Source organism: Pyxicephalus adspersus, chromosome 3 (assembly GCF_032062135.1).
Source record: "Pyxicephalus adspersus chromosome 3, UCB_Pads_2.0, whole genome shotgun sequence".
NCBI classification, from domain to species: Eukaryota; Metazoa; Chordata; class Amphibia; order Anura; family Pyxicephalidae; genus Pyxicephalus; species Pyxicephalus adspersus.
In genome coordinates, this window is record NC_092860.1 from 70,763,040 (window position 1) to 70,879,392 (window position 116,353).

General features: G+C 37.1%; 4 protein-coding genes and 2 long non-coding RNA genes across 6 annotated transcripts; 5 read left to right on the forward strand and 1 right to left on the reverse strand.

Moving 5' to 3' along the window:
- Positions 1 to 25,945: 25,945 nt before the first annotated feature.
- LOC140327738 (uncharacterized) lies at positions 25,946 to 32,146 on the forward strand. Its single transcript, XR_011920094.1, has 4 exons — positions 25,946 to 26,057; positions 26,162 to 26,216; positions 27,605 to 27,684; positions 29,963 to 32,146. It is a non-coding gene; the product is annotated as an uncharacterized lncRNA (long non-coding RNA).
- A 14,428-nt stretch (positions 32,147 to 46,574) lies between these two features.
- IFI30 (IFI30 lysosomal thiol reductase) lies at positions 46,575 to 66,251 on the forward strand. Its single transcript, XM_072405131.1, has 7 exons — positions 46,575 to 46,733; positions 55,083 to 55,277; positions 56,249 to 56,323; positions 58,185 to 58,280; positions 59,447 to 59,599; positions 60,961 to 61,029; positions 66,084 to 66,251. Exons 1-7 carry the CDS (start codon positions 46,617 to 46,619, stop codon positions 66,153 to 66,155), a joined length of 777 nt encoding a protein of 258 aa, XP_072261232.1. The 5' UTR covers positions 46,575 to 46,616; the 3' UTR covers positions 66,156 to 66,251.
- Positions 47,893 to 51,078, forward strand: LOC140326494 (uncharacterized). The gene is made up of 2 exons (XR_011919881.1): positions 47,893 to 48,841; positions 50,299 to 51,078. It is a non-coding gene; the product is annotated as an uncharacterized lncRNA (long non-coding RNA).
- Positions 66,252 to 69,464: 3,213 nt separating the features above from the next.
- MPV17L2 (MPV17 mitochondrial inner membrane protein like 2) lies at positions 69,465 to 79,248 on the forward strand. The gene is made up of 6 exons (XM_072405133.1): positions 69,465 to 69,599; positions 71,356 to 71,586; positions 72,913 to 73,074; positions 74,038 to 74,114; positions 76,667 to 76,795; positions 78,077 to 79,248. Exons 2-6 carry the CDS (start codon positions 71,400 to 71,402, stop codon positions 78,179 to 78,181), a joined length of 660 nt encoding a protein of 219 aa, XP_072261234.1. The 5' UTR covers positions 69,465 to 69,599; positions 71,356 to 71,399; the 3' UTR covers positions 78,182 to 79,248.
- A 3,232-nt stretch (positions 79,249 to 82,480) lies between these two features.
- LOC140326495 (mpv17-like protein 2) lies at positions 82,481 to 87,636 on the forward strand. Its single transcript, XM_072405134.1, has 6 exons — positions 82,481 to 82,534; positions 83,716 to 83,963; positions 84,414 to 84,575; positions 85,691 to 85,767; positions 87,158 to 87,286; positions 87,379 to 87,636. Exons 2-6 carry the CDS (start codon positions 83,777 to 83,779, stop codon positions 87,445 to 87,447), a joined length of 624 nt encoding a protein of 207 aa, XP_072261235.1. The 5' UTR covers positions 82,481 to 82,534; positions 83,716 to 83,776; the 3' UTR covers positions 87,448 to 87,636.
- A 4,676-nt stretch (positions 87,637 to 92,312) lies between these two features.
- On the reverse strand, positions 92,313 to 113,586 carry RAB3A (RAB3A, member RAS oncogene family). Its single transcript, XM_072405135.1, has 5 exons — positions 113,445 to 113,586; positions 109,334 to 109,561; positions 99,288 to 99,406; positions 94,841 to 94,965; positions 92,313 to 94,478 (listed from the first exon to the last, which is right to left on the reverse strand). Exons 2-5 carry the CDS (start codon positions 109,559 to 109,561, stop codon positions 94,288 to 94,290), a joined length of 663 nt encoding a protein of 220 aa, XP_072261236.1. The 5' UTR covers positions 113,445 to 113,586; the 3' UTR covers positions 92,313 to 94,287.
- Positions 113,587 to 116,353: the final 2,767 nt, after the last annotated feature.

Genomic DNA, 116,353 nt, shown 5'->3' on the forward strand with positions numbered 1-116,353 from the left:
AAGTCCCTTTTGTGTGATTGCTAAAGGTCCCCATTGCTTGTCCCTCGGAGCATGGTATAGTGCTTGATACATTTAAGTTACGAATCTTCATACACACTCTGTGGCTCAGAGGTATGGTAATCTCTCCATATGTTTGGACCATATTGTGAATTCTTGAATCTGCCTAATGAGTATGCTGGTGAGACATCTCAATGAAAGCTTTATATGTTTTATGCATGCCATAGGATTCTTGTACAGTATGTGGAGCCACAGACAATATGTGAATCAATACTTTTTCTTTAAACTGCAGATTTGTTACAAGAGCACTGTGTGCAGACATACAACAGCATGTGTTCAAGTGTTTCTTTTATTGCAGACAGGAGTGCACTAAATCTGTCAAGTTCTGCATTTGCTTCAAATCTCACACATGGAGGATCTGAATGATATAAGTAGATGTGTTTAGGCTTCGTGCTAAGAAGCCATTGTTAAACAAAATGTGTGTGTGTGCAATGCAGACAACTGAATGTCAATTGTGAGGAATGTGTACATGCAAGAGGTAAAGGAATAAAAACCCTTAAAAGTCACTTTTAAATAATTGTACAGTTACTGCATGAAATCTGCATTAATAATTCCTACCATCACAATACATAGAACTGTTTGTTTTTTACACTACAATGGTGTCGCTTACTTGGTAACCCAGTAATAAAAGTTCTAGTACAAACACTTTCTGTTGTAAAGTAACAGCATCATGTTCCTGTCTCACAAATGCATTTCTTTATTTCATCCTACCACACAGGCTTCCAGCACCGTCTATAAGTGGCTGGTTTATACACATTACATTAGTGCATGGATATATACAAAAAGTGAGAAAATGTGCCGTGCGGAGCCATTCTCTAACAAAGATCAGCCTAGTAAGACTTTTTGTTATGAAGATTTTTTTCCCAGCTCAGGAAGCTATATTTTCTGACCACCTCAGCCCAGAATGGATTTGGTCTGTCTCTGCCAGCCATAGGTCTCCCTTCACCATGTCATGTCTTTATGTGATGATTCACAGAGTAAAGAACTTGATTTTAAACAGTTTATCTTAACAGCTGGCACGGCTTGTAAACCTGCCATTGCATTGATATAGGTCTCTGGGGCCCTCTAGGTCTTTGAGGCCCTGTATGTTTGGGCAGAGTTAATACATAGTTACAGTAAGTCAGGTTGAAAAAAGACAAAAGTCCATTCCAAATTCAACCACTAGGGAAAAAAACATATCCCAGATATTAAAGCCCATGGACGTTGTTTATTCAGAGGAAGGCAAAAATAAAACCCTGGTACAATTTGTTCCCACAGTAAAAAAAAAATTCCTTCCTGATTCCATGAGGCAATTGGATGTTCCCTGGATCAACAGTTTGTTATCTTTACTTTAAAGCCTTAATACCCAGTTATATTCTTTGCTTCTAGAAAAACATCCAGCTTTTTCCTAAAGCAATCTATAGTAGTTGCTGAAACTACTTCCTTTGGCAGCTGATTCCACATTTTCACAGATCTTACAGTGAAGAATTCCTTCCTTATCCGAAGCTTCTTTGTAACGATCTCAAAGTGAATAATGGGGAAGATAGTTTTTTATATGGACCATTTATATATTTATACAGGGTGATTATATCTCCCCTTAAACATCTCTTCTCAAGGGAGAATAGATTCAGTTCAGCTAATCTCTCCTCATAGCTGAGCTCCTCCATTCCTTTTATTACCGTGTTTCCCCGAAAATAAGACACTGTCTTATATTTTTTTGGGCTTCCAAAAACACACTAGGTCTTATTTTCAGGGTAGGTCTTATATACTTTTTTAATGAAAAAAAACACCATATTCCCAAATTCCCCTTACAAATTCCCCTTCTGATCACTCTGTGCTTTTTTTCCACTGTTCGGCAGTTAGGACATGGAACAGCAGGTGGCGCTGTGCCGGTTTCTTTCGCTCTGCTTTACAAACAGGAAAAGACACGATGCTGGCAGAGGAGAGAAGAGAGACAAGCTGCAGCCAGAAACACACGCAGGATCGTGTATCAGGTGAGTATATTATTTTAATTTTTTTTTTTAACACATTTTTAAGGGCTCACTAGAACAAGCCTGGTTACATGCACTTCAGCTTCTGACAGGCGAAGTGCATGTAATATCACTCCGCCTGTGACAGGAGCCGGAACTACAAGGAAAGCATCGGCTTGTGCGGCTGTGTGTTAGCCCGCTGTGTGTACGCCTGCTGTCTCCCGCTCGGTGAGTACTGTTTTAATTTATGTTTGCTTTTATTTATTTTTTTTCTTTTTCTACTAGGTCTTATTTTCGGGGTAGGTCTTATATTAGGGCAGGTTGGGGGAAAAGTGCTAGGTCTTATTTTCGGGGTAGGTCTTACTTTCGGGGAAACACGGTAGTTTTATAATTCTCTGCACTCTCTCCAATTCCACAATGTCCTTTTTGTGAACTGGTGCCCAAAACTGGACTGCATTGGCATTGCATGCTGTTATTAAGTCTATGAGCTACCAGAATTCCCAGATCCTTTTCCATTTCTGATTCCCCCTAGACAGTATGAAGCATGCATGTTGTTAGCTCCCAAGTGCATAATTTTACATTTATCTATATTAAATGTCATTTTCCACTTGGCTGCCCAATCACACAGTACAACCAGGTCTGCTTGTAGATTATAGACATCCTGTATGGACCTACTTCCATTACATAGTTTGGTGTCATCTGCAAACACAGAAATGGTACTTTTATTCCCAAACTCTATATCATTTATAAAGATGTTAAACAGGAAATGTCCCAACACTGAACCCTGGGGTACACCACTAATAACCTTAGACCATTCAGAGTATCTCTGGCCAGTTCTCTATCCATTTACAGATTGACTTTTCTAAACATATTGACCCTAATTTGCATGTTAAACGCCTGTTAAATGCTTTAGCAAAGTCTCTAAGTACACTATATCAACTGCTACTCCACTGTCTACCTGTTTACTTACTTCCTCATAAAAAGAGAGTAAATTTGTTGGACAATTTCGTTCCTACTTGAATCCATGCTGACTGATCATTTATTATATTATTTTCTAGTGGAAACTCCTCTGTGTGGTTCTTTATCAAACTCTCCAGGACCTTTCCAACTATGGACTTTAATTTACCAGTCTGTAGTTACCTGGTAATGACTTTTCTCCTTTTTTGAACATAGGGACCACATTGGCCTTACGCCACTATATTGGTACCATGCCAGTAATTAGAGTCTCTAAAAATTAGAAACAATGGCTTTAAAATAACTGACCAGAGCTCTTTGAGGACACATGGATGTAATCCATCAGGTCCTGGTGCTTTGTCAAACTTAATTTTGCCCAGCTGTTTCTCAATTGTATCAACTGTGAGCCATTGTGACTCATTTAGGGCAGTGACATTGCTATCAATGCTGAAGGTGATCCTTCATTTTTATATTTTTCGAATGCCCTTTTTTTATTCTTTATGACCTTTTTAACATTAGTTGTGAACAACATAGGGGTTTAATTTTAGCCTCTTAAACATATTACCCAATGGAATATATTTTTCAGTTTGTTGATTCAGCAACTAATAAAGAAATACAAATAAAAACCTGAGAATGTTGGCTGGTTGCTTAGTGGAAATATTAACTGAGATATGTGGCCACAATTATGCTTTGGCAATTACCAGCAAAGAGCCCTTAGACTAAAGCCATGGGTGGTAATCCCCATCTCCAAGCAAGGTTGGTGCAGAGTTTTCTATGAGAGACAGAACCTCTGCAAACATGAACAGGATTATGCTGCTGCCAGAACTACCAGCCCAAGTAAGGATTAGTTTCCCAGGACAGACTCCTCATGATACAAGAAAGGACCAATTTAACAGGCCTGATCTTGATAAGGAAAAGGATGCATGTGAAGACCTTATTGTCACAGGGGGTAATTATCCCCGTACCCTAGGAACAATGTTTCAGTGATGGTTCTTTCCGTTTATTTAAAGAAAACTGATGTTATCAGTCATATTTATGAAACAGCTTAATGAGTCAAGAGCAGATCCTAGGAGATTCTTGGGTCAAATAGCTCAAGGAGATTGACCCAGCCCAGTAAGGGTGACTGTCCCAATTATCATAAAACTAGAGTGGCCTCCCAGTGTCTTCCAATATTTTTATCCTATTATCGTTTCTTTGAGAATGAGCATTACCATGGCAGCTGAATATATTAAAATTTAAGACTTTAAGTGTTTAAAAAAAAAGTGTTTGCCTTTTTATGGTTGCTACTACCTTTGCAACTCATTCATTTTGACATTATTCACCTTCCGGTTGCCATACTGCAAAGTCGAACCACATTGGTCATTATTTCTGTGAGATGCCACCACTTTTACGACTGTCCTGCAGAGATATTTGGTTTAATGAAGTAGCAGAATATATTTCAGGTGTCTTAATAGCTCTTGGCTCCTGCTTGTTGATATTTGGGTCATATCTCTGTATTGCTTTGTCTATTTTAAAGACCCAATCAACCAAAGAAAGACAGAAGGCTTTTTCAACATGAGCTTCCCACATATCAGTGGTCTCTCTTTATTATGGCACCATCATGTTTATGCACTTAAGACCAAGATCCAGTTACTCTGCAGAACAAGACAGAATAGTGTCCATACTATATACAATAATGATTCCAATGCTGAATCCTATTATCTACAGCATACGAAACAAGGATATCAAAGGCAGCATTAAAAAGACGTTCTTGAATAAAATAATAAAGTAATAATAAAAAAAACCCAGAGTTCTGAGTTCACTTTATTTGACTGCATTGATTGTTCAACATGCATATAAAAATGGTTTAAATTAGTTGGGGTTTTTTCTCCCATGATAACAATAAATAATAATAACTATGATAGTCAGCAACAACAACTGGTCTTTACATCAGAAATCCCTCTACTGTGGCCCAGTGGTCCTTCATCCAAACAAAAAAAAAAAAAGCAGCACCTGGTGACCTGGATCTTGAAAGGCAAAGGTGGATGCACATAGGCTGTTATAAATAGGTGGTAAAACCCCATGTGAAAGCAAGAAAAACTAATGATAATACCACTCATAATAAAGTTTTGCAAGAATTTTGAGCCTTTGTTTTTTTCTTTGCTAGTAGTGGTTTAATGGTGTAATGGCTAGCACTCTGGTGTAATCACTGGACTCTAAATCCAGCAATCCAAGTTCAGAACTCTGTGGACCTTCTTTTTAGATTTACCATTCCTTTATGATTCTTGGATCAAGCTGTATATTACTGCCACAAAGGTCATTGAGGTCCAGCAGTTGCTCATATTGTGACACGTTGTCTATAAGGTCATCATGGTTACTTAATGCTATAGTATTTTTGCTAAATGTTCCCATAAACACAATTTACTCTGGAATTCTTTTGTTGTAGGATTGTTGTACTTGGGATCTACACATTGAAAGGTCAGGGTTCAGATGTGTCATCGTTCACCGGTTACTGTTGGTCACTCAGCACCTTCATTTGTTCAATTTCCTATGCCAGTGGTCCCTAACCTTTATAATAGCAGGAACCAGTAACATAGAATAAAATTTTGCCACGACCCAGTATATGTATAGATTACAGTACTCTGCTATTACCCCCCCCCCCCCTCTGTCAGCACACTAGCTGAGAATAGCAGTAGTGTAAGAGAGCTGGGGTGCTGTTAGGTGGCAGAGCTGCTGGGAATTGCAGAGAAGTGAAGGCCTTACATACATTGTTCTGCCATTCTCAGCAGCTAACGTGTAAGCAGTTTGAGGAAAGCCGCCCGCGCTCCCGCTGGTTGCCTCAGCCACGAACCGGCACCTGTCCAGGGCCCGGGGGTTAGGGACCAACCTTGTGTTTAACTATACTCGTATCAGACAAATTCAAACCAGGGTCAAGAACTTACTGGGTCTGCTCTAGCGGAAAGCAGCCATTTTCATGGCTGTCATTGCCGCCAGAAGAGTTTTAGAGATTGTATCTTGGGTGCCCTTACTACCTATCTTTTCAGTCAGGGCAGTTATGTTACCCATGCTTGGCCTCAGCCCAAATGTTACACCAACCATTCATCTAATTGGAAGACTGTGCTTCCTACACTTTTCCAGAGGATGGTCAACAGAACAATAAACTTACATCAGCAGTACTCTCAAAGAATACCTGAATACCTTGGCACCTACTGTATATATCATTCAGTACATCTCCTTTTTTTTCTTTTGGGGGTGACCCAAAAAAAAGAAAGCCTCAGTGCCTCGCAGATTGTCTAAACCATCAGCATAGGTAATCGGGCAAACAGTTAGAAATCCTTTTAGAGTTACAGCTCATGCACAGCATGTCCTCTTCCTGCGCAGCAGCTATTTTGGTGTATTAGACACCTACTGTAAGCTGGCAACCTAGTCTCCTGCACATACATTGGGCCTGATTCATTAACCTCCCTAGTGGTAATCCCGAGTGTGACTCAGGGTGGCTTTTACATGCAAAAGGCGGTAACCCGGAGTCACACTCGAGGTAACTTTAAGAGCCCCCCTACCTTTGCCCCGGGCTCTAGCGGCGATCAGATGGTCCTGCTGTGAAGCCGGGACGCTGGTCCGTCGGGGGGCATGGCCGGACGGGAAATTCAAAAGCAGATTACTGAGTAAGCTGCTTTTAAATACCACCCAGGTCCCGGCCACACCGCTGCTCGCATCAGCAGTGAGATGCGAAGCACAATACAGGACTTCTGCATTGTGCTTCACATCTCACTGCAGATGCCAGCAGCAATAGCAGCAATAGCATTAGCAGCAATAGCAATAGCAGAGCAGCTCCAGCATCTTTTAATTCCTGATATGCTTCAGCTCCATGGCAGAATATATACTCACTTTTTTTTTTGTTTGAGGAGATCTAGTTATGGACCACTAGGTGTATGGACAGCCTTGAATTTATCTATTTTGGTCATGAGAGTGGGAGTGGGAAAGGGATTAACCCCTCTGTATGCTGCCATGCAGTTTATAAGTAGGGAAAAAGTGAGTGTCCTTTTCACTTTATAGTTCTATTTTTGTGTTTGCTACTTCTACTTTATTCTAGGAGATCAGAAGGTTTCTCCTGTGATTGATCTGACTAGAGCTGGTTGGGAATATCAAGTAAGAGCTAATTTCAATTTAGATTTTTCATTTTCCAAGCTTAGATTGAAATTCAAAATTTTTCAGATCTGAGTAGCATTTGGAGGATTGGATTTCCAGTGAACAGAAACATAAAGAAGCTGAGGAATTGTCATACCTTCCTATGTCTTTACAGACACTACACCCCTTTGAAGTACAGATAAAGTACAGCAGCACAAGGTGCCGTTTTCTGGTGCTGTTACTGCTGTAAAGGAGAGGAATGAAAAAATGCATAGCTTTACAAGTACTGATTGTTATAAATAGGGTATCACTGCATTATTTTAAGTAAGTTCTATTTAAGAGTAAGATAGGTCTAGAAGAAGAAGAAAAAAATATACATTTTTATATTTACAGTTTGCATTAGGATAGATTAGGGTAAAATAGACCGCGGCAGCGGGTTATAGTGCAAGAAACAGTTTAAAAGGAAAAGATATTGCCAATTCACAGTAGTTAGGGTAAGATAGATAGGGCCGCATTGTAGCACCAGACAAAAGAGACAGATATTGTATGTGTGTACAATTGAAAAAAAACAAACCAAAAAAGAAGACATAATTAATTTGTAGTAAGATAGATAGGATCCTTTTGCAGCATTTTATAGAACTAAAAAAACAATTAAGGGGATACAAAATATTTTAGTCCAAATGCAGAACTCACTGTACTGAGGACAGCAAAACATCATCAATGGTAGAAAGCAGAAAGAGGTCTCATGGTACAGGTAGTCCCCGGGTTAAGGACATCCAATATACAGACAACTGTGTGTGGAGAGCGGAGGCTGGAGGGGTGGTTTGCATGACTTGCAGAAGAAATCTTTTGCTAAACACAGCTGACGTTGTGGGTGATCTTAGGGGGATGAGCTCTTCTGTACTCTGCAGTTATTTCTTTTTGCATATCAAAGCACAGCTTGCTCCAGAAGGTATTGATTGTCTAGGCTCCATAAAGTTTTTTTGTGATTAGATCACAGTGAAGATTTTATACAGTAACTGACACCACACTGCCTAATAATAGGTTGAGACAAACATTTGTCCTAACTGCATTTATTAAAATAATGTACCTGTTCCCACTTACATACAAATTCAACTTAAGAACAAACCTACAATCCCTATCTCATATGTAACCCGGAGACTTTTATAAGCCACCACACCAGGAGGTAGGGGGAAGGGGAGGAAGAAGACGCAGAGGAGGAACAAGAAGGAAGAATTGTCAAGTATGATGTTAGAAAGTGGCACAGGAACATCACCAGTCTAGCAGACATCTATTGAGTCACACTGAGAATGAGGAGTATGAAGGCCTCCAGAAGGAGATAGATTCCAAGATCACCTTGGCAAACATGGCAAGTTTTTTGCTGGCTTGTTTTTGCAGTGACAAGAGTATTATTGCTATTAAAAACAAAAAGATAACTATTGGGTAGCCAAACTTTTAGACCCTTGCTATTGTCCAAGCTTTCTGAAAAAGATGCTTTTAACTATGAAGATACTTTGTGCAGTCACCTTAGGACAACTTTTTTATAGTTCTTAACAGTGCATTATCTTATCAGCAGGCATCTATCTGTTAACCCCTCTTTGTCTCAGCCAGCCAACAAAAATTCAGCAGCAGCGCCAAACTGAGTAGGGGCCCTCGGACACAATAATTTACTGTATCTGTCCTATTTGAGCTTGACTCCTGGGGACTCTGTTCCCACTCTGGTTAACATAAAATGTTTTGGTTTATTGTTACATGTTGTCTGTTTACTGAAATTGGTATTTGTTTCAATATACTGTGTATACTTTATTTATTCTTTCTTCTCTGTTGAGACAATATTTTTTACTGTTTTACTTAAAAGAAGTAAAGTGAATAAGTGAATAAAGACTGGATAAAAATCATTCACATTGGCTGGGTTTCTATAATGTTTGAAAGTCTCTGTGAGGCTTTTTGCGTGACATTTTTTCTACAACGGGGTATTATCCATTGAAGGACATAGGGGAGATATTATGGAGGCAAATTAATTTATACTCTTTTGAGGTATAGGGGAATTATGCACTAGGTAGGAGAGATTATAATTTACTAAAATACTTCAAGATGGAAAAAATATATAGTTTATTAAGGTAATATTAAAGTGGAAAAGCTTACTGGGTTGTTTGGATGTTTTAAGTATTATTATTATTAGAAGTATATTCTTTTAGGGTAGACAAGTGGAAAGTTTAAAAGTTGAGTTCTGAGATATGAGAATGGTGTATGAATCCAAATTAAAAGCTGTCTTCCTGAATACTGAATACTGCCTTCTTTAAACTTTTTTTCTTGTAGTATCACTGGCATATAGGAGAGGAAGTTTAAGTTGTGAACTTCCCTAGGGCTGGCTTCATTTGATTTAGCCTTAATTTTAGTCTGTTTTTTAAGGTTTGTAAAGAACAAAGGGCTAGAATCCATATACGCTGTAGCTAATTCTCTTGTCTCTAAGAATAAACAAGGCAAATAAGCTACCTACTGCCACCCACTGGTATGGAAGAGTATTACATTACTCTCCCAGTCACTACAGCACAGACACTCAACAATGGTAATTGGATCATTTCCCACAGTACACCTGAAGATCTCTCAAGGCACTCTAGTGTGCCACAGCACAGTGATTGAAAATCACTGCCCTAAAGTATCAGTATTGAATAATTAAGGTTCTTAACAGACACAAACCTAAAATTCACCCAGTACAGACTGTGCCTGGTACAATACATTGGGATGAACAAGAAACATGATTATAACACCAACATACATGTGTGTATTTTTTTTAAAAGACCTTATTGTGATCCTTTTTTCTACACTGCCATGGACCAAATTCGTTGTTACTCTGGCTCATTGAAATATTTTTTTATGCCTCCTAAAAAGTTTTTATATAAAAAGCAATTGTCAGATGTATTCTTACATGCTATTTGATAGGTTATTGTTCAAAGCAAGTGTGAAAAGAGATAATTATATTGCTTATGCAACAAAGATACAGTGCTGCTTGAAATTTTCTGAACCCTTTAAAATGTTCTATATTTTTATAATAATGTGACCTAAACATCATCTGATTTCAAGACATCTGGTTTTAAAGTCCTTGACAGACAGTGACAGAGAAGGAGGGGAGGACCCTGCCCTGAAGAGCTTACGATAATTGTATTTGGTCATGTATTTTTATTATATTGTATTATATTATATTGTATTTGGTCATGTATAGTAAAATGATCCAATAACATGTCCGTGTGTGGCAAAAGTAGGTGAATACTTAGGATTATCATATAATTTGAGGGTGAAATCAGAGTCTGGTGTTATTAGTCGATGGGATAACAATAAGGTGTGGGTGAAAGACCCTATTTTATTTTAAAAATCCAGTTAAGCCTTATCACACATACTAGGAAAACTAGGTTTTCCTTATCTACTTTCTGGAAATTTTAAAGGGTTCACAAGCTTCAAGCACCACTGTATTCTAAAATGGCTGGGGCATATTTGTTGGTACGCTAGAAAAAATCATAAGTATCGTTGGGGATTTCCGTTCAAGTTACTTTTTACCTACCACAATCGTCCATACTCCATACTGTGGATACTGCGGCTGATTTGCAGAAATGTCCTATAGACTTAGCTTTTTACCCCGCGGATGGCATTTCCCAACACTCATCTCAAGCACTGCCTTTTTCTTCTGCTTTCCCAGGAGAGTCACCTAGGAAATTTTATTTTTAGGAGAAGTCTCGCTCCAGGGCTTTGGGCTATCTACAATCTGAATCCTTTCGCAAAGTAGCAGATGGTGGTTGATTTTTTTTTTACCCATTGGGGTTCCCCCCTTGTAATTTTTTTTTTTATAAATTAACCACCTTATGGCTTTCCTTAATTCATATTGCGCAAATTTAGCTAAGACATACATTTATTTTTCTGTGGTTGTTGGTAATTTTTTGTAAATTTCAAGTTACTCGCTTGGGATGGTCAATGCCTTATTTCCACCTTTGCCCGAGGTGATACATGAACCTCCTTACCTTTACTGACCTTATTTGTGCTGTTTCTTTTCAAAACCAGGGGTCAGTCATGTTGCACTGCGGTTCTTCCATTCACATCTATCACATCTCTCGTTTTTCTAATATTTATTTGGTCAAATACTGTGGCTATGCGTCTAAACATTTTGATATTGTGCTAGGCAGGGGTGCCCTTTATCACCATTACTTTTTGTACTGGCTTTGGAACCCTTCGCAGCATACATTAGGCATAAGTACTGATATTCTAGGACTCCAAACTTCGCAATATACCCATAAGGTCTCATTATTTGCAAATGACATTTTTTATATGTCACCTCTCCCTATGTTTCTTTACCATCAATTTTAAGGATTCTTACATTTTTTGAAACTTTTTCAGGGCTTAAGGTCAACCCCTCAAAGTCACTCGCATTGAATGTGTCTTTACCACAGGCCAAATGGAAAGCCCTCCAAACTAATTATCTATATAAGTGGGTCAGGGTGCTACCTTATTTAGGTATTCAGGGAGTTGCCGATCATGTAGCATTGTGTAAAGCCAATTATGTACCACTGATCAGATCTCTTTGTAGTCTTTTGCAGTCTTGAAATATGCCCTATATTTTTTAGTTTGGAGGTATACATGCCATAAAAATGACTTTCCTCCCTCTATCCTATGCGGGTTCTCCCAATTCAGTTTCCCTACAAGATTTGTCAAATTCTCCAAAATAAGGTCCTGAGGTTTTTTTTGAAAATCGGAGATTTCTCGTATTAATAGATGTGTGCAATTTCATCCTAAATTATTAGGAGGTCTTGGTGTACCCCATTTATACTCCTATTATAAAGCTTCCTAATTTCCTCCATTTGTTTCCATTCATCACAAAGACTGTCCCTTGTGGACATAGTAGTAGAGAGGACTTTTTCATATGCTTGTTCTCTAACTAGTTTGATCTGGGGACCTCCCGCAGTCAGATCTAAACACATGAGCCCTTTCTTATTTCACATGTTACGGCTCTGGGATTCTGTTAAAACTCGGGCTAAACTCATTAGTGAACATCGCCCATTGATGGACTTATTTGATAACCCCTTAATATAATCCAGCAGAATGAATAAACATGAATTCAGACGGAGGAATCAATTAAGCCTCACCACAGTTGGTTCATTGGTTTCTGGATCAGGTGTTTAATAGTTTGCTTATTTAACGGAGAAATACAATATCCCTAATAAGGAGCTTTTTCATTATATACAATTACGTTATTTTCTTTCTAGTTTGTTTAACCCCCCCAGTGGTAATCCCGAGTGTGTGGGGTGGATTTTACATGCAAAGAGCAGTAATCCGGTGTTACACTCGGGGTTGCTTTAAACTAAAAAAACCCACTTACCTTGCTCACTCGCTGTCCCCCAGCATCCTGCTGGTCCTGGGGACACGACCTGCTCCACCGATCTCCATCCGGGAAGTGCAGAGACGATATCTATGGGGTTTCCCGGTGACATCGGTACATGCGTTGGTGCGGGTGGGAGGATCGGCGGGAAATTCAAATACTTTTGTATTCTATTCAATACAAAATAGCTGTATTGAGTCCAATACAAAGAAATATTCATATAATATATATATATATTATATGAATATATAATATATATATATATTTATATATATATATATATATATTATATATATATATATATATATATTAATATATATATATATTAATATATATATAATATATTTATTATATATCCTACTATACTGTTACATTACATTACATGTTTAAATATTTTTTTAACAGATGTTTGTGTTTTGTTATTTAAAGTTTATCATTAAATTTATTAAATATCACTGAGGTATGCCTAAGAATTACAGCCTACAATGAAAAATACATTTCCATGCAAAAAATTGTACCGCTTTTTGCATGGAAATTTGGACGGAATAAGACCGCTAGGGAGGTTAAAAAACATCAGACCCTGTTAAATACAACGTGGTTTGAACATTTATGCAAAGACAAACCCGTCATAATGGAAGCCATTTCATGTCTTTATGAGTCTATTGTTACCACATGGTTTAATAAACCTTTACCTTATATATTAGCATGGGAAAGGAAGCTCTCTATTAGTTTTTCAGATGATGATACTTCTAACCTATGGCAAGCTATTCCCAAATGCTCATGGAATGTAATGGCTTTGAAGAATTCCTATAAGGTCCTTATGATATGTCCTTACTCCAGCAAGATTATCATATGTAGCTCCCTCTGTGTCACCAAACTGTGTCAGAGGATGCAATGTGAAAGGTACAATGGATCATATTTTGTGGCTTTGCCCTAAAGTGCGTAGATTATGGGTAAGAGTTTATCACATGATTACTCGGTATTGGATAATAATTTGCCCAAAGACCCACATTATGTGTTATTTCATGTTCCCTATCCATATGTCGATCGTAAATCCCCCGTTCTTATTACTCATATCTTTATGGCTACTAAACAGACTATAGCATGTGCATGGAAATCTTCAGTTTTGAATTTTCTAGCAATTAAAAACCGAATGCAGGGTACCATGGTTGATACGAAAATTGCAGCTATTGTTAATGATACCCATGACAGGTTTTTGGCTATTTGGCAACCTTGGCTGAACTACTACTTACCTTTATCTCTTCTTAATTTTAATATGATTCAATGATAAGTGAATTAACAGGACACCTCCTTCTTTCCCCCTCTTCTCTCTTTATACCATGTGTACTTGTTCTATTATGTATGTTTTTAAGGTTCTCCTTTTCTTTTTTGTGTGTTTTGATTTGTATTTTGTTCTTTTGAATGCCAATACTGTGGATTTAAACAGTGTTTAGAGCTAACCTGAACTTTGTAACAATGTATATTTTTTGATGATTCTATGCTTCTGTTTAATACACATTGGCATTGTTTGTATGTGTCAATATGTTAATATTTCAATAAAAACCTTTGTACAAGAAAAAATCATGAATAATGTAGTATAATATAGTATGTAGTGATATTTTTTTAAATTAGCTGTTTTTTTCCAAAACTATTTTTATTTTGGATAACATATACAAGCATTAGCAGTTTTTTATATTCCTATAATAAGCTATTGTGTGCCATATTCAAGCAGCTTGACATTTTGGTTCCAACAGTTGCACATCTTAAGAAGTTTAAGGTACTTGGTACTCTTGGCAGCTTCCTTGGATGTGGACTCAGAAGGAGAACCCTATAATGGACCAATACCTTCCAGAGAGATACAAGCTGAACTCTGAGGTCAAGGCCCATCAGAGTCTGACTGCACCAATCCTTTGCTTTTTGAGTGACAATGGGATTAATTGTTAAAAGATAAGCATAAAAAGCCTGCCTGGAATTAGCTAAAATATTGACATGCGACAGTGTGTGTGTGGTAGTATGACATTTGAACAGATGAGGCAGAACTGGAGATTCTGTATGTCTATAGACAAAAAAGAATGAAACTTTTGTAGAAAAGAATACCATGCCTACTTTAAAATATGGAGGTTGTTTGAGGACAGGCTTGCTGTGTTTGATATGGGATGGCTTGGCAGGAAATAGTGAAATTTCAAACATACTGCCCAGTATCAGAAATCTCTGCCTCAGTTAAGGGTTAGGGATCATATATCAAAAAATAACAAAGAACAAAACATTGAACTATTCTGAAGTGGTCTTGTGTGAGTCCTGATTTGAATTTTATCGGACATATATGTAAAGAACTGATGTGTACTCTAGTTTAAGGAAGGCACACCTTTAAACCTGTCTATGTCATTTTCTCTTGTGTTATTTGAGATATTTTGTTAAATGAAAACTCTAACTTAATTGTTAAATATGTTATATACAATGAAGGTGTTGATTACGGTTTTGCATATTAGGACATATTATTTGGCCCTTAGCAGGTCCTAAAATTAGGTAAATACAACTTCATTTGAACAACACTACATGATATATTGCAGAGTGTGAGACTAAATGTAAAGACAGTGTGTGAAAAATTAAGTAAACTTTTACAGCTTCCGTAGGCATTAGGAGGGTAGCAAGTAGCAGTTGATTGATTTGATTCATGTAAGTGTTAACACAATGCCAAGACGAACAGACATCAGCTTAGAGAAGCAACAGTATTGGCTCATCAGAATTTCCAAACAATTTCATCATTTTACAGATAGAAATTTTACTATTTTAAATTTTAAATTTACATATTTTTTGATGATTCTATGCTTCTGTTTAATACATGTTGGCATTGTTTGTATGTCAATATGTTAATATTTCAATAAAAACCTTTGTACAAGAAAAAATCATAAATAATGTATGAGTGATTTTTTTTTCAAATTAGCTGCTTTTTTCCAAAACTATATTTTTTGGATAACATATACAAATTAGCATCTTACAGATAGAAATTTTACTTATAATTTTAAAGAATTAAAAAAATTCCAATCTTCACATAAGCAAGTAGATAATAGAAAATATTGGATACATATATAGTGGGATATATTGTACGGAAAGAGATTATAGTATGTATTGATGTAGATAGTGATTGAAGATAATATGGATTTTTGTCTAATTTAATGAGAAATCCTGTGGATTGGTAACCATTTCACAGATTTTTGTAATACCTTGGAATGCATGTGATTAACATCAGAAGGGGTTAAATGCAATAAATGTAGTGAAAGGACTACATTTAAGATAAATGGAGCATGTTAGCCACATCTTAAAGACCTTCACCCATGTACCCCTAGTAAATTACCTGATTTACCATAGCCCCCTTTTACATTTTACATTTGGGGATTACCAAAACTATGCATTTTGTATTTCTTATACTCCCATGCACAATTTTCCCCCAATGGTAAATCAGATTACCCCCTCTTCCCATCCCTAATAAGTAATTTGATTTACAGATGCAAGCCTTCCCTGTTTATGGGAAAGTACACTCCCCTCTAAAAAAAATTACGGTTCATGAGTTCAACTAATCACTTTTCTTGTAACATGGCGATTATATGGTTGTGTTTTTTACTCAGGTATCCCCTACTGTAGTTACCTCATTTGGCATTGCGTTATATAATGTACTGCAGCGCTTGTCCCTGAGTACCACTAATGAAGTTACGTACAAGTTAGGTTATCTTTCTGCTTCTACCTTGAGTGTGTTTTCATGGTATTGCAAGATTGATGTGATATATGTTTATTGTTTTTTCTGGCCAAAGTACTGCTTTAGCCAATTGTGTGTCCTCCGATAATGGAGTTAGCCCCTCCCCACTGATCTCACCGGAGGCCTTGGCAGCCTGGGACAGCTTATGCTTTATACCCACTGCCCTCATTCTTCATGCTCCCAAATAGATAATGATGGCTACACTGCCTAACTCTAGGAACCTACAGTTGCTTTTTAATATTGCCCTCAACCTCGAGCTTATATCCAACTCCTTCTCATATCCAACTCACAATTAGAGGGAATCACCTTTGGTAACAACAAAGTCAAACTCACAACATTTACTGATGATGTTCTTTTTTTATTTCAAATGTAACCTCCTCCCTGCCCTCTATAATGAACCTACTGTCCCGCTTTGGCTCTCTGTTGGGATTTTAATTTTGACAAATCAGTGGCCCTATATTTATACCCTAAGCACAAACCAACCTGGCACAAGCGGTTCCCATTCAACTGGACTAAGACAAATTTTAGATACCTAGGGGTCCAGATTCCCAAAAACACTGCTCTTCTTTTCACCTGCCTTAACTGCTTTGCAGGCTTCCTTTAAATCATGGTCATCCCTTCCCCTCTCCTTTATGGGCCGTGTGGCCCTGATCAAAATGATGACTTTTCCTAAACTATTATTCCTGCTGCAACCTCCCCTAATCTTTCTTACACATAAACAAACCCAGTATATTAATGGATTGTTCCAGCAGTTCATCTGGAGCAGCGAGCATTCCAAAATCCGCTGTGCCATACTACACCAGTCCACATCAAACAGGGGCCTTAATTTGCCCAACATTGCGTTATACGATGAGGCATCTCTGCTACGTATTCTCAAAGGCTGGCTTCATGGCACCTCTTTTGGCACACCAATATTTCCACTGATCTTGCCCTGTGTTCTGTTGCCACTGTTCTGTTGCATCCCCATAGGGAGTTAATACCGAACCACACTGGATGTAACCCATTGCTGCTTTCACTATGGCGCCTTTCATACTCTCCATTGTAGGACACTGCTTAACACCCATACCTCCCTCTTTCTCCCCTGATTTTACCCCCGGACTCACTTCTCCAGTGTTCTGAGAATGGGCTGCAGCGGGCATATTCTCAGTAAGATCTTTTTAAACCCTAAAACATATAAACCTTACTCCCTCCGTGAATTGTAATTGGAGTTCCCTAGAACTAGGTGCAACTTGTTCGCTCTCTTCCAGTCACATGATCATAGTTTCACGGTTGCTCACGCTCTCTTGGCCACAGACTGGCACAATCCCCTGGACACCATGCTCTTCTCCGTTCCCTACTAAAGCAATATCTAAATTTTACAAATTTCGCGCAGAAACTATTGATTACGATACTCTAACCACGGGCCTAGTGGGTTGGCGGCAACATTTCCCAGATCTGGACTCATCAACTTTGTTACAAATGCTGCAAGTGTCCTGGAAGGCTGTGCCCTCGGTTCAATACCGTGAAATGTTTTATAAATTAATTCACAGAGCATATATCTCTCCATCCCGAGCGTATCACATGGGTCGAACAGTTGTCTTAAATGATGTGCACCCCAAGCTGACCTGTTTCACAACTTTTGGGACTACCCTATAATCAAACATTTTTTGAGACATGTTGCCCAATATATCAAAAGACAGCTGGTTAATTTTCTTTCTCCTGGGCAATATTTGGTATGGTGGGTGGGGTAACGATTGTTACTTTTACTATCCGCAATCGGTAGAAAATCTATTCTCCACTGTTCGATTTCCACGGACCCCCCCTCACTCCAGCTGTTCCTTACGAAGCTCCAGCATCTGTTTAAAATGGAATGGGTTGAGGCCTCCTACTTAAAAGAATTTAAAACCCCAACATTTTTTGAAACATGGGAGAGTTTCATTGAAACATTAACTGTAACTACTAAAGCTCATCTTCTTAAATGTATCAAACCAACCACTTGGTACCTCACTAGAACTTTGAAGGGTGACCCTCCTATTCAAATCCCGGTCTAACATGCATCCCTTCCCATCACTCCCCCAGGTGCCCCCTGCCCGCTCACATCTAGGCATATAATGAGGGCTGCATTGATCTAGATGCTCAGTACGGTTCCTATAATTGGTGCTCTTCCCCTTTCGCACTGGGAACACATAGTATAGCATAATGTATATTACTGTTACTTCTGAAAAATTGTGGTACACCAAAAATCTGTTGTTTATTTCGGTAATCTCCTGTCAAACTCTTACCTTGTTATGTTTTTGCATTGTTTACACATAATATAACATAATGTATGTTACTGTTCATTCCAAGAAATTGTGGTACTTTAAAACATTTGATTGTTTACTTTTGTCAATCTCTTGCCAAATGTTTATTTTGTAATGTTTTTTTTTGTGTTGTTTACCTGAGAACTGTTTATACTCATTAAAAATATTTTATAGAAAAAGAAAGAGGGAGAATTGCTTACCGGTCTCAGAGAACTCCCCTGGATAGACAATCCTTTTTCTCCTATACAAAATTTTTTGCATTGGGAAGGTATCCTCTAGGCCAGGTCCCCTGACACCTTCATTCGATAATCCTGATTCTCCCTCAGCATTGGGGATTAAGAGTTTCTAGTCATTAAATGCAGCTGATGATCATCAACTGGAGGACTCCAGGACCACCAGCTTCAACCCTTATCAACCTTTCCCGTTTCTCACTCCAGATTTATGCTTACCTGGCTCAAGCACCACCAACTATTCTTTTTTTTTTTTCTCCTTTCCAGATAGAGCTATATTGTGTAAGAAAATTACTCCCTTTGAAAATCTTCTCTTACAACAACTCTCCCATGTAAATTCGTTTGTTTTTTCTTTCCTCTTCTTCTCTATCACTCATCTCTCCACTCTCCCATTTCATCCGTGCCCTTCACACCTAGCATTTTACACTTTCTACCTGTTACCTGTTCGGTGTTATTGTACTTTCTTTCAGGTTTATACTATGTGCCTTATTTGACAGACACTATGTATGACGCTTGCAGTACCTTAACAACCTTAACAACTGGACCTGATACTATACTACCTATTTATAACATTAAAGGAAACAATGTATAAACTTCCTTAATTTTGTCTAAATTTGTAATAGTTTTTTTTATTGACACCCTTTCTTTGTTTTATTTATACATGTGTATTGTTCAACATGTATGCTTTATATTTTGTTGTGTCTTTGCTTTTTCTTTTGTATCATGGTTGTGTAGGGCAGTTTACTACATGCCCCATTTAGCAGAAACAGTACTTATTCTATATGTACCACATGAACCAGGGAGAATAATTTTTTTTCCATCTGCAGCCACTCACATGATATATAATGTCTCAATAATTGCTTTGCATTTTTGAGGAAATGTCTGGGCTGCAATGATCATGTGGAAAAAGCTGATTTTATGCAACTCTAAGGAATTTATTCCCTTAACTCATTAGTGTGGTGCTCATGAAAAGGAAGTTGCTCTAATTTTCCTAGATAATGTGGCTTTTCTTATTTGTTTAATTTATTTTTAATATTTCTGTAGACTTTAACACTTTTGTAATACTGTTTACATTGTATACCTGGCTTTATATTTCACATTTCTTTCAGATCCACTTGAGAACACTGTTTCTGTATAGGTGTTTTAGATATAAGCAGATCATTGAGTAAACCATTGTGTGGCAGTGGATATTCATAATATAAAAGAAAAAAAGTGAAACTTTTGTCAAGTGTTTTTACTTCTATGCCTAAAAATCAGTATACTGTATATATATTTAGGACGTCAAGAATTAGTCTTGGATGACAGGTATCTTACTCCCTACTTTAGGTCATGGTCCCTATAGCAGGGGTGTCAAACCTGGCCCCCAACATCCTTTTTTTGGCCCCTAAAGGAATCCTAAATATGAATTGAAGCTGGCCCGCCGCTGCATTGAAATAGCCCCGCTACTAAAATTCCTGGCATCACTTGTGTCCATAGACCAGTGTCCATAGACCAGCGCCCTCTCTGCCTATTTGTGGCCCCGCATTGGACTGTTTTATACACACAAGTAATGGCGGGAATCGTAGTAGCGGCATCACTCACGTCTATAGACCAGCGGCTTCTCAGCCTATGCGTGGCCTCGCATATGACTGTTTTATAGACGCAATGAATTGTAGTAGCAGTGCTATTGCAGAAAAGAGAGGGTTCCAGCCACTCATAACATTAAGCCCCACAACTGGACTGTTTTAGGTTTGGCCTGCGGCTTTGTCTAAGTTTTTAATTTTAGCCCAGGGAGCTTTGTTTGAGGACCAAAGGTTGCTGTTTGGTCAGCTTCTTACAGGGCCTGGATTTTGGGATTGGAGGGAAGGATCTGGGTGGGTGGGTCACCAAATTACAGGCCAGGTTTTAAACAGGGTTGACAGGTTAGTCAGGAGCAAGGTGTTGCCTCAGTCTGTGAGTAAGTAATAGGGCTGACAGCAGCATCACAAGGCACTTCTATGTTGTTTTGCATGAAATACATTGATACTGCAACTACTTGTGAGTACCCAGTTCCTTCCGGGTGTTGTAGCCACTGGCAGGACTGTTGTATCACTGACCTATAACTGACTTAACTGTATTTCTCCAGTGTCCTGCATTGTGTTAAACCCCCTTAGTTCTTTGAGTGAAAATGCCTTGTTGAAAATTTGTATTACCACTTCAGGCTGGTGGAGGAGTAAGGGTGTGGGGTATATTTGTTAGCTCATTTTGGGCTCCTTAGTACCCATTAATCATATTTTAAATGCCCAAGCCTGTCTTAGTATTGTTGCTGACATGTCCATCCCTTTATGACCACAGTGTACCCATCTTCTGAGAGCTGCTTGCTGAAGGATGTTCCATGTCACAAAAGTAAAATCATCTCAAACTGTTTTTATGAACATGACAATGAGTTCATTGTACTATAATTACCTCCACAGTCACCAGATTTCAGTTCAATAAAACAACTTTAGGATGTAATAAAACGGTATATTCACACCATACAGCCTTGTGTTGCTAAAACATCAATATAGTCAAAATGCCTGGCTTGCAGCACCCTCCAGCAAGGTGCTGGAAACATATATTTATATATATATATATATAAATTAAATATATATAATGGTTCACAGATGTAGGGATGCTGCTGTGCTCCTTTCGTCTGAGGACCCATATGTGCCAAGTGCCTCCAGGTAAAAACTCACCTGCTCATCTGGTGGAAGAAAGCAGCATTTTGGCCAGGGAAACTGTGTCCCCACTGTACATCCAATGAAGGGTAGGGAATGCTGCCTGTGTGTGCTAAGCTGTATAATTATGCAGAAATACTGGTCTGATTGATCCTAAATTCTTAGGCTATCAAAGCTCAGCTACTGTAGTATGCTTAGGATTTTTGCCTACAAGATCAAGCAGCTCTAGCAACTCTGGTTTAGACAAGTAGTAGCAACAGTCTTCCTTCATATATGACGATTTTAAGTAGGAAAATGCATTTACAGTAGTATTATGGCAGCTGCAAAGCAAGCCAGTAACATCCAAAGACATTTTACCAAAAACACCACCTATTAGCTTACCAGCAACTACACATATAAACATGTAGAGGAGGGCCATGTAAAACAGTATCAAAAAAATGGCTAAAATTTCTTGACTTTTAGTGCTTTTGTATTAATACTAAAAATCACCTTCTCCTTGAAAAACAGGAAAAAAAACAAGAAATGTTAAAATAGGAAAATAAATATTAAAACATGATTGCCATATCAGAGTAAATTACCAAACAAATGTGTATCAAAGATCACAATGATCGTATTCAAAATTAGTAATGGTCAGTTATTTGATACAAAATGGATGTAGATAGATCGAAGGGATTTGGTTTCCAAAGAACACCCAAATAATCAAGAGCTACAACTATCATAACTGGGAAAAATGGCTTACTAATAAGTAAATTTCATTCAAAGAGATAAAAAGTATAATATTACCTACAAATTTACAACCTCTAAGATTTTTAGAAGGAATAAAAGCATATAAATGGACCCCGACCACATCCCACACAAATCTTCCCCCTCTCCTCCTCCCTTATCCAAATTACACACAGGAACCACTCACATGTTGGCCACATCACACCCACTCACCTCTTCTCTGTCCAACCAACCCATCCTCAAACCATGCTCCACCACACATAGTGGCCTGGATTATTTACTTACTAGTGAATTTATTCAGTTACCCCGCCAAATTTCACCCGCAACACTTATGCATTATACACTTAATTTGGTGTCAGCACCTAACACACATCGGGGCAAGAAGAGGGTAGTCAGCGACCCCAGCCCCATTCATTCAGGGAATTCGAAGAGAAAACCCTCCATTACCACACCACCACCTATTTCTTTTGACTCCAACCTTCCATCGCAAATTTTGAGGAACAGCTATCCCCCATTATTACAATGGGCACACATTCACCAATTAACACCCTATATCCCTCTTACCTACCTTCTGGCCCTCAGATTTCCCCTCCCCTTTTCTACCTTTACCCACTCCCTCAGTCTCCACATCAATTTAAGGTGCTATTCCAAAGACCACCAAGGCTTTTTTATACCTTCACCCCCCTCCTCTACCTCCTCGATCGTAGAAATCAGGCCCGATGGACATCTACCTCAAGAAGATGTCCATGTAGGAAGGGATCTTGAAATAATTAATCTTTCCTCTTATAATCTTTCCCAGGATGAGAAAGAACTTCTGAAATTGGGTTTGTCTTTTTGTCCCTCCACTAACATCGACAAATTCGAACTGGCGATAGACAATAATTTCTTCGCCAGAAGACTTGCCTTAATGGTAATTTATGACAAAACTCCTACTAATAAGTTTAGAGTCCCTCATGTATTTAGTCAGTTCAAAGCAAAGAATTTCAAAAACCTTAAAGACCTTGCAGCAATTGTTAGAAGAAAATTAACCTGAGGATACAGTCCACTATACCTATTAATCATCCAAAGTCACCCTATTTTCCAACTCTTTCCTCCTTTCCTCATATTTCCACTTTTGTCAACTTGGTCACTCAAGACAATAGTTTACAAATCCATACCTCCAAGTCTACAGATAACCCTGCTCTAAATCTTCGCAGAGCTCTTTATCAACTCAAAAAAATAAAGACATTGTTATAAAATCCTCGGACAAGGAGGGGAACTTTGTCATAATGGTTAAATCTTATTATTAGCAAATTTTATGATCTAAGGATCTTGTGCAACTCTGATTATTATAGTTTTATCAATCTAGCCTCCCAAAGAGGAGTTATTGACCTGAAAACCACTCCGTCATTTTACTCACTACCTAAAGTACATAAAAGCTTGAAAAACCCATCAGGTAGACCAATAATTTCTGCAGTTTACATCAAAAGTGATTAGGTTAGTGGATATTTACTTAAGACTCATTGTGAATACTTTACCATCCTACTTAGGGATACCAAAGAACTTATCAAACGGACTTCTGAACTATGCATCCCTCCAAACTCTTCTTTGGTCACAATTGACGTTGAGTCTTTTTACTGTAGTATACCTCACAAAAAAGGACTTCAAATGGTGTATGCTTATCTGGACAGATTCTATCCACATAACTTACCTTTCAATGAGTTTAAAATATCGATTCTGGACTAGTCGTATGATAACTTGTATCTCGGGGACTGGGAGAAGTTACTCAAGAACTCTTACCAACAAGCCCTTTTACGTGACCATAATTCATAAATTACTAACATTAAATCTCAAGAAACTGATGTGAAAGTAAGAGTCATAACCACCTTCACCAATCAACAGGAAATGCAGAATATTTTAAAAAAACATTGGCATGTACTTTTTAGTGACCAATAAACCTCTAAATTCAGGGCCCAATATCACATAGAGAAAGGAAACCTCTTTGAAGGACACCTTAGTGCATAGCCATTATTTGGATCCATCTATGGCCGAAGCTGATATTCAAGCCCCAGGTACTGTGAGATGTGGGCAGTGCCTATAGTTAAATAAGCAAAAGTGTTTTCTACTCTCAAATAAACAACGGCACCGGATTAGACACTATATTAATTGTGCCACCATAGGCATGATTTGTTATGTATGATCTTATGTACCTGTGGTCAATTCTACAACGGCAAAACCAAAGGAGCTTTCCGGAAACGCATCTATGAACATCTCTATTCCATCAATGCCGGTAAAATGGTCACACCCATAAGCCATCATGTGGCTACTAGGCACAATTTTGACACAAGTGTATTATTATTTTCAGCCCTGGAAAGGGTTTTCCCCAAACCTAGAGGGGGTGATTTTGATAAGGAGCTCTTGGAAGCTGAAACAAAGTGGATACACACTTTAAATGCCCCAACTTTTCCTGGCCTGAATGACATGAGGGGTTACTAATCTTTCCTAGTAAACCTCCATTTCAATGGATTTAGCAGAATTAGTTGCACTCACATATATATAAGATCTCTGCTGTTGATTTTTTCTTTTGCTTCTCATCATCTTTTCAATTGGTTTACTCCATAGAATCTTTCTTGGTGTTTATTGTTCCATTTATTCACCCTTATAATGACTTTTCTTTCCAACATTTGGTATTTATCCTGGTTGTCCATTTATGATCATATCCTGTTTTTTCGCTTTTGTAACTCTTTGAATCAGACATTTAGCTATAAATGTTACAACTTTTATAGATGTTGTAGTGGTATAATAACAATGTTACATTTGTTTCAAAGGTTAATATTTGTGGCAACTTTATACGTCAACTTTTTTCTTAAGGCACTGTCTTATATTTTTTGAAATGACAAAATATGCCCTAGGTCTTATTTTCAGGGGATGTCTTATTTTTCTATGAAGAAGACTACAGTACACATTTATTGTTAAAAAATCACTCATTATCACTCATGTGCCATTCATTGCCCCTTTCTGATCACTCTGTGCCATTCATTGCCCCTTCTGATCACTCTGTGCCATTCATTGTCCCCTTCTGATGACTCATGTGCCATTCATTGTCCCCTACTGTTCATTGACTCACTTTTTTACCGTACGGCCGGGTAACGGACCCCGTTAGGGCAGGGATCAGCAGCTTGCTTGTCCTTCCTGGTGCGGAGTCGCGGGCATGTGCGCGGCCTTTGAAGTTACTTTCTGTTTCGCTCTGCACTGCAGCCAGCACTGAGGAGTCACACAGAGGCACACAGTTACCTACCGTACCACCCGAATGGGAGATTCTTTCAGACGCGGGTATAGGGGGGTGTCTTATTTGCGGGGGGTGCTTTGTTTTATTGTTTTGGGCAAAATCGGGGGGGGGGTGCCTTATTTGATGGGGATGGCTTATCATCGGGGAAACACGGTACCTTTATGCAGTCATAGGCTATATTTGTTTGTAATCTGAGTCTGCTATGTATACTGCATAAGAGATTTTGTTTTCCCCAACCATACGTTTCATTCATCTAGTCTTGTATACTTGGTATTGCAATCTCTGGGATTTTTAGGACCGAAATGGCATTTTTCAGGAATTTTACTATTAATCGCACATGGGCGATTGAATACACGCATATGCAGCATTTTCACACAGCTCTTTCCTCGCACCATGTCCTATCTTATGAGTGCCGATATAGTTTTTGTCACTTGCCTTACATGGATTACCCTTTACGTAGTTCTATTCCCGCACCATTTCCTGCCTTATGAGGGCGAAAATGGTTTGCAGTAATTGACCTCATATGCAGTACTGCGCATGCGCAAGTGGCTACAGCGTACATGAACGCGCACAAGCACGTACACCCCTAGCTATTGATCCATTCAGATATAAGGGCGTCCTGCCCACAGCACCTTTATTTGGTCTGTGGGTGACTGCTGGCAGGCTGCCTGTATGCTGAATAGGAACCTTTTTGAAGTAAGTCTTTTGGTTATTTATTGTATATCCTTTTTTTTGTTCTACTTTACTACTATTAAAGACTTTTTTTCTGACATACTTCTACATTATTTTTCCTACATTAGTGAGGAGAATATCTGGACCTTATCTATTACTTACCAAGCACAAATCATTTGGGATGTAAGTGTATTCTCTCCTAATAACTACAATCATTCCCCCCCCCCCCCCCCTACCATTTCTCTATTTCAAGCAACCTTATGGGCATCTCTACCATTTCTGTGAACAGTTGTATATTTGCTGTGAACATCAGCATATAATGTATCGAAGACACTCCCTAGTTCCTTAATTTGGGGTAAGCCCATAAATATTTATGTTTTTTCTCCCAATACAGATGTATAAATTTATTTCCACTTTATAATTATGATTATCATGGTCACTTTATTTATTTTGTTATAATGCTGTAGCTATAACAAACCTATCCAGTGTTGGACACAACAAAACCATCTATAACACACGGTTATTACCAGTGTCTCACACTAGCTAGAAAATTGGGAGTTACCTTTCTATCTGTCGATTTTTTAACTAATGAGCAAAATACTTTATTTTACACACCATATATATTTCTTTTGGCAGGTAACCTGCACTATCATTCATCCATCCCCAATCTATTATTCCTTCTAAAAATCTCAGAGGTTGTATATATATAAGTAAATATATACTTTTTATCTCTTTGAATTAACTTTGCTTATTAGTAAGACAATTTTTCCTGGTTATTATAGTCGTAGCACTTGATTATTTGGGTGTTCTTTGGAAACCTAATCCCTTCGATCTATCTACATCCATTTTGTAATAATTTGCGATGGAAGGTTGGAGTCGAAGGAAATAGGTGGTGGTGTGGTAATGAAGGGTTTTCTCTTCGAATTCCCTGTATGAATGGGGCTGGGGGTCAATGACTACCCTCTTCTTGCCCTGATGTGTGTTAGGTGCTGACACGAAATTAGATGTATGATGCATAAATGTTGCGGGTAAAATTTGGCCGGGTAACTGACTAAATTCACTAGTAGGTGAATAATCTAGGCCACTGTGCGTGGTGGAGCATGGTTTGAGGATGGGTTGGTTGGGCGGACAAGAGGTGGGTGGGTGTGATGTGGCAGGATTGTGAGTGGTTCCTGTGTGTGATTTGGACGGGGGGGGGGGGGGGGGGGGGGGGGGGGGGGGGGGGGGGGGGGGGGGGGGGGGGGGGGGGGGGGGGGGGAGATTTGTGTGGGATGTTGTCGAGGTCCATTTAAATGCTTTTTTTTTTTTGTGAAGGCCCACTTATCCTTTTGAAATTTTATTTCTTTTGGGGGGAGATTTGTGTGGGATGTTGTCGAGGTCCATTTAAATGCTTTTTTTTTTTTGTGAAGGCCCACTTATCCTTTTGAAATTTTATTTCTTTTTTATTGTAAATATCAATGTTGAATCTTTCCAGATGTAAATTTAAGGAATTGTATTTTTCTTTGAAGGAAGCTAAATTGATAATACCCAAATTACTTTATTTTATACACCATATATATTTCTTTTGACAGATCATTGGAGGTAACCTGCACTATCATTCATCCATACCTAATCTTTTATTCCTTCTAAAAATCTTAGAGGTTGTATATATGTAAGTAATATTATACTTTTTATCTCTTTGGATTAACTTTTCCTATTAGTAAGCACATTTTCCTGGTTATTATAGTTGTAGCTCTTGATTATTTGGGTGGTCTTTGGAAACCAAATCCCTTCGATCTATCTACATCCATTTTGTATCAAATAACTAACCATTACTAATTTGTAATACAATCACATTGTGATCTTTGATACACATTTCTTTGGTTATCTACTCTGATTTGACAGTACGTGTACAAACAATAATTTTTGAATATATCTTTTCCAATATTTATGTATTCCTTTCTAATTTATTGTTGTATTGCTCCCTGTAGTCCCTGTGGTGTTGTTACATAATCCCCTGATGAAGCCCCATATGGGCGAAATGCGTCCGGCAAGAAACTCATGACAACATCTATGCTAAACTTTATTTACAAGTGGGACTCAGTAATTATATATAACCTCTCGAATTTGATTTTATAAGCATAAACTTATGTTTGTCTGTGATTTTAATATTTTTTTGATATTTCTAATAAAATTGCTACTATTTTTTCAACATACATAATTTGGTGCCTTCAAAAGAGCCCTTATGATATCCCTTTTCTTGACAGCTGTACTTTGACTTTATTAGCTTAAATGATAACACAGATCCTTAATAACAAGATTTTTATTAACATAGAAAAATAATTAACAAATATACAATAATTATTTAGGGGAAGCTATAGAATGGTTACAAAGACAAAGTAAAGTGATGTTAGGCAAAGAGCCCGTCCTCTATATACTGTACCCTGGGTGGGCTCTAGAGAAAAAGAGAGTGTAGGAGTGTGATGAAGTAAGAGAGAGTTTTGGCTCTGTGATCACCCTTTTAAAATAGTCTGAATCCCATACCACATTCAGCCACACCCATGCCTTCATCTCTCACCCAGGTGTCTTCCAAATGCCACTTTCAGAAAATTATGTTTATATGTGCCCGCTGGTATTCTCCAGTAGATGTCCCTGTCCCACTGGAGGGCAATTTCCCTGACTCATCTGATCATATAGTCCAGGCTCCTTTGGGGGGTCATCAGGTAGCAGTGATGTTTAAAAACCGAGCAGGATAATTGGACAAGTCTTTGAAGTAGATCCTTCAATGTACAACCCCCCAAAATGGTCTTGTAATCTTCCTGCTCAAGGAGATGTTATCTTCCATTCTGCTTCCTTGGTTCAACCCCCACCAAGGCTCACTAGTCAGTCTGAATTCACCATCTCAAAAGGGATTATACGTATATCCAACAGTATCCAACAGTTTGTAAATACAGTGTTTTGTCTTTTCAAAATTAGCATTAACATTTTTAATCAAGGGTAGTCTTGCCTGTTTTTTATTGGTTAGCCTGGGTTCATATTGCAAATGTGTGCATTTTTATCTCAAGGTGGACAAATCGAAAAAAATATTTTCAGTTGCCAGGAAGCAATAGTAAATTTTCCAATGGGAGAACTTGTTCTAGTTGAAGTTGTCTGTTCCACTTACTTTTGAGAGATTGACCACGATTTAATAAAGCTCTCTAAGGCTGGAGAGGATACACTTTCCTCAGTGAAGCTGGTTGATCCAGAAAAACTGAAATAGATCTGTTCCAGTATAGAAAACATTTGCTAACAAATAGCAAATTACTTTTAAGAAATCCATTTCATGTTTGCTGGATCACCCAGCTTCACTGAAGAAAGTGTATCCTCTCCAGCCTTAGAGAGCTTCAATAAAAAGAACTAAAGTCTCTTAAATTCTGTTGTGTCTCAAGGTTAGGAAATTAAGGAAAATTCTTGGACATATGGCAGAAGTTAAAACAGTGGTTCTCTACTCCACTTGATTTAAAATTGGGAAGTTACTAAATTTTTACCTATTTTTATTTGCCCTTTTGTTCGTTAGTCAGCAACATTTTTAGCCTTTAAATGGCCCAATGCATCTCCTAAAATTATTGTTCTCCTAAAATAAGTATAATAAAGGACAGTATCCATAACATGCAACGCAAACATGGAGAGGACTTATTTTTTAACATATAAATCACTAGACACTGTCTACGGTTTGTATGTTTTCCCCGTGTTTGCATGGGTTTCTTCCAGGCACCCCATTTTCCTCCCACATCCTAAAAACATGCACTTGTGTAATTGGCTTTGACTCAAAACTGGCCATAGACTGTATTAATAATACATGACTATTGAAGGGATATTAGATCGTGAGCTCCTTTGGTAAAAAAATAAATGATTAAACATTGCTAACATTTCTAACATATACATTTTTTTATTACATTTTTTGTTCTTAGGTTTGGTTATCCTTTAAAGGAAACCTTCATAGGAAATATGCCAGCATGTATCCCTTGTCCAATAGTGAGAGCACTGTTCTGGCCTAACTGAAAACAGCGTAGTTGGAACACAGAATGTATCTTGTAAGTGAACACTTAAAGCAATTCAAACTATGGGACCGATTCTGGCTTCCACAGACAACTGGACTTAATTTGGCGTTTATTTTATCTTTTTGTTAATACCAACACTATAGTTTGTTTTTGTTAATACATTTTGCCTGCTACATTGGCTTGAATACATTTTGCTGAAATGTCTTCTATTTAAAAGCAATTTAAAGACACAAAATCTCACTATTTCATTAATACCTTCATTGATCCTTTTGTTTTTCCTTCAAGTGTGTAAATATTTCAATTAGTGGAAGTAAGTATAATAAGCGGACTACATAAAAAAGTTTTAGATTCTACCCTGAATTTTTTAAAAGGCTCCAGAATAAATCTTTTCTCTCAGAACTATACTAAAGAAGAATGTTCCGATAGACCTGAAGAATGAATATTTGCATGTCCTGATTTAAAATACCTTAGAGGGAAAAAAAGCAGAATACAAAAAGCTACCCCTTTTGCACCCCATACTCAGGGGGGCCTAGGGGTCCCTCACCTTTAAAATTAGTCCAAAGCAGCCCATTTAGCTCAACTATCTTTATGTAATATTATTGGCCCTAAGCCACAGTGGATCAAACTGGAGGGACTGGCATGTCCAGAGACATCCATAGTGGCTATGATGTGGATCTCTAAAAATGCTAGACCACCAATTAGATGCCCCACTCTAGCTTATTTATTGGGATGCACTTCGAAACAACACAAAAATTGTGTTGTCTTACCCCCCCCCCCCCTCCAGAATTCTCCCTGGGTAGGGATGGTGGATTGATAAAGGTTTCATAAGTGTTAAGGATATTATAGAGATGCGGGATATGTTTGGCTTTGAATACTTAGTAAGCAGGGGAGAACTCCCCACCACAGAATACTTTCGCTATAGACCAGTGGCCGCCAACTTTTGGAGCTCGCGGACCACTAAATCTACAGACTCTGGACTGCGCATGCACTGGGAGCCGTGACAGAACCTGCCTACTCTCCCATTGCAGGTCTGAGCCAGAGTCAGAGACACAAACCGCCCTCGGCCCTGAGCCTGCGATCCCTACGGGAGACATAGTCCACGATGCTGGCCGGTGCGCCCCCCAAGCGAGGTCTTTCTCCCGACCCCTCTGGGGGATGCACCAGAGCCGTGGACCACCACTAGTCTCCGTGCTCTCACGGCCCAGCTGTCAGACAGCCACACCAGGGGTTGGGGACCCTTGCTATAGACAACTCAAATCATTTGTTTGTTCCAAACTCAGATTAGCAGAACCTCCTTATCGGTGTACACCATTTGAAAGCTCTTTTCGATAGCAGACACTAAGGGTCTAATCGATTTACTATAGGCAACACTTATGGCCCTGTCTATTAAATGAAGTATATTGAAATGTGGGAATCAGACCTATGCAAGATGTGGCAGCTCCACACTGTTTTGGAGGTTGTGTGGAGAGGGGCACAATGGTACACATCTGGTGGTTGTGTCCGAAAGCCCAAGCCTTTTGAACAACAGTATTTTCACCTATCTTAGAAATAGGGGCAGCGGAGATAGAATAGTCACCAGGGGGTGTCCTATTTAGCAAAATTAATCAGCAGCTTCCTTTACAATCCAAAAAATTATTTAAGCTTATGCTTCTAGCAGCACGCATTTCCCTAGTGATGGCGTGGAAGAAAGTTGATATTTAATTGGAACTTTTGGTGTCAAAGTTAAATTGGATAATGGTTAATGATAGGCTCACTAGCACTCTTAACAATAGGCTGGAAAAATGTTAGCAAATCTGTATAAAAAAAAAAAAAAAAATATATATATATATATATATATATATATATATATATATAAAATTGTAAGGTGAACAGCATTTCCCGAATTAGGAGTAACACCCCCTATCTGAGTATTTTACTTAGCTGAAAGTCTCTGCTGTTTTTATTACCCTGTATTGTCATTGATGTTAGTCCATATTAACCTAATATATATTTGTTTGTTGAAACAAATAGTCCAAATAGGACAATATTGCTTGTTTGTGTTAAAATGTGTGTACATTTGTTTAAAAAACCCAATAAAAATATTGAAATACAAAAGTTTGCTGGGAGAGATTCCCACTCAATAAGGCAGTTTTCCGCCCTCTCCTTTGCTCTTTTGTCAGTTCCATTCCTAATTTGAAAGATTCTTGCACTTTTTCCTCTAAGAAAAACAAGAAATATCTTTGGTCAGCCACTTAGATAACCTGATGCATTTTGCTCAAAGTTAAGACAATTTCAAAATTTGGAACAGTCACATAACACTGACCTATAAATGTTGCACAGACTTGCTTATGATATGGCAACCTGTAGAACCCTCATTAACACAACAGTTGCAAAGGTATGAGTGTGAGTGCGTGTGTGTGTTGGGGGGGGGGGGGCATTAACAGCATGGAGACAAGGTTGGGCAACCAAGTCCCCAAATCTGAGAGCACTAGGGCACTCTTTAAGTTGAAGTAGCAAGTATACCTAGCTCACATATCAGATTTGCAGCAAGGTGGCAATCTGATACCTTCAACACTTTCATTAAACACTAATGAGTGAATCCGATTTCTAACCAGTCTTTTGGAAGAGAGGTGCTGCAAACTGTGGGACCGATTCTGACCCTAAGCAGGTAATTTTCTCTACAGTACTGTCTTGAAAGATGAAAAAGTTAGTTACTTGGTTCCCAGTTACCCAGGAGTGAATTCCCACTTTGCTATAAGAAAGAGTTTTTTTAGGGTTGTATGTTCTAGTGTACTGTAGATGTAGATGGACAGGGCAACTCCTAAAAAAGAAGTTACCAGGTAAATAACCTAAAATTTGTTTCATGTATTATAGATGTATTTTTTTTTATGTATAACAGACCAAAATACAAGACCAAAAAGGATCAAGCAAGACAAAATAATTGTTAGGAGTTACATAAATTTTAAAGCACTGGGGGTCTGCGATAAGATTTTGGGAGTCCGCGGCTCTGGATCAAGTCCCCCGTGCAAATCCCAGGCTCAGCCCCAAATCCCATTGCAGACTCAGTTCTGGGATGACAGAGTGGGGCGGGATTATGGCGTTATGACATCTCTATGGGGGTGATTCCTTCCCTTTCATTGACAACTGGCTCCTAACGCATGCGCGGTCAGGAGCCGGTAATTTTAGTGGTCCGCGGGACCAAAAAGGTTGGCAACCGCTGCTTTAAAGCACCTCCCAATCAAATAAAATTAATTTTTGATGTGCTTCTCTGCTAAGCAAACATACCAGTCCACTGAATCTACCTGTGTGCTTTTTGTTCTACATGTGGGATTGTCAAATGCATAATTAGGCCATACTTTGGATTTACAAATACAGTTGACATTCAAAAATCCGGCAACCTCTGGAGGCGTGCCAGATTTTTGAAAATTCAGGATTTTTGAAAGTTATACACACCTCCACACACAGGCCAGCCTTCTTCTCGCAGCACGACGGACATCTGGCAAAGTTCCAGGGAGCAGGCAGCAGAGACATCTCAAAGTGTATTTAGTGTATTATTTTTATTATTATTATTAAACAGGATTTATATAGCGCCAACATATTAAGCAGCGCTGTACAATAAATAGCAAGCAAGACCTAACAGCTGTTTCTGCAGAACAGCGCCATGAAAACATTAGTGGCCAAACAGTGTACTAAAGTCCTGGTAATGAAAATGTGATTCGAAATTAATGCCTGAAAACTGAAGGAACGGATTATCAGTGGCTGGATTTTCATTGTCAACTGTAGATTGAATAGTAAATACTAGTGTAAACTTAATGTCAGAATCACTGCTTTATAGTTTTTTCTTTGTGTTTACAGATTATTTTCTACATTTAAAACCTTCATAAAAAGTAGACTACTACCTGCTGGGGGTATCACAAAAACAGTTCCAATATGCCTGAATAAATTACAATCAAGCACTCCTCTTACGTTTTGTAGTAATGTGTTTTTAACATATTTCCTTAAAAATGAAAAGAGAAGTGTAACTTCTTGAGCTGAAAACAGTCACAGGAGAAATTTATTGTACAACCTATGGTTCTAAAAAATATTTTTAAATAAAGCTGATCATAACAGTTCCTATGTTCAATAAATATTTTTTACAAATTAAAAATTCAAAGATTATATACGGAACACCATTAACAAGTTATAGAAATAATATTGCTTATTAGTCTATGACACATTAACACTTAAAAATATTATATTATCAGTAAGGTTCACACTTAATGCATGCTTGCTTGTGGGCCTGAGGACTCCCACAGCAGCTCTAGTTCAAAAAGAACCAGCATCTGCAAATTTGAGAGCTAACGGCAGTGAGAAGTACTAGCAATAAGTACTAGTACAAAGAAAAAAAATCAAGTAGTCTTTCCAACTCTCTCTGAACATTGTATGTAGAGATGGAGGAGCTATACATCCTGGTTAGTCACTGGGTTATAGCATATGCCATTATTTGACTTTTACCCAGATTTAAACTTTACTAGGTTTCTATGTTTACTGAGCAGTTTAATTGACTTTTTATTGCATTCGATTTTAACGCATAAAACAAATCTTTTAAAGAAACAGGTATGACAAGAATTGCATCAGTGAATAAATATAGTGATAAGGAAGTAAACCTAAATTTTACCAGATGTGTGTGGGGATTTCCACATCTAAGTAGGTCAGAGGTTTCATTTCTGCAATTTATTTAAATAAGGGGAAGTAAATTACATTTTGCTTTTCTTTTGAATTTAATTTGTTACAAAGTAAATGTAAAATAATTACCCAGTAACACAATGATTTTCAAATGACGGATCATTTTACTGAGACATTAACTATATAAGGAAACTTAATAATAAAATAATTCTAGACTTCTGTTTTTCCAGTTGATTTTGAAGTATAGTTATTTGAGACCTTTGTAGGAAGGCTAACATTGCAGTCATAACTGACTGATTTTGTTATGAGATTGTATGAGTTTTAAAAAAAACATATAAAGTGCAATAAATCAAGGACTGTGTATTTTAAAGCACATTTTTCAATAATGTGCAAATAAATGATGATGAAGAGTATTTGTAACTTTGCCTATTAGGACAAAGTAAAAGTCCCCTTCCAGGCCACCTCCAAGCTGTTTGAAATGACCTTTGCTGCCATCCCCTGCAACCTGGTTAAGTTGTCAAAAATACTTATTTCTGAATGCATGGTGAAGAATGTGACCTCCTTACAGTATGCAGTGCTTGAGCCAGAGTGAAAAGGCCCAAACATTTTCACATGGGAAAAGACAAAATCATAGACCTTGTGTAAGCTCCAAAACCCTTTATCAGGGAATGTTACAGAGATGGGAGTGCTGCCTTCTGGGGCAATAGAGCAGATGGATTGAGTAAATGAGTAGGGGGGTTTGTTAGAGCATGTGTTAGGTAAAGCAAGAGAAGTTATTTACATAGTAATCTGTGGTTTAGTCCAAAAACCAGGGGAACGTTGTGGTGTTCCAGTGGCAGTTTATAAAAAAGCAAATAACAAATAAATATGCTATGGAGCCACATGTTATTTACAAGCCTCTAGCGTTTCAGTTGGTGGCAGGACAGGAATTGTCCTGTTCATTTGCATTAAAGCACGTGTTCTACATATTGGCTGGAGTAGTCAAAAAATTGTATATTTTTCAGTGCAAGGAAATAACAAACTGGAAAAAACGTTGAAACTGGAGTGGGTTTGGATTGGTTTCAATATATAAATTAGGTAAATTTACAGCTTATATTTGAAAAATGGCCTACTGATTGACATTGCATGAGGGTAATTGCTAATACCATGAATACATAAAAGAGCCTTAATATATAATTTACCTCCACTTGCTGCTTAGCTTGCAGTAAAATATAGGTAGTTATCTTACAATGGAAAACTTACTGCACAAGAATAATGACTAGCAGTATCTAGATGATTAGTAACATTTGTAGAAGAGTACATTCACAAGAACACATTTAGATATATTTAACTATTGCCAAAGGCATAACTGTCAACACAATTATTAATATGATCGTTCTAAGGTTTAAAAATTACTTTGTTATGCATATCTAATTATATAGATCATTGTTTAGATCAGGGGTGCCCACACTTTTTTGGCCTGCGAGCTACTTTTAAAATGACTAAGTCAAAATTATCTGCTAATAATAAAAATTCTAAACATATATTTATTTATATATATACCGAGTATACTACACAGAAGTGACTGAAGCTAATGAGACATTGATTGGCAGAACATTGCACAGACATTGCACTACAAGACGATATTGACAGAAAAGCTACAGTTCACCTGTCATAGGAGAATGACGTGCTGCAAAAGAAAAAGAACTGCTAATCTGTACAAAGGTATCTCGATAATTGAACCCCAACACCGAGCCCAAACTGATTGGGCTTCCCAGCACTGCTCACCTGCCCTCCCACCCTCTCTGCCTCTTTCCCCTCTGTTACACAAGCCTTCTCACGCACGCACTGAAAGACACCCCCAGCATCCCTATAGATGCACAGCAGGAAGGGGTAAGGCAGGGCTCCGCGATCGACTAATGTTGCCTTTGCAATCGCCCAGTAGATCGCGATTGACGTTTTGGGCAACCCTGGTTTAGATCATTGTGGGCAGCACATTGGCTCAGTGGTTAGCACTACGGCCTTTGCAGCGATGGGTCCCAGTTCTGTATCTCAGCCAGGACTCTGCATTTCTCATCAGCATGGAGTTTGCAGGTTCTCCTTCTGTTTGTTTCCTCTGGGTACTCTGCTTTCCTCCCACATTCCAAAAACATGCAGTTAGGTTAATTGGCTTCCCCAAAAAAATTTACCTTAGACCATGGTAATGACAAATGACCTAAATAGGGACATTAGATTGTGAGCCCCTTTGAGGGACAGCTCCTGACATGACTAGAGACTTTGTAAAGTGCTGCATTATATGCCAGCGCTATGTGAATACTGTATAAGAATAATATTATAATAATATTTAGGCTACAAGGTATTCATCAGTCCAAAGGATATTGAGATTCCACAGTCCATCAAGCCTAAAACTGACAATACACTTTGTCTTTTACAGTCATCCTATTTTTAACATTTTTTTTAACTGTGGTCAATCAATACAAAATAAAAAACAAAGAGATTTTTGTACTGTAGGCAATTAAAAAGAAACCAACAAGTGGTACAGATGTAATAGTAAAGGCTGAAGTTAAACATTAGGTGACACATTATTACACTCTGGCTAAAAAAATACTACCCACAAGTTCAATTGATCACCACTGTTTTTTGATAGATCGAATCCCTAATATAAAAATATTTACATATAAATCATTCAGTAATTCCTAGGTAAGGCGAATAATTTGTTGGGCTAACATAACAAAATATGTTTGTTGTCCTAACCACTTTACCTTTAACTGTTCCTGCTAATTTGCAATTATCTTTCCTTTGCTTATTATAACAACAAAATTTTCTTTCAATCCACAAATAAAACTTTTTTTTTTTTTTGCAATGAAATTTAGCTGGGAAGGTTGAAAATATTCACCAGATTTTATGGCTGTGTTCCAGTTTCTCATTGTTATGTCCATGATATTAAGCAAATTGGAATCTCCCTAACAAATATTGCTGTAATCTGATGACAAAGGATTTCAACTGTTAACACTTCTGTCTGAATTAGAAAAATATAATTCATTTAATAACCTCTTGTGACAGGGGAATTCACCATTATGCTAACTGTGTTATCTAATTAATTGTGCTAGTATATATATGGTACATAATGTTAGTTAGTATATATTAATTGTGTTAATCTAGTATTTTTAAGTAAATTCAAAGTTCTAAAAACAATTAATAAATTGCAATTACCCTCTCTAAATTTAAAATATTATTTCCAGAGCTACATTTACATATCCTGTATGGTTAACCTTTTCAGTGTGATGCACATGTTTTATTTCTTGTGCATTGAAAAATATATAAAAATAAAAATGTATATATTTCTATTGCACTGACATATTCTGCAGCACTTTTCAGGGTCAAGCAAATTCACATTGTATTAAAAATACTATGGTAATGATGTTTTTCTAAAATAATTTCTATACAGCAAAGTTCCTTTCATAAACAGCGCTGGTAGGTTCTATATCATGCTAAATTGTTTCTGTAAACAAAGCAAGAGCTGCATTATTAGTGATGTAAAAAATACAACAAGCATATAGACCTCCACCCAAGCAAAAATCCCTGTTTCTGCAATTTAAAAAAGGTTAGTACACCTCAGTAGCAGAACTGGGCCCTGGTCCAACTGAAAGAAATCCTTCCAAGCTTTCCCTTGGCTGTGTTATGTGATACATCATGATTCTGTGCGTTTTGGAAGGTTCTGCAGGATTTGTGACTTTGCATAGCTTACATGCTAGTTATGCAGTTTTCAGTTACTACTTTAAAGCTACGTAAACACGGCAGATTTTTATCGCCTGATAATCGGCATCGGCCAAATATCGGGCGAAAATCTGCCGTGTGTACAGTCGGTGTCGTCCATCGTCCGAACGACCGACCTGCCGGATCCACGGACGATGGACGACGACCGATCCTAATGAAAGGGAAGGGGGAGAGCGCGCAGCAGGGTGCCGCTCTGTCGCTCTCCCCCTCCCCTCTCCATAGAGCATGAACAGTGCTGTATGTACAGCACCGTTCATGCATCGTGCAGTCCCTTGTCGTTGGAAAGGATCGTGAAAGATCCTTTCCAACGTCAAAAATTGCAAGTGTGTACGCAGCTTTAGAAAAAAAAAATAGGTGTATTTTTGATTTAGAGGATAGAAATCCATAGATTTATTAAAACTCTTCAAGGCTGGAGAGAAAATACTTTCATCAGTGAACCTGAGTGATCCAGCAAACCTGAAATTGATTTCTTAAAAGTAATTTGTTTGTTAGCAAATGTTTTCAATCCTGAGCCAGATCCATTCCTGGTTTGCTGGATCACCCAGCTTCACTGATGAAAGTATATCCTCTCTAGCGTTGGAGAGCTTTAATATATTAGGCCCTACAAATCCAAGCAAATACATACAGTGTAAAATGGTTACATGGGTTGTTGTAGATAGTCTCTTTTAACAGGGAGAACTAGGTCATTTTTACCTTTATTGTACAATTCTCATAAATCCTAATTTCTGCACATTCACTGTGTGAAGAAAAAGTCTAGCTGCAATAATCTATAAAGGTGAACTCTAGCCTTTCCTTTGATAGTGCCCAGCTGTATGTACTAAAACTTCTCAAAAGTATAATAAATTGCTAAATGGTATAAATCGTCATTTAGCATGCCAAGGCCCTATGTGAATAAAAGCAATAGGTCCTGTGAATCTGTGCAATGTGTGTTTTTGGCCCATGCTCATATTCAAAATGGTGTGTGAGCTTTGGATCAAGACCAGAGATATATGAGACCATGTTTATAGAAGACTAAACCTAATCATTAGGTCCAGATTACTGCAGTGCTTAGCTTTCTATCTTAAACTCTGCTGCAGTTAAGGGTAAGTTTATGGCATCCATCTGTGTGGATTGGAATTGTTAAAACAGCGAGAATATTTGATCAAAAACAAAACATAAGTAACATTGCTCAAATTCTAGCTACTCCTTTTGACAACATGTTCTGACTTTTAGATTGGGTAGGCAGGAGTAATTTAAGGACAGTGAAATCAGAGCAATAATGTAGCCTAATACTAGTTTAGAATAGTGACTCCTTTCCAAGGGGCATGTATAGGCACACTATCACTATTATGCAATTGGTTAATCCAGCTACGTGTAGTTTAAAAGGGTGGAAACTAGGAAGAGGAGGAATAAGAATGATCCTATATCTTAAGTGAATGTGCACATGAAGAAAAGTCTGGTAAAACTGATGAGAGGTGTGCAAGAATTGACAAAAACATTAGTTTGTGAGTAGGAGATGCGATTCTGGTACTATATCGCATAGTTATGAAATCTATGTATAATTTCTATTTGGTATTTTTTAGGTACCTAAACAGAATACTCAAAAACATTTCAATATTTATTTCTTTACATCTACAATATACCAATAACAAATTTAGTAAAGTTTTATTAACAAAATAGTAAACTGTACAATCACCCATTGTATTAAAACACAGTTATATCAATTGTACATTAAATGTACACCAATTCATACATATCCTTGAGTGAACACATTTCTGTTCATAGGAAAGTGAACCGTTTTTCCTTTGAACCTCTACAGATATTAAGACCTGATGACATTTTCAAAGCAGGAAACAGAAACTGTGTGCTATAAGAGGAAAGTAAATGTATATACCAGAACAAATAGAAGCTGCTGTATGTTGTGATAAGATAAGGAATAAAGAACTAGACATAAAATAATTGTATGCTTTGCACTGAAGAAATTATTATAAAATTGTAATATGTGAAAAAATAGCAGTTTGTAATTAGGTTATGCCTGAGTAATTATTTTCTCTTTCCATGAAAAGAGCTTATTAAGACAAGTGCTGGGAAACCCTAGCCTCTCAGCTCCCCCAGCCACTGCTCACATTTGCAGCAATTGAAGAGGTGTTTGCATGTAAGGACACACTGTCCATTTTGGATTTAGACTCTTTAAACTGATTCCTGATGAAGCGGACATAAATATCTGCGAAACGCGTCGAATCAAAAGAATCTAAAATTGATGCAGCAATTGAAGAGGTGTTTGTACTGTATGCAAGGACATACTGTCCATTTTGGATTTAGGATCTTTAAACTGATTTCTGATGAAGCGGACGTAAATATCTGCAAAACGTGTGGAATCAAAAGAATTTTGAGACTGTTCAATGTGCATATTGCTTCATACCACACCATTCTGGATGGAGGGTTTTTCATTTGCTGTATTATGTTGCAATTTTTAGCTTGCACCATTGTGTGTATCAATAAAGTTTAGTTATTTTATCTATTGTGCTGTTAAAGTCCCAATTTTTGACAGTTTTTTTGTACTGCTCACATTTATTATTCATGTTTTCTGTGTTTTTATCATTGTAATCATTGTTTTTAATCATTATAAATATTTTGTTTTGGTAACTATTTTTGGTGTTCTGCATAAAGGTGTGGAGGATATTGGTTTCTCTTTCCCCCATATATCTTCCAACTCTTTTCGAATTGGTGTACACCAAGTATACTGGAGTTATCTTCCAACCCCCACACTTCCTATTACTTCTTTTTTTTTTTTTTTTTACACAGGAGCCAAATACAAAAGTAGTATTGTCATTAATTCACTGGGTGCACTACACTAACTGTAAAAATAGTGTTGGGTGGTACACATCCTGAATTATGGTGTAAATAGTGAATATTCACAAAAATAGCAAAATACAAGCTTTGGGGTGTTACCAGGAACTCAGGAATATTATTACACATTCCTTACTTTACTGACTATAAAATACATTTTTTATAATGTAAGATACTATTGAATATTGAGTTTGCTGGCCCTTAAAATCCCATGAATTGGTGGAATTTCATAAATTTTAGGATGCCTAGTAGTCAACGAAAAATTATTTGACATCAACTAAATATTTGCCCCTCTAAAACCCTCCTTTATTATGACATTAAAAAACTTTCTTTTTTTGTTTTAAGATGATATCCTGTAATTTCCTTTTACCATAAGATAACAGATATGTTATATATGTTATACTAATATAATTTGTGAAAGAAATGTTCCTTTGGTAAATGTGCTTTTTAAATTTCCTAAAGATAGACTTGTTTTTTTTATTACTTTAGCATTTTAGTATTTAGCACAACCAGTAATTTAATAGACTGTATTTATGCCTATACCTCACATACAGTACATAATGTAGCTGGATTATTGTTGTCAAAATAAAATATACTGCTAAACTGACTATGTACAGTTTAGCAGGGGAAGTAAAAAATTACAGCACAACAATATCAGTTTTAGCGTAAAAGACACGATTACAGAGTTGCATAAGACACTGTTATCACATAACAGTCACAGCATATTGTGGAACTGCCCTAAAAATTACTTCTTCTTCTACTACAAATTAAGTAAATGAAGTATTAAATATGAAATCAGGATCAATACAATTTCCTCCAACATCCTTCATAACACAATGTTTAATAACTGAGCACACAAGTGGAAGGGGACTATAAGTAAAAAAATGTCAAAAAAATGACCAATTCCCCAAATTATCTACTTAGTGTTAACATACTAACTGGGAAGGTATGGTAAGCTGCATGTATATTTGGCAGTAAAATATTTGTTGAATTAAAGACACAAGTAGTATAACATCAAGCTTTATAAAACATACTCTGCTGATTTGTTAAAATGGGACCTACCATTTTTACATCCCCTACAATCAGATTTTATAGAGCAGATCATATCAGCAGACCTACATAATTCCAAATATACAGTAGTTTCAATCATTACAACATGATTTTGCAATGGCTTTGTAAAAAACTGAACCCATACATTTTCCTGTGTTCAAGATAACAAATCTTTTAAAATGTATCCAAAATGCTGAGTTTACAAAACCATGAAAGTGATCAACCAACATACATTATAGACAATGTCCACCTTCCCATAATATCTTACATCTGTGGTGCTCAACCTTTTTTCATTTGGGGGTTGCTGTTGACATTGAGATAAAACCCGCAGGTCAAAATGCAAACATAAAATGTATCTTTAAAACTAGAATAGCTTTAATTTAAAATTAAATTACATTGAAATGTTTCTGGTTATCATATTGTACATGTACCAAATAAAAGAAATGACAAATCAAGATATTTGCACTCACCATTTGATGCTCATTTTATTAATTAAAGATACAAAACTAAAGCTATCATACAGTGATGGCTGGTAATATATTGCTCCCAGTTCATCATTCCTGTATCGAAGAGCAGAAACTACACTATACAATGCGTCCTGTCAGTTATAGGGGGCGCTAACCTTCTTTGTACCCCAATACCTCTGCAATGGATATTTCCAGAGAAACGCAATTTATGTGACTAGTAGTCAAGGGGTACATGTTCTTACTACTACATCTTCAGGTTCTTACATCTCCCCGTTTCTGAGAAATTAGGATTCACAGAAGGTGGAAAGTGGCCTGATGTGTAACAGGGTAGCAAGGTATGACAGGTAAAGTTTTTATAGTTATCTTGTGATGGTGCCGTAGTTAAGAAATTTTAGGGTGAGTTAGCCACAAGAGTCCCCCACTTGCAGTTACATTTTCCTTTTCTTACAGAGAAATTGGGGTTCATAAAAACTAAGGGGATAGCTATGTGTGACAGGGTAACATGACAAAAGGCATTTACTACTGACTCACATTTCCAGTTGCCAACATCCCTGTGTTCCAGAGAAATTGAGGGTCACAGAAGGTAAGTGGTAAACTATGTGTAACAGTCGGTCACAATGCAGCATCTGCAGATTTGACTCCACGCAGCAGTGAGCGGTACTGAGCGTCTCCCCTTAGGCAGGGTGCTATGGCATGAGGAAGGGGCAACCTAACCGCCAGTCTGAATGTAGTCTTGAAGTTTTTTTAAGAGGCATGGAAGTGGCCTCCGGGGGTTCCTAACATGGAAACTCAATTTGGGGGCCCTGGTATTGAAATAATCCCCCTCTATGTGAAAATGTATCTGCTTGTTATTAGGATTTATGCTAGTGACCCCATATCTGGCAACTTTTTATGTTTAGGGGGCTAAATAACACATTTCTATGACACTCAGTGTAGGAGACGAAGGTGGTCGGGGAGCAGCCACAGCTGATTGCATGATCTCAAAGAGGAACATCGGACATGCTGCCGCATCCCCCCCCTCCCAACACACACACACAAGACAACAAGCAGAGAGGGAGTAAGCAGAGGGACAGATCTGGGAGCTCCATGGGCTGGATGTGGCCCGCAGGCTGTAGATTGGGCACCCACACTTACCCACAATACCCACACTTCTGGTCAATAAATTTGAAAGTATTTAAACCAGGGATTTCCAACCAGGGGGCATTCTTTTTGTGCCAATGAATTTTAGGAAGGGGCTGATCTGAGGAACTTAAAGGGTGAAGTTTGATCTAAGATATAAAGAGAGGAATTAAGGGAGAGGGTCTAGGGTCTGAGTGTTATAGAAGCTTAGATATTTTAGGAATAATAAACTCAAATACATTTAAATTTTAGGACTGTTTTGCAAGTAGATTTATAAACATGGTATTCTTAGATGGTAGGGTATTACAATACATGTTTAAAATGATTTTTGGTTCCAAGTGATTTTTCTCTGGACTCTACTTTGCAAAAAGCTAAAAAAAAAAATACTTTTTTTGTGTATAGCCTACTTTATTAAACATATATGGCATATAAACATATACTGACAACTGGAGGAGACAAACCTAGAATCCCCGTTTGTATGCCAAAGTTTGCTAGAAATATGTAAGAGTCTATACAAAGAGTTAAAATGTTGTCTCTCTGCCTTTAGTGGCTAGTGGAGACCCTGACCCAAAACAAGCATGTAGATATGGAAATTATGTGATCAAGTGGAGGGAAAGACAGGCTTTTATAGGCAGATTTTTTTTTTTAAATCTTCTTCAGGGGAGGATTGAGATTGAAGTTGAATATTAAACTGTATCAACTTGAATATTAAAGCTGTATCACTGTAAAGAAGGGAGAGCTTTTTAAAAACTGAAGTTGATATTTTACTTGAAATGTGAAAATAAGTGTATGTAATCACAGACTTTGATTGCTTGTTTATCATTAGCTAGTCGATCTATATATGGTATAGGCATATATTGTATAACATTAAAAAAATATTTACTTTTTTTTTTTTTAAATCTGCCTATAAAGGCCTGTCTATCCCTCTACTTGTTCACATAATTATCTTTTCCAGGCTAGGCAACCGAAAATACTATCCTTAATGATTAATTGGTGGAATCCTACTAACTACCCATCCCCCTATTTAGATTCATGTACATCCAGAAATTCAGACCTCCATATGCCATACAAGTCAGCAAAGACATCTGGCAAATGCCTTCTTTACAGTTTTCTTTTCACTGAATAATACTTACTACATAGATACATGTCCCATATTTTCGGAAAATAAATGTATTTGAACTCTCGGGGATGCTCTTATCCAGCTGTCTCCCACTAATTCACACAGCATTACTTAGAATGTAAGTAATTTGGACTTGTACAAGTTTAATTTAAATAGTTTTTTTTTAAAAAACAAATTCTGGGTTGTGTTACATTATTGTCTTACTTTTATTAGTGACAAAAGCTATTTTTGATCTCATTGTCTCCTGAAGAAGCCAAGGGGCAAAAAGTGTGGGGTTTTGAGATCCTACTTGTTAATTCATTTATGACATCCTGATATATTTGTGTATCATACAGCAAGAATCAGTTGACCTATGTTGGAAATAGGATTAAACACTGTATAAATAAACTGCACATCTTTTATATAAGCTTTCCCTCAAAAGCCTGCTTACTCCCCTTTTGTGGTTCTAATATAGATTTATTCAGGCTGGGCAAGTATTAATCTCAAGTTAACATAGGATTCCAACTTAGTAAACCTCCTTCTTTGCAAATTACTACAGACATATGTATTTTAAGTGTTTGTGCGATAGACTAATACACATTGTATATTTATTTAAAAACCAACACCAAACATGCCAAACACACAGCAGATCTTTGATCACAGATACCACATACCACAAACTGCCAAACAGTGCAGCTTGTAAGGGTCACACCTCAGACAAAGAAAGCCCCTATTCAGAGGCTCTGGAGATGTCACCTGCATATAGCTGGCACCCTAGACACCACAGATGCTGCCGGGAGGAGATGCTAAAGAAGAGGGCAGCAAACTTTATTTTTTTGTTTTGCTTTTAACTAACAGATGGGGTTAATCTTAAATTTAAACTGGGCCTTTATCCAGCCTACACAACTCTAGACCAGCCATTTGGTTTTGAGAGACTGTTGCTGTCCTCCTAACAGTTGCAGTAAAGCTGAACATTTTGCTGTGTTTTTGTTTGATCTCCTGCTGAAGATGCTGTATTCATTTTGTTTGGAACCATAAATGGACTGTTATTAAACCTTTGCAGTACCCTATGTATATGGTATTACTTATTATTACACTAGGTATCCAGCCTGGATGGCTAGAATAGGGAGAGCAGCTAAACTCTAAACCTAACTTATGCTGGTGAAGACATTTATTAACAAATTTTTTGGGAAATTTGGGTGCCTATAAAAGATATGCACAAAGCTTAAAAGTCCCCTGCAAGATCATGGGTGACTTATTCTCTTAGGGAGCAGCTGGGATTTGTAGTGTGACCATGCCTGCCAGTCTCTTTCTCCATTATTGACTTCTGTGTTGATTACTGAAGCCCACTCTGATTAAAATAAACACTGACATAGATCTCCCTCATGCATGTGACATGACCTTGGCATAAGTCAAAATGTCATGAGTAAACTTTCTGCTTCTTTTATAAAGAGCAGGCTAGCCTTTAAATCTTTTTTTACTCTGCATTGTCTGTATTGGAGTAGAGGAGTGTGGGAGTTTCAGGAAGAGACTGAGATTTGTAGGAGGGGCAGACTTATAACTCTCTTACACTTTCTCATTTACACACTCAGTGCACACAATGACTTCTGCTGTGCTTTTCTTCTTTTTATTTCTTGTTTGTGCATCAGCTGAGCACAAATGTCAACATCCACCAAGTGAATGGTGCAGTTCCTGGGAAATTGCTAAAGAATGTCAGGTAGGAAAGTTCCTTCTTTTGAAGATGTTTTCATGTCATCAAGTGTTTTACCTACAGCTTGCAGCCTTTGAATCTCTAATACTTTTCTTTTACATACTTTTTTGTAATGCCTACTGCTGCTTGGGGAAATAGGAGCTATATTGTTTACCAGGACCAAATAACCTGTAGTGTTTGCTGTGTTTATTTAAAGGAAATGTGTCTTTTATTACAGCTTGATTTATTTACAGAAGATTTACATATCATTTATTGTATTTTTTTTTATCGTACAGTTAAGACATTTACCAAACATTATAATTTGTTAATAACTACACAATGTTTACTCTCTTATATCACCCTTTTTAAATCATCATTAAATTACAATAGATCGATTTACTAAAGGTTTGAGATGTGGTGTCAAATTTCTGGATCCAGGGGGACTTGTGTGGCCCCTGACATAAGAGAGCCGCACATATTATTCGGTAAATGTAATGTTGCCTAAATCTGTTAGAGACTGTAGAAATGCAACAAGTCATTGAAGACTATAGCCATATTACAAAAGGTGGTCATTGACTTTAAGTATGCTTCAAGAGATGGTCATAGAAGTTGTTAGAGTCTGGGAGAGCAAGAGGCAGGAATGAAATAAAAATATGTAATTAGGAGATCATCAAAGACTTGGAATGCTAGAAAAGATGGCTAGGAACTCCAAACATGCTGCAGGAGATAGTCAGAGACTGGGAACATATAAGAGAGAGAGAAATACCGTTAGCAAAATGCATTTTTAAAGGATCAAAGGACTAGAAAAAGTGAAAACAGCAGAAAAAAGTATGATGGTATGAGAGAAATGAACCAAATAACCATATTTACCTGCTAAAACCCAGTCAAAAGTATATTTTTTTCCTTTACTCATCAAGTATGTACCCTGATAAAGAAAACAGAGGCTACTATCTGTAGGGATTAAAGAGGCCACAATAAGTGGCAAATGTCCACAGGTCAGACATCAGTGGTTTAGAGGATGTTGTTTTAGCAAACTGAACGTTCACATGTCCTATAAAATAAACAAACTCAGTCAGTTAAATCAATTGCAACCATGATAGCACTAACCTTGGCAACATTTTTAATTCCAACAGTAGTGCACAGGGCACATTCTACATCATTTCCGGAAATGTTCGGTATCATTGGCATACCATCATCAGAATTCTGTGAGAATTTAAAGGAGAAAACTGAACACAAATTACCATTTTACTTTTCTGTCCTGTTGCAAACCCTGTATACCCTCTTTATCTATTTATTACTTTTACATTTTAGTAAATAAAGGGGGTAATATGACACTTAAGCCCTTCTGTGTAAACTGCCTGCATGACAATTACACCTATTACTGGTTGTCCAGTGGTGGCCCCCTCAGGATCCTGACTAGAAATCTTTACAGTGAGTATGTGACCTTGTATTGTGTTCACTAAATCCTTAAGAATGTTAAGTGGGTTTAGGTTTGTTTAATCAAATATTTGATAACTGTACAATAGACAATCATTTCCACACTTCATCATGTTGGACTACCCCTCTTAAAGAAAAGTTGAGAATTTAGATATATTGTAGGGTTGTAAACAGATGACAGACATTTATTAGCCTTATGCTGACTAATGTGCATACACGTATATACTTTAGCATTTTTTTCCTATTTTAGTGTATATAGATATATTACTTGCAAGAAGTACGTTTGTGACTTACACTGCATTGAAAAAAAATCCTTCATGTACTATATCATGCCATACTGATCATTGAGTAGGATCTTTCCAAAGCAAAGCATTGTTCATGTAAAAATTACATAGCCCTTGGTACTATGGCAGTATGGAGAAAAAGAGAAGAAGCTTGACAAGAACGTAAGGGTTGGCAATCTTTAGCAGGATTTGCTTTTAAACACACCTATATCACACAGTTATAGTGGCTAGTAGAGTATTTAGGTTTCATTAATTGGATATAATATAAATATGATTCAGATGTCACTTGATTTACAGCTAGGAGCCACTTAATGTGCTGAACTAAGAACTGGTCCTTCATGTTATGTGGATCTTGGGATGGAAAGTGGTGGGGACCTAACAACTTTACAAGGTCTCTAAGAAAATATAAATCAGGTGAATATCAGAAAATATACATTTTTTGGCAAGGTTTATGTAATTTTTAAACATAAAATGTGAATTTCATGTGTGCAAAAATCTGTCATCAAAATGTTAAAGCTCACACTACATCTCTATTGCGTTATTTACAAGAAATATAAGTAGTATAACTAGCAGAAGAAACAGGTGGGTGGCTTATAATAATAAAAAATGAATATATATCACAAAACTTTCCAGCAATCAATCCAGTCAAGCAAAATTGAGAACCTGATTATAAACCGATTCATAAATCTAGATTCAAACACAGGTCTTTGTTACATTAAAAATATATTAAAAGGCACATCTTGCCTTGGAAAGTGTGGACCTATTCTAATCTGTGAGCACCAAAAGGGCTACCAGAGCTTCTGAACAGCTCTATGGTTAGGCCAGGCAAGCTAGCTCGCTCTTCTGTTTTAGGCAGATAGTTCATTCATACACCCGCAGGCTATTGTTGTTCTCAGAGGTCCAGCAGAAAATGTGAGGTTTCACATACAGCCTTCTATAGTTATTTGCAGATCAGAAATTTGTCCATCAAAAGTACAATATGATAACCAAAACTCTGTTTTTTCCTGTTCTAATCTCTTTCGAGAGGGTTCTCGCAGGGTGCCCCCCCCCCCAAAGGGGCTTTTTATCTGGGATATATCAAATACCACAAACTGAATTGATTACACCATTTTGAAACATTCTTACATGCAAAAATGTGAAGGCCTTATAGTAAGGGAACTCCATCGGGACCTGTAGAAGGTCATCTGGCAGCAGGCTCTGAAGAGCTCACTTTGTACAGTCTACAAAGAAAATACTTATAAGATTTTGATGCACTGGTACCTCAATCCAGGTGTTCTCCACACCAGTTTTCCCACCACAGGCAGTCTGTGTTGGTGATGTGGTTTTGGAGTGGGCACCCAACACTATATCCTCAGGGCCTGTCCCTGTACTGTACTGGATACATGCTTGCATTGCATATGGCCCTCTGTCATGAGGTCAATGACCTTCTCAAGGGGATGTTAGGGCTTCTCATTTCTTTTGATTTACTAACCCATCTACTACACTTACTGGTCTGGGAACACTCCAAACCCAGCAAATGACTTGTCGCTAATTTCCTAACCGCTGCAAGATGCCTTATAGCCAAAAACTGGAAGTCAACCTCCCCCCAACCCTTCTGGCTTTGCCTACTTGAATCAAAGATGTACAACTAATGGAACAGCTGACAGCCCTCCTTTATGATCGAATTCAATGTAATCTGGGCCCCTTGGGAGTCCAATGTAGTCTCCCACTCCTAAGTATTTACTACCTAATGTTACTAGTAAGTGAGATCATACGCAGGAACTTTGCTGGTAGGGGACATAGAGTGACCATTATAATACGGCCAAGGCTTACCTTGCTCCCCTTTCCCCCATAATTTATGTCCTTTCTGTACTTTTCCTTTAACTTTCTAGGCCTGATTTATTTAAGCTCTCCTCCAAGGATGAAGAGGATACACTTTCATCAGCAAACCTTGAATGGGCTTCCTAAAAATTGTAGGTGACTGAACTGATTAGTGCTAAGTCATTTGCACTCTTATCTTTCTTCTTGCACATACCTGCATATTTCATGGAGCACGCATTGTTGTGCATCTTAGTACTGTTGAACATGGACTCACAACTACCAAACTCTTGGACTGATGGTGATTGTCTATTCATTTCCTTTTGTATCTTCTTTTTACTTGTGTAGATTTGTATATTCCCTGTTTTGTTTGTATTGGTTGTCTTATAACCTGCTATTTTAAAAAAAATACATTTATATAAAAAAACAAAACAAAAGGGCAACCTATATAGTATACAGCAAATGCTTAACAATACTACCTAGTAACTGAAATAAATACAATTGTTCAAAATAAAATATACATGATGAAAATTGTTTAAAAAAATGTACAACTTTTTCTTCATTAATATACTTTCCCTTTAACTTTATTTAGCTTTAAGTGAAAAAAGAAAGTGGGTTGTATGGACAGAAAGTGATCTGGCCAACATAACTGGTTTAAACAAAGTACAAATAATTTTTCACTTCCTGTTTTGATTCCCTTAGGACCACCAAATCGAGGTGTGCTATATAGACTCATTCACGTATCACATTTAGAAGTATCACATTTAGACATCCAACGGTGCACCTGTTCTGTAAACAGAAAAAAATCAACAAGAAAAATTATGTAATTTTTAACAAAATCAGCCATACACAAATGGTTTAAGCAACTAATAGGAACCACAAAGCTGCAAAGGAATAATAAAAACATATTTCTTCCACCACCCAGGGAAATGCATTCAAATTGACATCACTACAGTGTCCTTTTGTGATGCAGGGGGTCAGTGGGGGAAAAAACACTAAGTGCAAAAGTGGAAACACAGGAGATTAAATAAATTGAACATGGTAAGTGTACAATCTCTTCTTTTGCAGGGACATTTGTTTCCATTTTTTAAAAATCCAATATGTCTTATTATAACAGGAAGCTCAAAATACAATGATTTATGAAAAGTGGCCCTATTTGCTCCCTTAGTTTCTTAAATCTCACATTATAAATGTAATGAACTGTAAGTCCATTATTGCTTTAAAAACACAGTCCTATTGTATACAAGTTTCAAGTGTTTTGCTGAAAGTGACTTTCAGTGAATTTTTCTCTCTTTCTTATCAATAAAATCACCTTTTTATTGTTATCTGTTACTGGAAACATTGTGAGAGGAGAAAGTAACACGGTGGTCTATTTAACATGAGCTAACTTTAAAATTTAGTGCTCAATGCATAGTGAAAAAAGACATTAAGAGTGGCTTAATCCAAATCAGCGTCATTCTAGTGTGTTTACAAGGCAGTTTGCAAAGGATAGTTAACCGGACATCTATGGATAACTGTCACTTATGTGAATTTATGAGGTATGCATCTACTTTTAGTAGTAGTAGGTATCCACGCATTCTGCAAAAGCATAGAAACATACATAGCGCCACAAAAGAGTGCAATTTTATGACCTAATATTTGTTATTAATAGGAACAACACAGGTACAGTACAACCATGGTCTCTTCAAACCCCTAATTTAGAACAAATAAATATTTATATTTGAATAATTTAACCTGTTGCCAGAAACTGATAATAGTCTGTGAGTTACATAAAATACCAGGAATCTCCATGTGTCTAATCCTTACTCCTATAGAGCAGTCGTGAACAAAAGAAAAATGTTAGGTGAATATCATGAAGGTTATATGGTTAATAGTTGCTATAAATATTACATGGGTTCTCCATACATCTAAATACCACCATAAGGTAGAAAAAGGCTCTCTGCAGTGGAAGGGGCCTGAGCAACTGGCATCTCTTTTCTGACATGTTCAATGTGGATGAGTAGAATAGATGTCTAAGCTCACTTTAAAATAGGATAATAAGCAATGACGTATCACATACATGGAGAGATTACAGGCCTTCAACCCCCAGAGGTTGCTATTTGCAAATCGATTGTGCTGTATTTCAAGAGGTCTTGTTATTAGAAGTTCTGGAGTTAGCATTATTTTGCAACCAAGGAAAAATTAGGTAGGGATCTCCTTTTAGCTATTAATAATAAGATGATAACTTCTAAAAGGTTTACTTTAAATATATTATGGTATGTTAATATTCACCTGATACTTCAGTAAACCAAAAGAAGGGTAGGGTATTTCTGTAAATTATTATATATATATATATATATATATATATATATATATATATATATATATATATATATATATTTTATCCCTAGTGATAACTTTTAAATTAAGATTCTCTCTGCTGGTGGATCACCTAATCCAGCCATAATTGCAAATATTTTCCTATCCCAAAATATTATCAAATCTGCAGGCTGCATGGACCTGATAAAAGAATGTATACTTTTTTTTTGCTTTTCCCTTTTCCTCATACTTACTAGTTGACTGTCCAGTAGGAATGCCCTTTTAAAAGATAGAAGTGACCCATTATAATATGCAGCTACACTTTGCTATCATTAAGACATATATAAACTTATAATAAGGTTTAATTGGAAGGGGAGGTTGTATAACCTAAATACATAAAGACTACATCAAAGCCCTGCATTGCACAAATCAATTTGGATACAACATTCTCAGTCCCATCTCCTTTTTAATTTCTGTTTTATTATCTCCAGATTCTGTAAATAGGCTTCTCTGAGTGCAATTTAAAGTAAATAACTAATGTTTTGTATTTAGACTCAAGCCCTACTTAAAAAGAAGTCTAAAGCCAGCCATACACAGTGCAGTATATTAGGGATTGATTAGACAAGCATCTAGACAAAATCAGTAATAAAAAATTGATAAAAAACAATTCCATTCATTATTGGATTTTAGATCAATATTTTGCCTGAATGCCAATCAAAAACTGACCAGCCAACAAATGTTTTGTTTATTTGGTAACTATGATGTTGAATCAAAACCATCTTTATGCTAAGACAATTATATAGTATAACATCAATACCAAAATCCACACTGACTAAAAATGGCATGGTGTTTGCCTAGCATAATTCCAATTAAAAAATAGGACATTGTTCTGTGTAGGCACACACCAAACTATGAATCACTTCAATCCATTATAACTAGGTCAAGGCCTGAAGGACAAGTTTACTTACTTGAATAGATAGCCTCACCTAACAGATCCTTGTTATATATATCCACTAAACTCAAATGAACAGGTGTCACAATCTGGGAACCATGTGTGCCACATTTGTCTTCAAACTTCCTGTTCTAATGCTGCTGATGGTGCAGCTATTATGACACTTATGACACTTCTAATAGTAACTACAGTGCTAGGAAATGGTTAGTTTAGAGCCACACACTGATGACTACAGCCAGGCTAGGTATCCAGGGGTAAAGCACAATTGTAGTGAAGGTCAGGCAGGCTGATCCAAGTGATAGACACCAAGAGGTCAGACAGGTAATGTTGGTAACAACTGGCAGCAAAAGTAACTTAACACTATCAAGGGTGAGGTGGACTGGACAGGTGCAGTTTTATTTGGCCACCAGCCAATCAGCAAAGGGAAGTTTTGGGCTGCAGCAGTACTGTGATGAACAAATGCCGGTACACTAATGAAACTGATTAGTTGCAGCAGATCTGAATAGAACCCTAAGGGATCACATAAAATAGTAGTAACCTTAAACTTTTGTTTTTTTATATTGAAGACAGGAACACTGCGAAATAAAATAAGGGATATATTTATAAAGCAGTAATCTAACATTTGGAAACTTTCTCTGCTGAGGAATCCTCCAGGTACATGTGTTATTTTTTTTGTATGGGCTGAAACAAAGATATATTAATATTTTACAAAAGCTTTGTGCTTACAGCTCCTCGTGACAAATATATTCCACTGGAAACTCCCTGTATCATTGTCCCAGTATCTTATTTAGGTTTCACAAGAATTATGCAAACTGTTTATTCTGCCTCAGGTTACAGTTTGGTGCAATTACATAAAGCTTTGGACTGTTTAATAAACCACAGGCACTGTTTCTATTTCTATTGCCATATTTTTTAACATTTACAAATCAATTGAAGTACAGCTTTCGGAATATATCTTTATGACTTTGATATGGCATTATTTGATCTTTACTTCAAGTAACCTTTTTAATTTTTCATTATTGCATGAGCATCTTTATAAATTCAGATTTGCCATTTGTTGCTGTGTACAAATCTGTGTTTCTCAAATATAAGATAGCTGGAAGTCAGAAGGTTAATAATGACCAATCATTCTCCCTCCCTACATACACCAAGGCCCTGATTTATTAAAGTTCTCCAAGGCTGGAGAGAATACATTGTTCACCAGTGAAGCTGGGTGATCCAGCAAACCTGAAATGGATCTGGTTCAGAATTGAAAACATTTGCCAACAAATAGCTAATTGCTTTTAGTAAATTCATTCCAGGTTTTCTGTAAAACCCAGCTTCACTGATAAAAGCGTATTCCCTCCAGCCTTGGAGAATTTATTAAATCAGGGCCTAAGTGTCTAGCTTGGTAACTTTATGCCTGTAGAACCAGGATATGGGAGCTACCCCTTAGCATCCAGAAGTTTTTTTGAGAAGTAGTCCAAGTATGATTCTGCCCTCAAACAAACACTACTCTAATGCTGACATGCTTCTTTTGAAGAACATTTTTTTAGACATTGCTAAATGCCTGTATCAGCATATTTTTGGATCATATGAATGTAAATAAAATGAATGTTTTATTTTCAGGTGGAGAAGCAGTGTCTGGATTACTACAGCCTTAAAGACCTCAAAAGAGACAATGAAGACAATGTTAGGGTGGAACTTTATTATGAAAGTCTCTGTATGGGCTGCCGCAAATTCCTTGCTCTTCAGCTCTACCCCACATTTCTTATGTTACATGACATCATGAATGTTACACTGGTGCCTTATGGGAATGCACAGGTACAAATTTACATTGTACAGATCAGCCATTTGAATGTGGGAAGAATAAGAAATAAAGTATTACATAGTATTATGCTGGATGTACTGTATAGTTAGACCCAATGTCTGTATTTTTTACTAGTTCCCTGGGCCCCTTTGAGACGTTGTACTGCAAGTTTAACTCCCAACTGCTTCTCTTCAACTGTATGAGATTGAGAAGCACTTTGTGCAAGTGTTTGCAGGTGGTTGTGTTGTGATTGTGGCAGAGATCCTGGAAGTGACATGTTGCTTCCAACCATGCAGTTGCTTTTCTTCCTCTGGAGAAAGAACCACACTGCCACCAAAAATGCAAGAGCAAAGTGTTTATGAGCCTGGGAATGGCTAACCGTCTGGATTTCAGCCACATATCTGAAAAGGGCCTTACTAGCATTTTGGAATGTGAAGATATCTCACATCATAAGTCACTATCAGATACAAATAATGACCAAGTTACTTACCCTTGTCAACACCATACAAATATATCAGTTTTGTGCTAACATAAATTTCCGGTTAGCACAAAAGTTAGCTTACCCTTAAATACCCAACACTGAGTTTTTGCTGATGATGTAAGTGTTTTATATAATCTGTGTCTGTATAATAATTTTTTACTTAAAATAAACTAATTTTGAAAAAAGTACAAAAATCTTGTGAAGAACGGGTAAATATATGGAAGAGGAATGAACTGTACAACTATATGGAGCATATATAGGTACACCTCCAATATATATTACCATAAATCATGATCTATCAATATATACATGTGATCTGCAGAGAATCTGGTCATTTAAAAAAGATGTCCTGTAGTTTGGACAAATTTGCTTTATATATACATGAAATATTTGATTTTCACATTACTTGAAATCATGGTATGCATGCCAATTTATTTGTTACTTTCCAAATACTAGCCTGTTTATCTTACATGTTTGTAAGAGTTCTGTTTTTCCGTTTGTCAGGAAAAAAACGTTTCAGGAAAGTGGGAATTTGAATGCCAGCATGGACCTGAAGAATGTTATGGAAACACCATTGAGGTTTGTTAAAAAATTACTACACTAAGGGGTCTGTTTATAAAGCAGTGGATCTGACTTTCAATGAAACTCTATTGAAACTCATGGACCTGGAATATTTTCCACCAGGGAATGTATTATTGAAAGTCAGGTTCACTGTTTTATAAATAGATCTCTAAATGTAAATATTTTAATCAGTATATCTTTTTTTTCCATTTATGAAATTAGGAAATTTTAACTGTATTTAATTACATACATTTTCCTATTCCATCTAGTGCTTCAGACAAGTTTGTCTAGTCATATACATTAAGCAATTATTATTAATAATGAAAATTCTATTCTTACAACGCTGCTCCAAAACAGATTTTCCAATTGAAAGGTTTCTTGTTTAGAGACAACAAAATGTTGTTGCAAAAGATAATGGGATCTCGGTGTCATTGGATAAGCACATAACAGGGTGGGCCTGATTTATTAAATCTCGCCAAGGCTGGAGAAGATACAGGTTAATGTGAGTGTTAATAAAACAGGCCCAGTGTGTGTCAGTCAGCCATTGTTCACCAGACTATCCCACATCGGGCCGTGGGCTTGACTATGGGCAACCCCCATGTTGTGGCACTTGGCTGCCCTCAAGTCAGCTACAGCTTACAACAAGTTATCAACAAAGCAAAATACTGAATCGGGAGGCAAGATCATGGTCAATCAGGAAGAAGGTCAGTGCCAGCAGGTAATTTGGATTGCCAAAAAACAGGTCATGCACAAAAATGTTTACAGTAACAGGGAACACAGTAAACAGAGACTGGAAACAATTACCTAAAGAGGTCTTTGCCCAGGTAACCCCTTAATGCACTTGCAGTGTATAACAGAACTACTGCGGGAACAAGCAGGGGGAGCACATAACTGTCGCACTTATGAACAGGAGTCCAATAAGGAGCCCGGGTGCAAATACCAGACTAATCATGCATAACTTTGGCTAAAACAGGTTGGAGACTGCAAACTGTGACTTTGAAATTCTCATAATTTTTTTCCCAATAACAATAGTAACCAGCACAACAAAGCACAAAATGCTAAATATTTCAAAACTAGCGGTCAATTCAAAATAACTAGTAGCTAATGATTAGATCCTGCTGCTAGCTCAAGAGAAGAGAGTCATCTGCTGATCCAGTAATAACAATATTTTATTAGATAAAAATAAATATTGCACATACAAGTAGACCAAATAAGCAGTGCCTATAGGTGTTCAGAAATACTGTAGATGGGGCTCTGTTTTGTGAGATTCTGTTTTGTTTGCTTTTGTTAAAAATAGTGGAGTAAGGCATAGTAATGTATACGCATTGGACCGGATTCATGAGTCAAGAAAGGAGAGCACAGTGGGGTGCCCCTTACTCATTCTCCCCCTTCCCTTTTCATGAAACAGAAAGGCGCTCTCTATACAGCTCTTGATCATTTATCTGTCATTCTTTGACGAAAATTGTACATGTGTATGCAGCCTAACTCTTCCCAATTTGGACAAAGACCACAAAACCTTTACAGAGATTCTTACCCTTCTTACTCTATTCCAAATGATTTAAAAGGGTTTTGCCATAAGATACACTTTTATTGATATAATCATTGTGAAAAACCTAATTAGTGACAATTAATTAATCATATTCAATTACATATTAGAATGTATTCTTACAAAGTATTAGCTAATAAAATACATAAAAAGCTCAGTTCAGAAAACTAATAATAACAAGAAACTGAGAAAGCAGCAAGTTTAAAATATACAGAATCATTACAAATCTAGAGGAATACTGTATAACAAAGTATAGCATTGTTTTACTGAAATCATTGGCAGTAATGCTTATGTTTTGTAGTGCATTTTTATTCATTTCTTTTATACACACAGGCTTGTCTTATCCACCTCTTGAATGAGGACAATGTCTACTTCCCAGTCATTGACTGTATGGAAATGTCTGAAAACGTTACCGGATCATTACGTCCAGTAAGTTAGTAATGTGGGTTGTAACTTGGTAAAATACCCCTTTTTAAAAAAAGATCTACAAAGATGCAATGTTCTTCATATAGATCATAAACCTACAAAAATTCACATATTTACATTGCAAATATGTTCCTCAGACGTTTTCTTCCATGTCATTTTGGTACATCTGGCTGCTTTAATGTCTATCCAAAGCAAACCACCAGAATTTATTCCCAATTGACTTCAATGCTGCTTAAATTCAAGTTTGGTCTGAACCTTACCATTGGTATATAAAGCCAGACAGATCAAGAACAGATCAGAGAAGCATTCAAGCAACAATGTAAATGAATAAAACAGTAAATACAAATATACACTATTACTTTTTATGTCTCGATCATTAGTCCGTTTCTAGGCAGCAGCAGCAGATTCCAAAATGGATATGTTTACATAGCAAATTCTTTCTGTAGAACAGAGATTCTCAACCAGGATTCTGTGGAACCCTTCAGAAGTTGCTAGAGGTTCCTTCAGCAATGAGCAATGTGTGACTCTTGGGTCAGTTGAACAGATACCAATGATCTTTTTGGCTATCTGGCCAACAATGTAGGAGGCATTCTTCCTACTGACCACCACTCTAATGAACTGTGAGCTATGGCTATAATAATTATAGCAGGGGTTCCCTGAAGACCTGAAAGTTATGAGGTTCCCCCGTGTTTAAAAGGTTGAGAAACACTGCTGTAGCATTTTAAGGTTTTGTTGCTAGTGGTACAATTTAGAAACCTTTGTCAGGTTTTTATTTTCTTTACTTATTTTGTAATGCTGACCACCTCCTCAGAAGGAGCTTTTTTGTTATTTGTATATTCCTTTTGTTGTCGTTTTCTGCATCTCATTTTAAAAATTGTAAATAGTTGCCATTTTTTGTACCAGAAACATAATTTTATGATGTTTAAATTCCATCTATAGATTACAATAAAAAAATAAATAATTATCGACAATAATGCCAAACAAACCCTAGTCTAGTCCTAAAAATAATATATGTATTACTTTGATATCATAAGCAATGACAAAGTTATCACTTATTAAACAGGCTAATGAAATATAAAAACTCAATTAGAAGTATAACATTAAGGTGGTTAAGGGTAGTAATGCAAATATGGTAAAAAAAATTGTAACATATTTTGTTCATTCTACAGTGCCTCGAAGCTCTTTATCCAGACTTGCCTGTCAAAACAGTACTGGACTGTGTGAATGGGGACCTGGGTAACAAACTAATGCATGCTAATGCTCAGCGAACCCAGGCACTTGACCCTCCTCACCAATATGTGCCATGGATCGTTATAAATGGAGTAAGTACTATAAAGGTCTAAAAAATCCATGGTACCATCTTGTGTGTGTTATGTATTGTTTGTATAATGGGTCATCTGAGGACTCCCTCCTAGGTTCTCCCAGCATTTTCCCAAAACGTACAGTACACTGGTCAAGTGGAGTAGCTAAATCCCTGAGCATTTAAAAGCACTAAGGTGATGTTATTCAACCAAAATAAAATGACTAATGATGATAACTAATCTCTAATGTTACTTACCCTACCTATAACTTAACAAATTATATGTAAAATCATCATTTGTGAGTTCAGTGTCCTGAATCACAGTAACAAATATTCATTTTGATATACAAATATGTTACAATCAAATCTGTAACAAATATAATTTTTACATGGAAAAAATACATAATACTGTTGCTCGACCATTACCTGTCCTCCCCTTACTTCTCCTATCCCTCCCTAGATCTTTCCGTCTTGATCTCACACCACCTGCCCACACCTGAGCTTTCTTCTTTGTACTGTGTCTTTACTACAGTATATCTTGTCTTGTCTTTTATTGCTACTATATCAGGTTTTTCTGCAGTCGGGGTCTCAGTTGGAAACCATAAAAAGGTTTTCTCGCCAGAACAGGAAGTGAACAAAACTCGCTAATCAACACAAACGGGTATTTTTGTAAGTTAAATAGGGAAATACAGGAACTTCTATCAGCTTTTTATTGTTATCTCTGCTGTTGATGTTACCATACTGTCTAGAAAAAGCTTAATACAAAACCAGGAAATGAGTGGCAATTTCTGAAATGAAGCCCCAGATAGTAGTGCAACCTGATACTCCATGTTACCTTCCCCAAGCTATCTAGGTCTGTACTTTGAATCTATACTTTAATAATCAAACTGGCTATTAAAATGGAACTAAAGTCCCACTTTACAAAATTAAAGGTTAGGCAGGTGGTTATTGCAGAAAGGGACAGACAATGTCCTTTGTACAATAACCTGTCTTTCCTGCCTGAATGCATCGGAAAAATGGAAAAATGCTGAGATGCGCATGCACATGTGTAAGCTTTAGTTGCCTGAGAAACCCAGCAATCCTGGTTTCGCTTACATTTGCTGGGGGTGAATGAACTCGAGTTACATCATTCCAGCACAGCCATTTAAGATGGCCCAAATATTGTCCCTAACAAGAAGAAAAGCAGATGATGGCGCCCTGTGATGGAATATGGATAGGTGAGTTGAGTGGCTTTAGTTCCACTTTCATAACTGATTACCATTGTTCCCCGACTGAGCATTTTCCAGTTGTCCCATGTAAGCACTATTGTGTCAAGTCTTTCTAAAAAACATTCTATGATATTAAACAGAACTATAGTTAATGTTTTATTTTTTTATTTTTTAGAAACATGATGATAGTCTGCAGACTCGAGCTCAGAGTGCATTATTTAGGCTTGTCTGCGAACTTTACAAAGTAAGTACTGTATGTGACAATTTCACTTACCATATACAATAGATATAAATCATTTGACAAAATGATTCTCAATGTTACCAATTTCAGAGAAAACAAAGGGAGTGTATAGTATTGGAAGAGACAAATTAGGAGAAATAATAGGTGTTAATTGTCAAACAATGTAAAAATCTGGTAGAGCAAAGATAACAGATTAAGCATGCCAAAGGAATTAACATGTAGAGAACATTTTTTATACTCACTGCTGTCTCTCCCCAAATATTCAACTGAAATTAATGTTTCTGTAATTTGTACAGATTACAGCCTATTCACCTGACTGACAGTTAGGTCGGTCCACCTATTTCTTCTAATATAAATTTTAACTATATTAGGTAAAAGGGAAAGATAAGAGGGGAGGCCAACAGAAAGGAAGAAGAAGAAAGAAGTCAACAGGTAGTTAGGAATGAGTATCGGGAAGAAGAAGGTGGTAAGGAAGAGAAAATAGATAAAATGTATAGAGGCAGGTAAGCAAAGAGGGCATCAGAGAGGAAGGAAGTAACCCAGGGGATAGGAGGAGGGAAGGCCAGGGGTGTTGGTATTGTCTTTTTAAACAAATATCACAGATTACCACCTCATGTCCCCATCTAAGACACGGGAATGGACTACATTGGGAGAGGTGACTGGACACTGCATAAGCTAGGCCTGCCAACCTTCTCAGGGAAATCACATAACGCAAAGTGAGAAAACCTGTTTGAGAGTGAAAAATGCTACAAACTGTCACTTGTACTGATTGACTGTTGAGCTGTTCATTGGAACATTTATTTTCAAAAAAATTGAAAAAAGAACTGAAATTGTTACATACAACATCCAGTGGATGTATCTAGTTGGACCAATGGTAGAGAAGATACTGAAAACAATACAATAAAAACATATTTTAACACAAAAAGGTCCAAAATAAATTATCTAAATTTTAACACTTTACAATTACCATAAACACACAGATCTAGGACTCTGTAATAGAAAAATTACATAGAAAATTAGTATTTTTGACTACAGGTGTATTGAGATGTATATCATAATTGATATATTTAGGGACTTGTAAACTGGTGTACTTATTTGTTTGGTCTTGTGTATAAGCCCCTATGGATTCCAATTTAAAGTCTTAAAAAGAGTTTTAAATACTGTATAGACAGATGGTGCATTTTGAGAGTTTTCCATGACAAATTGGCAGAGCAATAACATTCTTGAGAAATCATATTACATGGTGCCCTTTTAGGTATTTAGCTTTTACTTGTGTAATTTGACAGTGGGAGAGGTTGGAAAAGGAAGGAAGGAAGGGGGACACACCTTTAAATAGGGGTCTTGCCACCCCTCACTCATTCAGAAAAGTGAGGTATAACTATAGAAACAACAGAACAGTGGCCTAAAGAAACCACAAAAGAGGTGTTTGGTTTGGCACAATTATGTAATAGTAGCATACACATTACAGTTGTGCTTAGGGTGCAATCATAATCATATATATGAAATACAATCATAGAGGCAAAAATCAATGCTGTCAAAGTATACAAATTGTATAGTCTTCCCCTGAATACTTCATCAGGGTATTCTTAGTCATGGTATACTCGACAAAGTACGCTAAAACAAGTAGTGATCCAGGCTTCATGACTAGATAGGTGTCATCCTAGTTACTTGCTTATCACAATTTTGTACATATTCATGCAATGTCTTTACCTAACGCATTTCGCCGACTAAGGCTTCCTCAGGGGTATGTCATGAAGACTTTACAGTCTACATAAATCATAACTTGAACACAAAATAAATGCAGTAGACTCTGGACTATCCGGCCTAATGTGGCATCAGGGAGGCCAGATAACAAAAAAGCAATATAGTCCTGAGTTGCATTAATAAAGTACTTTACTCACCTCCACACACAGGCCAGCCTTTTGGCACAGTTCTGGAGAGCAGGTAGCATGGACATCTCAACGTGCGCTATGCAGTAGCACTGCAGCAGACATCCGCCCGGACCACCCTGGCCTTTTATTATGGGGTTTTTATTTTCCGGCCTCCATACTAGGCCGGATAGTACAGAGGCCGGGTAGTCGCGAGCCAGATAGGCGAAAGCCTACAGTGTACATTTTATAATCATCAACGAGTGTCTCCAAAGTATATTAAAGGAGAGAGAATAGATAAACATGTGTATTTCATGTGTCAACATCAGATCATTAAACTTGTTTACACAACTTTAAATTACTGTACATCTAATTATAGAAGTGTGCCATTCATATATAGATATGTTGCATAATGTGAAACATAATCATCTCAGTGGTATATTCGCTTGCTTACTATAAGATGTTTTGGAAACTACATCATAGGTGTGTAGGTGTGTGTCCATGTATATGGAGGGGTGCTTTATAACTCATAGTAAATATGTTTAAATGATAATGACTTATTGTACGTAGAAAATTATGAAATTATTGAATATGGTGTTTATTCTCATGTTAATGGAAAATAAAGTGATATCTTAAGCACTTACCTGTAAACATGCAGGTAAGTAGTTCTAGAGTTTATAAATGGGCGATAGAGTAGTGTGGTACAAATTGACTGTTATCTACCTGGTAACAAATACCAAAGTATACTTTATTACAACACTTATTGGCAGTATTACTCCAGATTGATTGGTCAGATAAAACCAGTTTAAATAAATATAAGTCACTTACGTTTAGAAGAGGTCACATACTGCACAAAGATGCAAGAGTCAATACCTAGAGAGAGGGATGTCCCCGTGACGTAATCAGGGCTCCAGATCCATCAGTAGAGACATCAGCACAGTGGGTGGCGTGTCACTACATGGATGGTGAGTCGCCCAAAATGTGCGGGTTGTACAGGGGATTCTCAGTAGCTCACCATGGGAGCACTAGCCAATAGTCTAATAGTAGTGCTTTGTCCCCCGCAAGTCCCGGTGGCGCTTTGTCCCCCGCAAGTCCCGGTCATGTCAGGGGGACATCTGAATATATGTATGGATGAGAATGTCATTATTTGGGAAAAGTCTGGGATGTATCAAAATATTGGGCATTTTGGATTAGAAATGTATATATGGGGAAGTGATAGTGTAGTGGTCAGTGGTAATGGTGGAGATTTATAAATATGGATCAAATCCAAAGTTAGAGAGGTATGTAATAGGATATGGTATGCAAATCATGTGGAACATATAGCATCAAGTGTTGTTAAAACAGAGAGGACCATATCAGTTTAAGAATAACAAAAGAACAGATTCATATTCTTAAAGGTTTGGAGATCAAAGAGAAGAACAATAGAGTTTTGTCAAAAACTGCAATATATAGTTATATTCTTAATAGACAGATACAATATGTAGTACAATGCAAATTGAGAGTATAAATGCATATAGATGAATACAATATGAATACAATACATAGTAATAAAGCAGCTTCGGGGTATACAACTTATTATATTTTAAGTAACCATACTAATACTATTATGTAAATTAGATATTAAAAAGTTATTTTTCCTAACACAACCATTTTAGTAAGTATATGTGAACAGATTCCTCTTAGAGGAGGGGTAGAGAGGAAAAAGTAGAGAAGAGATAGCAGCATAGGGTTGAAATATATGTTTATTGTATAGGTATGGTAACAATGGTATGAAGGTGGCCAGCAGACTGGAAAAAGAAGGGAGAAGCACTCATATAATAAAAGATTACCTGGTTCCATTTTTCAAAGATAAGGAAAAATACCTGGCCCCAGTATAATAAGAACAAGTAATTCCAATAATGAATCCTGTGTGAAAATGTATGTAGAGAAAGTCATCAGTGCTAGAGTAAAAATAGACAGAGCCATGTTTTGTTCCCTGAAGGCAAACTAAATTCAGTTTAGTCTAAGGATATAAAAGCTGGACAAGCCCTTGCATGCATAGAAGTGGCAACACTGCGTGGCCTGGTATAGAGCTACAAGAGGCATTACGGCTAACAGAGTTTCAGTAGCAGGAATGTCCCAAAAATGAAGCTGGCACTTCTTATCCAGTCTACCGTTAGGTGAACAATGTAGCTTCTGCCCTGGAAAGCATTCAGCATCCTCAGAGATTAGGGCTTGTTGAGGTGGCCACAAAAGAGCAGGGGTATGATAAACAGCCACCCGCTGTTTCCACAGATGAACAGTCTGGCAAATCTGGAGCAGAAAGAAGGAAAATCATAGCTGGACTCACATTTAGGCCCCCGATGGGTCCATGCTGAAGGAAGCCATGGTTTCTCATCCCACAGGTCCTGCTCTGAGGAAAACATTGAAGGAGATGAACCCAATCTTTAGGCTGTGACTATTGGCATCATGTTATCCCAGCCTTAACCCAGTGCATTGTTGGCTCTGTGGAAGTATGTGCCATCAAATTTCCTGTGCTCCACTTACTACTATTATAAGGCATTCCTCCTCCACCTAGACATATGTGTTTGGCAGCCCAAAGATAAGATTTCCAAAGGAAGTGATGGGAGATCCACTGCCATGCCCAGGCCAAGGCCAATAAGTATTGTAATATTAAGGACAGGTAAATGTACTAGTTTATTTCCATTTTCCATTGTGTTAATATGAGTTTATTTAGGAAATTTAGTAGTTTAAACCTCTTTTAAAGAACAGGCTTGACACCACAAAGTATAATTCAGCTATTTATTTCTGATGCACTTTACCAGAAGGATAGGCATTGTTTATCTGGTTGTATCCAACATAAACCTCTGTTTTCTGCAATAAATAGCTTTGCACAAGGATTAAAGCTTGCTTGTTTTTACATAGATACATATAAGCACTAAGGAGGACTTTAGAGTCTAATGTACAAAGGCATTGTAGCCTTGTAGCACAATATATACGGGATTACTAGAAACTATACAGTTGCATTGCCATAAATAATGTTTGAAAAGAGCTGCAGAGTTAGTGCCCATTTACCTGAATGGTGCCCAGTGTGACCCCCTCATAATAAAGCATATGATGTTATATGGCTCTTGCACAAGAACTAACCAGAACTAACTAACACTAATGGTACCAACTGAGAAACAAACTAATTCTATTTTTTTTTAACAGGGACCAAAACCAGTTGCTTGTGCAGGAAAAGATGTGACTCCTTTGAAAAGGGATTCTTTATGCTTAAACTAAACTGCCAAGTTTTGTGAAGAAAAACGTTTAAAATTGTGAATGAATGAATAGTAAGCTTAGCATGATTTTTTTGAAAAATAAAGTTTAAATATAAAACTTGGTTTCATTGACTTAATTCAATAAAGGTATTATGATGTAAATTACAGATAGTATCTTTGGGAGTAAAGGTAGTCTGAAACAGGACTATGACATGATTATACTTAAAGGGTTATTCAGATGCATATAAATACTTACATTAAGCTACACATACTGATACACTGTAAGTAGTGAACCCTTTGCTGTTGGTCACCCTTGCCGTCTGCTCTTCTGTAACATCAGAGACAGAGATGGCACTGTGCATGCAGGTCTGAGTTGTCAAACTGCAGGATACATAGCACGGCTCTCTGTGTTCAACCAGGGATACTCCAGTTGTTAAAGCAGAACTAAACTAAATAAAAAAAAATACACTTACCTGTAATCCCACAGATCCCTCGATGGCGCTGGTCCTTCCCACGATCTGGTCCCGTGTTGTCCTGGAATTCGTTGTCCCAGTGCGACTGGGTGACGTAACTGCTGTAAAAGGGGGAAAAAAGAGAGCGCATGTGTGAGATAGGCACCTCTTTCCCCTTAGTGAAAAAATCCCCCTTCTGCACATACCCTTCTTTGTAAAGTAAAAATGTTGAGTTTAGGTACGCTTTAAGGCACAACTAAACTTAAAACAAAGTTATACCTTTACTTCCACAGAGTCCACATTTGGGTCCCGCGCCGTCCTGTAATCTAACTACGTCTTGGCGCAGGGGATTTCCTCCTCACTGGGCGCCGCTATCTTCCTCTGTCTTCTTACTTCTTCTGGCTGTGTCACCCTATCTTGCAGTGCACAAGTGTAAGATCAGATGAAGTGGCCTGTGGTAAATGGGAAAAAAAAGACCGCAGATGTCACTTCACATGCATGAGATTGATATTTTTTTCCATTACAGGAAAAAGCCCCTTCTGCACGTGCCCGATGTTGGACGGAGAAAGAGCAGCCAGAAACCTCCTGGGTTGTGTGACATGGAGGCTCTGTGTCCTTTTTCTGTATTTATCGCTGTGGCAGTTAAGACAGAAGGAGAGGGCTTCACCATTTATTTTTAATGTTTTTTTATGCTTTTTTTATTTTTATTTTTTTTTATGTTTGTTGATGCTTGGCTTCAATTCCTTCTGGGTCCTTGAACAAATATAGAGAAAGTAAATTCTGACACTTTTCTGACATTCATTTACAAAATTCTTGTTCCCGGGAAAAATACACACAAGGCAGGCAACTAGTATTTTCTAAATAGGGCTATTATAGGGGCTATAATTTTCTCATGACAGTTGTATTAATTGTGACCTCATCATATCATACAAACACTTGTCCTTTTTGTAATTAACAAGAATCTGGTATCGAACAGACTACTATCTTGAGGATATAACAATTAAAATAAAAGTTGTATCTTAGATGTGCTTAAAGTCCTACTGGCAACAAAATATTAGTACCTACAACACGTAGAAAAATGTAAATAGTAGAAACATTTTGGGCTCTATTAATAAATTATTCCCCCATTTATTGGTGTAAACTTTGCTAACAGATGGTTGTATCTCTCAAGTCGCATTCTTTCAGTTCCTATTAAAAATAATGCCTCGTTCTACCATCTACCATCTCTCGTAAGTGTACAGCTGTCACAATAGGAGATACTATCTGTGTAAGTGAAAATTATTAACCAATCTAGAGCAAATTGATATATACATTTATTAATAGAGCCTTTTAGGTGATACGTAACAATATTTTATGAATCATTAATTTGCATTGTAAAGTGTTTACTATAGCACAGTGATGCTTGTCACCAGATGCACACACTTTTAGTACCCTCAGACTTCTGGTTGAGTACCCTTGGGTTAAAGCTGAACTCCAGGCAAAAAGCTAAAAGCACAGGTGACATACATACATGGAGCTTTATTACCTGATTTGTAATGATTTTCATTTGGTCTTGTCTGAAAGGGCAGGAGTTCTGATTTTTTTTTTCAGCTGCATGTAAGTAATATGTATCATCATTTATATTGTCTGGTTTTCTAACAAATACAATACTGCCAACATCCTCATTATACATTAGTAAATATCATAAAAATATCATAAATCTTTTATTTCCTTCATTTAAAAGTACAGTTAAAATATGCATGCCTCTTCTCATATACCAAGTTTCAGGAAGAGTCTAATTTAAATTGTAACATACATGGGCTAGATACATTGTATACATTACATATGTTGAGATCATCCGACGCGTTTCACAGACTGTGTCCTCAGGGATTTAATTGGTGCAGCTAGTAGATGTATCAGCACAAAAAGTTGTTACAATCACCGGTATGCTTATTCCCTTGGTATGAAGGCAGGCAACAGGTAGACAGAAAGCTGTAAGAAAATGACAGCATATTAAACATTTGATGTCCCGACGCGTTTCGCCTCTAAGGGCTTCCTCAGGGGACTTGATGTAAGGCATTAGATTGCTGGCTGGAAGTGATGAGAAGAAGAGTTACAAACCTCCTGGCGTGCAGTAGAGGCACTGTGTATTGACACTGTGTATTGCTGCATGCCAGGAAGACCTTAGAGGCGAAACGCATCAGGACATCAATTTTTTTTATTGCTGTATTTTCTTAGGGATTCTATGTCAACAGGTCAAACAAAAGCCTCCCTTATGAAACTCAGTGGGGGTGACCTTATTTCAATCTAATTGTCTAAACAAAATAATCTTGTTATATGAGCATTCCTATTTAAGGAGTACTATAATTGTACCAATTTCTTTAATACACTGCTGCTTTTCTCTCCTCATTATTTATTCATTTCTATGTATCTCCATCGGGGTATGCGGCAAAAATAGACAATGCTAGAGATTGCCTGATTAGCATCCTTCTATCTATTGCATACAGTGACAATGATTAAAGGGTACCACAGTACTGCACCGCTTTACTAACATCCTTCCCAAAGTAAAGATGGCTGACATGTTGGTTTGCTCAGTTTCACAACGTCCTACAAAATATAAAGTGCCCTAAGTAAAGATGGCCGATGTGCTTTGCGGCAATAAACCTATTGAGCACTTCATTATTGAAAGTGCTTGTGAAATGCAGATATATTGAAATAAATGTAATTGGCCATTAATTCATTTCCTTAAATGAGAAGGCTATCCTGGGGTTCTGTCAGTTAAATTGGAGTTTGCGGCCGTTTGCATCTAAACTTTGCTGGTAATGTTTGGGAAAAGGTTAATATAAAGGGGCGTTGCTGTAGTGACGTCGTAAGAAAATGAGAAGTGCGCATGCTTAATTAGGCAATAGAGGTTATTACCAGGAAGACGAGAGGCCATGTGACTGCACGTACACCGGTCTTTTGCAATGTACTGACATGACTCAGTAGCGGAGGGAGCGCGTGTGTGCTGGTCACGTGACGAGTCCTCTGAGAGGGTATGTCAGTGTGCTCGGTTGTATAATATATATTCATTTATAAATTTACCAATGAATAACTGTCATATATTGTAAAAATGGTAAGATTTCCTAACGGTAAGGTGTGATTAGATTTCCACAGTATGGTTACCAGCCGAGGCAACAGGTAGACTTTTTATTCTATTGAGGGTTGTGGATGTAAATGTTTAATTGTAAATGAAGGTGATTCTGTCTCAAGGTTAGATCAGGTCAAAGAACATGATCAGTGTACATCAAAAGTGTTTGCCCTGTACATTCTGCATGGTCATTTCTAAGATGTGTCCACAGAATAGAAAGGTTATTCTTTATATGGCGATCCAACACGTGACTGAATGGCCAGCTATGTTCTACCAGGATTTCCATAGAGCATGGAAGGGTAAATTATTATTGGTTACATTTTGGGGCGATTTCCCTTCACTTCCTGTCCTATGAGAAAATTTATTTTCATCCTTGATTGTCTCTGGAGCACTGTCCCTGAAACTGATTCAGATAATGACCCAAAAATAGCAATTCTCTATCCCTCCTCCATGGGAAAACACACACGCCAATAAAAATGTATTTAATATATAAATATCTATATACATCCAACATACATAAACCGTAAATACCGCAGAGTGACTTATCTTTAGCTGTATACCCAGTCCTGCATAAACCTACCCAGTTCTTTCTTATTTAAAGTCCTTATAACATTACAGAGGTTCTATTTGCTTCTCCTGGTCTATTGAAAATACAATTAAGCAGAAAGAACTAATCTCAAAATACAAAAAGTCCCCAGGAGGTTGAATTTACTTTTTTGGCACAGGAGAAATACAAAAAAAAAACACTGGTGTAATAGTAAAACTGAATAAAGTTATGGCCTAATAAAGCTTCACAGAATGGTGTGTCAGTGAGCCTGCATTACTCCTGAATTTAGAGCAGAATTGCCACAATCATGTAATCTGTGCTTCCTTGAACACAGTGGTATCCCTGCTATTTTTGTACTTAATCTGCTTTTTGTTCCTTGCAGGTATAAAGTGATCTTCTGAGGGTTGGTGCTTTAATACCAAACTTTCTTGCTCTGTAGGTTAGTAATTAAAGCGTACCTAAACTCAGAATTTTTACTTTGCATAAAAGAGTTGACAACCCTTTTTATGTTAGGTAAAAATTCTGTTGTGTTTTTTTGTAAAAAAGTGCAGCACTGCTTCCTAATTCTCGATCCCCTAGGTGATCGAGAATGAATGGGAGCGCAAAGCCTATGTCACAGATCCTGGGAGGCTCTTAGCTGCTTCTTCTACCCATGCCCGGGCCCTTTCGTCTAAAAGGGAAAAAATTGACGATCTCACGCATGCACGGTGAGATCGGCAAGTTTTTTTTCCCCATTTATGTCACCCGATCTCATGCCTGTGTTGGGTGACGTAGGAACAAGAACCCAGAAGGAGAGGATGGCGGCGCCTGGTGCATCGGCCTAAAAATGGGAGGCCGGGGGAACGCGAGACCCGATGAACGTGACCCTTCGGACTGTTAGACTGCCCTTCAGGATTAAAGGTAAGTGTATTTTTTTGTTTTTGTTTTGGGGGACTTTTGAGTTTAGTTCCTCTTTAATTTTTTTTTTTTTTATTTGTTTGGGCAATATTTTGTTACATTGTTTGTCTTCTGTAAGACATCAGCTAAATTAGAGTGGTATCTAGAGAGTTTCTTTGTATTGAAACCATTTTATGATTACTTTTGTTTTCTTGGCAAATAATTTTTTATGTTTCAGGTCAATGCTGCAGTGTTTCTTGTGGTTTATGGAATTTGGGCAGGATGCTTCCCCAGGGTAGAATATTGCTGGCTCGGATGTCTGGCTATTGGAAGCCTCTTTTTACGGGTCGATTTTTGTTAGTCACCAACACGGTTAGCTGTGGAGTCCTGCTGGGAATTGGTGATATAATCCAGCAGACAAGAGAAAGACGCAAAAACCCAGAAAAGCAACGAGACTGGCTACGAACAGGTACGTCTGTAAATGCTACAATCCGGTAACAAAAGGAAAACCTTTTTAAATGTAAAAATCGAACCTGCTTGGTTCTTAACCCACATGATAGTTTGTTGGATTAAGCATTGTTTCCCTTTGAAGCAGTCTTCATCTTCATAACACTTCATAATGCAACTTCCATAAAATTGTATTTTTTTTTTTTTTGGTATCTTTTTTTTTTTTTTTTTTTTACTTTTACACCTGATATATGATCATTTTTGTTTAAGGTCAGAGATTCATGGAGTTGTTGAAGGATGACACACTAAGGGCATGCACATTGAACACCAAGTCTGCATTGGTAGCTCATATGGTTTGTTAACCGTCATGGGTGTCGTTTTAAAACAATGCCAAAGCAGTTCTAAAAAAAAAAAAAAAAGATATTTACAGGCTTTTTAACAATGGCTAACCTCTATCCAGAAATTCCAGTAAAAAATTACCTTTGTAAAGCTCCTTATTTGATTGTAAGGACTCAACAGCCAACTGAGATTTAATTGGAAAAGGTTTAGGCTAAGTTCAAATGGGTTGTGGGACATGTAAAGCCAAGAAACTAGCAACATTTGACAGCAGGAGGTCATGTGATACTATTATAACCCATTCATTCCCTTTGTGTAGCCATTACTGAAATGCTACATGCCTAGTTCATCCATGGACATGGTCCATTGTGGTACTGGGGGTTAACTATGTATTCAAAGCCACCGGTTTATATGCCAGTTAAATGTCTACGTTTACAGTTATTAATTTATTCCAACCTTTATACAAGTGTTTATGGCTTTTTCACTTGTATTAGTCTATGTTCAAACTGGATGTGATGTTTACCTCATGCCAGGGAACATTGTCATTCAGAGTATGAATTATTAATTACTACTCTCTGGATGTGAACTCTGGAAGAACTGTGCTCAGCTCTTTGAGGACACATGGATGTAATTCATTGGGTCCTGGTGCTTTGTCAACCTTAATTTTATCCAACTATTTCTCAATCATATCAATTTTGAGCTGATGTGGCTTTTTTAAGACAGTGACATTGCTACTAGCATTTTGGACTTGAGCTCTTCCATTTTCCTTTGTGTACACAGAGCTAAATAAAAAAGTGTTTAGTAAATCCGCCTTCTCTTTATCCCCAGTTACCAACTCGGAGACATCCTTAAAGGGCTAATAAAACATTTTTGGAGGTTTGCCTTACTTTCTTTTGCAATTTGTTTTTCATTTTGAAGTTTTGTTAACCTAATAAACCCATACCGCCCCCGGTCTTCAAGAGCAATAAGGAAAATCCCTGTTTATTTGTTGCCTACTTCTCTTTCCTTCCAGGCCAAATGTTTACCATAGGCTGCTCGATGGGCCCAATGATGCATTTCTGGTACTCATGGCTGGATAAAACCTTTCCTGGTCGAGGGATTAAACTTGTATTCCAAAAGGTGTTAACTGACCAGTTGGTGGCTTCTCCATTCCTTGGATTGTGGTACTTTTTAGGTAAGATGTTTTTAAGGGTGTCTGTAATAAATATCTATCTGGCTATATTTCAGCCATTGCACTTGTTTTGTATGTATTTGTTTTAAATAACTACTCAAGACACTGTCGGCTGAAGGGGGAAATATGTGTAAAAGAAGCAAGCTGTTTAACCTCCCCAGCGGTAACCCCGAGTCCTCCTTCGTCCCTCCCGTCTCATCGCTTCCTCTGGCCAGCGTCCTCTGCATCTGATGAGTCACCGGGGAGTTCATTGCGTCGGGGGCGCGGCGGAAATGTCAAATTATTTTGTATTGCATTCAATACAAAATAACTGTATTGAATGCAATACACTGGATTTAAATGTATGTATGAACAATGTACTGCTTTTAGACATATAAGTCCGGACAGAAATGAACCGCCCACGAGGTTAATGACCTGCCATGTGCAGAGTGTGATAGATTTTTTTTTTTCCCCCATTACATCAACCCTGCTTAGTCTAAATAATTTTAGTTGGATTTTGCATGTGCTCAATGAGGGCCTTTTTTCTTTTCTTTCTGTCCTTTCTTTCCTTTCTTCTCACCGTATAAGCAAATATCTTATGTAAAGTTTTCTTTTATATATTTCAGTAGAATTGAATAAGCCATGGCTTTACCTAAAAGTATTCTATGGCTTTAACCTTTTTGCTTTGCTGAGGCAGGTGAAATGTGAGAAATCTGGATGTTCTGGTCTTTTATAAAATTCTAGGACTAGCTAAGGGACGTCTGTGAGGGGATGGTAAACTACTAAAAAAAGTAGTTCTGAACATGCTGAAATAACTTTTGGAATGTTTTCTGGGGGAACACTAGATAAATGTATAGTGAACTTTCACTAGTAACTTGAGGCAAACATTAAGAAACAAAAATATGAACACCTTAATACATTGACATAGGGTTGGGTATGTTTGCATCCATGTTGCTACAACAGTCTTTATTTTATTCTTTTACACAGGAATGGGTTCCATGGAGGGGCAAAGCTTGGATGAGAGTTGGATAGAATTCAAAGACAAATTTTGGGAATTCTATAAGGTAAAGTATATACTTGATTTAGTAACAAAAGTAGTAATTTGTTCAAGCCCTTCTACTGTTTTTTTTTATTTGTTTTTTTGTGTAAACAAAATACATCTTAGTAATACTCGCCACCTTGGGGCAGAGGTTGTGTTTGATTTTTCTGTAAACTACAAAATATACTACTGGTTCTTCCAGTACTATATATATATATATATATATATATATATATATATATATATATATATATATATATATATATACAGTACTATATATATATAATGCCCGGGTATTTATTTATTGCAATCCTATATTATAGTACAAAAGTTTGTAAAAATATAAGCAAAAGGCACACTGTGCTGAGCAATACATACATACATACATACATACATACATACATACATACATACATACATACATACATACATACATACATACATACATACATACATACATACATACACACAGCACAGCGCTGTACAAAGATCAGCATTGCGCTCACATGAGTCTGTCCTATGTCTAGCAAGTTTGCTTGAAATGTCTCCATGTGTTTCCTAGTGATGGTGAAACATACACACGCACATCCAAATATAGCTCTGACATATAGCACCGCGCTGTACAAAGATGACTGGTGACTCACATGAGCCTCAGTCATATGTATAACAAGTTTTGTTGAAATGTCTCAATGCGTTTCCTAGTGATTACATACATCCAAGTATAGCTCTGACATATAGCACAGCACTTTACAAAGATCAGATGTGCACTCACATGAGTCTCAGTCATGTCCAGCAGTTTGGTTGAAATGTCTCCGTGCGTTTCCTAGTGATTACATACACACACACATACATATACATACACACACACATACATACAAATATAGCTCTGACATAAAGCACAGCGCTGTACAAAGACGACTGGTGCACTCACATGATCTCACATGTCTAGCAAGTTCGGTTGAAATGTGTTGATGCGTTTCCTAGTGATGGTGGAACATGGCAAGTTTGGTTGAAATGTCTCCATGCGTTTCATCCAAATATAGCTCTGACATATAGCACAGCTCTGTACAATATTACAGGTGCACTCACATAAGTCTGTCAGAGGTATAGCAAGTTTGGTTGAAATGTCTCCATGTGTTTTCGAGTGATGGTGGAACATACATACATACAATTTTATATATATAGACTGGCTGATTACCTGGCGTCGCCCAGGTATTTATTTATTGGAATCTTATATTATATAGGAAAAGAAATCAAATAAAGCTATAGTGTTAAATCAAAGAAATGTATTTTTACGGGTTTTAAAAGTATAAGTACAATATACCATTAAAATACAAATAAATAAAATTAAACTAAATTAATGGCATATTTTCCAATGCTGTTTTAAAAGCTTTAATAAGAACATTGTGCTCATGAAACATCCTTTGTAACTTTAAGACAATCTGAAATTGTCTTTGTGAGATCTAGGTGCACCTCTGGTCAGCTTCTATTAGTTAGTTTTCAATAAAATATAGTTGTAGAGATTTTGGTGGTTGATCTGGCAGCGGAAGTACCGATCCCGCTTTATGGTAAATTTGCCCTTGCACCGTGAATGTGGATGGAAATCCAGGCTGTTGAACTGATGTGGCGCCTAATGATGTCATTTGGATACATGAGTTGTATTTTCTGATGTTATTAAGAAAATGCTTTGGCTCTGAGATATTTGCTGATTTGAAATTCCAAATTTCTTGTGATGGTGTTTCCAGTTGGCAGAGTTTGACTTTCCCTTTTTTGCAGAAAATACCAGGAGATTTAGATTTAAACTTCTTGGCTTGACAGTAACTACAAACCATTTCCATTTTTCTGATGGTAACACTTGCATGCTGTGAGTAGTCTTTATGTGGATCATTATGGAATCCTTCCAATGCTAATCTAAAATGTTGTGCAGTCTGTAATCGTCTGGCTCTCTCATTTCGTGTACTCGGGCTACACGCTGTTGTACGGCCTCTGAAGCTCTAGATGTAGTGGCTCTTTCTTTCATATCCTGTAGTAAGGCCTCATGCTGTTGTACTGTCTCCTAAGTTCTAGATGTAGTAGCTCTATCTCTTATCCTGTATTCGGGCCTTATGCTGTTGTACTGTCTCTTAAGCTATAGATGTGGTAGCTCTTTCTCATTTCCTGTAGTTGGGTCTCAGGCTGTTGTACGGTCTCTAAATGTAGTAGCTCGATCTCTGTTATCCTGTAGTAAGGCCTCATGCTGTTGTACTGTCTCTGAAGCTCCAGATGTAGTAGCTCTCTTGCACAGCGTGGCAATTCTTCTATTCCTGTCCTTGAGATTTTCTTGTCTACGGTGTTTCATTTTTTTTGCCTTTGATTGAACTCGGCCAATTGCCTTACGTTTTCTCAAAGGCATTATTACAGGCCAGAAATTTGTAAGAGTAAAAAAAGTATGTAAAAATATAAGCAAAAGGCACACTGTCACTGAGCAACACACACATGCAAATATACCTCTGACATATAGCACAGCGCTGTACAAAGATATTTATATATAAATATTTTATTTTGTGTGGTATTTAACTTCACCTCTTTTTCTTCTAGGCTGATTGGACTGTGTGGCCTGCTGCACAAATGATCAATTTCTACTTTCTGTCTCCGAAGTTTCGTGTCCTTTATATCAATGTGATCACTGTAGGATGGGACACATACCTTTCTTACCTTAAACACCGGGTGAGACTTCTAAATGTTCTAAGTGTTCTGTTTTAAATATAAGGAAATTTAATGCTGGTCATAGATGTATTAAAGTTGTTGTTTTCTGTCAGCTTTCAACTACCGCTACGATTTCATTTTTCACTGTTGACAAGTGACAAAATAGTAATACTTATTTTTTTTATAATTATTATTTGTTTTTTTTCTTGGCAGTCGCTTTACTGCCAAAGTCAATTAGGGGATAACTTGTATGGGACTGTGCACACTAAGCTTCCTTTTGTTATCAGTGGTAGGCAAAAAAAGATTAAATTTACAGCATACATTTAAGTATACATCTAAGAAAATAACAATAAAAAACCTTCAACAGCAGAATCAAAAAAAAAATTTTAAGCAGACTTATATGGGGAATCTATTTTGTACCTTCTAGTAAACTCTAGTCGACACATATTTGCTTAAGTTTGGAACAATAATACTTCATGTTACAAAGTTTAAAACAAATGTTATTGTTCACATACACAATTATTTATTGTGTGTGTAATCTATATATAATGTATTTTATATTTATATTTTATTGTGCCAGCTATGACATGTGTTACTGCTGCACCCCAAGGGCAAATGTACTACACTTCACCTGCCCTGCCACGTGCTGAAAAAGTCATGCTGTTTTTATTGCATCAAGGTCATTCATCATGACGATGCTTTTATAATGAAACACACTTTAAAACCCCCCAAAAATTAGTTTAACCAAAACGTTTACACAGCAACTCATGCTAACTAGGCAATAAAAGTTATGTGGATTGTTGTATCTATACTTTTGTTCAATATAACATACTGATCGTGTCACTAGATATACCTGGAAGATGCTATTCACTAACTTGAAAGCCAGACAAAAAAAAAAAAAATCATCTTTCCAATATAATTTACATTTGTTGACCTGCTAAAATTCCAGTACGCCGCTTTTTTAGCACAGGGTATTTGCTATGCTGAAATTCCAACCCATGTTGTCATCTCTAATTTCTAGACTTCAGTGTTTCATCTATGTCCATATGCCTAAATATTCCATTCCCCGATTGGTGTGCATACATGGTTATATTTCCCAGCTTACTTGATCTTATACCTGAATCCGAAAAGCAGAACCAAGACACAGACAGCAATGCAAAACACACCCTTTGTGTTTTTTTGAAGTTCATGTTTGCCTTGTTAATGTAAATTCTTTTATTAATTAAGAAAAAGACCATATTAAAAACTGTTTTGGATTGTTTATCAATTAATTTGTCTTTAATGTATATTTATAATTTGCAGCCTGAAGAATCTGCTGAAGAACCAAAGAAACAAGTTTCAGAAGAATGTGTTCCTGTCACTACCATATCCACTCATTTGCCAAAAGAATTAGATAAGAATGTCTAAGGTTCTCCATGTGCTTTGTGTTCAAACCTGGTGCACCCCATGTTAAAACTACACATTTAATGTATTCTTTATGAACACTGGGATGCTTAGCGTTTCTTTGTTTTAATATTAATGAAGCATGCATGCTTCATTGGAGTTATAGCGAAACAAAGAGGTGGCATCTGTTCAGATTGCCAAAATTCTGTATATAGAAAGCTCCTACACTGCATTTAAAACTCTTCACTGCCCCCTCTCCTCCACTTTTAAACAACCTAATTTAGGCTGTGTCTACACGGATGTTTTTTTAAAAACACATTTAAACCTTCCTACCATGTTTATATGCGTTTTTAGCACTTTTACTGGCGTTTTAAAGCTTGCCCTAAAACTGCTGGAAACCGTCTATGCCGCGTTTTCCCACGTTAACCCTGTGTTTTAATTTTTTAAAAACTTGCAAGGAGCGTTATCTATAATGCTTAAAATGGTGCCTCAAGGAAACGCCCTGGTGTAGAGTAGCCATTGGAATTTCATACATGGGCTTTTAAAGCCTCAGGTTAAATGCTGGAGAAAACGTCTGTGTAGACGCAGCCAAAGTTGGGTTCAATTTTCTCCAACGGGAAAAAAATTTCTTCCTGATCCCATGAGGCCATTGAATGTTCCCTGGATCAACAGTCTCTGTTGCCTTTACTTTAAAACAATAATTTAAAATGTTAAATAGTCTAAAGTAGACTAAGCCTTAAAGACTGGGGCCAAAGGAAAGCTACTACCTGTATATACATTTGCCTTTTGCATGGGTCTTGGGATGTAATGTAATTTTATCTCTTCATCATAGCACCACCCATGGTTTTTTTTTTTTTTTTTTTTTTTTTTTTTGCAAGTGCTTGGTTGGTTTTGATTTTACTACTAAGCTGCCAATAACATTATGTTGTATATTTTTGATTTTGCTGCCAATGTAAAAGGCCACAGAAGCATGTGATATTGTGTACTACTATGACAAAATCCAATGGGTACTAAATACCTATGTTTGTAATTTTGGTGCTTATTTTTATATCTTTTGTAAATTGTGTATAATAAAATTAATTTATTATGTATATCAATGCCACTTTTGTTTGGTTTATCTATTATCTTTTAATACAGAGAGAGATTTTGCTACAGGATAATGAAAGCATTTAGTATTAAAACAATTTCACCTGTTGGGAGTACTTGGACTGCCATCTAGCCTGCTGAAAATATTTATTACCTGGCTTGGTCTGACATAAATATTTAGGTCACACACAGGACACAAGCATGTCTTCATATGGATTATGTTTCAGGGCAGCATTCTGAAAGTCTAAAACTAAGACCAAAATAAATGATAATGCAGTTTACCAGTAATTATATTTAGATTAGGCGGCTGCAATAGTTTATAAAAAAAAAAAAAAAAAAGTTAAAAAAATTTGTGTTCTAAAAAATCTAGTTTGTCTGCAACAATAAAAGCCAGTTTTAAAGAAAGAAAAGAAAAAAGGTGCGATTGTGCAGGTGCCTGAATTTAGTCATGGACACAATTCCCTTCGGGTGCATGTATGCTTGCTGCATTTAGGCAGCTTAATCTGGGCTGTTATCTCAACAAAGACAAAAAAAGGACATGCGTAATTTTTCTAAAGCAGACGTGTTGCTGTGCTGCAGTTTTTTGGAGGTGCATTGATGTAGTTGGGTCACCTATAAATCAATAGTATTGCAATAGACCAATGTGTGCATGACATGTTATTCGGCTACTAACAAACTGGAACATGTAGGTGTAAATGGGGCCCTAAAACCATCAGATAAATAATAAATGTAGATTTAGTTATATTTTGCAGATTTCAGCAACTGAAACTACTTTGTGCTTTGAGAACAATTTGTCCTGTATTAGGCTCTGATTATTGTCTGAGATTAACAGTTGTGTTAATCTTGGGTAAAAATCTGGTGCGTACAGCGGTCCCACAACATTGTTCATCAATTTGCTGATCTTGAGTGAAAGTCTGATGTATACAGTGGTCACTACTGTCTACGATCTATTTAAAATAGGCAAGGTCACTAAAAAACAGACAATTGCTCCAGATCGTTTTGTGTGACAATTTAGGAATGATGTTTGTACAGCGAGGCCGTGCAATGTCATGCAATTTACTGGGCATTAATATAAGCACACATCTATTTTAACCTTAAAATAAAAAAATTGTGTTGGGCCAGTTCTAGCAGGCCTTTGCAGCTACATACTCAGCACAAATGTTATGTTTGCCTCTGGCACTGTAAATGAAAAAATAATTTCCAACTTGCTGCTGTCCCGGTGATCTTGCACCCACTCATCCTTCACACCAATTGTACAACATCACATGACTGTTCTGGATAATTCCACTAGTAGTGATTACATGATAGGCAAAATGTTACTGTCAATCATGTGAGCTGTTACACTTTTGATGTAAATAAATATATTAATTGAGAAGCAGTAATCAGAAGTGGGCTGCAGTTTGTGGGTGTCAGCTCATACAATCCTTTTTGGTTTGAACAATTATAATAACCTATTCCTTGGGTTTTGATTTGACTGTAAGCAGTTATGTTGAGATTTGCAAATTTTTATGATTCACAAATACATCTAAAAAAGCTACTTTTAAGGTACTGATGATACATATTCTTTTTAGCTGATGAAGGGGTTGTTCTTTGGCTGTAATGATCCAAAATATCCTCTGCCTGGTAATGCTTTTTCCTGCTAGGAAAGATGGTATGGTAGCAGTGCATTTCTGCTAGAATTAACAAGCATTGGCATAGCTCCCAACTATCCAGTTTTCTGGTAGCTTTAATGAGGAGCTAGGTACTATGACTGGGCATGCATATGTTAATGGTTTTGACAGTGTAGATTCACTGACTGCTACTAGATAGAACCATTAGATCAGTGAGTGCTAGTTCTCAATACATAGACAATGCAGAGCTCAGCACTCCTCACTCTCTCCTTCAGCTTGTGTATAGGAGCCCACAATGGCTGATCCTTCCATCCAGGGATCGCTTCAGGGTGGAGATGCCTCAACTATGACTCGTCCATGGTGGACACATACACAACACTGAATCCTAAAGAGATATTAGTTAAAAATAGAATAAAGATTTGTTTCTATATTGTGTGGTGTCCTTATTTCTAGAGCTGTTTCAACCTTTTATGGGAAATGGGTACTATGTACCCCTGTTAATAATTTCCCAGGGTGAGGACTTATTAAAGTGGGGTTCTAGATTTCAAATTCAAAGGTCCTTGCCACTGTTGTGGGAAAATGGGTCTGGTTTTTCCATAAGAGATGGCTACATGCTTTTTAGCCCTTTCTTTTTGGGAAACACAGGTTCCTGGGGACCATATGGATAGGAGTGGGGGGTACACAGGGTCAGGGGGGGGGGGGCATGCAGTTTTTTTGTTCCCTGGTTAAAAAAAAGACTGAAGAAAAAAAATTGGTTTTCTAATTTAGGTTTGTGAAAAAGGGGGTTTGGTTTAATGTTACATTTTTTGTTATGTGTTAATCCCATCTATATTTCAGGGAAGAGAAATTAAATTGGCCCATCTTTTTTTTTAAATCCTGTTTCTTAAAAGGGCATTTTCTTAGCTAACATAGAATTGTGACAATAAATTGGACCAACAAGGGCCATCTAATATTTGTAAGAGAACCATTGATAGAACAAAAGATGATTAATGGTTTAACTTAAGGAAGCAATAATTTTATATTTGCTGTGCACGATATTATTGTAGTTACATTATATTTTGTCATTGGATAGACAAAGATGGAGAATGCAATACAAGCACTATTTAACATACCCCAAAAGTGTATTGATAGGCCAACATTTCTGTATCATTGGGAATTCCCTCCTGTCCCAGAGAAGTCAGTAGAACTCCCCCAATGATGAGACTAGATTGTTGTCCATCAGGTGTTCACATGTGAAAGGTTCCCCCTAACCCTTGTTTTGGGGAAAACTGTCGGATTTCCTTTACTTTCTTTTTCAGTAACATTTGTTAGTACGGAAAAAATTGTGACAGACAGTGACACGGGGGGAGAGGACCCTGCCCCACATTCTGATTGAAATATGAGGGGAGCCTTATCAGAAACTAACCTAGCATACACTTTATTTGCACTTACATCAGGGGTGCTTCATTAGATAGCTGAGTGCATGTATGGGTGTGTTGTGGTGAATACACCGGCCATTACATATAACATGACTTGTAGGGCCAATTACAACACACATTTCTGTCTGTAAATGACACACAGCACACACTCCTCCAATGCTGGCATTGTCTCACACATTGGTGACATGTGGGCGGTCACATGACCGTGACGTCAATAAAGGTCCTTTTGGTTTGTATCACCTGCTGCTCTTCTTCGGCTGAAGGTATGGTCAGGCTCAGTGGTATATTTAGGAATAGAATAAATGTATACATTATCCTTACGGTGTAAAACAGTTACTGTGAATTATACCGGCTTTTTTATTTCTTATATGATCTTGAATACCCAAGTTTATGTAATCATGTGCGCAAATTCTGGAGAAGTTTCACATTTGACCAGCAGGTGGTGCTGCAGGCTCATCTGAATATTACCAATGTGCCATTCTAAGGTCAAAAGCAAAGACATTCTTATATTATTATAACCCCAACATATTCCGCAACCCTGTACAAGACATAAGGGCTGGGGATCTCCCATATGGCTGTGGTGTTAGGCCAGTCCAATACTGCATGTAGCATTGAGGATTATTAAAACCTCTTTTTATGTTTTTCAGTTTGTCCAAGATGGAGGAGAAAATATTATAAAATCTAATTCACACTTTGCTGTGAGGCAGTCCTAAATGAATGAGTCTTAAGGGCACCAAAAAGTTCTGTGTATATATATCATTTTTTTCCCCCTGTATATTCCTAAAATATATATTTGAGGTATAAACTGAAATCGGATATCTTGTGCTTTGGACTGCTTGAAAGGACAATGAAAGGGTTTCCATCTTTACTGAAACTCTTTTTGGTTACAGAGCCTTTGGTCCTCTACAAGGCACGGTTAGACTTACCTTGTTTTAGCCCAGCATAGTGTTGTGCAGAGTCAGTACGTTATGTCTGGCTAGGCGTCCATGAATGGATTGTGCAACACCAAGGTTTTTAGCCACCTTTTCCCGACGGTAGAAGTGTACAATGATAATAAAAGAAACTGAAATGGACTAACTATGTCTTATAGGGTTTTATATCTGGGATATGTTTATTTCCCCAGTGGTTGAACCTGATGGACTTATGTCTTTTTTCAACCTAACCTACTATGTAACTATGTAATGTAAGGCCCCTTTCTTCCCATGGCAGCTCCCAGCCACCTCTCATCCCAGTCCTGAAGCAGTAGCCACAATCATTTTTAGCTGCTATCTAACCAAGTTGAGCTGAAGTTGAAGGCTCAAGGATGGCCTGAAGCAATGTTGCCTTCAGCAGCAGCCACAGTCTACCACAACCACCTGCACAAAGCAGTTCCCATTGTTTCCAACTTAAAATGCTTGTATGTTTTTAACTTATTTAATATTGTTTATTTTGTATCTTCATCTAGGTGTACAGAGTGATCTCTGCCTGCTCAATGCATATCTGCTGGTTACAGACTAGTGAAAACAATGACTCCCCAGGGTAGGGTATTACTGAAATGGTTTACAACCTGCTGGCACACAATGTTTAAAGGGCGAAATTTGCTGTTGACAAACACTGTGAGCTCTGGGATTCTTTTGGCTGTTGGAGATTCCATTCAACAGGCACGAGAGATCAGGAAAGATTCTGAGAAAAATCGAGACTGGCAGAGAACAGGTATAGATTACAAATATTTTGTTCTCGCACATACACGCACCATGTTATGTTATTTTTTTTTTTTTTTTTTTGTGATCAGTCAGTAATCTATAATGTAGTAACTCCCTTTCAGGAACCTCATTTCTAAAGTCCTTATACTGAAATATTATATATGATTAATAGTTTTTTCATTTTGTTAATTTTGTTTACTGGATTTTAAAGAAAGACTGCTGTAAATTGGACCTATGGAAGAAGCCTTTATGATGGTTTCTAAATAGGTGTTTATTTAACTAAATAAAATGACTATTTTCTAGGCCTTATTTATTGTGCACACCCTAATGCATCACAGTATTCTACAACCATCATCCTAAGTCTGTTAAAAAATAATTGTATTAAAGCTATGATTGCTTTTTAATAGTTTGCAGAATAATTTTTTTCAATGTACTTTTCTACTTCAAAATACTTTTACAGGTAGGATGTTTGTCATTGGTACCTGCTTGGGTCCAGTAGATCACTATTGGTATATCTTGCTGGATCGGATATTACCAAGTGCATCAATACGAGCAGTAGTGCAGAAAGTTCTTACTGAACAAATTCTGGCATCCCCCATCTTTTCTGCTCTGTTTTTCATGGGTAAGAATGTGGCATTTTTTAACAAACTTGTAAATCTCATTTTATTGAATATAGGTACTAATGTCAGTGGGTCGAGAGAGGGAGGAAGGTCTGTAAATTTTTTTAGAATGTTATTTATGTCTTCCTAGATTTAGAGCTTTTCCATTTCCTGTCCAAGTGACGGAGTTTAGGCAGAACAGGAAAAGAATAACAAAAAAAAAATATTAACAAAGCTACAGCAAGCATATTGAATGATAAACTCATATTAGCAGTATATTTGTGTAGGTTCTTTATATTTAAAATATTGTTTACCAATCCAAATCAGAAAGGTAGAGAAATTTGATATTGAGGGTAATTTGTTTCACATGCAGAAGGCCATTCTGGATAATATCTTTATGCTCAATATGACATCAGTTATGATAGAAACCAAGGATTGTGATGAGCTTCCTCTGACATTGCTTTATTGTCAGCAGAAGGGATGAGTGAACAAAATTTGTAATTTCGATCTCACGGCGAATCGGGCCTTTCTCGCTTACAGAACATGTAAGCGAGAACGGCCTTTTGATTCGCCGAACAAATGGTCCAGGTTTGCACGGTCACTGGGCTGTACTTATCGATGATTAGGGAAATTTTCGCAAGACTGTCAGAGGCATTCTCGCTCGTCCCTAGTCAGCAGCCAGAGTGCAGAACAGAATGTCTAATAGTAGGAAATCACATTGGAAACCTTATATTTATAAAAAGAAATGCTGGAACATTTGGCTAGTGAATCTTTTAGGGCATTTTAGCAGCATTTATATTAGGATAAATGTGAACAGCAGATGAATGCCACTAAAGGACAGTAAAAAAAAATATTTTTTTTAATGTCAGAGGTTTTGAATTCCATTCAGCAAAGTAAAAAATGGTTATACATACATAGGCACTAGCATGTGAAGATCTGTCTTTGAAGCTAACTTTACCATCATGCCCTTTAAAGGATATTACATATATGCCATATTCATTTTTATAGTGGGATAACAATGTCTTCAATTGAGAACTGGTTATATGTTCCTTAATTTTGGATAGATTCACAACTAATTTGCATAAAACAGTTTAGGACAATTCTCTTTAAAGATAATATTCTGTTTTACTGATTACAGGTATTGGCTCCTTTGAGGGACAAACTCTAAATGGGAGCTGGAATGAATTTCAAAGCAAATTTTGGGAAATGTATAAGGTATACCATGCAGAGATAGCCAAATTCACCCAAAATAAAAATGTTTAAAAACAGGAAGTGTTTGAAACTAGTTAATATATTCAGTTAATAACAGAACAGAATGTACCTTTACTTAATTTTCCTACAAAAAATCATCTCCTGTGTACAAGGCACCCATACGTCACTATGCCCACCACATATGCTATGTTATACATATTCACAACACAGCTCATGTTGTAACATTCCTGGCTGTATTGAAGAAGTTTTGGCTCATATACAATATGCGCCGAAGAGGAATAGCAACACCTGCCCACCCTGAAAAAATACCATATATAGTTTCCCACATGTACTTGGCAGATAGCCCCTTATATACAAAGGAATCAGCTCCTGTCCATTGTGCACAGCAAGCTTTTACACAACATTTGCACAGTTCCAAGCAAGCTTTGAGTAGCTTCTTTCAGCCCATGTTCGAATGATGTTTAAGGCAACTATTACTGAAAGAAAAGTTACAGCTGACATCCCTACTTCATATTCTGTGAATCCTAGCTGCTTGGCTGACATGCTGATGCTCATGCATCAATACTTTCAATCACTGACCCAGAACATGAATGCATATAGGGTGAAGGATAATATTTATAACTGCAATGTTGTTACACTGGAGCACTATAACCCTTGGAGCAGCACTCTTGATTTGAGCAAGGAGGCAGTGGTAGCCTTTATTATTATTATTATTATTATTATTATTAAACAGGATTTATATAGCGCCAACATATTACGCAGCGCTGTACATTAAATAGGGATTGCAAATGACAGACTAATACAGACAGTGATACAGGAGGAGAGGACCCTGCCCCGAAGAGCTTACAATCTAGTAGGTGGGGGAATTTCACACACAAAAGGATGGGAGATATGTAGTGTGGGAAGTAGTGATGGTTTCAAATGACAGAAGAAGCCGGGTAGGCAATTTTGAAAAAATGGGTTTTGAGTGCTCTTTTAAATGAGCAGAAAGTAGGAGCAAGCCGAATAGGACGAGGAAGACCATTCCAGAGAGTTGGAGCAGCTCTAGAGAAGTCTTGTAGCCTTCTGAAGACTTGGTGTGCCAGAGCTGTTTATTGATTCTCCAACCTGATGTCAGCACAGAGTATTTTAAACTTTGCTGCATCAACTAAGAAAACCGGAACGAGCAAGATAGTTATTTGCAGTCTAACTGCATTACACAAACTTTTTGCAGACTTAGTCAAGCATTCTCCTAGCCAGAAACACACTTCAGGATTGTTTTTAATCAGTGCCTTGGATGCATGAGGTATCCTTGAAAAATCACAGTTATAACTTATTAAATTTATGGACGTTGTGAAGTCATTTAGCATGATGTTTGAGGTAATTTTTTGGTTTTGGTTTTATTCTTTTTCAGGCAGAATGGTGTGTGTGGCCACCAGCCCAATTAATTAACTTTTACTTTTTACCTACGAAGTACCGTGTAATGTATGTTAATTTCATAACTCTGGGTTGGGATGTCTACCTCTCCTATCTCAAACACAGGGTATGTAAATTTTGGCAGTATTTACAGAAACTACAAACCCCAGGGAAACCAAATAACTTCAACCAACTTTTTTATGTTTGTTTTGCATTTAGGTTTCAAAAGATGAAAAGTGTGAAGCTGTTGGTAATGCTACACCAAAAGAATTAAGCCAGGAGCCATAAATAAAGCCAAAACTTGTAGGCCTAATCTTCCCATTCCAAGATCTTCAAATACAATTACTGAATATGCCTGCATTAGTCACAGCACTAATTATTGTGGCCTATTTCTCCTGTTGAAGTTTTGTAGACTGACAGCCATCAACACGTTAGGGTAAATATTGGTTTGGGTAATTAAAAGTATTTAGAGTGTAATTTGATATATTTTTGGGGTTTGTGTGTATGTATGTATATATTGTGTGTATGTGTGTATATATATATATATATATATATATATTTATACACATGACATGGTTTTATTTTTAATTAAGTTTGTGCCCTACCCAATGAAAAGGAACAACAACATATACATGAATAGGGTTTAGCGATTCCTTAATTAGGCATGTGGGAAGTCAAGTATAATTACACAGATTGTTTCTAACAAATACACATAGCCTCCTATCTCTGTTAACGGAACTTTAAACTACCTGATAATCATTTCCCAGTTTCATGCATTAACTGTGGCACATACAGGGCTGTTTCCACCCAGGGGGCATCTCTGATACACGTAGTCACAGTGAGATCATTGGAAAAACTCACTGCCAACATAACTACTAAGAAATGGATCAAAGTACTGTATCAAAGGCACACTTGAATTGCAGATGCATTATGTATTATGTAATGCAAGTTGGGAATATTTAAAAACAAAAAAAAATTATAAGTGTGCTAATTGTTTGCTTTAGGATGTTAAGCTGTCTATAGTTAATGTTTAATGGGTGAGATCTTTTTGGATATTACTCATATTTCACTGCATTTGCCAATGATAGTTTGTTCTCTTTGCATAAATCTATGGCAAATACTTGCCATCCCAGCCATGGTCTTAAAGAGGATTTAAACTCTCCCAAATGGCTAGGCCTGAACATAATTGATATACACATCTAGATCTCCCCTTTTCTCTGCCCTCTGTTCTGCTTGTCTCTGTAACCTGATAAGTATCACCCTCCTACTTGTTTTCTCCTAGACACATCTATACCATGTCCAGTTCTCTAATATGCCTCTGTCCATTAATGCTGAAGACCTTAACTTCCCAGAGAAAAAGCTGGAGCTCTAATAGAAAGCTTACATTCAAGCCCACATTTCTACAATAATATGCAAGGAAAAAGGGAGAAAAAAAATGTAAGCCTAAACTAACCTGCATCAAATCACTTAGAATGTATTATTTAAGCAACTTTTAACCTTTGTAGTTTTGATTGGAGACTCCTAAGACAGAAAATCACTTTACTATAAAGGCTTATATTAGCATGTAAAATATTATTTATGCCGTTTACAACTTATTGCCCAGCAGCATACCCTACATCCAGCAGATAGGGAATGGTTGAACCCAACATTACTAAACAATGAAGGCTAATTTCTTAGTCGTTTGCTTTTTGTTTCAATCCTGGACCAGATCCATTCCAGGTTTTTTTGGATCACCCAGGTTCACTGATAAAAGTGTATCCGTTCCAGTTTTAGAGAGATTTAATAAATCAGGTCCATAGTGTACTGGGATTTTAACACCATAAATATGGAAGTTTAACTTTCTGTGAAAAGTTTGAACAAAAGTCTATATTTGTAATGTTTTAGCCAAAGTGAGTTTATTGGTATCCTGTATGGTTCATTTATCATCACAAACTGTACATGTTACGGATGCTCCCTAAAGTATGGCTCTATGGTAATACCCAGTTCAGACAAAAACCATTTGTTTGCCAAAAACTGGAACAACAACTGTAGCTGGAAAAATAATCATAAACCAAGAACTGAATGTTCACTTTTTTCACCTTAGCAGATGAAGCCAAGATCTTCAACTACAAGTGCTTACAGGCAATAGAATGGCACTACCATTCCTCCCTAAAAGAGTGGGTTGTAGCTAGAAACATACTGTCAATGTCTTGTTCCTATCGATACCTAAAGAGTCTCCTTAACACATAAAAAAATATTTAAACGCCTTACACATATAATTTAATTGATGGGGACCTCACATTCTCCATTAAAATCCAAGACCACTGACACCCCCCTGCGAAGTCCAGGTGTCCCTCTAGGAAATAGGAAGATTAACAAAGAATAAATATAAAGTATTAGGTACTGAGCAAACCATGGGAACCATGGGATCTTATTTCCACCATACCCTATCCAAAGACTTAGCAGTATTTACCGGTAGTTCTCGTGTATTTAACACTACTGATGTCAAAAATAGGAACCTTGAATGATGAAACCATCATTCAAGGTTCCTATTTTTGACATCAGTAGTGTTAAATACACGAGAACTACCGGTAAATACTGCTAAGTCTTTGGATAGGGTATGGTGGAAATAAGAATAAGGCATAATATAACCTGCACATTTTCTGTAGGATTTCCAAGACATTTGATCAAAAAGGACAGTGTTTAGGGCAATACCAAATTATATGTAGGAGGAAGCTTCAGTCTTGCACTACCTTCCTTTATTACCTACCTTACCTGTTCTTCTCTTTTTTACCCCTCTCCTCCTTTTTCCCACCACCACTCACTTTATATGTACAAATGTGTTCTAACATCTCCTATTTTTTACTTTGTAATATTCAGAAATTTTAAATATAAACTATCAATGACATTATTCACTGACATTATTTAAATATTCTACCAGTGTTCACCCACTTTCTTATCTATGTTTGGCAATGTATTGGCTAATATAGCTTGCTTGCCACTACTATGATAATTCAGTTACATTTCTTCCAGTACCCTCTCCCCAAACATTCACTTGCATACCTGCCCTCCCAGATAAAAATTAACAAAGACAACATGAATTTCAATGATATATACCTCTGTTTTTCATGCCTATGTGTACTTGTTTAGTATGCTTTAAAATAATGTCTTTAAAAAAGACTCCAGGAGAGTGAAAACACTACAGGGACACACAAACTCAGGACATATAGTTCAGATATCACATTTTTAGGGGATTTGGAGTAGATTTAAACCTTGATGACAGTTTGCCATTTTTTTCTAGCAATAATTTTAACTCTAACCTTCAAACATTTTAGACTCTTCCTGTGTCTTTCCACTCGCTCTAGCATATCAATCGCTGACCTATACTTTTGCTGCACATCATTGCTCTGGACCAGCTTTCTGATTGTGATAATGGTAGAACAAGTCTTCTTGTATCAACATGGCTCCACCAGCACATGTGGGTGACAGTGCAGAGGCACACTTATGAAACAGTTGTTACTCTACAGCAAGGTGCCTGAACAATGGGCCTGAATAGAAAAATCAGCAACAGCAAATTTAAAGAGATTAAAAATAACTTGAAAAATTATACAAAGTTTTAACTTGTACGACCTTTTAATGCCTTGGTTTACATCTCTAGCATCTACTCCTAGATTGTAAGCTCTTCGGGCAGGGTCCTCTCCTCCTCCTGTGTCACGGTCTGTATTTGTTTGTCATTTGCAACCCCTATTTATTGTTCAGCGCTGCCTAATATGTTGGCGCTATATAAATCCTGTTTATTGTTAACAATATTAATTTTAAAAACAGAAATATTAATACAACAAATAACCTCCATAGGTTTTACAGAAGGTTTGATTAAAGAAATAGTGAAACACAAGCAATAGTTTGTGAAGCTATTTACATAGGTTAGCTATTCACATTGTACACACATTTGATAATTCCTACCCAGGACAAACTATCAGGATTGTGGCCCCAATATGGCAGGTCACTGAATGACTGCCCAGGGATAATTGCTGTAATTTTCTAAGGAGGAGGACCCAGGAAGGAGCTCCCACTCGTCCTCCCCCCTCCACTCTATATGTCTTTACTGCACTCATTCATTCTACTGTCACTGGAAACATTGATGAAATACAGATTTTAGCTACATAAATTTGACGTCTGTACATAGCTTTAAGAATAAAGTTATTAGGATACAAATAAAAGGATGGAAAGGAATCTACAATCAATCAACAGACAAGGATATTCTTATTACTCTCCTTATGCTGACCATACTCCTAAATCTGCACAATCCCACCAACAGAGCAGCAGGAGCGGCGTCAACCAACGGATTATAATTGAACTGATTGGTGTAGGTCAACTCCCACTACACATTTGTAAAAATAAAGGACAGAATTTGCACAAACAGTGAAACACTAACTTCTATTGACACCATACATAAAAAAACCCCATAAGCATTGAACATCTTTTAGGTATATATTAATGCACTGCCTTTGTCTCCAGAATTAATCTTCCCACTTTACTGAAGCATACTCCTGACTGCAATCCTGGGTGGTATCTATACAGACTGTTCCTCTCCACAGGGTGGCTTTATATTTTTCACCACATAAAAGACTTGACCTAACTAACGTACAACGCTGCGTAATATGTTGGGCTATATAAAAAAAGTTTAATAAATCTTTTCTGGAATTTATCACCAAAATGATTACCCTACTCCAAAAGAATTTAGTAAAATCCCCCAGAGTTTGGGTAATTCTTTTGGAATCCAGATTTTTCTACCATGCATAGAAAAATCTTGCTTGACCAGTGTACACCTTGTTATGGTTATAACAAGGTTATGTTAAGTGAAGGGGAAACCTGCACCCTCCATACCCCAGGAATTAAGGGCTCTTCAAAATTAAAGGTAAGCGTTACTTTATTTTTTTTTTTATAAAAGTTCTGCTTTTAGAGACAATTTAACCTGAATACTCTGAATGTTCTTTGAAGACATAAAAACCTCTAGAGACAAAGGCTACCATGGGATTACATTGCTATAGAAAAAAACAACTAAAAAAAAATCTTATATTATGTTTGTATGGAGTAATCCCCAAGGTGTATGACACAGATGTACATACTACTTAAGAATGACAGAACTGTTCTTCACAAGGAAAGAATACAAGTTATGTGTTTACAGCAGACTGTAGAGTTTATTCTCAGCTTGAAAAATCAAGTAAACCATATTGTTAAAGGTGCAACCATCAATGTTTTATTCATTTCTGCAACACCCTAAGATAGAAGTTTCTCTTTCATGTGCAAGAACCTTCAAATGCTCCACTGTACCTGACTGGAGCCACCTCTGGCAATGTCCTGAAGAATTCACTTAATGAATTTATCATTGCTCATTTCCTTATGGAATATCTATTTTCATTCATTCAAATAGAGTACCTATTATTATAAACAACTTTAACTAGAAGAAAATACCACTAAAAGGAAAGAAAACATGGTTATGGTGTGAAAAATACAGACCCACAGGTGTGAAAAAAGAATGTCTAAAATGAAGCAAATATTTTTTGGCATACACTGCTCCTATTGTAAGACTAATTCAATAAGCTTATTTCAAGTGTCTGCAGTGATACTGACTGTTAAATACTGTGATGTGGATCCTTAACACAGAACGTTGTGTCTGTACCATGTAAGTTTCTATTTCAAAACATAAAACAATCAAATGGAACTGTTGCACCTTTAAACAGATTTTATATAGAGCTGGCTCTTTTTATAAATACAATTATTAAAACAAAAATGATATTTTTTCACATTTTCTATTGTAACTACATCAACAAAATTGCAGAGGAAATTCACAGCACTCAACTGCAGTTTTTAAAACCCTATAATATTTAACATACAATTTGCTATATATTTATGTTACTATATACTCTAGAAGATGGAAAATTAAATAGAACTAGAATATTTATGTTGAGGGTAATATTTTATCACCGACTAAAGTCAGGACATTAAAAGGACTATTACTGGCCACAGTACTCCTCTACAAGCAGCTGCCTTTTTGTGGCAGGAACCTGAAACGTCACTCCATTTAAATAGGAAGATAAAATTCTCACATACATATTGCAGATTCAGACACAGTAAAACAAAAATATAACAATATATATATATATAAATAATTTAACACAAAAAAGTGGGAAGATATACAATATAGAATTGTTTCAATGCACACACACAAAAGGAAAAAAAAGCAATGCTGGGTAAACCAATAAAACATTCATTTTTCATGCGTACACATTTATAGGGTCTCTGAATTCTGATGGGTACTGCAACAAAATGTTTGAAGAAATCAGTTTCATAGTGTTAATCTGAATACCTGCTCCTTAATGATATTGGTGTTTTCACCATTATAACCCTAGGAATAAAAGCAAGGTAAAAAAAACAAAAAAGAAAAAAAAAAAACAAAACACTTTGGTTGGCTCTTGTCACCTTTATACAATGCCATGAAAGGTATTAGAAGCCTAATTCTTGAGGACTGTTGACTTTGCATGAGGTGCCCACAACACAGAATTATAGTTGTTCTGGAGATTCCATTCATAAATTACTCCCAGGGGTACTAGGTGTGAAAATGCACAGGCATCTTCTGAGGAAGTAATAATGCTTTTGAACAGATGCCTCAAATTAGGGCTTTAGTCGTAATCTGGGGCAACTTATCTTTGTGCTGTGATTAAAAGAAAACCTCCACTGAGGAAATATAGAGACTGTGTGAATATTTTCAAATCAGCCCTGATATTCAGTAGAAGAAAAAGTTACTTTTTTTTAAAATTCTTTGTTAATGCAAGAATACATTTATAGAGGAAAAAAATGACATTTCTTCAATCATCTAATTGTCGTACCCACTCAGTTTGTTAAACTCTCTATATATAGATATATAATATTTATATTTTATTTTTAAACTATACTTTTTTTTTATTCAGCCACTCAGATTTTTTACTCTCTCATTGCTACATAGATTCTAACTAAAAAGATTGTAACAGACAAAGTCATTTTCAGATGATATGCAGGTTTCAAGGTCAGTGAAGGAGAGGTCACCACTATGCAGGAGATAAGGGCAGGGGTGTGGAGTGCTGTGTGTATAAGGGAAAGGCATGTTCCTTAGCAGGCACAGTCCTGGTGTGGAGGAGCCTGCTGGTCAGTGAGCTGAGGTCCTTGTTTGGCTCCAGTGACAGCTGGATCAGCTGTGTCCAAACTCTCAGACATCTTTTCACAGATTATGTCCACCAAGCGTTCAAATGTCTGCTTCACATTAATGTTGTCTTTGGCGCTGGCTTCAAAAAATTCAAAACCTGAAAGACAAGTTGAATAAGGCGTGCAATGAAAAATCATTTGTGGGACATTTGTGTGCCAGTACATAGAGGCTGTTAAAATTAGGCTAAGAAATAGAAAAGGATGGCTTACTGAAAATATATGATTACAAGAGTGAGTGTTAAGTATAAATACATAACTTGTGGCACCCATTTCTTTGTGAAGTTATCATTAAAGCTGAAATAGCAAGATGACAAATGGGATCTGTGAAATGATGAATTACGTACATACTGTCCTTGAAGTTTGTAAAGCAGCCTCAAAATAAAACATCAGCATTGCTGTCTGTTGGTTTAAGTGCAAAATTTTGATAATTTTCTCAAAGGTAATGAGTTATTGCACTTACCTAGGTGATCTGCCAGTTGTCTTCCTCGCTCTGATGACACTACCCGCTCATCTTCCATATCACACTTGTTACCAACCAATAAAACCTGAGCATTATCCCAGGAGTATGTCTTGATCTGAGTGGACCTATAAAGTTACAAATAGAAACTTAACGCATGTTAACCCAGCAAACCATAGGTTTAAATAGTAACTATGCTAATATGCACACATACACACTTTACACTTGTACTGCTATTAAATCCATTTAAAAACCTAGTTATGGTTGTGCCATTCAGCCCCTAAAGTGGCAGCCTAGGTTTAGTCAAATGTCAAAAAAAAAGTGTTATCATGAGAGGATCATGACAGCTGCTATTGTTGACCTTTATCAATTGAGGTTGCATAGCTGTCTTGCTGACTCTCTCTTGCTTTATTACTTTGTGCCTGATTTATCAAAGAGTCCCAGAAATGGGGAAGATAGATCATCATGTGTGAACGTGGCTGATCCAGCAAACCCTGGTTCAACCATGATGATCTATCTTCTCCAGTCCTGGGGAGCTTTGATGTAATGGAATAAAGTCTTTACAAGATGTCTCTGACCTACAAACAGACCTGGATGGATTGCTTGATTGGGCATCTAAGTGGCAAATTACATTTAATATTGATAAATGTAAAGTTATGCACTTGGGGGTTAACATCCATGCTTCAAAGGGGAACACACACGGGAACAGATCTTAGGAAGTCAAAAATCAAGAGCTACTATCTCTAGAGCAAGCAAATACTTTCTTGTATTAAAGAAGTATCCAGAGAGACATAATCTTGCCCCTGTACACAGAATTAGTCAGAATTCATGTGAAATATGCACTCCAGCTTCACCAGTTTACAGGAATTGTGGAGAGAGTGCAGAAGAGGATAACTAAACTGATAAAAGGAATGGAGGAGCACAGCTAAGAAGAAATATTAGCTAAACTGAAGAGAAGAGGTGTTTAGAGACGATACGGACCATTTATATAAACATGGTTCACATAGAGAACTTGCTTCACAATTATTCACTTTAAGGTCCTGGCAAATGGACAAGGGAGCATTTTTTGCATCAGGAGGAAAATAGGTTCAATTTCTGCATATGGAAGAGATTCTACACAGTAAAGTCTGTGAAAATGTGAAACAGACTCCCTCACAAAGAAGTTTTAACACTTTTAATTAGATTGTTTTAGGAATAAGTTGGGTGCACTTCTAGAAAAAAAAGACACCAGCGTCTGTTTATCCAGAGAATGTCTGATTGCTCTAGGGAGTTTTTTTTCCAACGGCTTTATACGAGTTTTGTGTCTTCAACTGTGCCTATAGGTTTATATCCAGAATATGCAGGTTTTCTAGGATGTTTATTTCCTGTGTGGTTGAACTTGCTGGACTTGTGTCTTTTGTGAACCAGACTATGTAACTATAAATTGTTTAGGCATGCTGTATACATTTTTCATTATAAGCGAAGTTGGAATTGCCAGGTTTATTTTAAAACATTTTAAGTGACAAATTAAAATGTTATTTGGCTAATGCATAGTTTTTGCTAACATTTACCAGTTAGGTTACTTTGGCAGTAAAACAAATACATTTGTTTTTTTTGGTTTTTCTTTTGAGTTGCAGAGTTGCAGAGGCTCCTGGGATACCCATGTCATGCATACGTGGAGGTTTCACTTAGACTGGGCATGCAGAGAAAGAGCCTTTTCTTCAATAGGGGAAAAAATGCCGATCTAACGCATGCGCAGTAAAATCAGCACTCTTTTTTTCCCCATTTACCACAGGCTACCCCTACAATGGGATGAAGACAGATAACCGGATGATTGCAATACAAATGAGGGGAGGGGAGCACAGCAGGGTCCATAGAACAGAACAGCGCTACATGTACAGTGCTCGTTCATTGGTCTGTCACTCTTTTATTGCTGGAAACAATCATGAAAGGTAATTTCCAGCAATAACAATTGAATGTGTGTGCACAGTTTAGGTTAGACATTACCTTTCATTTGTTTAAAAACACTCTTTGGTAGATACACTTTTGTGTTAACAAAAATTGACTCACTAACCCTTTATTCTTTAGCTTTATTCTAGATTTATTTGCCAGGTGGACATACTTACTTTTTCCTGATGAATTTGCTGGTACAATTCTGAATTCCTAGTTTCACAAATGTTCACAAGTGTTGATTTATCTGTGATAACCACCCCCCCACTTGTGGTATTGATAGGTATTCAACACACTGAACCAGATAAAAACATGTCATTTCATAGTACAACTATCCCGGACCAATTTAATAATATTATACCATGCGAATAACGCTGACAAAAAGGATGACTGTTTGAAGGATACAATTTCTCATTCCTTCAGTAACAGTATAAACATATCGATTGCTGTGGACTAATTAAGGGAATGTGAATTAGATGCTTTACTTGGCTGCTATTTACCCTTCCAAATTCTGTGGAAGTGGTAAGAGTGTACTTCAGTACTTAGTCTACTATTACTTAGTCAATAATAATAATTACAATATTAATAAATAACATAGTGTAATATGTCATGTGTTGGGTATCCCAGGACTAGATTTGTTTTTTGATACCCTGATACACAATACTTAATGTATTGTACTTACTATACTGTGATAGGAAGATGATTAACCCACATGCAAAATGCACATGTATTTAGTGAATACCACAAATCCCTAAACAATCCCAAGAACTCAACATTTTCAATGTATTATTGCTCCCCCTAAACTGACATTCTTTTCTTGAATGTGTTTTATCAAAACATTAAATCACCCCTAAAAACATGCTGCAAGCTGTTATTGTAACTCTACCAAAACCAGGGAGGAAACTGGTTATTTTCTCTCTTAATTCACATTTAAAATTACACCCAAACATGTTCTACACTCCAACATATACTTTGTCAACTAAATTGTATTCAGTTTTAATAAAAGAGGGCAAGAATCATGCAAGACTAGAAGAATAATCAATCCAATTCTACCCGCAAAGCTTTGTTGAATGCCTTCACTGCTTCTATTATTAGATATAGAGAAGGCATTTAACAAGGTCCATCTCATGAACACTGCGAAGGAAACTGAGATTACAAAAGACACGAGGCAAATTTACCCATTCACAGAATTATAATAATTATGGAACTTCTAGCAAAGTGGAATTCAACAAGGGGGATGAAAACAGGAATGTTAACATCTATAGATTTTGGTCTTTTAATGGCATAAACGATAATTGATATTAGTTTTATAAAATACAAAACCTTTATCGCTTACCAATGCTCACCTGTTACAATGCTTATTGCTTACTAATGTTTACCTAATTGTCTGAGCAGGATATTGTGTTTTCGATGCACATATGAACTTTTTGTTTTATACACATTTTTAGTGTGCCAAAAATCCTGAGGAAACAGTTGTGTACTGTGAAACGCGTTAATGCTTTACTGGTCCCCACCAGACTTTTCTTCACAATCTACAGAAGATGTGATTCATGTTCACCTCTGATATGCTTTTTTGTATTACGGTTGAAAATTGTGAGGTTCCAACTTACCACCTCTTGGTACATGTTTGTTGGTACTTGTCTATGTTTTCAGCTAATATGATGTTTTAATATATTATAAAGTGAGATTTTGTATTTTTAAAACTATCAATTACCTTTTATCCCACTGAAAAAATGTCAAAGCTATACTGTATATATGTTTTCATCTCCGTTGTTGAATTCCAATTAATTAAGGGACTGACAATCCTCTGCATGTTACAGTACTTAATCATTTATACACGTCTAACTAAGGACATTTAGAACTAACCGCAAAGTCATTTAAATTAATAAAACATAAAATTAGACTTTTCACTGAGGTTAGGTTTCCAAGCTTAAGTTGTTAATTTAAACACAAAATACTAAGTTCTATTTGAAACTCAAACCAGATCTAATATTTATCACACGTATCCAAGGCAAATTGGAAAAATACCTTTTTAACTGTGCAATAATATTGTTAAACTCATACTTAAAAATGCACTCAGCGCTTTTTACTTGCTGTATAAAAAACAATGGTAACCAAATATTCAAGTCTCTATGAGAATATAAACTATTTACTAGCCAAAATCAAGTTTGCATAATGCATTTTCTTTTGTGAGATTTAAAAGTATATAACAACAGTATATAAATGAGAAATAAAGATATTGGTAAAAAATGTAAAGAATAGGGGTGATTGAACATCAGTCAAAGATTTAACCTCTTTTTGCAATAACCTATTGGAAAACTATCTACTTTTGTACCTGAAACTGAACTATCTATCTCATCTGGATTACCCAGATTCACCTACGAATCTCTATCTTCTCCGGTCTTGAAGAGCTTTAAAAAATCATGCCCAATGTACGCAGAAATCAATGGAATAAAAATGTGTGCAGAAACCTCTATAGTGACAGGGAACACAAAAAATTCCAGCATATTTTAGTACTCACCAGTCTTGTACAGCATTAAACGATTCTTCATTGGTAATATCATACATCAAAATAAAGCCCATAGCACCCCGGTAGTAGGCTGTGGTGATTGTTCTGTATCTTTCCTGGCCTGCAGTGTCCTGAAAAAGAAACGTGTGCATGCTTAAAACATTTGCACTGTGCAACTAAAGCAAACCTCCAGTTTCAGCTAATCTTATGATCCTTCCACAGAACAGGAGTTTGGAACAATGAGGCAACCAGGCAAAATGATTTAATCTCTTCACCTTCATCTCTTTACAGAATACCTACATCAACTTCCTCTGTACAAGCAGAGAGAATACTCTAGTTTTAATTTTCAGAGCACAGTAAACAATAGGGCACTGTTTGACTCATTCTGCACTTTTTTTTTTGCTACGTTTCTTCTCAACAGAAGTCAAGAACAACTCTGAAGCAAAACAGTTACCAACTAAAATGTGTATCAGAACATTTCAGAAGTACCTGAAAGCATACTGCATGAGTCTAAATCCCATCCACACAAACCCCAAAGAACACAAAACTAGATGACTCAGACCTTAGCTGTACAACTTGTATAGCAGTTTGCCATATGTTCTACTGATGCTCAGTATGCAATGGGCATGTATTGTGATGCAGGTGTCTGACTGGCTGTTCCCTATGCCAGGAGTTCTCATCCAGGGTTCCATGGAACACTAGGGTTCCTCAAGCATTGAGTTTGTGACAAGTCAATTTACCTGACACCGGTGATCTTTTTGGCTATCTGTAACGGTGACAATTTTCCCAATAGCCCGCAATTTTAGAGACATTTTCCCACTGACCACCACACTAATGTACTGTGAGATGTGGATATAGTAATTATCGCAGGGTTCTCTGAGGACCTAAAAGTTATTTCAAGGGTTACCCCATGTAAAAAACAGAAAAACACTGCTCCAAGCCGAACCTTGTTTTTGACTTTTTGAGTTTAAATAAATACATTTACTAAACACTTTTTTTTAGCTCTGTGTACACAAAGATAAATAGTGGTGCTCAAATCCAAAATGCAAATAGCAATTTAACTGCCTTAAATGAGCCAAAATGGCTCAAAATTGATATTGGCAAACAGTTAAAGCACCAGGACCTGGCGGATTACATACACATGTCCTCAAAGAGCTGGGCACTGTTATTCCAAAGCCATTGCTTTTAGTTTTTAGAGACTCTTTAATCACTGCTATGGTACCAAGGTGGCCAATGCGGTTCCTATCTGTAAAAATGGAGCAAAGTCTTTAAATAGTAACTAGAGGCCAGTAAGTTTATTTTCTATAGTTGGAAAAATCCTAGATAGTTTGATAAAGAACCACACAGAAGAGTTTTTGCTTGAAAATAATATTATAAGTGATAGTCAGTATGGATTCAAGAAATACTTTGTTGTTGTCAAACAAATTTACTCTCTTTTTAGAGTAAAGTAAGTAAGTTACCAGACAGTGTAGTAGCAGTTGATATGGTGTACTTGGACTTTGCTAAAGCATTTGACACTGTACCCCACAGACGGTTAATATGCAAGTTAGGGTCAATAGGTTTAGAAAAGTCAATCCGCAAAAAGATAGAGAAGTGGCTTAAAGATCACATCCAGAGAGTTGTAATTAATAATTCCTACTCTAAATGGTCTAAAGTTATTAGTGGTGTACCCCAGGGTTCAGTGTTGAGACCTTTACTGTTTAACATCATTATAAGTGATATAGAGTTTGGGATTAAAAGTACCATTTCTGTATTTGTAGATGACACCAAACTATGTAATGGAATAATGTCCATACAGGATGTCTATAATCTACAAGCAGACCTGGATGTACTGTTTGATTGGGCAACCAAGTGGCAAATGGCATTTGTTATAGATAAATGTAAAGGTATGCAGTTGGGGACTAACAACATGCATGCTTTATACTGTCTAGGGGGAATACATTTGGGGTAACCAAAAATGGAAAAGGATCTGGGGGTTCTGGTGGATCATAAACCTAATAACAGCATGCAATGCCAAGCTGCAATATCTAAAGCTAGTAAAGCACTTTCTTGTAATAAAAGAGGAATAGACTGCAGAGATGGAGACATATTCCTGCCCCTGTACAAAGCATTGGTCAGACCACATCTGGAATATGCAGTCCAGTTTTGGGCACCAGTTAAGAAAAAGGACATTGTGGAATTGGAGAGAGTACAGAGAAGTGCAACTAAACTAATAAAAGGAATGGAGGAGCTCAGCTATGAGGAGAGATTAGCTGAACTGAATCTTTTCTCCCTTGAGAAGAAACATTTAAGAGGGGATATGATGACCCTACATAAATAAAAATTTTCTATTTAGCGAACTAGCATTCTTAATTATTCACTTTAAAGTCAATATAAAAGGACAACGGGGCAGTCTTTGCATCTGAAGGAAAATAAGTTTATTCTCCGCAGAAGAAATGGATTCTTAACAGGTAGGTCTGAAAATGTGGAATAGGCTCCCTCAGGAAGTTTCAGCAAGTTCTATAGGTTGTTTTGAGAAAAAGCTGGATGTTTAAAAGTAAAAGCAACAGAGACTGTTGATCCAGGGAACATTCGATTGCCTCATGGAATCTGGAAAGAATTTTTTTCCCCCATTTGGAGCAAATTGAACCACGCTTTGGCTGGGTCCACATGGACGGTTTCCCAAGTGTTTAACCTAAGGCTTTAAAATCCCATGTTTGAAATGCCCATGCATTCCAATTGGCTTTACTACATCAGGGGGATAAATATGCTCCTTGCAACGTTTTAAAAAGTAAAACGTGGGTTTAACGTGCGTAGACAAGTCCATTGATATCAATGGGGGTGTTTTGTAAATGTTTGTATAATCGCAGTAAAAACACGTCATAGAAGTTTTCCAGCAGTTTCCAGCCAGGTTAAAGGCAAGCTTTAAAACGCTTGTAAAAGTGCATAAAAACACATATAAAAGCAGCCCAGCAGCGGGGTCAGGAGAAGAACCCCACTTGGGGGGATGTACTGGCCAGAGCCACAGACATCGCAGGCTCAGGGAAGTGGGCGGGTTGTGTCTCTGAGCTCAACCCACCCACTCTCACATTGCACGCTCAGACCTGGGATGGGAGAGTGGATGGGTTGTGGCATCATGACGTCACTTTGGGGGAAGCTTCTTCCCCTTTGAGTGACACACGGCTCCCCACTCATGCGCGGTCCAGAGTTCGTGCTTTTAGTGGTCCGCGACCTGCAAAAGGTTGGGGACCACTATTCTATAGGGTATTTATCAGTTTCCCTAGAGCTTGAACTAAATGGATCTAGGACAAACCTTAGTTTTTTTGGTGTCTACATTTTAAAGTAAATATGTAGTGTGAGCCACCATTATATTGATACTTACCTGATTACTTAAACAAATTTCCCTGTCCAAAACATAGAGAAATGTTTTCCATTTGCAAGGGGTTTCCCTCTGAAAGGGTCCTGGGTGATGTTTAACAAAATGATCAAAAGTCTTTGAAACTAAGAGCTCAGATACAAAAAAAAAAAAAAAACAATATGCATTATTTTCAATGTCACTTAATCTGAGCCTCCATTTTCCAAAGCTTTTCCTGAGAAAGAATTACCCTTGCCAACCTTGTGTCTAAGGTCAAAAATATTAGGTCTATGTAATATTAAGATAAGCAGCCAGGTAGACTTATCTGAGATCTGAAATATGATGCGGAGATTGTCTCCCAGAAGTATTGAAACTTGAATCAATAGGTCATCAAGGTTTCCAACAATGGAGTAACTCCAGAGATGTAACACTTTGGTAAAAACCTGAGGGGTACAATTCAGACTAAAAGAAGACATATTTTGGTTAGCGGAAAGACTCCATTCTGCAAGCCTTACAAGTAATAGTATTAAGCCCATTGTTAAATTGGTTTAAGAGAAAAAAAAACAAAGAGGGGGGGGGGGTCTTGGCCCCCATATGTTCACGAATATAGGTTAACCCGGATCTTTTTATATTTTTCTCCAGCCCTTGTTATGTCAAAAAGAATGTCTCTCTTTTCTAAATTAATTAAAAGACAGTAAAATGCAATTCTGATGATGATCATTTAACTTTCCAAGAACAGATTTAAATAACAGATAACGTAGGCATGATTTTTGTCATACTACGCGAGTGCTACATGAGAACACATCTACAGCTGTAACACACTTAGATTTCACCCAGTGGGAGTAAAATTGCTATAGTACCTGGCGTGATGTAAAACACAATTATCTTAGAAATCTACTAAGATTTCTGAATTCTACAATATACATTATTCTACTATATATATATATATATATATATATATATATATATATATATATATATATATATATATACACACTCTGATTTCACATTTGGCAGTTTGTTACCAAGAAATCTGTAGTTTCTTTCCAGATTTTTATATGCTGCTTTCCGAGACCATGTTTTCTGGGGAGCATCCAGATCTGCCAATTAATCCACAGAACCTCCTACAGGCAACCTGCTGCTTCCGTTTATCAGGACATGTTTTCTTCTACAGGATTCATGTTATCTTGCAAATTATATGTCTGTCCAAGTTTTTTTTTTTTAAAGGAATATGTTCTTCACTCAAAAGAACACACAATCCATTTTTTCAGCAGGACTCCTATCAGTCACTTTTCTTCTAGTTAGTAAAGTGAAACTATAAAGTAAACAGTGATTACATGTTTTCAATCAAGATCCACTTTATTCTGTATAGTCAAAGGGAGAATGTAAGTGCTGAACTCTGGGATAAGCAAATATTGTCTAAACACAAGAGACGTGTGTACCAAGTGAATATGCTATCCTTTGTGGCTATTGAGAAATAGAAAAGTTAAATGAAAGTTTTCTGGAGTTCAGTAAAAAAAGAAAAGGCTCCAGTATGAATTGTGTTATTACATTTACATACGTGTGCCCATTCTTTTCACAGAAAACTGCCTGCATACTTTTTTTGGAAAAAAACACAGATATGGATTGTTAAACACCCTGGCCCACCCTACCTCTTGATGTTATTTTTGTAAATCTGTAGCTGTGAAGTTAGTATATTAACATTTTGACACAAATTGGAATCCTAATTTTATGGTTTATCCAATGCTAACACTGATTTTTACTATACTAAATATTTAAATTTTTTATTGACTTAAAACTTGAAACATACAAGGCATTTATCCACTGCAGACGAGGCATTGTTGTTCCCACTATGTTTTATCCTTTGCTCGTTCTGTCCGTTTGCCGAAGACACCCAGTAGGCCCTCTTACCCAGTCACATTATCCGACACCAGGCTGACTAGTCTCCCATCCATATATGCCATGCTACAAATAAGGGAGGGGCATGCAGTAGTTTGAGAAAGTATTCACGCCCCCTTCATTTTTTTTTTTCAATTTTTGCAGCTAGATGCTATATTCGTTTACTTTCTTTTTTTTTCTCATTAATCTACACTAAGTACCCCATAATGACAAAGTGAAAACAAAATGTTGGAATTGGCTGGATCTAGCTACAGTGGTAGACTATTTCACATTTTACATCTCTTACAATAAGAAGCCTTTCTGCATTTAAAACGTAAACACTTCTACTCCATGCACAAAGAGTTTTGTGATGTACTTAAAGTAAACCATTTTGTACTAAGTTTAATATATAGACTATTTATGTATTTATACAAGGTGACTATATACCCTTTAACCCCTTCCACCTTAAGGGTGAGTAAATTTAGTTTTTTTAAATTATCTTTTGCCCTCAATGCCCTTTAAATCAGGTTGCCCTAGCACTACAACGATTTTTTGTGAACTGGTGCCCAAAACTAAACCGCATATTCAAGATAAGGTCTTACTAATGCTTTGTATAGAAGCAATATAATGTTGCCCTCAGTTTATGACACATTATGTTTACTACAGGTATCTGTGCACTTTACAACTTTCTTCATCTTCTTAATTTTTTAAAATGTTCTCTAAAAATATAGCCACACACAGAAGGCAAGAAGAATATCCCTAAAATATATTATCACACTGCTGCCTAGATACTCTTTTCTTCATGCTGCAACATTTTGCTCTCTTTTTCTTACATCTTCTGCCCTAGGTCATTGAATGTATTTTATGTAATATGTGGTAATCATGATCCTACAATTACTAGTGGACAGGATTGCTTCTTTATATTTATTTTCATGTCAGAAGCAGTGGACAGAAATCTCAGTTCCTTTGTATTGCAAAGGAAAATAAATGTGATTTTCCTTTGCCCTTTAAAGTTAGTGCTACAGAAGAAAACAAACAATGTGAGCTTTGGGCAGCTCTCTAATGCTGGATCCAAAATCAGTAAATGCAAATAATTTCTAAAGGTTACTGAGATATGAAGAAAATTGGAACAAGACAAAGCAGCATAAATAACACCACTACAACAGAGACATTTAGATTGCACTCCTCTGCTCCCTTCTTAAATCTTCTGTGATTCTCCTAAGTGATTGTGTTAAAGTATACTTGTGCTATTCTCATACAGGGCAAAGCAACAAATAAAACTGCTTTCCCACTGCTCTGTTAGGTGGTCATCTGCTCTGTGTAAGCTATAAGTGGCTCAGGTAGTAGACTGCAAAGCTCACATGACTGCACTGTTTTGCTGTATAATAATTTAGCTGAACAGGCACATTGGGATACCTGCACATCAATTTGATTTCCTACTGAGCAGTGCTGGATCCCTTAATCCTAGGATGCTCTAGTATGTAGATTTCACATAGGTCCCAATGTTGACAGCCTAATGTCAGCGCTTACAACTGGCAACGAACATCCCTTTCTATTGTAATGTGCCCATAATAGGGACGTAGTGGGGCCAAGCTCCTAACCATGGGGAAACTGTTGAAATTTGCAAACAAAAACTTGTACAAAATTTATTATTACTTCTATTCCTAAAATGTGTCTGCTTGTCTTTACATACAAAAGCCTGTAAGCACACAAACTATGCCAGTAAGGTTCAATTAAGAAAAAAAAAGGGGAACAAGGGGAAAAAGGGGAAATGTGTACCACATTTCGTGGTACACGGCTCTGGCTTCCCCTGACCCCGCTGGGGGGGCGCACCGGCCACAGCCGCATGCACAGTGTGCAGTCTGTGAAATTAGTAGTCCGTGACATCCAAAAGGTTGGTGACCACTGACCTAGCACACTTACTACTAAAATTTTACTTGTGGTGTTTAAAAACAGCCTTTTGTAACTAAAAAAAAAAAAAAACAGGAAAAATAACAGGAAAAATACCTTGACAAGAGTATAAACCTAAGGCACAAAATACAGGCAAATACCTGATAACATTCAAAAAGGTAATCAATAGTTTATGGCCATAAAATTTGTAAACAAATACATTTATGGTGTGTCATTTTTAAAATATTTATTCAAAAGGGAAAAAAATATTATAAAAAAAACATGGACTCAGTCTGTATATCTTTCCTCCTTTTTTTGTGGTTTGTACTTTTGAGCTGGTCATTTGATTTGATTAAATTTTTTGTGCATAGTTGTTGGCCAGCAGTAAATTATGCTTTGTCCTCATGTGAAGGTTGTTACAAACAGCTATTCATTGAAAGCTTTGATTATCTACCATCCTATTTTGTGTTATTTCCCCCACCTCCTGGATTGTAAGCTCTTCAGGGTAGGGTACTCCCCTTCTCCTGTGTCACTGTCTGTCCCAAGAAAATACAGTTCCAGAATATGCCACTAGGTGTCATTCGCATATAAACCAGGATTTTTTTTTCTAGTGGCACTTTTCTGTGAAAAAAAATTCTACCCCAGTAGATATGACAAGTATTAGGATTATTGTCCGACATAGATCAGCAATGAAGGAAACCTGTGCAATACCCTTGTAGGGCAAATCAACAGAATTATCAACAGCCTAGTCGAGCTTGCAAATTAAAGCGGCTTAATATATTCCATGTGCATTGAAACAAAGAGGCATGTACAGCCTGGAGAAAATTTACCACAGTGTTTATTTTCACCAAGGTGCCTACTGTTATACAACATGACAGGCTGTGACTGCTAAGTGTTTATAAAATGCAAATGCCTACCCAGAGCAGTTGCGTTCATTTTTTCACTTTTTTGTGAATTGAAATCCTTTGTAAAAACCGCTTGCAAATGCCTAAATTCTTTGGCCAAGTATTTTTAAGTGTTTGTGCAAATGGCATGAAGACAGCAGGGGCTAGTCCATGCAGCAATGCAAGGCATTTGGTCCAATGGTAACCATTTTTTCTGTCTAAAACAGAATTGGTACTACCGGCAGGATCTCATGGCAAAAAATTGGCTTAAAAAACTATGCAGCAAAGGATTTTTTTTTTTTTTTCACACAACAAAAAAATATAGAATACTGAAAAAACGTTCATAAATGGCAACCAAGAATAACAAACGGGTGTTAGCAACCGTTTAGGACAAGTATGCTCTAGAGAATAAAGGTCCTTCCACAGATATCTGACAGACCCCTTTCTAAGCTAGAGTTAGATTAGCAGGGAGTAGAGCATTCCAATTAGCAGGGAGCTTTGCTAATAATATACAGGTCTGAATCAGCCGGGGGTGCTTGACTGAGCTCTGCACAGTGTTGCTCCCTTCCATGTTTGCAAGAGATAGGCTTTATAAAGAGAATGAACTATAAAGACATGTTTAAAACTGCTTGCATAAACGGTTAACAGTATACGAAATGGGTCCAATATTTATCCCTTGACAGGCAGTAGATGGTGGAAGTGTTACTGTTACTATGTGTTATTTATGATTCTGCAGCAATCAGGGGCATCCCTACTGGTTTCATATACCTGAATAGGTGCTGTTTGTTACCAGGTACCTACTTTGTGATAGTAGGCTCCTAGGAGTGGTGAACTTGGCTGTAAAATACCACTAGTCTAAACATGCCCAAAGACAAACTTCTTAGCAGGAGCTTTATTCTTTTCACCTTCTGCTACAATTTTAAGGTGCCATTATGTAACTATGCACATGTGAAATACGCTATGTAACTATGCTATGTAAAAATAAAAGAAGTAAATTCATAATACAAACAGAAGATAGAGCTTTTGGGCAAAAGTGACATGCAGAATAATAAAAAAAACTTTTAACTTTTCCCCTTCACCAAGTGGGTTTTTATACACTGTATGCCACAGCCAAACTATTTCCAGCACACCTGCAAACAGACCTCAAAGCTTGGAGATGCTCCTGTAAAAACGCAGGCGTTATGCTATCAGTGGCTGCCCAATGGCAGAAGAGGACTGCGGGGTAATGGCAGCTATGGAGGTAGCAGTGATGACAGGATCCTGGACTTGTTTTGCTCCTGAGAGGATCTCTGGTGGCTGCAGAGTGCTAATAAAAAGTTAGGTGTGTGCCATAATCAGCAACAAGTTCAGTTCTGCCTTAATCTAGAATGACATGCAAGAAAGTATGTATTTAATAATCAGAAAAATGTATACATTTGGGCAGAATGTCACATGCACTAATGTCAAGGTTTAGAGGGTTTAAAACACTGTCCTTCTGCTTTGTATTGGGCATATCTTTGCATAAATTCTATATTTAATACCAAGCATAAAAATTCAAGGCTTACTTAATCATAGAAAAAAAAAATAGATATGGCAGCTTACAAGAACTGGTGGCTGCATTAGTATTTTTTATGCCAAGAACATTTTAGGCAAGTACAGAGAATACCAAAAATGCTGTGTGGGTCACTTCCTGAACTGGAAGCAAAAATATTATATTTCTGACACCCTAGTTCCACCTGGGCAGTAATGGCTCCATCTGAAGACAAAGAAGGGAGGAGAATGTAACCACCCAGGGACAGGAAATGTGTTGTTTGATGGTGAGGAGGTGAAATTTGAGGTGAAAATGAAAAAAATTAAGCAAGAACGAAAAAAAGGAGAATGAAGACATCAAATTGAAGGTCAGTAAAGCTGATTCATATTATACTTTTAGACTTTGATACACATTAAAAAAAATACAAATTAGCCTTGAACATCATAAAAGCTTAAAATGAGATCCTACACAATATATCTAATAAAAAATCTAAAGCGAGACTCATGCATTCAATAGGCATAATAATCAGATACAGATGTTTCTTTGTTAATTACACACTTACCCAGATCTGCAGCTTGATTCTTTTATCATTCCTGTAAATGGTTTTCACTTTGAAGTCTATTCCCACTGTGCTGACAAATGCTGGGGTGAATGAATCGTCTGCATATCTGAAGAGGAAGGAGGTTTTACCCACGCTGCTGTTCCCAATAATTAAGATCTTGAACATGTAATCAAAGTTCTGGTCCGAGGATTCTTTCTGCCCATAACGGGAGTCTGTAGCTGATGCCATCTGTACAAGTAGAGATGTGCAAATGAGTGGAGGAGTAAGAGCATTGTACATTACAGCTCAATGCAGTTTCCCCTGTACTCCAACAAATACTGCAAAAATGCCTATATTAACCTAACAAAATTCATTGTTATGCATTATTACCTAAATATATTCATACCTAATAAAATGTAACTTTATTTTTTTAAATATAGGCTCCAAAATAAAATAGTCTTACACATGGTGTTGTTCCAATATAAAACTGTATTAGTAAGTAAGCCAATAAAAAATAAATTGTCTTGGTTCAATTGCAAAAAGAGGAAGGAAAAAAAAGTTTGTTTTTTTAAATAGTTGTGTACATTGTTATTTAAAATGTTAATTTTAACTTTCTGTTTTAGTTCTAGTTACACCTAGAAGAGGAATCCAACATACTATCACAGAGGGGACATCTGTCAATAGATCAAATGTTGGATTTCTTTTTACTAGTAGAGGTTTCTTCTTGCTTTATTTTGTGTCTCACAGAACAGGAAGAGAAGAGAATATCTACAAGTAATAGCTGTTGTTTATGTTTAAGACAATATTAATTTAAATCCAATTTAGTTTTTTGAATGTGGCTTGGTACCAGACATTTACAACTCCCCTATACACTAGGCTGGGAGAGAAAGAATAACTGAAATGACCAGAGCCATGACCTAATCAGTCTGCTGCTCCTTTTTTATGGTCTAGTCAGATAGAAAATGTATTGATTAAAAGCCGGCCTCAAACTTAACATGAATGTAGACACTAAGCAGAAGAGTAAGACATTTAAGCATTTGACCGGCCATAGGTATTTTGTGACTGTTAAAAGCTCATGAATATAGGTGGGGGAGACTCTGGTTGGACACCATTAATACTAGTATTAAAACTTAATACAAGGTCTTCCAACCTGTCTAATCAGTATTCCAAAACATGAATCACTGCTGGACACATCTTCCCTCAAATAATAAACTGAGATTGTTTGACTGGGACTGTCACCTAATGTTTATGGGAACCTGATCAAAAGTGATAAGAAAATGTATTCTGACTCCAACTGATATTGGTCAGCTAGGGGTGTGTTTCTGCAGATCTGCTAATGAACACACCTGTTTCTTGATCTGACTGTAATCAACCAGGTTGGAGAGATCTGAGCAGTACAGGTAGGTTGGGAAACATTTTTAAACAAATTTCAATTTATAATTTCAGCTTGAAAGTCAGAAAACAAACAGTTGCTACCCTGTCAACGTTCACACCTCACACACCATTTCCTAGCTCCTCAGGATCCCTTCTTTGCTGCTCTGTTTCTGGTAAAGGAAGAAATGGAAAATTTCACTAACAAGATAGAGAAAAAAAAAGGTCAAAACCTCGAATGGACACTAAATACTTTCTTTACCTTTATTACAGCATCAAACAGAAGACTCCTAGGAGTTCTGCTTTTTGAGACCAAACTATCACATATTGCCTATTCAGGGGAAAAAGTGACAGTGGTTGTAAAAAGGGGCCCAAAATTTGTGGTTCTGGCTTGAGTTGGAGCAATGACGTTAACCCCCCCATAATGTTACAGTGCTTACGCTTAGCATTTGTCCACCAGACCTGAGGAATATTACAAAGGAGTAGGTCACACGCTCTACTGGCAACCTGTTACAGAAAAACTAAAATACTGCTAATGCTAACAACAAATTGCATCATGTATGTAATTTTTATTATTTTGTGCCTTAATTTTCAACCAGGGTTTAGTGGAACCCAAGGTTCCTTCAGTTTCCCCTAAGAGGTTCTGTAAGGTGTGTCCTGCCATTTAGTGGTGCCATCACCATTCCACTGTGAACCACACATTGTAGAGTCAGCTGCAGGACACTGATGATAAACGTCTAAAGAGTTGCATTTTAACACTGAAATTGTTTTTTGTCATCCCACAAACCACCAATGTAAGGGATATTTTCCTTTTGACTCCCAAAGAACTTGGTGTTAGCAAAAGTTCCCAAAAGACCTGAAAATTTCAACAGTTCCTCTTAGTCAAAAAGGTTAAGAAAGGCTGCAATGATGTAACTAGTCAAGGCTTTTCAATTTATTTCTTGCAATTGGAGAAAAGCAAACCTTTCTACCAGGCTACATTTTCTCACCAGGCTGATAGCATAGTTTAAGCAGAGCTACAAGCAACCCCTATAAAGTCTGTACTATAGTGCCATTGAAGAAGAGTTGATGGAAGAAGATGCTTGTGCCTAAACAAGAGCAAAGCACTAATACTGGACATGGGAGGAAGGATGGTCACAAAGAAAAATACATCAGATCTTGGTATATATGTCTGGCAGGGGCATGGAAATAGATATCTTTATTCAAATTCATAAATAATGATTAAATATAAAATGCATGTACTGTCAGTGGTAATGTCTAATTAACCTGGTAGTAAAAAGGTATTCAGCAGATTGGGAAGACAGCTACAGAACAGGGAAAGAATGCGTTATATCAATTTGAAAACAAATTTACGATGAACTGCATGCACTATTTTTACAAAATTTAATTATGTGCTCTTTTATAAGAGAGGGGATGATGAAATATAACAAAGCTGGGAAGCTGACAGCATTCACTGGGCCACACTAAGTTCAGAGACGTCACCATATACAAAATGCTACGTACTGTATATTAGGATGCTAAAATGCAGAGCTGAGCCAAAGACAACCTCGGCTTGTTTAATGGAGGAGAAACTATTGGGTATAACCAAAAAGCTGATCTGGAATGGCTTTCAGACATTACTGCAGTGGAAGAGGGGCATCAAGCTAACAGCAAATTACAATTCTGCATGCTCTCCTGCTGAGAAAAGTGCAGACTGTGACAACCAAGTGGAAAAAAGCTGCAGGGCAATAGGAAGACAAAATTGTTTTCACAATAAAAGGGATTATAGCATGGCCTATCTTTTAGCATACAATTGTAATTTAAAAAAACAACAACACCCCTCCCTTTTTTGTTATTTCTTATGATTCTTCAAAATAAACAAATATTTTTATTTTTATGTCATACCACAAAAGTGCTGATTTCTAGATTCTGATATTAATGAATGAGCATAGATGAAATGCGGGTCATTATATTTGACAAGCGTTCTTTCAATAATTGACACATTTTATTTCAGTAGGGAGCTGTATTCATATGTAAATACTCTATGTACTCCATCAGTGCATATTTGCCTAAAATCTAACCTCTGTGTATTTCCTAAAATACCCTAAGCATCCTAGGTGTATTAAATTTACATGGAAGTAAATAAAACCTGGCTTATCTAGCTCCTAATGACGTCTCTGAACCTCCCATAGTCAGAATGGCCGAAATCAAGAAATGATCTCCCCCTCCCCCACCAAAAAACATCAAGTGTAAAATAATCTTGAAAAAAATGCATTGCCTGTGAAATGAAGCTCATCAATTATTCAGTATCTTCATTTTAACACCTATGTTTAAAATAGACCTGGTGCTATCAAATATCATACAACCTTGAATAACAGAAATAGCAAGCAGACAATGAAACCTCATCACTGCCATCCAGCAAATGTTCTCCCAGCACATCCTCCTCAGCAGCCATGAAATACACTCAGGTCTATGGATGCCTGAAAATGACTGCCCACCATTATACACAGGGACAACCAGGGATTTATTTTTCATGGGTTGGATGCAGACATGTTATTCCAGGCTGGCTATGGCTTTCTAATGCAGAGAAGCTCCGGATACAACACAAGCAGCATCCTTCCATGACAAATGAAGGTTAGATCCTGTATCCATGCAGGCATCAGCATACAAGATGGCACAAAAGCAAGCCAATGCTAACAGCTCTTTATAGCTCCTTCCTGCAGATCTCTATATTCATGTTAGCACACCATTATAACATAAAAACAAGAAGCCATAGTCTTACCCCTCAATATTTGTTCGACTCCTATTGCACCAATGCAGCAGCTTTCTCCCTGCACCTGCAGAGCACACGCTGACGTCACCTGATTGACAGCACGAAAGTGGTGGTGGGCGTGGATACAATGTACCATCCCCTGCCCCCTCGGTGGAAAAGGAGTAACGTGATTGGCGTTCGAGGCAAACCAATGAAAAAGCGCCGCCTGTATTCCAGGTTAAATAGGGGGAAGTCCCGGTTGCCTTGGTTCCCGAGATGGATGTCTCTGCCCTCGGTCTCCACCCTCTTTTTTTTTGTCTTTAACATGGATGAACGTGAATTATAGATGAAGGAGAATAGCGGCGGCTGGCTGGCAGAGCTGTGTCAGTCGGTATAGTTAGGTTCAGCTTGTAGAATGTATGAATGGCTGTAGCTTACATAATTAAAGAGGCTGCAAGCTGTTCCGAGCTGTGGTACAACGCGTGTGGTGACGGCTCATTGGGCAGCGAAGGCTTCTCCTGAGTCGGTGTTATATGGCCCACCTGTACACAGCTATCCATTCACTGGGCTCTGAACTCCACACACCCCGGGCCCTGACCTCCACACACCGCGGGCCCTGACTCCCTCATAACCCAGGCCCCTGACCTGCACACCACCCAGGGCCCTGACCTCCACACTCCCTGGGTCCTGACCTCCACACACCCCGAGCTCTGACCTCCACACACGTCACGGGTCAGTGCATCAGGGAAACCTGTGCTGGATGTGTATAATCCTCAATCTATCCATATCTCTATCACAATGCCTCACTACATACAGCTTTATTTATCTTTCACAATATGACTTTCTTGCTCATCCTTGCTGCTAACTGACAGCCTAGGTTGCTACCCTGAAATGTGCAGCCATGTTGTCCATGCACTCTCAGATAGGGGCCGCAGTATATATTTGGTGTGGTAACCAATGGCAACTGAAGGACCCGGTGGGGGAACAATGGTGCGGCTAGTTGGGAGGCCTTGGCTTACAGTTGTCAGTTATGTTACTGGCACAGGATGTTCATTATCCGCAATACATTCACAAAAGCCTATCACTTAAATCTTATTGAAAAAATTGATTGTTAGTTTTTTTTAAACAACTCCAGCTACCAACACTTGGCATGAATGAGAGCTGTGCTGCCTGCCAGGGTCAAAGTGTGGTATTTTTTTCTTTTAATTATAAGAATGTTTTGCAGGTGACTGGAGGATATCATGTTATGAAATTGTCGGATGTCATGCTGATTCAGTGCCACTATCCTAGGCAACGTCTCCAGAGTTCACTTGCTACACACATCTGAACTACATTATATACCACTGACCCCTGTTACATACTACCTGCTCCATTACTGTACCATCTGCACCCTGCATACATACTATTGACCCCTGCACTCCTTGTTACACACTACAAATCCTTCACCTTATGTTACATACTACTGACCCCCCTATGCTGCATTATTCATTATAGACCCCTGCACTACATACATAGTACTCACCCCTGCAAAACTGACAGAGTGCACCTCAACATAGATTATGGCTATAATTACATTGGTATCTAAAGGTAAACCCAATATTTTTATTCTTGATTATGAAATAAATTCTATGCAAATACTTGTCTCATACTAGTCCAAAAAGGTTACCTGTACTAAAACAATAAAATGCTATGACTTACCAAGGATTTATTTAGTGTATTTCAGGTCTGCTGAATCCAGAAATGACATCAGTTTCATTGAATTGTCTTGAAGATTTTACCAACAACAAATGTTAACACAGCATATTGTTATGAATCTTTATTTACACCAATGTTTTGCATTTTATATATTAAATGTAGCATTTAATAAGAAGTTGTTTAAATGACCCTAATGTATTTTGCTACATTTGTGGTAAATATTCTCAGCAAAAACAGAGAAGAAACATTACAGAATTTGTGAAACAAGGATATCTTGCATATTTTGGTATTAAACTGGGGGACCAAGATAATTATTGGGCTCCCCATATGGTATGCAAAACTTGTGTAGAGTGTCTACGTCAGTGGAAAAACAGAAAACTGTAAGAGTTTGAAATGTGGTGTACCTATGGTATGGCGAGAGCCCAAATATCATAATAATAATTGTTATTTTTGTGCTGTGAATGTAAAAAAGTTTCAATCGTTACAAGAAAAACAAGTGGGAGTACCTTGATTTGGAATCAGTAAGATAACCTGTGCCGCATGATGCTGATGTTCCCATACCAGTGTTCAGTACACTCCCTGATATTCCTGTATCCGACATGGAGGATATACAGGGTTTGGAATGTAATCCAGGAGTTAGCAGTGAAACTGAATATGAAGGAAGTGTTTCATCAAATCAGCAGTTCTCCCAAAAGGAGCTCAGTGATTTAATACGTAACCTAAGCCTGTCAAATAGGCATCTGAACTTTTAGCATCCAGGCTAAAAGAAAAGAACTGTCAGACCGAAAGTTAAATTACCAGTTTATAGGACAAGAGAGGTGACACTCCTACCATATTTCACTGAAGATGGAGACTTTGTGTACTTTTGTAACATCCCTGGACTACTAGCCCATATGGGAGTACCAGAATACCGAGCAGAAGACTGGCGGCTTTTCATAGACAGTTGCAGTTTTACTGCATAATAGCAACTGCTATGCATCAATTCCAATTGGTCACTCAACAAAACCTAAAGAAGAATATGAAAATATCAAAATGGTCTTACAAAATCTTTGCCATCATGAGCACCAATGGTCCATATGTGTTGATATAAAAATGGTTTGTCGTCTTGGACAGCAAAGTGGATACACAAAGTACCCATGTTTCATCTGCTTGTGGCATAGTACCGTGTTTCCCCGATGATAAGGCAGGGCCATCAAATAAGACAGCCCCCCCTTTTTAGGTAAAAATGAAAAATAAGCCCCCCC

Excerpts from the sequence above, each read along its gene's own strand:
- IFI30 (XM_072405131.1), top strand. The coding sequence starts at position 46,617 with ATGACTTCTGCTGTGCTTTTCTTCTTTTTATTTCTTGTTTGTGCATCA. Across the intron at positions 55,278-56,248 it reads TGCCTTATGGGAATGCACAG|GAAAAAAACGTTTCAGGAAA; the intron begins GTACAAATTTAC and ends TCCGTTTGTCAG. Across the intron at positions 61,030-66,083 it reads TTGTCTGCGAACTTTACAAA|GGACCAAAACCAGTTGCTTG; the intron begins GTAAGTACTGTA and ends TTTTTTTAACAG.
- MPV17L2 (XM_072405133.1), top strand. The coding sequence starts at position 71,400 with ATGCTTCCCCAGGGTAGAATATTGCTGGCTCGGATGTCTGGCTATTGG. Across the intron at positions 71,587-72,912 it reads ACGAGACTGGCTACGAACAG|GCCAAATGTTTACCATAGGC; the intron begins GTACGTCTGTAA and ends CTTTCCTTCCAG. Across the intron at positions 73,075-74,037 it reads TGGATTGTGGTACTTTTTAG|GAATGGGTTCCATGGAGGGG; the intron begins GTAAGATGTTTT and ends TCTTTTACACAG.
- LOC140326495 (XM_072405134.1), top strand. The coding sequence starts at position 83,777 with ATGACTCCCCAGGGTAGGGTATTACTGAAATGGTTTACAACCTGCTGG. Across the intron at positions 83,964-84,413 it reads TCGAGACTGGCAGAGAACAG|GTAGGATGTTTGTCATTGGT; the intron begins GTATAGATTACA and ends ATACTTTTACAG. Across the intron at positions 84,576-85,690 it reads TTCTGCTCTGTTTTTCATGG|GTATTGGCTCCTTTGAGGGA; the intron begins GTAAGAATGTGG and ends TACTGATTACAG.
- RAB3A (XM_072405135.1), bottom strand. The coding sequence starts at position 109,561 with ATGGCATCAGCTACAGACTCCCGTTATGGGCAGAAAGAATCCTCGGAC. Across the intron at positions 99,407-109,333 it reads GAATCAAGCTGCAGATCTGG|GACACTGCAGGCCAGGAAAG; the intron begins GTAAGTGTGTAA and ends TTTCTTTTTCAG. Across the intron at positions 94,479-94,840 it reads ACAACTGGCAGATCACCTAG|GTTTTGAATTTTTTGAAGCC; the intron begins GTAAGTGCAATA and ends CTTGTCTTTCAG.